Here is a 137,227-nt window from a genome sequence, read left to right as displayed (position 1 = left end):
GCTGCTGGCCAGATCTTTAAGGAAAAGCCCAATATCTAAATCAGATTTGATACTCTTGGTCATGGGGCAAGTGTGGACCAAATGTGGCTGCAGTGGGCAACATGGCTTTATGGGCGATACGGCCCCAGTAGGATTGCCTGAGCAGAGAAGAGGCATGGATACTTCCCTCTCCTTTTCCTTCTCTCTCCATTGGCCATGGGGAGAATGTTCCAGAATGCAGGGGAGGGTAGTGCAAAGGCAGGGGCAGGGAGGTATTAGCTGAAAGCAGGAGAACTAGATAGGATGCTCTAGTCACAGCCAGGATATGACTTGGCAAGTGTTGGAATTTGGGCAATGGCAGTGAGGACAGAGAGGTAGATAAAATTCTGGAACAATTTCTCAGGCAGCACCAGCGCATTTAGTGACGGAGTGGCTATGGGACAGGCCCCGGGTAGGAAAGGGGGGATTTGAAGAATGGAGTGATTTTGTTTGAGGCAGAAGCTGCAATCTGGCATTCTGGCGGCAGAATGTGCCCTGCAGATATGTTGTGTGGGCTGCACAGGCTTGAAATTTCTTTTTTTCTTAAAAAGATTTTATTTATTTATTTGAGAAAGAGAGAGAGAGAGAGCAAGTGCACAAGCTGGGGGAGGGGCAGAAGGAGAGGGAGAAGCAGACTCCCCACTGAGCCAGGAGCCCACTGCGGAACTCAATTTCAGGACCCTGAGATCATGACTTGAGCCCAAGGCAGACACTTAACCCACTGAGCCACCCAGGTACCCTTAACATTTATTTTACATTAATTTCTAGCTCTTAAAAAGAAATATAAGCATTTACATACAAATCTAGATTTCGGATTCCTGTTGAAAAAATATCTGAGAATATTTGATGTAGATTCCAATAAAGCAACAACAGCTGGCACTGGGTGAGGGCTGGGCCTGGACTCCCCTGTATTTTTTTTTTTTTTACCCCCTGGCTCCTCTATATGTTTGAGTCTGTGACCCCTGAGGGAGCGAGTTGTGCAAGCTGCAGGAACATACGAGGTCACTCAGGCTGAGCAAGAAGTGAAGCATTCCAGGCCACAAGCACATTTCAGGGCAGTGTAGGGAATATCACGAAGGGGATTTAGAAAACATAGACTGGAGGACGAGGATGCACAGGGAAGGAGAGGTGGGATAAGAAAGAGAAGAAGCATGCCGGCTACACAATGCCACCTAGGAGTCTAGAGCACAGGAGTGCCTGGGGGGGCTCATTCCCTGTGACTGCCCCAGAGACATGAAACTCCCGCACAGGTGCACAGAGAGGGTAGCATGCTCCTGGTTGCATCGTTGTTTGTCATAGTAAAGAACTGGAAACAACCTCAACGTCCATCAGTTCATTTCCAGGTCAGTAAGTCACGGTTCATGGTATACCTGGGCCTTGGTGACCCGAGGAACAGTTAAACAGAGAAGATGCACTGAAAGACTTCCAAACAGAACAAACACTACAGAGTGTGTATCTCCCTCTGTGTCTGTGTCTGCGTCTGTGCGTGGAAGTAGGATCTGAAGCCTCTGGCCACACTGACACTACCAGGTATCTTTGTCGAAGGAGAAAGCTTCCAAGATTGGGGATAAGTGCTTGAAGGGAATCCACCTTTGTCTTTAAGCTGTTAATTATTTTAACCAGGAAAACACGTGTCTGCATCACTCACACAGTTAAAAATTAATTGACAGCATAGGACAACGCACATGGCATTTTTCAAGGACTGTGTCAGCAGCGGAGTAGAGGTGGAAAAGGTTACAACGTCGTGAGGAATAAACGGGAGGTCAAGGCACAGAAACCGAGGCTAAGGGAAAGAGGAACAGAAGGCTACAGAAGGGCTCAGATCGGGGACAGGAGCAAGGGAAGGTTCTCTGTGGGGTCGCTTTTAACGGGGGTGACCAAAACAGCTTGATAAAGGACATTCTGGCTTCATCCTTCCAAGGCGTGACTGCTGTAGTACAGCACGGTGTTCGCTTCTGAGCCAAGATCACACCTATGATTTGCATCCTGAATCTTCTGATATAGAAAAGTCTAGAAGGATTTTGATGGAAAACTAAACTTGTTTCGTTGCTGGCACAGGAACTGTAGAAAGGCGAAATATTCATATAAGGACAAAGTGGCTTGAAGTAGGACACAAAAGAATGTCCATTTGATTAAATGTCATAGTAATCAGTGGGGTAGACTACTGGGTAGTCATTAAAAATCATGTTTTCCATGTTTTTTTTTCCCCCATGTTTTTAAATTTTAAAACATAAGGAAATCCTGGTCACATAATGTTTGATTTAAAAAAAAAAAAAAAAGAAAGAAAGAAAATGGCCTCAAGGGACACCTGGGTGGCTCAGTGGTTGAGCATCTGCCTTTGGCTCAGGGTATGGTCCTGGGGTCCTGGGATTGAGTCCCATGTCGGACTCCCTGCCTGGAGCCTGTTTCTCCCTCTGCCTGTGTCTCTGTCTCTCTGTCTCTCTCTCCCTCTCTCTCTCGCTCTGTGTTTCTCATGAATAAATAAATAAAATCTTAAAAAAAAAAAAAACCCTATAGTTTGAAAATCATTTATAAAGGAAGACAGCCAAGGAAGGATCCCTGTTTGGCAAGGAATCAGGCAAGCAGGCCCTAAGCAGCCTTTTGGAGACTTTTTTCCCATTTTACCCAAATGTCGGATGTCAGGCTACCCCGCAGTGTGAGAGGACCTAAAACGATCAACTTCCCCAATGCTGGGCAACAAATGTCAACTCCTCCCACTCCCAACCAGAGGCCTGTGGTGTGTTCTTAACTCTGAGCTCAGTGGGCTGGCAGCCGAGGGCTGACCCTGAACCAGATCTGTGATGGGGGGAGAGAGGAAGGCCGCTCCTCTCCCTCAGGCTGAACCCCCACCTGCCCCCCAACATGGCGGGAAGCTGCGCGGCCTCACCAGGAAGCCTGCACACTCTGCAATCAGACACAGCCCTGTGGAATCCCGGCTCCTACTGGACGGCTCTGTGGCTTCCAGCAAATCCTGTAACTTCCTTCTACTTGGGTTGTCTCCTGTGTGGGAAGGGGATGGAGCATCCCCAGCTCACTGGGTTCCTTTGAAGACGAGCTGGAACCCGGAGAGGCCATGCGGCCATCACTGAGTCCTGGTTTTATTCTCAGGGTCATCTGATTTTCTCTTCTTCTCGTGCTACCTTACGGCCATCATTCAGGAGATGGAAATAAAAAAGGACAGTCTGGGGAGAAAGATACTCTTTTTCACCTCAGGTTTTTCTGTGAAAATAAAGCCTCCACATCCGAGGCTGGTCCCACGTGGAGCCAATGAGCACATGTGTTGAGCACTGTTGCCTTCGGGCAAGTGCGCCTCTGTCCCCTCTCAGGTGCCTGACTAGGCATCACAGAGATGATATTATCCTGTCATGTTTTATTCAAGTAAGTCCTGAAAACAGCCACTTCTCACCTCCTCTTCAGCAACCATGCTTCTATCAAGAAGCAGTGGTGATGACCTTCTTCATGGCTCTCCATAGTCACTCTTCCCATTTCCAGTGAACTTTGGGATCAACCAAAATAAGAGAAGAACCAGAGGGTCTGGTGCCTGGGAGAGCTGGGCCTGCGCCCTGCCTCGGTCAGTTATCAACTTACCTACCGGCACAAGGTAGCGAAGCTGCTGTTCACGCCCATGGCTGCCTGGCTCCAGAGACCCCCAGGAAGACCACCAGGCTTGCAGTCACCCCTCATTACTCTGAGAATTGAGCACAGTGGGTGTCTCTGTCTGATGAGGTAAGTGTCTCTCACTCAAATCGAGTGTTATGATTCACCTGCCCTCCTGTGCTTCCCCAGCACGAAGGGGGAGACATTCATCACCCAACATACCATCAGATGTTGGGGTTGCTGCTTCAAGACACATGTGCATAGCTGAAAATCTTTCTCTGCAACTTTTTAAAGCCAACCTTTGAATTAACCAGAGGTCTGAGGAGATTTTGACTTGTGTATATCCACGAAAGGTGAGTTTGTTATTGTTGTTCAACGAATACACTGAAATCTTCATATCTTCTATTGATCTGTGCTGGGGGAGTTGTGGGGTTTTTTGTTGTTGTTGTTGTTGTTTTTGTTTTTTTGAAAGAGTGGAAAGCAATGCTTCAAAATGGTAATAGGATCACCACAAGATTTCATCATGTCATGGAATTCATTTTATTACAACCTAACCTTTTGGAAGGAATCCCATTTTGGTTTAATATTTGGCGGCTCCTTTCTCAGCTAACATAAAGGTTTAGCTTGGAACATTCAACTTCTGACTCTATGATTCTCTTAAGAAATTTTATAAGAGAAGGCAAAATGCTACATAGACAGCTGTGCACTATGGTGGTGTCTGCAGAAACGTGGTCTGTAGCAATTCTCCGTACAACAGTACAGCAAAAGAGAAATGCTTATCTGGGGCTTGCCCATTGATCCAATGAGATTTCCAGGAGCCATAAAGATTACAATTATGCAGCTTATGAAAAACATAAGAGAATATATGTGATATAATTATAATCATAATCTTATGTACTAAATTAGGTATGCAAAGCATAAAACAAAGTAGTTGGCATTGACTTGGACAGTCAGGCCGTCAGTATGCATATACTGATCACCTGCTATATGCTAGGCACTTTCAAAACAATGATATAATTAATATAAAAAATATCTGAAGGTATGGGAGATGGGATTATGATGGAGTCTTTTACCTTAATTCTCTCCTAACATTCAAAAAAATATTATGGTTTCCTAATTTTAAAAAAAGGAAAGAAATATTTGAAACCCCAGAATGATGAACGTTGCAAATGCTAGTTCTGTGAACTGAATCCCAAGCACTGCCCTGAGCAGCCTCTGAATATTACCTGATTTACCTCTGTAATGATGGTGGCATCAATAACATCACTCCCACTTTACAGGGAAGAAAATAAAACACAATGTTTCGTTTCCAGTGCAACGTCTTGGAGCTAGTGCAAAGGAGAACTGAGTTCCGGAACGTTCTGAACTACTACTTCAAACATGTCACACAAAGGTACCTAATGCAATTATGTGTGGGATTTCCTGATGTATATCCTTGATACTTGGCTTTTGGAGTGGGTACCTTCTCACCTGTCCTGGAGTGTTCTCTGCTTTTCTTGTTTATCACTTTCTCAGACCCAGACTCACAGGTGATACTCACTCAGCAGATGAATAAACCAATCCTTCTCTGATAAGAGCAGCCGGGACTTGGGTTGTCCTCTTCATTTCTCAGAAGGGTCTGTCAACTCTATGGGATTTTTATGGAGTTTTTTCTGAATGCCTACCATTCCACACTGAAACAGATGATGCCAACCCAGTTCCTAAGAGAAGCAAACACTTGAACTGAGAAGACGGTGATAAAAACAGGAAATAACTTCACCCTGGGACTATTCCAGAAACCAAGTTTGAATAATCACTTCATGTTCAGTTGGACACAGGTTCACTCCCTGGTTGACTCACACATGTAAATACTCCTGAGTATCTTATGACTGTTAAACACACACGCACACACACACACACATACACACCCTTATCTTTCCAAAATGCTAACTGTGCAATATGAATCAGTCACTCTGGACTTTAGAGCACTGGGTCTTTCATCATCAACCTTGACTTGTCTCTTTGTCATCCTCACAGCCAATCAAGCAGCAAACCCTGCCCCTGCCACCCACCTTCTAATCTGAGACCTGCTCTACAGGCCTACACATGTCAGTTTGGGTAAATGCTCCAAGTGCACTTGAGAAAGAATATATATTCTGTAGTTATCAGTTGCTTTGTTCTGTAGATGTCAGTTAGGTGAAGTGTGTAAAATGGTATTGGCCAATTTTTCTTTCTTTTTTTTAAAGATTTTATTTATTTATTCACGAGAGACACAGAGAGAGGCAGAGATACAGGTAGAGGGAGAAGCAGGTTCCCTGCGGGGAGCCTGATGTGGGACTCCATCCCAGGACCCCAGGATCATGCCCTGAGCCAAAGGCAGATGCTCAACTGCTGAGCCACCCAGGCGTCCCTGGCCAATTTTTTCTAATCCTTCTGATTTATTTATGTTGGTTTGTTCATTAGTTAGTGATATAGGAATGCTAAAGCCCACCACTATGATTGTGGATTTCTCTAGATCTGGTGGTTTCTGCCTTATACATATCAAAGCTACATTAGTAAATGTTTCTAGACTTCGGATTGTTCTCTCTTTCAGTGGGACTGGCCCTTTTTGTTATTATAAAACTCACTCTCTTTATCTATCCTATTGCTTCTTACCTTAAAATCAACTTGATCGGATAGTAGACTAACTAATCAACTTTCTTATGATTAGTGTATGTATGCACTGTCTTTACCTATCCTTTATTTTCATCCTATCTGTATGCTCATATAGACTTATCTCTTGCAAGCAGAAAATAGTTGGGTTTTTGCTTTTTTTCATTTAGTATGATAATGTCTTTTCATTTAGTCGATTTACGTTTAATGTAATTATTAACACATTATATAACATAATACTGTTTTAATGAGTTCCATCTGTTGTCCACTTTTTTCCTTTATTATGGACTTTTACATTAATGACATCTTTTTTAGGTCATTCTCCTCTCCATCAGGTTGTTATTTCCATATTTTCTTTTGTCGTTACCTTGCGATTACAAGGATGATCCTTGTCTTATTATAGTCTAATAAAATCTGTGCTTTTACTACTTCTCTGGCAATGCAAGGAATTTAGGACACACTTGATTCCCTTTTCTTCTTACTTGCCTTTACATTACTGCTGCTGTCAATTTAAATTCTACATGTATTTTAAACCCCACAAGATATGATTATTATCTTTTAATATAGTCAATATTCATTTAGATTTGCCAACACATTTATTCTTCTGCTGCTCTTCATTCCTTCCTAAAATTCTAATCTTCCTTCTGGGATTATTTTCTTTTTTTCTTAAAGAGCTTTCCTTTGTCTTTCTTTTAGTTAAAATCTGCTGGTAATGTATTCACTCACTTTTTGTTTGTCTGAAAATAGATTTATTTCATCTTAAATTTTGTGAGATATTTTTACTGGGTGTAGAATTATAGGTTGGCAGTTATTTTCTCTCAGCTCTTAATTTTTTTTAAAGGATTTTATCTTTTGGCTTCCATCGGTTCTGCTGAAAAGTCAAAAGCCGTTCTCCTTATTGTTTTCCATTGAAGTGGAGCACTGTGTCTCTGTTTTAGGATGTCTTCATGCCAGTTTTTTTGTCTAGCTTTTGTAGTTGTTCTAGGAGGTGAGAGGGTCTGCAACTAGTTATCTGGACATTTTTCCAGAGAAAAGCTTTGCATGTTAAATGACTTTGTTTTCCCCCAGATAGTGTTGGAGAGAGCAGCTGGAGGTTCAGGGGGTGAGAGGTGATCAGAAGGAGAGAGAGGTGATGATAGAAGGAGTAACTTTACTTAAGAGGAGTGGACCCCAGAAGATTAGCAGCAGCCTGGGAGCAAAGGAAAGAAAGAGCAGAGAGAATGGCACTTTCTGAAAACAAATGGCCCTATAACCTGTGAGACTATCATATCCAATATTCCATCTTACATTCCTCCCTATTATGTTGTACTTCCCTAAAGTAACTGAGATTCAGAGAGTTTAACTGACATGTCTAATCTCAGACAGCTAGTATACCCACTAAGATTTGAACCCATGCCAGGAGACTCCAGAGCCCACGCATTTAACCACTAAACTACATTAAAGACCAGGGACTTCTAAACTTTTCTGATTATAAACCATAGTAAGAAATATATCATGAATCTATATGTACATATTCATACTCAAAACTAATCTTTCACTAATCAATGTTATTCCTATTACCTATAATACATCATGGAATATTCTATTCTATTCTATTCTATTCTATTCTATTCTATTCTATGCTATTCTATGCTATGCTACTATGCTATTCCATTCCATTCCATTCCATTCCATTCCATTCCATTCCATTCCATTCCATTCCATTCCATTCCATTCCATTTCCATTCCACTCCACTTCATGCCATTTCATTTCATCCCATCCCATTCTATTTGCTGGATTAACATTAATGGGTTGGTTTCCATTTCAGATAAAAATCTCTGCTAAAGACAATGACCTTCCTTAAGGATTGATAAAGTACACAACTCTGATTTGCTGGGGAAAGTTCCAAAAGCAAGAAGGAAGCACAGAGAAGCCGCATATTATGTTGTCGTTCAGAGATTTTAACAACAGAATGGGCTTTGGGTGTCACCTACTTCAGATTCTCTGGTAGGCAGAGACCTCCAATAGGTACCTCCAATAGGTACGTTGGCATTGAGCAAACGAGGATGTCTCTTGCCTGTTTGGAAACCCATCTTAGTCTTCTCTATACAGCACAGGGGCAGAGTAGGCACTCAGTAAATGTTTGCTGCCTGAGTCAAATAAAGGGTCATTGGGGGATGCAGCTCAGAGTTTTCTCTGCTCTAATGTTCTCTATTCAGCCCTGAATGAAGAGGGCTATGACATTTCACTCCGGGTCAGAGTCAACAGTAAAAGAATCTCCTAGAAAGGTCACTTCCCCAAACTTGCTGTCTTAGTGGGCTGTGGCACTGGCGAATTAAAGAAAAATTGCCACCCCCCCTCCCCACCTCCATTCCAGAATTTCCTGTCCTGTCTTGTGGTTGACTTAAAGTATTTCAACTCCCACCTCCCTCTTTCTCACCATTTCTTCTTCATGGCTAAAGAGGTTATAAATTTGCAAAGGAAATGATTAAGCAAATCCAAAGATGTTGGCCACGGACCTGATTTTTCAAGGCCCCGGTTTTTGAGAGCTGAAGAAATCTGTATGATGAAGGGTTTGCACATGAGTTTTTAGCCTTAGTCAGGACTGGTGCATAATTTCCTGTTTTTGTATCCTCAAAACTGCTAAGCTCCTTGTGAACAACTGGCCAGCAAAGATAGGGAGGGGGTGGGGGTTGTGGGGAGAGGGTTGGAGCCAAGAGAGGAGGAGAGAGCCGTTCCTCCTTCAGCTCTGGCAAAACTTCAGTGAAAGTGGAAAGATCTTTTTTTTTTTTTTCTTTTTTTTTTAAGGCAATGAACTAGAGACTAGAGGCAGATTCTCGACATTGAAGTTGAAGCTTTGAGTGGTAAAGAGGGGAAGAAGCAAGTTTGAGCACGAATCTTAATGGGTTGCCAGGTACTCAAAAAGCAGTTGAATCTCAAAATGTTCCAATCAGCACAAGCATTTCTTAGGCACTCAGGTGCCAGGCACAGTGCTAACTACTTTGCACGGAATATGTCATTAAATCCACCAAGCAACTCCACGTGGTAGATTCCATTGCCATCTCCATTTTATGAATATCAAAGTGAAGTTTAAGGAATTAAGTGGGCCCTTAGTGTACATGTTCATTGATTTGGATCCAGGGAGGGTGTGGAGCTCTAAACAATGTTGCCTTCTGATTTTAGTTTCCCTCTCAAAGCAGGGCTTTAGGTTGTGCTGGGCATTTGCCCACTGGGTTCTAAGTTCCTTTTTCCATATTTCCCTTCAAATCTCATTTCCTAGGTTCCATTGCCAACTGGCTTCTGGTTAGGTTCAGACAGTGCGGGAGGCATTGCCATCAAGCTATTTTTCCTATGTCCTCCTGTCAGCGGAAAGGCAGTGCTTCCCGAAAGCCCCTTTCTGGTCCCAGCTACCCTCAGGCAGCCTCCCCCGTTCCCATGTGCTGCTCTGCTTCCCACAGGGTGTCCAGCTTCCCCAGCTCTGAGAACATGACCTCTTCCTTTTGTCTGTCTGGCCCCAGTGGTATTGCAGTTTCCTTCTGTATCTAGTCTCTGGGTGGTCTTCTCATCACGGGTTTGCTGTTTCACCTCTTCCAGCACCTATTAATTCCCTTCTGCTAAACTACTTGGCACAAGGACCAAGATACAGTGAGATACAGTTGTTTGTGCCTTAGACTCAGACCCTGAGACAAGAACTTGGATGCAGGTAGTTTATTTGGGAAGTGATCCCGGGAAGCACAAACGAGGGAGCGTGTGTTCATGAGTAGGTTACTGCTGTGCGCAGCTAGGGATTCAGTTTTGCTGGGGACCTTGTGGGACCATTTAGAAGACACCTCAACATTGTCCCTCTGAGAGGTGGGGAAGCTGAGATATTTATCGGCCATCTCCAATCCCCCATTGGTTGAAAGTTGTCCCTAGGGGGGTAAGATTTTAGGCATTTCCAGAATGCTCTGCGTGTGAGCTGAATGTCTCACCAAGAAGAAAACCACCAAGAAGAAAAGCCAGTCTTGGGGGGATCTTTGAGGTGGGGAGCTATCCGTACTACAGGTGAACTCTGAAGTGGGCTGAAGAGAAATGAGGTGGAGCATCCATAGCATCTGTTACCATGGCAAACGGGCTAATAATTATAAGAAGATACAATCAAGGAAAACCAAAGGCAGACTTTAGTCCACTCCCCAGAAATTCTACTTTACTTTAGAATGAGCTGGACATCAGGGGAAATCAACATTTCTCTTTTCTTCTCTCCTCTTTCTTTTCTTTTTTCTTGGATGAGCCAGGGAGCCAACTGGTTACCAGAATGGAGAGGGCCTGGCACTCATTTTCATCCTAAAGATTGGGTGGCCATGAAAGTGAAGATGATCTACTTTAGGCAAATGTTGTCCGTGTCCTCATCAATAATGCTCACCGGGCACTCACTACTCGCCAGACACTATATTTACAAGCTATAAACGTGTTGTCTCTTTTACTCTTCTCAGCAACTTGCTGGGTTAAGTAGTATTACTATTCCCGTTCTACAGAGGAACAAATTAAGGCTTTGTTATGTGAAATAACTTGCTCATAATCTCCCTGCCTTGGGGTCATAGGTGCGGATCATCTGGGTGGATCAGGGGCCAAATTCCTTTTTTTTTTTTTTTTTTAAGATTTTATTTATTTATTCATGAGAGACACACAGAGAAAGAGAGAGGCAGGGACACAGGCAGGGGGAGAAGCAGGCCCCATGCAGGGAGCCCGATGCAGGGAGCCCAATGCAGGACTCGATCCCGGGACCCCAAGATCACACCCTGGGCTGAAGGTGGGTGCTCAACCGCTGAGCCACCCAGGCGTTCCAGGGGCCAAATTCCAAACCCACACTTATGACACTTGGAAATGAGCATTTAAAAGTTCTCGGAGGGATCAATGAATGCCATTTAGAGGTTTTATCTAAATGAGTATTTCTTATACTTTTAAAAGAGGCTTTGGAAGGAAATGATTATGCTTTGTAATACCTACTAGATAGTTCAGCTCACTCAAAGAGTATTAGCTGAATTGAGTTTATGTTAGTTCCTACTTGCAACCAAAGAACTGGCTCTGCCACCCTTCAGTTCAGATCTTTCCCCCCCCCCCCTATTTCTCAGAAGTTTGAACTTCTTATTATGGGCTCCTTACTTCACATCCTTGATGATCTTGCCTGGGCCTCCTCTCCAGCCTCCACCATCTTATCTGTCCTCCCCATGGCCTCACTCCAGCCATGCTGAACTACTTGCCATTCTCTCTATAGATCCTGGGCCTTTGCACTTCCTATTCTGTTGGGAACCCCTTTGGCCAACTCTTAATATTCTTTGTGAGTTAGCTCAACTGTCACCACTTCAAATGGCCAACCTCCGCCCCCTGTAGTCTTGTAGCAGTGTCTTCCTCTGAGTTCCACAACATCCTACATTTACTTATCCTACGTTGTATTTTTATTGTCCTTTTGCCTTCCCGTCTTTCTCATAGGCATGAGAACATGCTGTTAAGAGCTTGGGGTGGGTTTCAGCCTTGGCTCTGACATGTGTGTCCTTGAACAACATTGCTTCTCCTCTCTGAACCTTAATCTCCTCATCTGTAAAATGGGCAGTAAGAGAGGTAATTTATGTGGCACACAATGCCTGGCATGTAGTAAGTCCAACGTTAGCTATGCATCTTCAGAGCTGATCCTTTTAAATTGATGATCAGTGGAGTGGTAGCTCTGCCTAGACCAGTGGTTTTCACATTTCTCTGCCTCAGAACCACCTGGAGGGCTTGCTAAAACACACATTGCTGGGCTCCACCCTGAGTTTTTGATCCAGTGGGTCTGGAATGGAGCTGCAGAATTTGCATGTCTAATTGGTTCTCAGGTGATGCCATTGCTGATTGTTGTGGTTCTGAGAACCAGTAGGTTGGGCAGCTGGGGAGGGTGAATGTCTGATGAAAGTGATTGAATACTTGGTGCTAAAATAAACTCATACTAGAGCATAAGGCACCTCCCTCCACAAATGTGGACATGGTGTATCTATCTGTTAATACATCCATCCATTCAGCCAATATTTGTTGAGAATCTACTGTGTCCAGGCGTTGTGCTAGACCTTGGCGACAGAGCGGTGAAGGACACAGACACGAAGGTCTCCGATGTTGTTCATAGTATAATGGCCCTGTTTTGGAGGGCGGGGCATCATAAATGTATGTGTCCCATCAGTCCCAATTCTAGGGGCACGGTTGGTCTGAGGAACGGCCAACTTTAAGGATACCGATGTCAGTAATTGCCTTCCTGTTGATTGCATCATCGTAATTGCCTCTAAATAACCGATTTTGCCAAAATGATAAATCAAAACTGATTATGGTAATCCTATAATCCCCTTGTCTGGAACTGTAGCCATCAATTGGCACCGGTCTTAGGGTGAAGTCAGCCCATGAAACATGGCAGAGCCGAGTCCAGAGAATCAGAGCCAGGCTGTGATATAACATCCGTTAAATGATATGATACGTATCCTTATTATTATTATTATTATGATTATGATTATTACTAGCCAATTTGAGTAGGAGTTTTTTGCTATTGGTGCTGAAATTCCCTATGATGTAATAGCTCTCCTTTACTAAGTGCTCATGATGTGCCAGCCACCAGCTGCCCAGCGTAGGCACCAGTACCGTCCCATTGTTGAGGGAGGAAACTGAGAGGTTACGTCGCTTGCCCGCTAGGTGGGTGCAGGGACGTGAGAGGTAAGGCTGTGTTAGGGAGCATAAAATGCTGGCGAGGGGAACTCGAGTGCTTTGCAGTGAAACCAGCCTACACGCTTCACAGTCACACTGTGCTGCCTTAAGCTTCTTCTAACTCATAAGAATGGAAACCCCAATCAACCCACTTTATCTAATCACGGAAAGCAGTTGATTTGCCCAGGTTGGCTCTCTTGTTCTAGTTCTCTTCACTAAACTGCTTTCTAGAAGTTGGTCAACAAGCACATTCTTAAGACCTTTTTTTGGCTGAGCCTCCTGGTTAGGGAGTCAGGGAAAAGGGCTTGGCTGGAGACGGTAGCACCCTAAGTCCTCGAACTCCCCCATGTGGCCAGATTTCGACAAAAACATCCTTCTGTGAGAGTCAATCACGGAAGCAGTGAGCTCCTCGGATGGCAACCATTGCCAGAAGTGCAGCTGGGGGCCATTTTGTCAAGAAGTGCTTTTTTGGAGAGAGAGAGAGAGAGAGAGAGAGAGAGAGAGAAGGCATACAGGTGCATGCCAGTGCCCTCATAATAAAATATAACAAAGGTGGCAATTAAGTTCAGTTAGAGGTATACAGCTTGAAATGAGATAATGTATTCAGGAAACACCCTATACACTGCCAAGCGCCAGAATGTGAGGCATTATTATTGTTATCCTTACTTTTCTGGAATTGCCCGGGTTGCTCTGTCTGCTATGACAAGTTAAAGGGCCAGGGGATGCAGAAGATAAAGTGAGTCACTTTCTGGGGGTCAGAAGCAGAGCGGCAAGGGTTAAGCCCTCCAGAACACCAATTTATGCAAAGGGCTGGATCCCAACCGGCTTTCAGGCCAGCGCTAAGATCTGAATTACAAATTTACAGAATTTGCGGCTCGGTAAGTAATTTCTTTTCTCCCTAATGGAGCCCATAATTTCCAGTGGGCCAGTGCCCACTGTGTGTTCACTGATCAAGTGAGGAAGATCCAGACTGCAGAGGAGCCCAATTTCTACCCACCGTGCGAACGGCCTTTTAAGAAGGCTTAAACAGGGACATTGGGAGGATGGTTAAAACCAGTGCTGAGCTTCCCTGCGACTCTGCAGAGCGCTTGCCCTGTGTCTGCAACTTGGGTGAGTTATTAATTGAAGTCATTTTTCCTCTGCAAAATTTTCTCTAAGGTAGGAAAAGCTGGCTGCTTTTCTTCTTTATGTTCTAAGATCCACGTGGGGACTGTTTGACACAAGAAATGACATTTGTCAGGTCCGGGTGCTAGAAGGAGCCAGCAGGACACAGATTCCAGTCTCTTGGAGTCTGATTTAATGGGGCCCCTTTGCTATCTGGACTGCTTGCAAGCAGCCCAGGGCAGCCCAGCCCCAATGCGCGCGTGTGTGTGTGTGTGTGTGTGTGTGTGTGTGTGTGTGTGTGTGTGTGTTGAAATCCCGGATAATTTGCTTAAAGAGCAGGGGGATGCAATCAAACCCCAATAACTTCATTTTCTTTCCCTTTTTCCCTCCCCTTTTGGCATTTCTTTAGGTATGCCTCCCCTCCCCTAGATGATGAATTCACCAGGGACCTCACGGGCCGCTGAGAACAAGCGCGCTTTTGAATGAATTCTTTTATGGATATCAGTCAAAAAGTCACCGTCAGCTGGAACTGGAAAGCAGAGTCTTTTTGCTTTTGTTTTTCCCCCACTGGCGGCCGTTTCAGCTCAAAAGCTCAATTCTTGGAAGGGCCACTTCTTCCTGCCACCGAAGACACACTTCCCCATGCACCTAAAAATAAAAAGTAAATAAATAAGTGAGTTTGCAAATTTTGAACGACACCCCCCCCCCCCCCCCCCGCAGGCCAGGATTCCCTTTGGGCTGCAGGGCGGGTTTGGAGTTTGGGGGTGCACAGCTCGGCCAGCCAAGCGGTGTTTCTGGGCTCCATATTTTGAGGAACTTCAGTCCCTGTAGGCTTTTGAGACTCAAGAGCCTTCCTGAGCTCACTTGGGGAGTTTTTGCTCCTTTTTTTTTTTTTTATGGGCGTGCAGGCATGGAAATTAGTATTGGCTGTAAATGCATCAGGAATGAGCTCCCAGCTAAAAATAACACAACAAAATAAAACAAACAAAACACAAACCCTCAAAACTCAGAGATGGGGCTTTATCGGGTTTCTGGGGGCGACAACTAGATTTCAAATCCCCCAAGCAAGTTCTTTTCTGAGTCTGCTCTGGCTTAAGTTTTCTTGCCTTTAAAACAACAACAAACCCAAGCAATTTTATGCAAAGCTTGCTCTCTCTCTCTCTCTCTCTCTCTTTTTTTTTTGGCCGGGGCGATATGAAACTGTTAACAGAGTGTTGGCTGTGCAGAGAGGTTCTCAGCAAAGAACGTCATTTAAAATTTTTTTTGAAAATTTCTTTTCCGGGAGGTGGGGGAGGGGTGGGCCCCTTCCGTCCCTTGTGACTCAGGGCTGCTTGGGGGCATTTCTCATCAGGGCCAAAAGCCCCCGTGCCCAGTGAGGTGAAACTTGCAAATGAAACTGTCACCTTTCTCAATGGACGTGTAGGGCCCCCAGCTCACCAAAGGTCACCCAGGGCGACCCCCCCTGGTGTTGGGGACAAAGGAATAAGCAGCTGCCTGGTTTCCTTGAGTCAGCCCATGTTCTAGGATGGTGTTGGTGGAGGAAAGACACCCTGGCAGCGAGGGCTTCCCCAAAGGACTTTTTCCTCATTTGTGCCAAGTAAAGCATGCAGACATGGAGTGTCATGAGGTCATTGTCAACAGGGTGAGTTACAGACCCTGATCTCCAGGTTTGAGGCACAGGTCTGATGAAGCTAAGCTAGCTGCAAGGAAGGGACCTCTGATCTTTATTTGAAACCTAGCCTGCGGCCATCCAAGATCCGAACTGGGAGCCGGCAGGCCTCAGCTGCAACGGGGCCCCCCCAAATCTGGTTTTTCAGGGATACCATATTTTTCTTGAAGACATTTTCTAAATGCCCTTATTTTTTTTTGTGTGCCAAAGCCATGGTTTCATTTACCTCACGCGCAGATTTGTCAGGGGAGTATATTCAGTGTTCACTTCGGATCATTGTGTGATGGATTTGTACGAGCCAGCGTGTAGGTGCGGATCTGTTCTACGTACGTGAATATGAGCGCGTGCAAGTGTTTATTCTTGTATGTAATATGTAAGTATGAGTGTGCTCGTGCAATTCTCCATGTCTGTGTGTAAAGACGTTGATACGATGTAGGCTGTGTTCCTCCGTGGGCACAGACACCGATCAGAATATCACGTGCGTATCTAACGTGGACACTGCCCAGGCACACATCCTCTAGCTGCTGCCAGCTCACTGGGAGCACCTGGCCCAGGCCACCACCTCCTGGGGTGGGGGTGGGGGCAGGACTCATCAACAAGGATTCAAAGGTTCACCTCCCAGCCCCCCCACCCCCAACCCCGGGTAGAACCTGCTGTAAAGTGTAATTCACACTCCAGCGCCCACTAGGGGGATCAGGATGAAACAACTCCAGCTGAGACCAGTCCTTGCCCAGCTCCCTCCCCGCCCTGTTGCTCACTTCCTCTCCCCTGGTGTATCACATGCTTCTGAATCCCTGTCTCAGGCTCTGCCTTAGGCCTCCTGGGCAAAAGCAGTAGTTTTATATAAGTGCACATGTATATATGCAAATATACGTATGCACACATTTGTATGAGCATGTGCCCACATACAAGGAGATCTAGGAGCATCCAGGAGGGAAGACAAGGGGGAGGAAGAAGACTGATTTTATACTGTGGAGGATACAAGTGCCTCAGAGAGAACCAGACACCTGCTTTAACGGTTGGAAATTAAAAGATGCTTTAGATATAAATGTATTTTTTTATTAAATCAGAAAAAGAAAGATACAGTATACATGATATCAATCATATGCTACTTTGAATTACATTTTAATAGATTCACGGTCCTGTTTACTCCTCTGTACACGTATTAAAAAAAAAAACCTCGAGTATTTGAATAATCTTCTGAAAATTTTTATTAACGGGGGTTACGGGGCGGGTTTGATCAGAAAACATCCTGAGAACATTAGGAAATTACAGACAGACTTGAGATAAGTGTCAGACAGAACAGATGAAGCAAGCCCCTCAGCCATCTGAGAAGCATTAATAATGTAAGATTGCAGAGACCAAATCTTTGTTAGGGCTACAGGATGCGGGATTAAAACGGAGACCTCAGTGCCCCCTTGTGTTGCAAAGTAAACTTGCAACTTCATTTATTCTGCTTTTTTTTTTTTTTTTTTTTTTTTTAAGTTGTAATCCTTGCCCTTGTCGCTGAGCTTCAAAAAGCAATTGTTTTCCCCAAATCATTTCAAACCCTCTGCGGTCAATCTTTTCCCTCTCATCGATAACTCCCAAGGACCCTATTCGAAAAGCAATTCCTATTCATTCCCTTTCCACTCCCCACACTTTCCATCCCAGGAAATTGGCAACCTCCCCCCACCCCCAACTGAGCCCATGTTGTCCCTCCTCGAAAGGTGAACTTAGATGGATTTTTGTCCCTCCTCTTCGAGCTGAGAGGATGAGCACGTTTTTACTACAAAGCTGAATTCCGTCCAGCAGGCATTTTTCCTCTGCTGCTTACTTGCCACTGTCATTTTCCATGACTTACCCGGAATGCATTCCTCTGCCCCCTCCACCCCCTGCTGCCCCCGCCACCCCATCCAGTCTTCTGACCTGACTCGTTAACCTGCTTAGACCCATCTTTACAGTTATTTACCGGAAAAGATTGGACCAGAGACGTAAATAATACACCTCAATATACAACAGCTCAGGCTTAATTTGTAGGCAGAATTTCATTGGATGGCCATTAGGAGAAAACTATGTACATGGAGTGGGTTCGGGGAGGAGAAGGGGCAGGGAGAAGGCATCTTGCTGGCAGGACAACTTGGTGGGAACTGTAGTGATTTGTTTACTTGGATTTGCCAACTGGTCCGATGGATACAGGGTCTGTTTGCACTTGAGCGTCCAACATCCGCTTTGGTCCCTGGAGAAAAATATAAAGAAGTTGTACCCTAAGGAAAGTCTGAAATATCAAGAGCAACCACTGCCATTTATGTAGCGCTTACTCCGTGCCAGGTGTTGTGCTAAATAAATTTGCGGGATAAAGGAATGGTCTCCAACCAGATGTTGGAGTGCAATGCCCAGTTATACCAATTTCTAGCTTTGTGAAGTCTTGGATAAATTACTTAACTCTTTTTTTTTATTTTTTTATTTATGATAGTCACAGAGAGAGAGAGAGAGAGAGAGAGAGAGAGGCAGAGACCCAGGCAGAGGGAGAAGCAGGCTCCATGCACCGGGAGCCTGACGTGGGATTCGATCCCGGGTCTCCAGGATCGCGCCCTGGGCCAAAGGCAGGCGTTAAACCGCTGGGCCACCCAGGGATCCCCTTACTTAACTCTTTAAACTCAGTTTCTTGGGACACCTGGGTGGCTCAGTGGGTGAGCATCTGCCTTCAGCTCAGGGCGTGATCCTGGGGTCCCCGGATGGAGTCCTGCATGGGGCTCCCAGTAGGGAGCCTGCTTCTCCCTCTGCCTGGGTCTCTGCCCCTCTCTCTCTCTCTCTGTGTCTCTCATGAATAAATAAATAAAATCTTCTTATTTTTATTTTATTTATTTATTTATTTATTTATTTATTTATTTATTTATTTATCTATTTATTTATATCTTTTTAAAAAATAAAAAAAATAAACTCAGTTTCTTTATCTTTAAAATGGAAGAGATACAATTTATCTCAAAGGGTTGCTCCAAGGTGAAGCAGTTCCCCCTTGGCCCCACGAGGCATGGACTTTGGGGATAAGAGGCATTAATGTCACCTTTGACTTCCCTGCTGGATCAGGACTGCACTTCACAGTTTACGCCAGCCAAGCCAGATCCGCTCTCATCTGGTCCTCTTGCCAGCCCGGTGAGGCACGTGGTGACTATTCACCCAGTTTTACAAATAGGCTCTAAGATAAGTCAGGGCCAGCTTACCGAGCGATGGACGGGCCACCCTGAGTTGGAATCTGGGGGGCTCCACAGAATCCTAGCACTATATAAAGGTGTCTCTGGGACTCATGACAATGGGAGAGATGAAGGGGCCGTCAGGTGGGTGGTTCTTGGCAAGCTGGGGTGGGGAACCTACTGTTCCTCCAATCAGAGCTCCATGTTGATCAAACAAACATGTTTCTATATACACATGTACATGTGTGTCCACACACACGCACATGTACATACGCACGCGCGAAGGTTCTGACATCTTCTTTGTAGACTGAGTCCCTCTGCTCAAACCCCAAGTGCTTGCAAATAGTTGCACTTGGTGAATTCTAAAGGCTTCCTTCCAGTTCTTTTCAGGCTTTGCATGGAAAGCCAAGGATCCCGCTCCCTGTTAGAATCCAAGCAGCATGCCGGGGAGGAGGAAGAGAGGAGCTGAGCAGAGAGGACCTCACCTGGAGGGCGAAGATCAAGCAGGGGTCGGCGGGCAGTGAATTTGGGAACTGACTGGGGCAGCTGGTCTTGGGCAAGGAGGGAGAGGGGTGGCATGTGGAGGGAGGGAGAATGAATTGCCGGGAAGGAGCGCCATGGTGAGTTCAGGGTAAGAACAATGTGGGCTGATGTCCCAACTTGGCTGGGTTTAGGCTCTAGTCCATACACAAGGTCCCTGGATACTTGTCGGGGAAATGATAGCATCCACTCTGGAACTCCTGCTTTGTGCCAGGTGCCGGACCCCATAGAGCAAATGTTCATTTGATTCCCACAGGAGGCGCAGAGGGGTTATGTGACCAACCCAAGGTCACGTAGCTAGGAAGTGGTAGGTCTAGGACTCCGGGGAAGCTGCCTGACTCACAGCATAGGCTCTTCGGCATTGCTCTGTTCTTTCCACTGTCCTGCATGCTGTTTGGTCATCTCTGGGCTTCTCAGCTCTGGAACCATTGACACTTTGGGCTCCCTTACCTCTATTTATCAGAGGTCACCGATACCTACAGATATTCATGGACCTGAATAATCGGGTAACGATCAGTTTGGAGCAGTTTGCTTCATGTATCTACCCCATCTCAATCACAGCCTGAAGGCTAACTCCAACCTCAAGGTTGTTCTGTGCTCTATGGAACATTCAGCAACATCTCTGGTCTCTACCCACAACGACCCAATAGCACCTGCTCCCAGTGGTGACCATCAAAATGGCCCCTGGACATTGCTAAATGTCCCTTGTGAATAAAATCACTGGTTCAGAACTATTGGATGAGATCCTGTCAGGTGCAAGGATTTCGTGGGTAAGGAGACATGCAGAGAGCACTCCACGAGCCTCTGATCAAACATAAAATAAAATAAAACCTGCAGACAACCAATACTATCAAGCAAGTGAGGAACTGACTGGGGTGTGAGTGCAGACTCTTTCCAGAACAGCGCCTTCCCCATGCTGTATGCCTCCTGCCCCTCCCCACCCCCCCGTGTGCCATAGGTTGGCAGAGAGTGATTCAGCCAGAACTTCGGGCAGGGAAAAAAAAGGCATAGACAGTTTGGAAATGTCTAGAAAAGTCTAATAAGGGTTTACACTCCTCTCCAAGGAACCGGAGCCGAGAACGGAGACCAATTTTCCTGCAAAACCACTGAAAGCACAATCTGTCTCTTAGGCAGCTCCCTGCTTTGACAGTTGGTCTCCTGTCTTTATCACCTCTTAAAAAGATAGAGAAGAGCTTTTTACCAGAGGCTTGGGAGTAGGAGAAGGACTCTGTGCCAGGGCTTCCCATTTTCAAACAGCCTCCAGCCGTGACTTCTAGCACTATCTCACTCTGAGGTTCTGTACACGTCCTCGGACATGGAGACCAGATGGAGACACGATGGCATTCATCATAAAACTTTAAACATGGGGCCCGAGACTCTGTATTCCTAGCAGGCTTCCCATAGATGCTGTCTGGAGACCAAAATCGGGTCCGGAGGAACCATCGTACCCCCACCTCCGTGTATCAGAGGTCACCAATACCTCCAGATATGCAGGGACCAGGACCATGGGGAATGATCAATTGGTTTAGGGCGGTTTGCTTCACGTACCTACCCCATCTCTACCACTGCCTGAAGGTTAACCCCAGTTAACTCCAGCCCCATGGCTAGTGTCCGTGTTATTTCCTTGTCCTGCCCCATGGGCTCAAGCCACACTCCCATGGGTCCTCGGTATGACTTCACCTGTTTCTCCTCCTGGTGGGTGCTTGAGCTCCTTGCTTATCTTTTGGTTAGTGGCCTTCAGACTCTCCTTATTTACCAGGATGTCTATGATCCCAAATAAAAGACATTTACTAGGGCCCTAATTCACTTCATCCATTCCTTCATTCCTTCGATGAACACTTACGGGGTGTCTACTGAGCTCTAGCCACCGCGCTGGGAGGACAGCACGTCTGTCCATGAGAGCATGGTCTCCGCTCTCCCAAAGCTAACAGTCTAGGGGAGGAGACAGAGAAGAACCAAAGAGACACACACACAAAAATTAACTAACTAATTATTGAATGTCTGGCCTCCACTTACCCTGGGCTAGGGCTCTCTAGAAGGAAGGAGCTAATTTGTAGTCACCTCTGTGTAGCCACCACCAATATCAGGTTCAGAGCAGTTTCCTGATTTAAACACATCAAGGCTCCTTGCTGCTCCTCATCACACCTGCTCCTGCCAGCCTTGCCTCTGTCCTCCTGTGCTCTCTTCCCGCCAGACTGAATTTCACTTCCCTGCTGTCTCTCCATTGCCTGGAACACACTGGGCCTTCAGACCTCCCCTTGCCTCCTTCTCCACAGGCTAATTTGAGGCCCCCCCAGAGGTAATCTCCTCCAAGAAGCCTTCCATTCCTTTCAACCCCAGGGTGGGGCCCCAAGCTCACACTCAGGCTCCCTCATGCCTGCTTTCTGCATCCTGGTGCCCCCACACTCAGGATCCCCCCAGCCCCCAGCCGCCTGCAGCTGAGTGTCCCCCAGAACCATGATGCCGAGGCCCACCCTGCTCTCTGTGCCCAGCACAGCGCCTGGCACACAGCAGGTGCTCCTGAAATCCTTGGTCGACAAATGCCCAGGCCAGTTCCACCTTGAAGGCAGGAACCACACTCCTGGCCCAAGAGCCTAGAAAGAAAAGGTGAACGATCCACCTACCAGGCCCTTAAAGAAGCCCCCGAGGGACTGTCGCCGCTTCTCCTGTTTCTTTTGGGACCTGTCCCCATTCTGCAGTGAGTTCGCCTCCACCACGGCTGGTTCCATGCACTGGACCGGCTCTTTGGCTTCCTGCTTGGTGCTCTTCTGCTTGTTCCCTTCAGCCGCCACCTTCTTGTCCTTGGACGAGCCTTCTTTGCCCTTCTGGCCCGCTCCTGCCGGCTCCGGCTCTGGGCATGTGACAGCCTTCTCCGCTGAGTCCGATGTCTACAGCAAGTTCAAAGAAAATGCATATTTAGTAGCTGTAAGACAACACTCCATAGCTGGGGAATGAGCATATTGAAACAGAGGTGTTCAAGTGTTGGATGCTGTCTACATTTTCATGAGTCCTGGGTGAAACGGGGAAAAAAAAAAAAAGAAATGAGAATAATGTGCAAATAGCTGTTAGGGTTCAAGGTCACAGTAGGAGACATCTGTTTATCTGATAATTCATTAATGTATGCTTTCCCAGAAGCATTCTTCCCTCCTTCTCCTGGCACTAGAACTTGGGTTTTCCAAGGAAAACTTTTATTTATTCAGTATGGTTCAGGCAAATTAATTCCACCCCTGGACAAAGGCATAGGACTCGGCCAATCAGAGCCCTGCACGCGGTTGGGCTACTGTGACTGGTTCAGGATGGCTGAATACAGATAAAAACTGAGCTAATCTCAGAAATTTGGTAAGTCAGTCCACTTTTGATTGGATTTGAAACCATGAAGATGAAAGTGTGGAGCTTCTGAGCCAGCACCATTTCCAGGAAAAATCTGCTTGAAAAGGAAGCCAAAAGAGAGAAAAGTATAGCTGAGAGATGGAGAGAGAGAGAGAGAGAGAGAGAGAGAGAGAAAGAGAGAGAGAGCCCCTGTGCTGATGGCGTCACATATGCCCCTGGATCTAGCTGTTCCTGAAGCTCTTTTGTGCGTAAGCCAGCTTTTTTTTTTTTTTTTTTTTTTTTTTTTGTAAGCCAGCTTTGAGAGGGTTTCTCCCACTTAACAACCACAGGTGACTCTTTTCTTGGGGATGCCTATTATTTTCTTCATGATTATGTCTACCTTAGTTCCTGGCGTGACACTGTTTTTATGTTTATAAAACAGTGGTGAGAGAAGATGAGGGTTTTATTTTTAGTTTTGGATGTTCATCTTTCGTCCTAAAGAGAAATTTTTGCAATCCTACTTGGTTCCTACAGTTGGGAGGGATGAAGCTGTAAAATCCAAAATTCTAGCAAATGCTAGGTAAATGACAGATAACAGAATATCTGTAAAGTAAAAGCCCTTTCCCCATAATTTACTTGAACTAAAATTACTATAGGGGCCAGACAGATGAAATAAAAACATGACAGCGGCCAAGGGTAAGAATAGAGGCCTTGTTTTCCCATTTGGGAAAATAGCATAAGGAATATTTCTCGAGTGTAAGAAAAACACCAGTTCAAGCAAGGCTGGCTTTGATGTTGGGGAGAAACTGGAGTGTGTGTGTGTGTGTGGTGGTGGTGGGGGCAGTTTGTGGTGAATTGTCACATGCCCTGTCCAAAGGGGCAACAGGTGCTCAGACCCAGCCGAGGTACTACGTAGGATGACAACCCCAGTGCTGCCAAATCTGCCATTTTTCCCATCGAAGCTTGAAATGGAGTTGTTTTGAGTGAAAAATATGTCAATTTTAAAATGCCGACTTCAAAAGTTTTAAAGCCTGGCTCTCAGAGAACAGCCACGACACCAGTCCCCCGTGGGCCACAACTGGCTCACCAAATGCACGTTTGCAACCTCTGACTTGTGGTAGTGGTAGACTGTCCCCGAGGTAAGACGTTCTCCGGCCAAGTTGCAGTTTGAAGGAGAAAGCCACATGCGGGGAACTGTCATTTCGCATCAGTGTCACATGTACCCCTTAGAACTAAGCAGGAGGACAGAAGACTCCCTGGTCCCGAAGGGCTCCCGAGGGCAGAGCTCCTTGGAGAAAGGAGACGTCATCAGACACCGAGGGCATCAGACACCTGCCACCGCAGGCCCTGAATCTCTCCGCCAGGCCCGGGCTGCGAAGTGGTAGCAAGTGCTGAGCAGGGCACGGACGCCCGCGTGGGGCAGGGCCGAGAGCAGAGACGCACACTCCCCCCGTGGTGCTCTTCAGAAAGACCACGCACCGTTTGAACATCTTGTTAACTGTTTTTGTTGCAGAGAAGATGATAAGATCCAGTCATTGGCTAAGGGCTTGGTGTTTGGAGTCAAAAGGGTTGTGCCTATTGCAATGCATTCGAGTATGTTAAAAACTTTACCTAGAAGAATGGTCACCCTGATGCACCCAAAACTAGTCTTTAAGCATTCAGAGTGGCTTAGGCCAATCCATTCAATGAATCCATTCCAAAAAAAAAAAAAAAATTTTTTTTTGAGACCTACTAAGTGCCTAGTGTCATAAGAATCTGGAGCTATAGGGACGCCTGGGTGACTCTGGTTGAGCATCTGCCTTCGGCTCAGCGTGTGGTCCCAGGGTCCTGGGATCGAGTCCCCCATCGGGCTTCCCGGCCTCCTTCTCCCTCTACCTGTGTCTCTGCCCTCTCTCTGTGTGTCTCTCGTGAATAAATAAAATCTTAAAAGAAAAAAAAAGAACAGAGTGTGGTTCTGGTGCCATCGCATCCTCACTGTACGGCCTGGAATAAATCGCTGGCTCTCTCACTTCCTCATCCGTGTGGGAGAAACAAAGGAAATCATACCCCCTGGTCTGAGGATTAAACTAGCCAATAACGGGAAACCTGCATCACATGGTGCCTGGCCCTTGGGAAATGCCAAACTTCAGGGGGACCGAAGTTTTTGCCTGGGAGAAGGGGGAGCTCCAGGACATGTGCTTCATTTTAAAACCACAAAGTCCCAGGCCAACTGGGAAGAGTCGGTCATCCTGACCCAACACTCCAGCAGCGATTCTTTCTGACAGATTCCTCGCGTGTGGACCCCAGGGCCTGGTGCAGACGAAGGCCTCAGGGCATACTCGGTCACCCCAGTGTCCCTGTGCCCCTCCAGGCTCATCTCTCAGCCCTTTCCCCCTGTTCTTTCTGTTCCAGCCACGTGGCCTCCTCTTCCTCCTGAACCAGCTGATTCCCAAGAAGGGGCTTCTTGGTCCCTGTAACTTCTGCTCAGGATGTTTGTTCACAGGGTTTGACACTTCTTTCCTGTCAAGTCTCAGCTCAGATGTCTCCTCCTTGGAGAGCCAGTCCCTGTTGAGAGGGTCTAAAGAAGCCCGACCCTTCTCTGACAAAACACTGCTGTGGGTTTTTTTTTTTTTTTTAAATGTTTGCATTGATCTTGGGGATTTCTTGGCTCCCTTGAGACTGTTCTGCCTGCCTCCCTCTGCTGGAAGGGGAGCTCCAGAGAACAACACTCTTCTGTGTTCCGTGGCTTTAGTCCCAGCACCTAGTCTGACACATAGTAAGTCTCCACCAAGATGGGTTGAATGAATGGCCAGCAACTCGCCTTCCAGATGTTTCTACACTATTTCCCTCCGCAAATCATTGTGGGGCAGGGAGTGAGAAGCGCCTACACATCAATAGCTTTCACAGGACATTGATTTTTTTTTTTTTTTTCCAGGAGGGGAGCTTTCAATGGATCAGGTCCATTTACCACATGGTTACGCCATTGCTATTAGGCTTAAATGTTCTTCTTAATGGCTTAGAAACTAACTTCTAAAAATAACAGATGGCTGGTTCCTTATATCCCGAGTAAGCTAAGAATCTAAACTGTGCGTGGATTGCTTTGTCATTAAATGTAGATGATTTAAAAATCTTTGCTTGGGATTTGATCCTGTCTCAAGTTTTTTTTTCTGTCTCAGAATTTTGAACAAAAATTATTCTCATCCGAATCATCCGAGTGTATCCTCCCCCTGGAACCCAGCAATGCTGGCAGGAAGTCGGAGGACAGGATCATGGGAACATCCCATTTGATTCACATCCTGGAAGCACAGCTAGACCAGGAGGTGCCTGAGGCTTCTTCTTCTGGAATCATCAGCCCAGATATTTATAACTCTGAGAAGGCAAGTCAGAAAGGAGCAGAGAATGTCTATTCCCACCCCCAAAATTAACCTAAGCATTTATCATCTCTCCAAGTCTCCTCCAGTCTGGATCCAGGGCCCTCTAATGGATTCTCAGGTCACTTCTAGGTGAGCGTAAATGGGTAAGTTTCTAGCTCATTCATATTTTTGCTGACATCACTTACATTTTAGCATTGCTATGATTGGCATAACCGTTTCACATTTGGATCCTAGACAAAACATATAATTATATTAAATTCTTTCATATTAAAGTAAATTTATCATATTTCCAAGGTAATCTACTTCAGGATTTTTGGTTGTAAAGCTGTCTAGAGAATGATTTTGGGGCAGGCATAGTGATAAAAGTCATAGTTTTTTGAAAAAGAAAAACTAAAATAATTTGAATGCAGCAAAAACAATATATTCCCTGTTGAAATATATGGGCTAATCCAATTATTATGGAAATAGAAATACAATAATTTTTTTACAGTCATTGCTGTCCATTTGTGTGTGTGTGTGTGTGTGTGTGTGATATGAAGAATACTATAGGGTGGTAATTTCCTATCAGTGGCAAAATAGTAACAAAATAATAACTGCTATGGCTTCATATGTTGAAGCCCCAAGCCCAATGTGACGGTATATGGAGTAAGAAAGAAATTAAGGTTAATTGAGGTCATAAGGATGGGGCTCTCATTCAATAGGATCAGTGTTCTGGTAAGAGCTGCCACGTGAGAACATAGCAGAAAGCAGCCGTTGGAAAGCCAGGAAGAGAGCTTTCCTCACTGGAAACCATGCTAGTGTCCTGGTGTTGGATTTTCCAGTCTCCAAAACTGTGAGAAAATAAATCTCTGTTGCTAAACCACCGAATCTATGGTAGTTTGTATGGTAGCCCACATGGCTTCACGTAGCAGCTAACATTTACTGAGTCCCCTGTACTAGGACTGTTCCAGGGGCATTACACGTGTTGATTCATCTCAGTATGACAACATCACGAGGCAGTACTTTTCCTAGCTCCACTGTATGGATGAGTAAACTGAGGCACGGAGGGGTTTGGTAAGTTGTTTTTAGTCACACAGCTAAAAAGTAGCAGAGCCAGGATTTGAACCCAGGCGGTCTGAGCCTGCAACTCACACTCTTAACCAGTTCTCTGTATCGCAAAAATCAGTCAAGAATATCTGAAGACATTTTTGTGGAGGTATAATTTTAAGTTAAGAGAGAGTGCAGGTTATAAAATAGGGTGTCGAGAATGAGATGATCCCATTTTCAAAAAGGATACATGTAGTTACAAAAATGTCATAGCTATGATTCGTTAGAATGGAGAAAATAATGCGGGAAAAACCCACATGGTCCCATGCCTTCCACCCATTTTTTTTCAAGAAACAGTTCCCACTCTATGCCAGGCACTATCCCATGTGACAGAAAAGGCTCCAGACACAGGAAGGAAGGAGTAGAGGGGACAAAACTAATAGACAAATGACTTATTACAATGTATGATAAAGTCCGTGAAGTAAGAAAACAAGATGCAATGATGATGGTAGGAAATCTCGGATGGTAGGACATCTCTTTGAGGAGGTGATATTTAGGCCAAGACTTAAAGGATAGGAAGGGATTTGCCATGTGGAGAAGAGGGAAAAGCCTGTGTTAATAAGATGTAGCTGAGAAGCTCTAGCTCGTTCATGCATGAATCCGCAGAGCCCAAGATAGTGCCTGGTATGCAGCAGGTGCTTCACCTAGAGGTGGTAAATGACTTGTCTGTGGTTGCGAGTTGCATCGGCAACTAGGCTAGACAGAAGTGAGAAACATCCAAGCTAAACCCACCACCGAACAGGGTTGACAGATCACTTACTTGATGGCTGGAGTCTTTCCCATTTATTTCTTCTGAGTGGGTGATCCCTCCATCCCCTTTCACTGACTAAAATAACAAACAGACAATGGCCTTTCAGCTACCACGGCACAGTAACATGGAGAATGCAAGGGGGGTTCTGAAATGGATGACCTCAGTCATTCATTATTGAGATTCGGGGTCAAGACACATGGGAGACCAGCTAGAAATGTATTCCTCATGAGATACATGACTTCCATGTGGCTTGTAACCAGAGTCCGATTATATTCAAGTGTTGGTTTCCCAAAATAACCACAGCGATAGAAGTCTTAAACCCTGGGACTAGGTAATTCTGGGATAAAGAAATGATGATCAAAATGCTAATGTTGGAACCAGGAGGTGGTATAACATACGAATGAACGAGCAATTAAACCGTTGGGAGCCTTCTCTTGGTGACACTTAGGTGGTGGATGTTTCCTTGCATTTTTTCCCCTTGCAGAGAGATGGGGTATGTGGAACATCCTGTTTTCCACTTTTAGCAACCCCGGTGCCCCGTGGCATCACTGAGTGTTGGATGGGTTGAATTCACAGCTTTGGTCCCTTAAAGCACACTCTCAACGAAGAGTCCGAAAAGCGTGACCGCAGGACCACAGCTTCAGGGTCACTTGGGAGTTTGTTAGAAAAATACCAGTTCTCGAGAACCAAGCCAGATCCACTGAGTCAGAAAGTCTCAGGGGTGGGGCCGAGCCACCTGTGCTTCGGCAGGCTCTCCAGGTGATTCTGAAGCACACTTGAGTTTGAGCATCACTTTTCAAAGCCAGTTGGCAACAGAAAAGTGCAGACCATACTGGGGCCTGGCAGTTTTAACTGTGGGTTAAGTAACGCTCTATGCCTGATGCTTGATAAAGTACCCAAGAAACCTGGTAACGGATTGTCCGGTTCTTATCAACAATTTTGAGTCGGGTTTAATTCCCACAGATTTTGTCATTGCTTATCGGCTCTTCCTCCTGGGCTCTAGGGAGTGTACAAAACAGGGGTTAGGCAATGGGGGCAAACGGGAAGACTTCAGATCCCACTGTTATTATCTTAGCTGGTCTGCCAGCAGACGGCGAGAATCTCTAACACCTACATCAAGGACAGTTAAAAATATGAAAGGCGCTCAGATAATTTTTTGACTGATTCGTTTTACATGTTTCTGTAACCTGAGGTATGGTATGCATATTAGTAAAGATAATGAAGATTATTAGTAATGAAGGCTACCTTTTAGTGGAGTGCTTGCTAAGAGCCAGGCGCTGCGCTAAATGAGATGATAACCTCTGCTAGTTCATTTTTTCATCATGTAGAACCTTAAGACAGACGAAGAATCTGCCTCATTTTATAAGCAAGAAAATGGAAGCTCAGAGAAACTAGCATGGGTCATGGAACCAGCAGATTAGGGAGTCAGGATTTGACACCAGGCAATGACTCCGAATTCCATACTCTTCACCGCCTCCCCGTTCTGTCCCAACACATTTTTTATTGAGCATCTACTAGGAAGCTCCCTAATTAGGAAAGACAATAAGGGCTTGGATAAGATGGAAGTTGATAAATCTCAAACAGGGAGGTTTGTGGGACCTGCTCATCCTCAGAGGTCAACCACACTCGTCTTTAAATTCTACTTGGTGCTGCTCCAAATCAGAAGTCTGGACTAGGACTGTCAATGGTTTAACAGAGGATGCCAATTTTTATGCCTTTTCCTGCCTCAGAAGCAGCCTTTACAGAGCTTGGCATAGGGCAGAAGCTTCATAAATGCTTCTTGATCGGTTGGGAATGGAAATCTTTCTTCAGCCTGAACCCCTAGTGTCTGGAAGTTGCATCTGCTTTTCTTTGGGGCATCATTGTCATGGCTTCCCCAAGGTGTTCAGCCCAAAGGCAAATAAGGATCTGTTTGTCCTCTATATACATTGTAGATGCATTTAGGTAAAAAATGTTTTCTTTTGTTTTGTTTTTGTTTTTTTTCCCTCGGAGTCTTCTGCTTTGTTCCACAAGGGCCAGTCTTGCTTGAGAACATTTAGAAAACGAAATTGGCTTTCTGGGCTATTATTTCTCTCCCTATAACCAGCTCTGTCAGCCTCCTCATTGCGTCCAAAGGATTTGTCATTCTGGAACTTCATTTGCCACCAAAATTCAGGCTTACAACCCACATTTCCTAGTATCCTTTAGAATATGGTGTCCATCTTCACTAGTTGCCCTGTGGGGAATGCTGAATGGCAAAATCAGCCAAACAGACAAATAAAATGGCTTTTTAAGCAAAATGTAAGTGGAGATCCAGAGGCACGCATGGCCCCTGGTGTCACCTTCCTGCCCGAGAGATTTTTAACTTCCCTTTAGGGGTTTCAATTTGGTATCCGTTAGGTCCTCTGCCAGTTTAAGGTTTAAATCTGCCCTTTTTCCCCCTCTCTTTCTTTGCTAGCCCTTGGAGTAAAATTTGGATTGAATCTAAAGGCTTTCTTGGCAGCAGTGGATCTAGGTTAGCATCCTGAAAACAGCCCCTCAGGCTGTCAGGGAGATCATTGCAAAGAAGTTCAAATTAAAAAAAAAAAAAAAAGAAAGAAAGAAAAGAAAAGAAAAGAGAGAGAGAGAGAGACTATCTCAAGCTTTTCTATGATTTTCCTCTGTTATTCATTTTTAAGCATAAAAACCTGTATATTTGCAAAGGTGACTGACTTTATGCTGAGTTTAGACTAAGGGTCTTTCTAAATCCCTCTTTCCCTTCCTTTCTTTATTTTCCTTCTATCATTCTTTTTTTCCTCTTTGCTGAGTCTTCTTTCAGAGGCCAATTCAAATAGTTCATTTTGGGCTTTGTATTCAAAGACCATAACCACAGAAGCTCATTTTCTTCAGCTGTAAAAAATAGAGTTGCTGTTTAAAGAACCCAAATTTTTTTTCAGGGGCTATCTAATACTTTAAAAAGAACAGTTTGGAGACTACCAAGTAATTTCAGAGATTTTCTAGTTCAATACTGAGCGACTTTCTTCCACGGGTTTATTTTTATTCTCGAGAGCCAAAGATGAAGCATCTCAGGGCATTCAACGTGCAGTGTTGGGATGGAATCTGGTTGTGACATCCAAGCTTTGCATATTAGTAAAGTCATTTTTATTTCTTTCATTGTGTCATGCATTCTGATAGCTTGGTACTTGGAGGAGCATTTGAAGCCTCTCCAGCATGTATCACTTAGATACTCAAAATTCTAGTGGAAATGTTTGGTGGGCAGTTCACATTTCTTTGAAAGGAGTGCAAGTGGATTTCTGATGGCCATCCAGTCCAACCAAAGTTGAGATTTTAAAGCAGAATTGAGAAGATGTTTTAATTTAGTGTGAGGATATCAGCAAGATAAGTTACTAGATCAGCCTCATCATAACAAATCCAAGGAACTGAACCTACTAGAAGTTTCCAGAATCAACAAAGGCAATGAGTCCAACCTTTGTGTTTTACCAAGATGCTCACTTGAAACAGAACTGGACCATCAGACAAAACTAGGCAGCCAAGGCAAATCTCATTTCAGCGACAAATATATTCAGAAAATGTACAGCCAAGCTTTATGTAAGTCATGCATTAATTCTCATCTCTCTTGCTTTGTTGTAGTTTCAGGTGATTTTAGATGAGCACAGAAAATACTACCAGGGGAATCACAAAAACAAAGCTATGGTTGCTCTACCTTCATGTACTCACAAAGAAAATCAGCCGCCAGGAGCCCAGAAAGCCACAACCACATGTAAGTACAAGGGCGAGCTTCAGAATCAGAGAAAGCCTGAGCTTGAGTTCTGGCTGCCATTTACCAGCTCTGTGACCCCGACCAGACCCCTTAAACACGCTGAGTCTTCATGCTCTTCTTTGCACAGGAATGTGTTGCACAGGGTTTTTAGGTTAATAAATGAGATGATGTGTGCCCTGTGCTAGCATACTGCTGGCCAGGCCATTGGCACATGATAAATAACCAATAGCTATTGTCATCATTACTGTCAATTATTAACTGAGAGTGCCAATGACCACAGAATCCCCTTTAAGGGTAAAACGGAACACAGGCCGCTGTGGAGACAGGAATTACCCAAACCAATGTTACTTTAGAAACCTTTTCTCGAAGAGCAACTCTGTATTCATAGTCAATACTCGGGGCAGAATCAGAGATCAAGACTTGAGCTAGAAGACTCCTGTTTTTGTTTTTTAATTTTTTTTGTTTGATAATTACCATCACGAACCATCCTCTTTTTTCCTCCAGATGGTAAATCTCAACAGGTTTTATTAGATTTATAGATTGAATGTAAGCAACAGAAGACCATGATTTCCTGGCTGTATCCTCATTCCAGTCTCATATTTGCCCAATATTAAAGCTCACAGTCCCTCTCTGTGCCTGAGAACATTGTTCCAACAAAGAGCTTCTTATAAAACTAATGGTCTAAAGAAAGAGACAGGAAGAGAATTAAATGAAACAGTAGGTGACAATGGTTTGGAGGAGGAAACCACTTTTCAAGTACAGGGTGTTACTAATATTGGCAAACTATAAATCTATATCTCTATAATTCTATCCAGCACCTTACAGTTTCATCTGCCTACCTGGTTTGTGGGCACATGAATAGAGTTCTCCACCCACTCACTTTATAAAAATATACTGGCACTTCAAATATCCAATTTCTTGACATACACTTGAATTAATACATATAAGAATCTTTTTCTATTTAGGGCATGACAGATGTCTTAGAGATTCCTTGCAATTATTTTGAAAATCTATAGGAGCCCATAGGATTTTTGTGAAGTGATAGATCTACATGTGTCAGATGCTGTGTGAGGATTTACGTGACTCTATTTTTCCTGAAATATAATTTTTTTTTACTGAAATAGGATTATTTGAAAAATCATATTCTTTCCATTTCTATTTTTATGAGAGGTTAATTTCTGGAAAGAAAAACATCTCATTAGAAATAAACTGGGAAATGCATTTAAAAAAATGCAACCATGAGTCACATTGCCATGGGACAGCAAAATATGCTTTCTGAGAGAAATTTAAGGGAGGCAAAGGCAAAGCAATGATCTGATGAATGCTGATGTTGATTCCAAAACAAGGGTGACGCCTTTACAGTTGACTTCACTCTTCTATTAAATCAATTATTTTAAAAAGAACTGTATTTTGCCAACAATATCTAAAATCAGTTTGAAATGTTCACTTATTTGGCTTAAAAAAATAAAAAGCTCAGTGATGAGTCAGGGGTTATCTCAATTTTCAAGCCCTTGGAGCAGGGTTTGGATTGGTTTGGGTTTCTTCTGTATAAATCCAGACTTTAGATTCATTTGGAAGGCACGAAATATTAGCTGAAAGTGTTTCCTGAAAACAGTTTCTGAAGCCAGCGCCCAGGAATGCATGCTGTGGGACATTAGCACATAGGCATGAAGGTAGGTGCACAAGGATGTTCACCAGGTTAGTTAGTGAAGCACCTGAGGTCATGTGCCTGAGACACATGGTATGGGCTCACTGCAGGTGGCCTAGAGTTAAACGTTTGTTTTCCTCACTAGGCTTCATTCTCCACGAGGACAGGGGCCACGTCCACTTACTGTTGTATCCCAATGGCTGGAAAACTGTGGGTCCTCAATGATTATTCGTTGAATAAATGACCAAATGAAGTGCAACAAGTTGAAAACAAATCAAATGTCCATCAAGAGAACAATGGTTAATCTGAATATGATAAATCCAGATGATGTGATTCAATGAAGTTGTTATAAAGAATGGAGTGGCACTATATCAGGGACACCTCACCAAATACCCACAGGGATAGGGCCAGTGACATAAGTGAGTGAGCTGGGCTGGATGTGGCAATAGGGAGTCATGAGATCATGGCAAACTGGAAAACCCATGTTTTCTGTGTATTTGAATTATTATTATTATTACTACAATGGCAATATATTGTTATAATGAAGACAAAACAGCCTGCAAGACAAGAATCTTTAGGTTATCTGGAATCTTTAGGGAAAACCCCTCAAATTACAGAAGCTTTGGAGTTTCAACATTAATAGAAAGGAAAAACATTCAAGATCCCAGGCATAAGTCTTCCTATGGCCGGTAGATAATAAGAATCATGGACATTATAAGATCCGATGCTATGAATCCACTGAGGATTGCTCCAGAAAAACGTGTCCTCTTCTACCTCTATCCCTATCCTATGGAGAATCAATTATAAAGGACTCTTTTGTTTCTAGTTTGTTCCTCTAAGAGTTCAGAGGTACCCAGTTTCTATTGCTAGAAAATATCTTCAAGAAACCTAGAGGGGAGAGCTCTGGAGGGTGAATTTAAGTAATGTGGGACCTCATTAGAATTTAAGGATGTAGCGGGAAGTTTAGTCATCTTTCATACTATATTTGGAGTCTCTTGCATTTTCTTGTCTTTAAGAAGTCTCAGGTTAGTCATTTGGGAGAGAAAACCATACTATTTGTTATGTTGGTGGTGGCGTCAGGGGGATGGGTAATCCCCCAACCCCACCCAGAAAGAGGAAAGTTGGATCACTCTCAGTGTTATGATGAACTATTTGAGGATTCCATTTGTAATGTAGATGGGTTGCCAGAGACAGGCCAAATGTTCTTTTCTTTCCTGACATTGTGCAAAAATTGGTTGAAAAATCTCAGATCTCGATCCCTGTTTGCAGTGCCAAATTGCAGAGAAATGACCAGGAATATAGGTGGGCTCCCATCCATACACGTTGCTCAATACTTACTCTGCGCTTCCTACTCCCAGAGAGTCCAGTGATAAAAGAAAACGACTCCCGTTGACAATTTCTAACAGAGTTATTTCTAATATGCCTCAGCTCCCACTGGCAAGGGTTTTGTGTTATGTTATGTTGTGTTGTGGGCTAGAATGAATTCCTTAACAGGCAGAGCCTATGAAACCAGAGGGTTGCTTTCTCAGAGGATTAAACTTCCAAATACTCCTGAAAATAATGGTACACAATAATGAAATTCTTGTTTCTCATTAAAAGAGAATTAAACCAACGACCTTCTACATGGGTTTTTGCTTTTTGTCTTCCAACCAAGTTGGATTTGGTTGTATTATATTATTTAAGTTCTTGGATGTTTAGTTATTTAATGTACATGACACCAAAAAACATCTGCCTGCATTCTTTCCATTTTATGCAAGTTAAAAGCCTGGCAAATTCGCCAACTGATTTATACACATTCACTATTAGAAAATTATGCTGTCACTTTATAATTGGAATTATTTCTAAATCAGCTTTGTCCAAATTTGTGTCTCTCACACGTCACGTTCAGAATATTTCCAGCATCAATATATAACTTGGCCTATTTCTTGCCCAGTTCTTTAAACAATGCCTTATGTTCTTTATGTAAATAAATGTATTTTCAAAGGAAACTGCATCTCATTACCATAATGAGAAAAACAATATCATTTGCCATAAACAGAAGGAAACTTTAAAAATAAATTAAATTGAAAGTGAACAATAATATTAACTTCTGGATGGATGCTGCTGTCTGCCAAAGCTCAGGACCCAAGGCCAGCTCTTTCTTTGTTAAAAAGGGAGTTGTCAGGAGTTAAGGAAAGATTAAGGAACATTGGAAATAAACTGAGATTTGCTCTATGATTGAGTCGGTAGGATGAGAGGCAATTGTCTCCCTGCACACGACAGATTTCATTTATATCCCATCTCCACCGTGTACAATTACGTCTTACCCCACCTGAGACGGGTCCTTGACTCTCAGAAGCTGATGTGGGTATTTCAGTTTTCCTGTGCTGGGAGCAGGTGGCTTACCATTTGTCTGAGAAACGCCATCAGGGATGTTCTCGGTGGTTTGTATTCTTCTCTTTTGAGTTTTACTTCTGTGGGTTCAGGTGTGGCATCTCTTTCTTCGTTGAGATCCACTGTTTGTAAGGCTGATTCTACTTCCTCAGACTTTACAACCTCTACTGGTGATTCACACACCACCTGGATTGTTTTGCCAGGTAATAAGACAGTGAAAAGAAAAACATTCCCCAAAACAAGCTTTCTGAAGTGGGGTCCTGGTTGCCCCCTTGTCCACATAGTGTTATAGGTCCGAATGAGTGATCATTTCTACACAGGCACATCTTCAAGAAGCAATGTACACGTCATATAATGTACTTTCAAACAGCCAATTTCTGGGGAAAAAAATGCCAAATATGCTGCCTTGGAAGTGGCAAAAATCCTGCTCAATAAGGTACAGGCTTAGGTAGGAAGCCCTTCTTGGGGACTGCTGTCTACAGAAAGCTCAGTACACCTTCCATTCCAGTAGGCCCATCTCTTTGGCCTGCCATCAAGGTGATTTACACCTGGCGTGGGTAAAAATCAGGAGTCAGCATTTCCTTAAAGGTCCAGTCTTGGAGATGGTGACCATGACATCTTCCACCACCTGCCCTAAGATAACCACAACTTGGAAGGACCCATTCTCTTTGTGGAAAAGGTAGCATGAAAGCCACACTGGATTTAACAGACTGGATCTCCTCTTTAGCTTACTTCCCACCCTACCCCAGGCCAGTCATTTGCATTTGTTTCTTACCCGAAGTTCATGCTTTCAGAAGAAAACTGAACTTGGTAAGAAAACCATAGGTAAGTTCCTGACAGCCCCCTGCAAAGTACCCAGTGAGCTCTGGGATGTCTATAGGGGGAAAGAGATGGCCAGCAACAAGGGGTTTGGATGGAAGGTCCAATTCACCTGCATTCTGATTCTAAATTCTGTTCTTTTGCATTGCCTCACTCCATTCGTGCTGTGCCCCAGTCACATCTGGAACAGGGGCTGCTTTGCATTGGTCCCTGCAACAGATTGAATTGGCCTGGAGAAGGCTCCATAATTTCTTTGTTTCCTCAGGCAGGGGCTGAGAGGCAAACTACTACCACATCCATCTTAGATACTGTTTCCGTATGGCTGTGAGCTAAGAATGGATTCTACTTTTTTTTTTTTTAAAGGTCGTAAAATGTTTTTACAAGATGAAAGACAGGCAACAGACACTACGTGTGGCCTGTAAAGTCTGAAATATTTACTACCTGGCCCTTCACACCGTAAGTTTGTCATCCCTTGCCTCACAGGAAGGTGCTCTAGAGCCAAAGGCATCTTTGCATTTGTCTTTGCCAGTGCTGGACCCCCCAGCTTCCTCTGAATCTTATTCTTCTGGCCAAGGAGTAGGGGGAGGGAACTTAGGTATTTCCAAAAACACCTGTATGCCTGTGGAGAAATTATTTTCCGTTCCTTCATGCCAAACACACCATTAGTTTGCACACAGCCCCAGTGATCCAGATTGAGAAGGACCGTCCCTTAATTTCTGTGTTATCAACCAAAGCAGGAAGGTGCCCATAAACAGATCAGCATGAGGGAACACCCCAAAATATGGCAACTAAATCACAGACATCTCTCCCCACCTTCAATTTTATAACTCATTGTCATGACTTCTAGCATCTTTCTGTTGTAGGTAAAGATCTAGGTTGGGGAGTCATCAACTCAAAAGTCCAAAGGAGGCAAGGCAGGTAATATTTATATGGATTGACCATAAGACACAAATGAGCTGATGAACAAGTCAAGGTTTCCCATCTAAAGACACTGAAAGAATGAAAACACTGACTGGCCAAACAGGCCCATCTTGGGAAACTAATCTGAGACCGAAGCCAACTGACATACTGGGATTGGCGGTCAGATGTGATCATGGATTTCCCCATCTAGGCCTGATTCAATTCAATTGCAATTCTGAAAAAAGAAGCTTCTGCCCCAAGAGTCTGGGGGTAAGCCTGAAATGCAGGTAGTCTAATGTAGTGGTCTCGCAGGTCTCGCAACCTATAGCGCCAGCCTAACTGGCTCTAAGTCTCCACTCTATCCCATACAGAGGCTCTAAAACGAGGTCTCTACCCATCTCTGTACCTGGGTTTTCCTAATTCTATACGCATCAGAAAGTTGTTTGCAAAATTAAATCAGGCAGTGCACATAAAGTTCTTAGAACTGTGCCTGACACATAACAAGCACTCAGTTAATACTAGCGGTGGTTACTTGTGCTATTATGAGAACCACTTATTCCATGGGCCCGAATTATGAGAAATCACCCACCATGCCCATGCCCACTTTTTAGAGATGATATTAATAACTATCTCTTACTATGGCTGATATCATGCAAGGTACTTTTAATATATTACCTCGGTGAATAGTTATTGAATTATTAAACAGCTCAGAGTAAGTAACATTATTGCTATCCTAGAGATGAAGGATCTGAATGATTGAATGACTTGGCCAAAGTCCCAGCCCAGGTAAGTAGCCATTTCAATGAGGATGGGGTTGTATACCAGTAACTGAATATCTAATAGTGACTTTATTAGTAAAAATATAAAACAAAAAGTTTGCAAGTGAGAAGTTCTAGGACTGGTTCAATGGCTCCACAATGTCTTTAAGAATCTGGGATCCTAAACAAAAGAAAAAAAAAAGAATCTGGCCTCCTTCTATCCTTTGGCTCTGCCATCCTTGGCATGTTGGGTTTTCATCCTTTTACTTGTTACTTCATGCATATAAAATAGCTGCTACAGTTCCAGGCATCACATCCTCAACCCAATGTCTTAAAAAAGGGAGGAAGGTTATAGCAAAATGTTTGTTCCAAATGAACTTCTGTATTTTGATTTCCTACCTTAGCATACATTCTACTGGCCAGATGTGGTCACATCCTTACCCCTAGATAAATCATTGCTGAAAAAAAAAAATGGGATCATTGCTGTAGACTAATCATGATCAAATTCTTCGGGGGAGTGGTAGTTGCCAACCTTGCCCAACATCAAGGGAAGAAGGGTGGAGAAACGGGAATTAGCCCTTAGGTGGGTAATGACCAGAGTCTGACTCATTGAATCTGGGTTCAGAATTATTCTGTCTTTGAAACAGCATGTTCCTTTTTTGTATGCAAGAGCCTGGAGGGAAAATTACATAATAAAAATGATCAGACTATATGGCAGTGACTTCATCAATCAATTTCTTTGATTGCCAATGGTTTTCTTGCTGGGCCTTTAAAAATTTGAGTGATGTCAACTCATAAATCCTAGGCCAGAGTCCATTGTTCAAAACACAACTGTTTCGGTAGGCATAAAAAAAAAACTGGTTTTGGGGGGAACTTCTAGAGACTCCCATTAACTTTGAGGCCAAGAAATTGACTTTCAGCAGCCAGGGAAAATCAACTGATTTCCAGTGTGGAAATCCAGAAGTATTTGACCTGAGTTAGGAGCTGATTTGCATCTACAGACATAAAATTTGATTTTTATTTGGATAGTTTTCTGATATCCTTCTAGGCCAGGGCTTTGGAAAAAGTCACTCCCTATTTAGAATATATAACTGCATCTACACAGTTTAATTTGGGGCATGATGGATATAATGAAAATCAGATCTGTGCTGTATTTTAGAATCAAATCCCCCTTGCTTGATTTCAGGAGGGGTTATTACACTTTGTGTGAAGATGGCTCTTATGTTTAACACGGACAATACACATCAGAGCAAAAAGTTTCACCTTTTTTTTTCTGATCTCAAATATTATCCCATATGTACTCTTGAAATTTGGATTATACAGTTTTCACTGGAACTGTGAGTTTGGGAAACAGATTTATAGCAAAATAGATGCCCTCCACCTAAACTTCACCCATAATTAACAGTTTTTACTTTAGAATATTTAAAAAATGCTGTCTGATTTGATTTAGAACGGGATTATTTGAATCACAAAGACCTGGGAAAGATTTTATTTTTCAATCTGGTAACTATTCTCCCTCATTCCCTTCATGGAACCCCAGTTTTATCTTGGGGGAACAACCCTCCTTAGCTTTTAGCCCGCATAGTCAGGATGAAGTTGCTTGAGCAGATCTAAGCCAACCCACATGGTCCAGCTCCTTGACCATATGAATTCAGGGCCAGGAGTGTGTGACGGAATGTATGGCTTTCCCAGTTATTCACTCTGGCCTCCTGTGAGGGGATCATACATCTGTGCCCATTGCTGCGTGACTTGCTTTGGCAAATGTAACATGAGCCGACACGATGTAAAGCAAGACTGAGTGGAAGCTCTCAGAACCATTTCATGGTTCACCCCCAGAACTGTCTTCTCTCTTGTCACTACAATTGCACGCCTTTATGGAAGGGAATCTTTTTCTCAGTTTAGATCTCGGCAGGAAGAAGCCACATGGATCAGCTACGGCCAACCTATGGCTGCCATGTAGCATGAGTGAAGGGAAAAAAAGATCTTTGCTGTTGAAAGCCACTGCGGTGTGGGGCTTGGATGTTGCTGCAACACAACCTGGCCAAGCTGACTAATAGAGCCTGTGAACCCATGTAAATCTGTGAAAGAGAATGGATTCCAGGGCATGCAGGGTTTCTACTGGACCAATCTCTCCTTTACTCTGGACTATGTGATGTGATGTTAGAGAGCTAGAAATGTAGCCAGGCCATGAAGGCTGAGCCACAGGAAAGCCCTGAATCAAGATTTATTTAAAACCAATTCTACTTCCCAGTGATGAGTGCCAATAAATTTCTTTTAAGAAAAGAAAAAAAAAAAAACAACACAAATCTAGGTTAGGTTGGGTTTTCTTTCACTTGCAACTGTGAGCTTACTTCCTAAGAGGTAAACAACCGAAGTACCTGTTTCTTTCATCTTATAGGTCATTGCGAAGGAAAGATTTCTTTCCCCCTCATTAGTTAGAACATTAACGTAATTAAGCAATGGCCAAAATATTTACAGATTACAGTGGAATGAGTCAGTAGTTTCTGTAGTAGATTTTATTTCTGATAGGACCAGAAACACATTCTAGGAAAAGCACTCAACTTCTGCGGATTTCAAAAGCCTCATTTTTCTCCTCATGAAAAACTATGAGAAATGTTGAAATCATTCTATCTTTTGCTTTGCATTGGTTCATAGATTGGCTATAGAAACTGGTGGTAGGGGCAGCCCCAGTGGTGCAGCGGTTTAGTGCCACCTGCAGCCCAGGGTGTGATCTTGGAGACCCTGGATCGAGTGCCACGTCAGGCTTTCTGTATGATGCCTGCTTCTCCCTCTGCCTGTGTCTCTGCCTATCTCTCTCTGTCTCTATGAATAAATAAATAAAATATTTTTTAAAAAACTGGTGGTAGAGAAATTAAAAAAAAAAAAAAAAACCTCAACCATATTTTAGCCAGAAGTTGCTAGTTAAAAGGACATATAATATGATTAATCTCACCTAATGGTTCTGCTTGGAGGTTTAGAGTACTCTGCGTTGTTTTGGTTAATGCTATGTCTCTTATTTGGGAGAAGGAAATTAAATTAATTATTTCACACATGCCTTCACTCCACATGGGCACTGAGTCAGCTGACAGATGTGCAATTTCACAGGGCACTATAACCAGTGATCACTGGGAAGCACTCATCACGTTACAACTCCTCTGCACTAACAGTTACCCCATGGGTGGCAAACTCTTCCTGCCAAGGGCCCTGTCCCAACTACTCTACTCTGCCACTGAAGCAGGAAAGCAGCTATAGATGACATGCAAATGAATGAGTGTGCTAATAAAACTTTATTCATAAACAGTGAAACGTGAGATTTGTGTAATTTTTTAAAAAGCAGATACTCTCATTTATTTATTTACTTACTTATTTACATATTTATTTATGGCAGGAGCAGGGCAGTGAGGAGGGGCAGAGGATGAGGGAGAGAGAGAATCCTAAACAGGTTCCACACTGGGTGTGTGGGAACCTGATGTGGGGCTTGATCTCACAACCCTGAGATCATGACCTGAGCTGAAATCAAGAGTCAGATGCTCAGCTGACTGAGCCACCCAGCATCCAGATTTGTGTAATTTTTACATGCCCTGAAATACCGTTCTTCTTTCAATTTTCTCATCATTCAAAATGTAAAAGCCATTTTTAGCTCATAGGTCATATGGACACAGTCAATGGGCTGGAACTTGCTTGTGAGCTGCAGTTTGCTGACCTCTAAATTACTAAATTCTTCCTGTGTTTCAGGCACTGCCGTATGCACGTTATGTCGTATGCCTTGTTCATTTAATTCCCACAAGAACCCTAGGGGTAGGTGATATTATTGTGGCCATTTAAGAGATGAGTAAACTGAGGTCCCAGAAGTAGCACAGCCTGGGGATGATGGGCCCAGGATCACTACTTTTAATCTCATTCCCTCCAACTAACAGGCTGTTAGACAATGAAATGCTGGAGCTTCCAAACAGAAATGTTACTTGTGGGGCTAAGCAATTTAAAGCCATTTTGATAATGCTGCTTTATTTTCTTGAGAAAATATTTTGCTTTCTTTGATGTCTTCATCAGCTTTTTTGTTCTCTTTTGCTATCAGTAATTTAACTTTGGTTCACGTTTATCTTTCTGTTTTGAACTTCACATTGGAGAAGGAAATGCTTCCTCTTTGTCTGTCAGGGGTCAACTCCGCATTTTAACATGCAAGCTGCAAGGAGTTCCTCAGGCAACTGCACACAAACATCCCAAAACGAGTTTCTTTTCAAAAAAACTCAGAACCTCCAAGCTAACTGATGTTTCAGACCTGACCTGCAGCTTTTAAACTCAAAGTTCATGGGGAAAAGAGACAGAGTTTCTCCTCACAGGTTGCTCTGTCTCTGTAGAAAATAGCTGGTCACTTCATGAAAATTTTCTGGAATTATGAGAGATCTGAGCTTCCCTGAGCTACTAAGTTTGGCTCAAAAGAGAGGGGGCCGGGGGAAAAAAGAAAGAAAGAAAGAAGAAAGAAAGAAAGAAAGAAAGAAAGAAAGAAAGAAAGAAAGAAAGAAAGAAAGAAGAAAGAAAGAAAGAAAGAAAGAAAGAAAGAAAAGAAAAACACTTGCAACAACAAAAAAGCAGATTTGAAAGATCTTTCTCCTAACAAGAACCATAACACAGTCATTCTAATTTTCATTCCACATCACAGGCAACATTTCTGGAACATACTTGGATTTCCAACATCCATTCAATGCCAGCAATTAAATAAAAATGAAAACACAAGCCCTATCCAAGGCTAGCAAATAAGAGACACCTAGAAAGAGCCAAACATATTTTGCTTTGGCAAAATGATAATGATCAGTTTCTATCTTAAGGAGCTGTGAACTCACTTATCCCCACTTAGAGCATTTTCCAAAGACTGTACTTTTTTTTTTTCTTCAGAGCAGAAAGCTGCTGACTCACGAGGACAATTTATTAATCTCCCTGGAACATGTTTTGGAAAACTCCATTTCTGACGTGCCTCTATGGAGCCATTCCCTTCAGATGTGAATGAACGGTCTTGAAAGTTTGGACAAAGAGGCTCAACCTGTGTCTCTCAGGTGTAGATCCCAGAAGTCAGCCCTCCCGCCCAACATCAACAGTCTCGGCATCGAGTGCAGCAAGGAGCTCTCCTGCTGGATGCCACTACCCATCCTGGCTAAGGCCCACAGTTAGTAGAGAATCTAGGTTGCCATGGAAATAAAGATGAAAGAGCAATCAAGGTGGAGGAGGACAGCATGCAGCATCATTGCCCCTCAAGGAAGAGTGAGAATGTTCTTATGTTTGGTAGACTCTTTCAGCCCCTGAATGATAAGAAATTATAAAAACAATTACTCTGTTTTTGTGTTCAGTTTGCATTGATTCAATAGGCGTTACAGATATTCACCCAGCATTATTTCCCATTGGTCCCTAATCCTGTGAAAGGCTGAAAGAGTCCACAGCAGATGGGAGACGTTGGAGCATGCAAGAACACGGGGCCCCACAGCCAAAATGCCCAATGGTCCAGTATGCGGAAGATGAGCATGGAATGGTTGTGCCAATTAATGCATAACTTACATTCTCCTCTGCACCTGCAGGGACTGAATCCTCTTTAACTGACTAAAGGGAAGATAAAAACAAAAGTAAGAGTCAGAGGTTAGCCCATAAATGGAGAGTTTAGTTGGGCTCGCAGCCCTCTGGTGCCATCTTGGACGTTGTATTGCTTATGCATACGTGGTTTCAAAACGGACTTGTGGGAGGCTTACACGACAGTCAACAGTACAGCAAGATAATATAAATAGGTCTGTATTTTAAAAATGCAACGAAGGGCAAATAAACACCCAGCTGCAGCCAGGACACCAATGGAGTGAGAAGAAGGGTTGCTACAGAAAACACAAACCACAGCCTGGGCTGTGGATCAATGGCGCATTTTCCTTAACATTTTCTGGTTGTTGTTGATGAAAAGAGGGAAAAGGATCGGTCATGCAGGTCACAGTCACCATTAGGTAAAAACAAATGAGCAGCTCAGGAAAATTCTGGCCGAAAGTCCAGAGAAATCCATCCTATGGTACTCATAGAGCAAACAGACACTGGGGGTCTTCAGCCGTATTCTGACCGCAGCACGGTGGCCAGCGTCAGAAGTTGCCTCTTACATCAGCTCAATATGGGCCAATGTCATCATGTCATCACGCCAAAGTTGAATTTGGTTAAAACCCTCCTATGGAGGCCCAGAGGGTTGGTGTCCAACACATCCAACGTCAAACACTGTTCCTCCCTACTGGGAGGAAATCTGGCATGCGCAGACTTGCCTCAAATTAGGAGAGCAGTTGGCCCAGTGCTATCAAAGGTCAATGCCGCCATCAGTTTGCTAAGCTTCAACTTTGGAGATCATCTTAGCAGTTGTTCTTAAATTTGTCAGGGGTGGTGGTGGTGGTGGTGGTGTTTACAGACCACTTTGTGACTCACTTGACAGATCAGGCCTCTCTCCCCAGAAAAATAAACACAAACAGAATATTTTGCAAATAATTTTAGGGTGTTCATAGACCATCTCTTCTCTTGGATTCCAGGCAAGGAGCTCTTCCACATATTCACTCTGTTCCAAGTCCTGTGTTTATTTTTACCTTTAAAACATTCAGTGGAAGGGGAGAAAGGACTCAGCATTCACAAATATGTCTTCTGCATTGTGCAAACAGATTGTATACCTGTATAGACATTGTATATGCAGGTGCTTTGTAGACACCATCTCCCTGAGAGTGGCCCCCAGCATGCTCATCTACACAGCGAGAAATAGAGATATAGGGAGGTAAAGTCATTTGTTCAAGGTGGTCCAGCTAGGAAGTGGTGGAAATGGTTCTAAGAGCCAAGTTTTCCCTCTGCCGTAATGATTTCAAGGGTCAGAACGGTTTTTTACTATTTTTTTTTTTTTGCATTACTAAAAACACATTTTTTAGTAATGGTGTGAGCTTCTTTCTCCAAGACCAGATTGGCTTTCTCTCTAGATGAGATTTTCAGCTTGGATCATTTACAACTGTATTTCTATTGAACCCAGCCTTTGAGCCAAGCCTGGATCTCACAGGCCATGTGTATCTGCACCCAGCATGGTTTCCATGCTCAACACACAATGACAAATGAAAGCCTCGGGAAGCTTCTTCCTTTTCTCCTTATGTGTAGAAAGCCTATGAGCGGAGAAACCAGAGGCACCAGATTGCAACCCGCTTTTCTCCACTGGCAGTGGGTCCCGTGTGATTGATAAGCTCTGGGCTGGAGGGCAGAGGACTTGATTCTTCCACCTGGGAAATGTGTGCAGGTGGGGAGATTGCACGGCGCTGCTGACGGAGCAGCTCACTTCAACGTAGACGAGGGAGACTTTTTAAGCGCAAGGGCCACCTGTGCAAAGTGAAAAGTGTTTGTTGGGTGCTCAGGCGCTCCAGTCAGAACATGATAAGGTGAGGGGCTAATCGGGAAGTGCACAGAGTTCAGGATTCCCATTCAAATCTCAAGCCCGGAACCTTCTGGTCTTCTTCAATGAACTGGACATCCAGCTGTTACCTGCTGAGCCTACAAACTACCCGGCCTCGTTCACCATAACAACAATTCTTTAGTTTGAAACTAAAGGCTCCTGTTGGGGCATTTATATTTTGGAGAATAAGGACCCAAACACAGCCCCTGAATGCATCAGTATAAACTTGCAGAGCAAGGGGTCCTGTCCTTTGAAGAGTACAATGAAGAAAGAATGTTTCTTTAAAATATTGTCACATGGTAACACTTAAGCCAACAGACATCCCTGTTGCTAGCATGTCTTCTGGAAGCATCATTTTGATCATGTGACAGCTGTTCCGAGTTCACTGATTTCACAGCGGCCCTAAGACCTTTCCTCAAGCCGAGACATTTCAGCCCGCCTTTCAAGTGCTGCCGTAATTGTCCAGCCATATGCCAGACTCTCTTCCCCAGGATTCCTGTGGATTTGGGGATCAAATACAGGAACCTGCACTTGAAGCAAGTAACTCAGATGATTCAGAGGATTTTTAAAGTTCTTTTGGTCTGTTTGGACTTACCCCGACTGCTGCCTTTTCTAAACACATGTAGCACTTTGTAACCTGCACACAACACACTGACACTGGATCCTAACATCATTGTTTTGGAACCAGGGCTAGTCACTCTGCACTCTCTTCCCAATAATCACAAAAGGTAGGTGTCACTGCCTGCTTCCAGAGCAGAGGAAAGCAAGGCGTGGAGGGTTTAAGTGAGCCGATGACATCAGCAAGAGCTGAGATTGGATGATGTGTCTCTTTGGCTCCAGAGCCCCCATTATTTTGCACGACATCATTTGTGTCCTCCAAAGGAAAGCAGGAAAAGCACTGTTTTGAAGACATTCCAAATGTATTATTTACGAATTGTGTGCATGCATAGGTACACACACATTTGCACGTGCATGCATGTGTATCTACCTCGTTCCTCCAAACGGACTTCAGGTGTTTCAATAGCAGAATCCATGAGTCTTAGACTCATTTTGTACCTTGGGCGCTCTTGACACCCGATGCCCCACGTGGATTGGATATTTAGATCAGAACCAGCAACTGTTCATACCTGAAGAAATGATAAAACTGTTCGTTGAGCACTTACTATGTCTGAGGGTCTCTCTGTGTACACTTAATGGAGTGTCATAACAGCACAGTGAGATAAATGTGTCCCTATTTACACAAAAGGAAACAGAGGCTTTGAGGGGTCAAGCAGTTTGTCCAAGGCTATGCAGTCCAATCTTTCTGGTTCTGTCTGGAATGTGAGATTTGCCACATGCCAGAATTTTCAAGATCATCTATTCCAACCCTTTTCCTTCAACAGATGAAGAAAAGAAAACGTGAACAGGATGAGTAACTTTTGTGAGGTCACAGAGCAAATGGTACCCCAGAGAACTCAGAACAATAAGGGACATAAGTCCTCCAGGATATTGAATTTTAAACATTTTTTGGCAAATACAACTAATTTGAAACTAATTTTCTCAAAGGCTATTTGTGTTATTTTTGTCCTATAATCAGAATGACTTCAGCAATCAAGACTATAAATCAAAATAACTTAGAATTTCCTGTCCACAGTACATTAGGGGTAAAATTTTATTCCTGATGTTCACATTCTAGATGTATATGGTTCAAAGTCAGCTTATCAGGGAGGAAGACAGAACATGAGAGACTCCTAACTCTGGGAAACAAACTAGGGGTGGTGGAAGGGGAGGTGGGCGGGGGGTGGGGGTGACTGGGTGGTGGGCACTGAGAGGGGCACTTGATGGGATGAGCACTGGGTGTTATTCTATATGTTGGCAAATTGAACACCAATAAAAAATAAATTAAAAAAAATAAATAAAAGCTTTCCAGTTAAAAGAGGAGAAGAAAGAGAGCTTGGGTTAGTGGAAAGATCAAGATTTTTTTTTAGCATTTCTCTGTTTGCTTTTCAGAATTTTTACAACAGTGATTTTATAACCAAAGCTTATCTAATTTAAATAAAAGAAAATGAAGATGTTGTATATGCAGATGGTTTGTAGACACCATGTTCTTTTTGTTTTTGACTAGAACATAAGTCCCCTCACCCCTTGAGAGTGTAAGCTACCAAAGGGCAGCAATCTGTTTGCTGGTATCTTTTTAATGCCTTAGCACAAAGCATTTAGCACAAAAGCATCTCTGCAGAAAGGAGACTTCAAATACTCTTGCATGAGTGAATCGTTCCTATTTTACTTCCATAGAGAGCTGTTCTTTCTGGTCGGATGGAGGAAGGAAAAGTAAGATTTATGGGTGATTTGAGTTTTAGCTTCTCTTCATTATTTTTATAATCTACTAAAGAAATAAAGCCAGATAATGGTGAAAAATTAAAAAAAAAAAAAAAACAGCGAGACTGAACTAACTACATGAAATTCGACCATTAGGGAAAGAATGTCAAGTGGTCCTCTTCCCCCCCCTCCCCCAATGGAGATAGCTTGAATTTCAAAAAGGAACCAATGTATGCCTTATAGGCCCCAAAGATAAGGAAAGATGGAGTATTTGTGGCTTAGTAGCTCAGAAACTTCCCCAAATCAGAGGGTATGGAGAGATTGAGAGGTGGCCATGGTCAGTGTATCCAGCCTCCTGAGCACACGGGAGAAAAATGACATAGGTCCAAAGGGCCATTCACTGGTCACTTTTACTCTAAGCATGAAGTTGGGGGTTTTGCAGGCATAATTTCATCTGATCTTCATTTCTATGATGAGGTACTATTATTATCTACATTTTACAAATGAGGAAACTGAGGCAGCTCATCAGGGCTCATCTGTCCAATTCCAAACTTACATAAGTGTTCCTCAAGCTTCAGTCATTTGCCAGCCTCCTATATGGTTCTGGCCACATTTCATGTACCATCTATGGCAACTATGGAGTGTTTACTGCTCAGATTTCCCCACTAGAAGGGCAGCTCCTGGCCTGCACCCCTTGGCATCCGCTACAGAGCTAATGCTGAGGCTGTGTTTTTGCCGCCTGCTCCCAGGTGATTCTGGAATCATTCTTGCTCAACACGGGACTTGGGATTTGCCATTGGCTCAGCACCACCCTTAGTCCCTGGCTTTTCCAACCTTCTCCTCCTTCCTTCCCTCTCTCCCTTTGGCCGTGTCAGACCCTCACTGTGGTCTGAAGGCTCCCTCTCCCTACTCCTGTCCCCTCCCCTTTATCCTTCACGGTGCTTTCCTACGGTAAATCTATTGTATATCGATCCCGTCTGTGTCACTCCTTGGAGGATCCAAATTTACGATCATGTACTTAAGATCAATACATCCATTGTGTGACACTTTTCTTTTAATTGGATTACTTCTTAACCTAAATGTATATATATATATATAGTCTCACCTCAAGCAAAATGTCTATTAAATCTTGAGTTTAATGTGCTAGCTCAGTGTTTCTAACGCATTTTAAGTATATATAATTTTTAAAATAAAGGATGTTTGAATGTGGGTTGCCTAAGTCATCTTCCTGGCCACCAGTATGCACATATGATTCACTTGGGAACTTTTCCCTACATTATATTGCTGATAAAAGATTTTTAAAAATAAGTAATTGGTGGTTGGGAAGGAAGGAGGATTAGAACAGAATGCCAAATGACATCACCCAAAGTTTTCATTAAGTATTGAAGTTTGTGTTCTGGGCTGAACCCAGAAGGAAGATTTCTGTACAATGGAAAGCCAACAGTTCTAGAATCTGGCTGGATTCTGGACCAAAGAATAAAGCAAGCACTGTAGGGGCATCTGTGTTCATTACCTGACTTGCAGCATGTGCTGCATGCTAAGTGGCATGGATGTTTTGAAGAAATTACTAATTAGATTTTTTTTTCAGCTCTATGAATTATGTTCCACTGTCTCACCCACAACTTCTTGCTCATCTTTTGGCCACATTTAAAAGAGGCAAGAGTTCTGAACATGTGTGGCAGCTGGGGTGTGCTCAGCAATGATGACTGAGGACTAGCTCTCAGACTGACTCAGCCCCACCCACCAAACTCCCTTGTATGCCACCTTAGTTTAGAAGGAAAAAAAATAGACAATATTTTGAATGCTCCTCTCCCAGAGCACATTGTGTGCTTGTTCTGGTGGTGAATGGTGGACACCTTGGTTTTCCAAAAGGAGAGTAAGCTTTCGTGGTTCATAATGACTGATTATGTCTTGCTGGGAAAAGAGAGAGGGAGCTCAGAGGTGGTTCAGCTTGCCAGGGTCGGTGTGTGGGGGGGGGTGGTCAGTCTCAGAGGAATCCAGGAGGAAGCCAGAGTACTAAGCCATTTTGGAAAGAAAATGAAATCATGAAATACCACAACTGTCTGTCATGAACCGGAGTGACTCCAAGAATGAAAAAATCTACTTGTTTATTTCCTTTTCTTTCCCATGAAGCACATGCTTCTTTTTTTTTTTTTTTTTTGAAGCACATGCTTCTAACACCATAGGCACTTCACGCTTCCCAGGAGTAAATGACAAGTCTTCAACTCAATGGCTATTTGAGTCATTTTGGGGAAGAAAAAATAAACTCTGTACTTTCTGAGCACATGGATTAGCCCAACTGAAATAATTTCTCCAGTCACCCTAGCCCCAACTACTCTGCAGGTCTTGAAAACAGGACTTACCTTTTTCCAGAACAGTTTGCCCAGAGGCAGAGAGGTGGGACCTCCCTTTTCCTTGGCAGCTTCCTTTGCAGTGTCTGTGGATGTAGGGTTCTTGGCTGCTCCTCTGGTCTCCTGGGATATAAAGTTCGCTTTGTCTGACTTGACGTCGGATGAAGTAGCAGGCGACTTTTCAGCACCCTACAGAGTTTAAAAAAAAAATTAGACTGATCTCAGGATTTCAAAAGTGTGAAAGATCTCTTTTTTATAAGCATAGGCTAAGGTTACGCATGTTAATTTTCTTTTTTAAATTTTCTGTACTTTTAAAGATTCTATGCGAATGAGATTTGTGTTAAAATTTTGGAAAAAGTCAAGATATTTTCCCTTTGCAAAAGAATATTTTATGTTCATGTAAGTCATTAGGAATCAAGGTGCTGGTAAGAGGTACTTTTTACTGTGAGGACATTAATCTGTATTAAGGCCATGGGTCTTCAAATAGGTTTGATCATGTTCCCATCAGTAAAAACAGTTTGAACATACACCTCTAATACATGCATATTTGTTTATATTATAAGCGTGTACTATTTTATCAATCCAAATGTGAAATTAAAGGAGGTTAAAATAAATATAAAGGATATAATTTCCAACTTTTAACTTTGATTTAATAATCCCAATCAAAGGTACCAGTGCCAGGCACTGTTCTAAACCATTGAATGTTCTAACAACAGTTCTATGAGGAAGGGACTAATTATTATGTTCATTTTACAGATAGAGAAATCTTGGTCCTAGGTGGCTCAAAAGCTTTCCCACCACTACACCAATAAGGGGACAGAGTTGACATAAAAATCCCAGGAATCTGGGCAGCCCGGGTGGCTCAGCGGTTTAGCGCCACCTTCAGCCCTGGGCATGATCCTGGGGACCTGGGATCGAGTCCCACATCGGGCTCCCTGCATGGAGCCTGCTTCTCCCTCTGCCTGTGTCTCTGCCTCTCTCTCTCTCTGTCTCTCTCTCTGTCTCTCATGAATGAATACATAAATAAAATCTTTAAAAAAAAATCCCAGGAACCTGATACCCAAACTCAAGCTCTTACTACCTCCTCCGTCCTATACTCCCTCCAACAAAACAAGATCTCCCCACTCCCTACGCTATTGTACCCATCCAGGGGGAAAATAGCTTAAAAAGCTTCACATTGGGAAGGTGATAATGTCAAAAAGATTGAGAGACACATCTACACTCATCAGTTTCATTGGGAAATGGGCACTTTTCTTCTCTGCACTGGGAAAATGCCCAGAGACTCTTGAAGAACATAACAGGGAGATGACTCTACTAGATATAGAATAATACAACTGTAATATATCCGTGCAGTTGTTTGTTGAATATGCATCTCATTGGCTTTGAGGGGAAGAGCCATTGCTTTGGACATCATTACCTCCCTAGCTCCCATCAGGCCCAGTGTCTGCCACAAAATAGGCACTAACTAAATAACTAAATTATTGTATAGAGAGGACCAGAGAGAAATGCCCACACAGGACCCTGCCATGTTATGTGTCTATCTACCCTCCCCTTCCTTACCGGGCTATGGAGCCAGAGACGACCAGTAGTCTTTTCTCCCTGTCCACCCAATTCTTCACTTCCCAAAGAAGTACCCCAGATGGCATTCCGCCAGCATCAACTGAATTAATACTCTTTGTCTGCATTATGGAAGAGATCACAAAAACTCTGTGTTTTGGGAGTCAGTCTCATGGAGAGGGTTGCCGGATGTGTAGCCAATACTCTCAATAATAAGAATATAAGATACTTAGTTAATTCGAATTTCAGATCAGGGCAGAATAATTTTGAAGCATAAGAATGTATGTCCCTAGAACTGCCAGGGGCCTTTTTATAGTCATACTGAGGAATTATCTGCTTTCTGAAATTTGGATGTAACTGAGCGTCTGTATTTTATCTGGCAAGGCCACCCATGAAATTCTAACATATTAGATTTGGAGATTGCAGAGCAAATGACCTTACCTTCTTCCCCACTACATTTTCTTCTTGTTTCACATTTGGGGCTGGGAGAGGGGAGGGGTTAGTTAGATGTGTAAACATTGCACCAAGAAGTGGAAAACAATGAATGTGCGGCAGAGCTTATGAATCACATGAGCCAGCCACTAATATTTTAGCTGCCCTGCAGACAAGCTGGAATCAGGAAAACCTGAGTGGGGAGAGGAGCATTTCTGGGCATGGCAAAAAGAAAAAAAATAAATTAATACCCTCAAACAATGCCTTGCCTTGTGTGCATGCTGTCATGTTCAATGTTTGAAGAACATGTGAAGAAGTCTGATTCTGAAGCATAGCATGTGGTTAAGCCAAGAGCAAAAGATCTCAGTTTAGCAAAGGAAAGCTGACACTTTCATTATTTATAATTATAAGCTTATTTCACTTATTAATTCTGGGACTCCCCACTTTTTTAAGCTAAGAAAAAACATTTTTAAGAAAATCCTTTTTACAGGAAGAAAAAGTGAAATACGGAGAAATGAATCTAGGGGTTGATCACAATCAGTCACCACTGCATTTTATTTTTTTAATTGCAAAACCAGCAGATGATGTTTTTATCCTTAAATTTTCTTGGATTTCCTCTTTTCCGTACTAGGTTACAACGAAATTGAGGATGAGCAGCACACCTCCTGTAACCATGCGACAATCTGTGTGCTCAGTTTTAATGGCCCTATTTTCTTATCTTTTTGGATGACAGAATTATAAAATGAGGTAAAAGCCAAGAAGCTCTACCAAACTGCCGCGTGAATGAGAACTGAGAACATTTGGGAAGTATCTCCTTACTTTACCTAAAAAAGGCAAAACCTTAAAGTCCGGAAAGGGGAGCTGCTCCTACCACCATCACCTCCCGACCCACCCAGCTCCAGCGTTCCCCTGAAACCTCTCTTTGCCCAAAACCCAACTCAGTGGCAGGAGGTGAGGCCAGTGGTCTGGGGAGACCTTGGGAATAGGGAACGTGGGTGGTCCCCCCTTTGTGGAGGCAAGAGATTCTGGAAACTAAGCTGTGCATGAAATGAATGCCATCTGAGGTACAGATATGAGGGGGAAAGTCGCACACTTTGTAAACTTTCAAGGCCCCCAACTCACAGAGGCTCCAAGTGGGAATTCAGCTGGGTTTCTCTGCACAAGGTCTATGACACACTTCACTGGCAGTTACCAAATGGTGTCCCATGTACAGTGGTACCACTTTTTAATCTCTACCCACCCCCACTGCAATTTCTATCCTTCCACCCCTTCTGTCTTTAGAAAACAAAATAAGCCTGTATGGAAATTAAAGGGTAACTTCATAACATAGTTTGCTTATGCAAATATAGATTCAGCCAGGAGATCTTTCTATGGAGTTTTTATTTGCATGCACAATCCTGGGGTTTTAACATCCAGCTGGGGTAGTGTTTTTTTTTTTTAAATAAGTTTATTCAACTTAGTGGTGAATGGTTGATGTTTTAAACAAATGTCCAAGCATGCTGGCTCAGTTCAGGGATCTTAACCACTGGTTTCAGGCAAACACTGGCATCTTCTTAGACATTAAAAAAGTGAAACCTCGAAAATTCACTTCTGTGCTGCCCTCACTTGGAGAGGACATGGAGATAGAATTTGCTCTGCTTTCATTCATTGTTTTTGTTGTGCTTGGGCTTTTGTTTGGGGTCAGTATGAGCTTGTTAAGACAGAGAATGGATGGAACAGACCACAGAAAGATAAAATTATTTTCTTGAGGTTAGAAAAGTATTTCCCAAATTGTAGGAAGCATACCATTGGTGGGATCACAGATAATTTTAGGTCGAGCAGAGATACCACGTTAAAAAACATTAAAATGGAGAAAACTTTTTTTTTTTTCCTTTCCAACTCTCATCTAATCTTTCTAAGAACATTCGGAGGAAAAAGTCTGATGCTCGTACATCTTTAACATTTTTCTATTGCTGGCAAATTGCATCTTAATAAAGCTAGAATGTAATTATTTCTTTTATTAGCCATATTAATGGTTACCTCTTTATGAAAAATGACTCCAGTTTTCCGTGTATGTTATAATATAAAGCTTTCTTTAAAGATATCTTTAAATAAGATATGAGTCCATTGTAATATAAAAAGATCAACTACTGAATACTATATGTGATGAAAATGGTGAAGATGGTATGCATACTTTCGACATTTGGGAAACACTAAGTTAGAAGCATAATCTCAGAACCCTGGTCCACACTAGGAAAAAACTAGTCAGATGTCGGTTTGTAATTACGGAGACTTAAAAGAATCAATGAAATTTGATTCACATCATTTTTAATTCCCTTTCATGACCCCACCCACACAAGGCTGTCTTCCCTGAAGAGGAGCTGAGGGGACAAAGGACAGCCACATGTACCATGTGATGAAGACCAGGGTTCTTCTTCTTTTTTTCTTTCTAATTGAACAAGATACAGACCTTATGCCTAAGGAATTTTCTAAACGCAAATCCTAGCCTGGGGCTGTGCAGGTGCTTTTTCTTGGTGCCTTTAGCTTGGTTCTCACAGGTCTTCTGTCCTGCTTGGCCATCACAGACACTTTCTGCTTTGGATGCCTTTTGGGCAACAGCAGTGACGCCTTTAGAACTTTGTTTTTAAACAAAATCCATTTTCCCCCCTGTTGCTTTGAAGCGCATTGAAGGACTTTGACAATTAACTCTGCTATATCACCCCCACCTCTCAACCACAGCATTCAATCAGGCGGATGTTTCTCTTTTTGAGACTCTCCAAGACAATTTGCTACACAGCATATTCACAGTCCATTTCAAGTACAGTTGCTTTTCATCAGGGTGACCTATTTAAATGACCCAGATTAACACAGCTCCATTTGCTAAAGACAATGACAGGACATCTAAACTCCGTCTTTTTCAGATGAAAAAGAGAGAGCACAGTTCTTATTTGATAGTTTTAAATATCTAAATGCTATTGTCATGGGAAAGAAAAAGATACATGAAAACAACGAATTTATTTTTGCATCCTGGAGTCAAGGCAAACCCTGCCTCGAGTGGCTTGCTTTCTCCAACCAATCTTAGGAACTTCAGGGGAGCAGTGTTACCCGCAAAAATTCCAGCTGGCTTCTCTATGGGCAGATCTCCCAGACAGGAGAAGTGTCTACCATGTGCCAGTCCACTGAGCCAAAGTTGGGGGAGATTGGAGCTGAAACAGCCCAGCAACAACCATTCAGAATTGTCGACTCAAGTTACAAATGGCTGGGGATTTTGTGCAGGGTGTGGAGTGTGCTCAAAATTGTCAGGGCCAAATGCGAAGATGAACAGTGTAGATGCTCCAAAAGCAAGAATCCAAGAAGTTTTGTACAAAGAAAGATGTTAAGAATGCAGGTTTGTGGAAAGAGGTGGTTTGTGTCATAGACAACCTACATTCACAAACCCTCCCCTGAGACTCTGCTCTGCTAGCAGTGACCCTGATCTCTCTGGGCAAGGTAGTGAGATTTTATCAGCTGGATATGTGCACTTGGGGCCACATTCTGGTGGGGAAGAGTCTTGGTGCATGGGCAGCTGAGGAGAATGAGTGCATCACGTCACCTGGGAAGCCACACAACACACCCACATACCCCACTGTTTATAGCCTATTGTGCTGACTATGGGGCTTCAAACAATGCAAGACACAAGAATCAAAAGAGAAACATTTGGACCCAACTATTCATTGAACTTGACCCTAGCTGCCTTGTAGCAAAAGACTAATTTTATAGGAAAACACATATAGATACCTCAGAGGTATATTTTTTTTCTAATGGAAGAAGAACATTGTAGAAGAACCAGTCAAGACACTGCAAATGTAATCACGGCGTTCAATACATCCTGCGGCCATTATGGAAATAGGGATCACCTACATTTGAATAGAGTTCCATGGTACCAGGCATTGCACACCTTCATCCAATGCTGGGGTGGGGAGACAGAATTTTTCTTGTCCTGGTTTTGCAGATGTTGAGATTTGGATTCAGATGGATTTGGATCACATCACACAGCCACTGTGTGGCTGGACTAGAGCTCAAACTTAGGCCTTGAGATAAATTCTAGGATCCTTTTCCCAACCTGGCCCCTTCAAATATTGGTAACAGATGTGCCGGGTTGGCCAAGCCATTTATTGGGTCCCAGTGTCTTTCAAAGCACTTTCAGTTATCAAAAGAAGGGCGCAAGACACTTATCTGTCACCAAGCTAAACTTTCCTCACGATTCCCGTGAAAGTTAAACCATGTGTTCCATTAAGGGATAATCAGTTCTGTCAAGTGTAAAGGAAAACATCTCTAGAAAGTAGTTGTTCCAAACACAATTTGAGGGGAATTGGTTGGATTTCTAGGATGACAGTGAATAAATTTAGACTCTCTAGAGCATCCTAACTCTAAACATTCCTTCCCTTGGCAAGTGTCCCATGGTGACTCTTTCATTTCACCAAACAATTGCCTTTGTGGCGGAGATTTATTTTTCCCAAATTACATGAAAAACACAGAACATATTTTTTAAAAACCAAAAACAGAGCAGCTCACTTCTACTTTAAATTGCGGCTCACCTCCTTCTCATTTCCAGTGGCTAATTTGTACTATATTCCTGGATTCTCAGATCTCTCCACACACAATTAGAGACTAACATGATATATGGTTATTAGTCTTCTGTTTTTATTTCATATATGAAATTGGTTATTGTGACATTATGTATCCAGACTTAGCATATATTTTAGGTTTTCCACTGAAATTTTCATTAAAATACCACTGACACAAATGAAACATTTTAAAGATAATCGAGCAGCACTATTAAATTGCTAAGTATGTATATAAATATATATGTACACACCCACCCACCCCACAAAATTCAAGAAACCAAGCAACAGACACAAATCCAAATCCAACCTCAGACACAAATCCAAACACGAACATACTTCAAACTACCTACCGTGTCTTCCAGATCTTTTTTTGTCTCAGCTTTGTTGGGCGAAACCTTAAAAGATTAAGAAAACGAAATATTAAAAATCATAGCTAGCTCCTTAGGGTGATTTGATTGCATAGATACACCATTTGGGGCGGCGGGGAGGCGGGGAGCGTGGTTCACTCTGCAGGTGAAGAATGTGGTGAGAAGTCCTTTTCAGTACAAAAGTGTTTTACCCCATTGAGTAGAAAGCCATGGACTTCTAGAGAATTTTCTAGGTACAAAAAAGTTTTTTAAAAATTAATGTTTTATCATAAAATGCATCAGACCTTATACGTTCACTAAGAGCTTGACCACATTCAAAACTCTCCTCGAAGGTCACGGACTTTCCATCACTTCTACCACTAACCCAAACAAATGCACAACCCTTTGGTGTTTGCAGAATATTCTGCTGACTTGTTGTTACCTTCCAATGTTCGTCTTGGGCTTTGGAAAGAACCCAAACACACTTGGAGCTGTCCCTTTGATTATGCATTCATGGATTCATTCACTGATTCATTCAGTCCTCTTGCATGTCGGACGTGTGCCAGGCTGTGGCTACCTTGAGGAGTCAGAGACAAGCAAGCATTCCAAGCCATGGGTCCCTGCCCGTGGGCAGTTAAAACGGTAGGTTCAGTTGTAACAGAATAGGATGTGATTTCTAGTTTATTTGCCATTCCAGTGGCAGAAGTGCTTTGATAGGTCGACAACTCAAAGGAGGCATTTTCCAATCATGTGTATGATCAATGGCCATAGACATGCAAGCACAGTAGAGTTCCATGACAACACAGCCCATGTCACCCAGCTTGGGCACTCGCTGTTTATGCCAAAGTTCCCAGCTCCAAGGGTTCCCTCTCTGAGAGCTCAATGTGACACAATTCCCTTGCAAAGCACATCTCATCCCCCTTCTCCAATGTTCCAGCGGCCCCATCATGATACCCCATTCAATGCAATAATGGGTATATATTACCCATATATATTTATATATGATATATGGTATATAAATATAATTTATATTTATATTTAATGTAATATATAAATATATAATATAATTATATATAATATAATAAATATTATAAATATATATAAATATATTAAAAATATATAAATTATTGGTTTTGGTTTTTTATCATGTTAGTCTTTAATTGTGTGTGGAGAGATCTGAGAATATAGGAATATAGTACAAATTAGCCACTGGAAATGAGACGGAGGTGAGCTGCAATTTAAAGTGGAAGTGAGCTGCTCTGTTTTTGTTTTTAAAAAACCAAAACCAAAAATATAAATATTTATATTATATATAAATTATATTATATTTATATTAATATGTAATATAATTTTATATATTACATTAATATACAATTACATTATTATATATGTATAATGTAATTATATTATTACATTAATAAGTATAATATATTTATATTATATATAAATGTAATTTATATATCATATGTTGTACCTATTATTATATATAATAAATTATATATTAATTATATTTTATATTATAATTTATAATATGTATAATTTATATAAATATATTATATTTATATAAAATATATTTATAATTATAAGTATATAATATAATTTATATATATAAAATTTTATATAATATATACAATTAACAGAACTTTTGAGCAATAGAATAAGGAAAGAAGGGGAGGCAACCACTCACCAGAGTTTTAAAGAAGCTCATGATGGAATTATTATTCTCGGTTGTGTTTGTTGTCTGGGGGTCCTCCTTTGCAGGATCCCGTTCTTCTGGGTTCCCGGGGACAGAGCCACTCACGGTGGGGATCTCCTGTGCTTCTCTCCCCTTGCTGCCAGCTATGTCCTAGGTGTAAAACAGAGTTTTCACCATGGCCTACTTGTTGAATGCAGACTCTCACAGTGATACTCTGGCTTCGCACCCCTTTCTCCCTTACCCCCTAATTCCAGCCATACTTCTTCTGCCCACGGGTGTGCAGAACAATCAGGAGCTTATGAGACTCACTCTTCCTTCCCCTCCTCTGCTTTCTAACATATTCAGCATTTGCAGTTAGTTGGAGGGACATTGTTTGGAGCTAGAGGGTAACAAACACAGCAGTGCACGTTGCATCCTGAACAAAACCCCTTTTCTCCCAATTCTACAAAGAGGTTGTGTGTGATGCCAATATTTCCCAACTTTGTGGTCACCTAGTCTAACGATCTGTACATTATCCCCAGAGACTCTGTTTGACTTGCCACGAGCCCCACAGTGCAAATCATACCAACTTTTCAAAAGTACTGATTTTTTTTAAAGATTTATGTACCTATTTTAGAGAGAGAGAGAGAGAGAGAGAGAGAGCAGGGGGAGGGGCCAAGGGAAAGAGAGAGAGAGAGAGAGAGAATCTCAAGCAGACTGCACGCTGTGAGAGCAGCCCAAAGTGGGACTCGATCATGACTTGAGCCAAAACCAAGGGTCAGATGCTCAACTGACTGAGCCACCCAGATGCCCCTAAAAGTACTGATGTTTTAAAATAATAGCTCTGTTTTGGGGATCTGGGAGTTTATTGGTGCAAGGAATGTAGTACAGGGACTGATTTTCTCCTCTAACTCACGCAGGAGGGCAGGATGCATTCCAAACCTGTATTCCTTTACCCATCTCTATGTCTATGACCCTGGGCTAGGGCAGGTTACCTCAAACCCATCCATTCTTCACTGACATCTTTCTGGGTCTTGAAATCCACAGCATCTATGCATTCCCTTCTCTGAGTTTCTATACACCTGTTCCCCTCGGCACTCACTTGGCATATAAGTTTGGTACACAAGACTAGCTTAATGCCAGAGGCCAGGCCAGAAGATTATGCATTAAAATAGTCTACTATTTTGGGGGCTTTTGTGAAATGGCCCTAAAAATAAAAATAAAACCCCACACACATTTTGATGAATATTCCAAAAGGTAACAATAACACATGTATTCCCCAGGGTTCCCTCAGCCCCAGCACTGTTTCTAAACAGAGAGATACTTCTTGAGAAATGCCTCAATAAAGATCTGGAACTACATAAAACTAAAAGCAGCTAAAATCCACGACCTTAACAAACTTGTTAGGATTTCTAGTTCATTCTAGGCAAAAACTGTTTTTGTTTTGGAAGAGATGCTCTTTAAAAAACAAAAACAAAAACAAAACAAAACAAAAACACGGGTTCTAGAATGAGTTGAACTTTTTTTTAATTCAAGATATAATTCAGATCCACATTGTGAAGGCAGAAGGATGGCTGAAAATTCTGTTTATAGCAGATGAGTGCAGGTGTACCTACAGGTGCCGTGATTTTGTTTTAGGTGGTGCGTGTGCATGCGCCCACACCAAGTTCGTGTTTCAGTGTGCTGTCGAAAAAATATTCCTAGCCTCGAACCTTTGGTACTATGGATATTTTTGCTTAGGTGTAGCTGAGTAAAAAGAAGACTTGAAATACAATTTGAGATAAAAAAAAAACAAACTATTACATAAATAATCAAACAGGTGTTTTGGGAGATGAGCCATTACGAAGGCGGTACAAGGAATAAATGTAACTGAGAAACGCCCCACTAGGTCTGCCTTACAGTGTGGCCTCGGACAGAGTGATTTCCATTCACTCATTTCCTCATCTTCGTTCACTAACTATGGGGGAACTCGGACTAGGCCCAGGTTGCAGAGAGACCACAGAGTGTTAGCCCGGGTTCCTGTTAGCCGGCGGCCCAGACTCCACTCCCTGCTCCTCCATCCACACCTGTGCAGTCCTGGGCATGTTCTCTAACATCTGTGCACCGGTGTGCTCATCTATAAAAGGAGAATAGTGAGCAGCACCCGCCTCTTAGGGTCATGGGGGCAGGAAATGGGATGGTCCACTAAAAGGACTCAGGACAAGGGGTAGCACCTGCTAAGCATTCAGGGAATGTTAGTGATTCCACAGTCTTCCTATTGCTGCCAGTCTCGTAGTGGATAAAGGCTGAGAGAGAGGACAGTCCTCTGATTAAAGGGCAAGTGTGCCCCTCTGGCTCACGGACGCTTAGTCGGGCTGCAGAGTAGAACCAACCACCTGGGCAGTTTTTAAGCCAATGCCCAAACCTATTCAGACCAATTAAATGAGGATTTCTGGAGGTCTGCAGAATCCCAGGGGATGGCCATGTGCCTCGGGGCTGAGAACAACTGGAAAAGAGGGAGGCGAAGGCCTGAGGGTGAAGCAGTGTTTGCCCTTGGCCATGGAGCCTGTCCCCGGTAGACCAGTGGAGGTGGTGGTGGTGGGGTGGGGTGAACTTTAGCCAGAGACAAGAGCATGAAAAATGCGGAGAGGATGAGGAGGGAACAGGGCTGGGGAAGGTTCGGGGTTAGGTTTTTCAGTTCCACTAACGTCGACACCCAGGGAACACTTAGGAACCTCCTGGAGATACCATGGGACACAGTGAAGTCCATCGAAGGGGGAATGGATTGGTGGGAGGTTGGGTGGTCCCCATGGGTTTAGGGGACCATCACGGAAAACCTGCCACTACGGCTATCCCCTGAGGGCGGCGGATGAGCATTAGTACCTCTTTCCCCAGGGTAAACCACTCTGAATGGAGGAGAAACAGTTCCACAGGGCTCCAGGAACGGAGGAGCCCTCCAACCCTCTCCTCCACGCCCTGGCATCTCCTCCTGACATCTCTGAAGATGCTGACCTCTGCCCCTCTGATTTCCCAGATGCAGCAGGCTCTCGAGTCTTGGACAGCAGCCGAGGGTAAGCCCCCCTGCTCAGGGCAAGGAGGGGGTTGGTCGGCTGGGGATCTTCCCCAGTGTGAGCTTCCCCAGTGGCCTTTCACCTTGAGATCCTCAAGCTTGAACTTGAGCCCTTTCCCTGAAATGGTTTTTCTTCTTCTACTGGCTTTTAAAGAGGACCTGACTTCTGCTTTCAGAAAGATAGAGAATATGAATGTTTCCTGATCCTCCCAGTGAGCACAATGGGAAATCCCAGGTTTCTCTCTGCAAGGCGAAGAGGAGAAGACAGACCGGCTAGGGAATGGAGGAACCACGCAGTGGGGAGTGCCCTGGGGTGTCTGTTTGCCTCATCGATCCTAGACTTGGAAACAGAGGAGCCACTGACCAAAAAAAGTGCTGCCAAGGAGACAGAAAAACGAGATCACTCACACATTGCTTGCTGATGGGCACATAAAATGGTACAGCCTCTCTGGAAAAGAATTTACCAGTTTCTTGACAAAGTAAATACACAACCGCAATACAACCCAGCAATTAATTGCATTCCTGGGCTGTTTTCACCAGTGAAATGAAGACATATATTCACACAAAAACCTACGCATGAAAGTTTATAAGCAACTACATTTGTAATAGCCCCAAACTGGAAACCACTGAATGTGTCTCAACGGAGGATTGATGAAACAAAATGAGGTCCCTCCATAGCACGGAATAGTATTCAGCAATAAAAAAGGAAGGAAAGGAACAATATGTTTTTTTTTTTTAAAGGTTTTATTTATTTATTCACAAGAGACACAGAGAGAGAGAGGCAGAGACACAGGCAGAGGGAGAAGCAGGCTCCATGCAGGGAGCCCGATGTGGGACTCGATCCCGGGACCCCGGGATCATGCCTTGAGCCAAAGGCAGATGCTCAACAGCTGAGCCTCCCAGGCGCCCCAAAGAACAATATGGATTTATAGACTCAATGACCTTGATGAGTGTCCAGAAAATTCTGCTGAAAGAAAGAAACCTGTCCAAAGAGTGTACATACTGTATGGCTCTATTTATATACCATTTTTGAAATGACCTAACTATGGAAATGGAGATCAGGTGAGTGGTTGCCAGGAGTTGGGAAAGGGGTGGTTGTGGGAGGGAAGTGGATGAGCCTAGAAGGGGACATCATGAGGTGTCCTTGTCCCGGTGGAAATGTTCTCCATGGGACTTGACCGATGTCAGTATCATGATTGTGATATTGTATCATACTTCTGCAAGGTGTTACCACTGAGGGACCCTGGATAAAAGGATTTCTTTGTATTATTTCTTACAACTGCATGTGAATCTACAACAGTTTCAAGATTAAAAATTTTCTAGGTGCACCTGGGTGGCTCAGTGGTTGAGCATCTGCCTTCAGCTCAGGGTGTGATCTGGGGGGCCTGGAATCGAGTCCCGCATCGGGCTCCTGCATGGAGCCTGCTTCTCCCTCTGCCTATGTCTCTGCCTCTGTGTGTCTCTCATGAATAAATAAATAAAATATTAAAATTTTTTTTTTCTTAAAAAGCTTTCTAGGGTAGTTCTAGAAGAGTAAGAATAAGAAGTGATAAAAAAAAATCCAACAATTCTGGAACAGGCCAATAAATTAGCATGGGCCATTAACACGTGAGATTAACCTCAAAGGTACATTAACCTATATTTCTACAAGCATAGAAATATTTACGTATTCCATGTGGTGGATTATTTTGCAGCCATGAATTCTTTGAGGAATGTAGAATGAGGAGAAAAAAAGGTCTATAATAATAATAATAATAATAATGACCAACCTTGATGTGTTAGGCCCTGCTAAACTAGTTTAGAAGGCCTCATTTCATTTGCACAAGGATTTCATGAAGTATATGTATTATATGCAGGTTTTGCTTTGTTTTGCTTTTTACTGATGAATAAATTGAAGCACGAAAAGGATAAATAACTTGCGTATGGTCATAGAGTAGAGCTGGATGTTGACTCCAGGCCCATATTATCTCAGAGGCAAAAAGCATGTGCAGTCCATGTTGCCCTGCCTCCACCAACCCCCTTCTTCAGGTGTTTCATCAAATATCATCTTTCTGCCAAGAGTTTTCCTATTTTAATTTCTCTTGTCCCTACTGCTCCCCGCTGCTATACAACACATTTTATCCAGAGACATAGGGGAATTGAGTGTACAATAAAGATGACACCTCAGACCTATCTTGAAGTGAAGAGCTGTTTCACAAAAGACACAGGGACAGCAAGGTGGTCATCTAAAGAAAAATTAATTTGATGTCCTAAATCAACCCTATGCAAAGAAAAAATCCAAATGGATAAAAACACTAGAAGAAAACATGGGGGAAAATATTTATATTCTATGATTTTGGATCGAGAAGACGTTTGTAACTGCGACTCAAAATCCAGATGCCATAAAAGGAAAGATTGAGAGGGGGAAAAAAAAATCCAAATGTTTGGAAACATTCCGTTGGGAGGCTGGTTTGGGAAGCCGACACTCTTATTCACTGCTGATTGGAATGTAAATTAGTTTGGTCCTGATTGAGGGCAATTTGGCATTATCCACCAACATTTTTTTTAAAAGAACAGACTCTTTTATCTAGCAATTCCCCTTCTAAGAGTTGACTCTAAACCCCAATTCACACACGTGTGAAAAAACAAATGCATGGAGTTATTTATTGCAGTGAGGCACTAGCAAATGTTGGGAAACCAGCCCAATGTCATTGTTAGGGTCTTGGTGAACTAGATCATGGCACATCCACACCCTGGCATACTACACAAGTGTTAGAAACGAGAAAGCGGTACAGATATCAAAATCGTGCTGACTGGAAAAAAAGCATGGACTAGAACAGAGTGTGTATTATATTAACTTCTGTGTAAAAAAAAGAAAAAGGAATGAAAAAGTATGCTTGTATTTGCTTATGTATGTGCTAAGAAACCCCGGAAGGATACACTTAAAAATTCAAACAGTGGTTATCTATTGGAGGTGGCATTGGTAGATAGATGTACCATTTCATAGTTTTTTTTTTTAAATTTTGAGCCAGGTATTAGGTATAAAAATCAAAATTAAAACAAAATGTAGGTGAGTGATTCCAAATTTTAAAAAAACACCCAGAGGGAGAAACTAAACCCAGTCAGAAAGATGATGCCTTACATATTGACTTATTTGTAGAACGATCTTTGTTCCTAACTACGAATATGTCTTTGCTATTCTCATCAGGCCTCCAGATCATTTTCAGCAAACAGAAATTTTAGACTGAAGCTCAAACGTTCCTCAGGAAATATCTGGAAACTTCTTTTATACAAACAGGTGTTCGTGGTGTCAGCTTGTTTTTCATCTGTGTGGAAGAAGCCTATTTCTCCCCCCTTGCTGTTGCCTCCAAAGGGCAAATAGGCAGCGACACTAGTTACGGGATCACAATTTGTCATGTTGAAAAATAATGCCGCGTTATCATAATTTGAGTGTTTATAATAAAAGCCATATGGAACTTCTGGCACCTTCCTTCGACTGTGAATTGTCAACTGCATTTCAGCCTCTTTAAGCAAGGTCTACGCTGTCAAAGTGAAAACATAAGACAGAATGGTCAAGGCCATGAAAGCCTTGTCTGGACCTATTAGTGATAAATGTCTCCCCCACCTAGGTTTCTTCACGGATGGTGTGCCCCTGGTTTCAGTTTGAATCCTTGTACCAAGGATCAGCGCCTAGTATACAGTTTAACACAGGAAAATTTGTCTGAAAGACCCCCGAATGGTACAGAAACCCATTACTCCATTCCTTTCCATGTGTTAGAAATTTGAGCCACATGCTGCCTGGGATAAAAGGGAAAGCTCTGTTTCCTCTCCCACTTGGATGCCCCCCCCCCCCCCAGCACAAAGGGCATCGTGTGCTCGGCAGCAATGGTCTCCAGACTGTCTTCCTCTGAGAGCACCGTCACCTGCATGGAGCCATTGTCAGATTGAGGGTGAAAAATGGAATTTGGTTAATTCTTGAAGATAGAATTTATCTCTCCGTTTGCTCAGAAGGGAAAGCAAATTAAGAAATAAGCAGGAACTCCAAAACCAAAGTCTACTAAAAATGCTTTGTGGAACTTCAAAATTATATGTCTATAATTTTGGAATTATATAATTTGAAAGAGGAAAACATATATATATATATATATATATACATATATATATATAATATTTATAGACAGGGATCCCTGGGTGGCTCAGGGGTTTAGCACCTGCCTTCGGCCCAGTGTGTGATCCTAGGGACATGAGATCGAATCCTGCATCAGGTTCCCTGCATGGAGCCTGCTTCTCCCTCTGCGTGTGTCTCTGCCTCTCTCTATGTCTCTCATGAATAAATAAATAAAATCTTTTAAAAAACAGTATATTTATAGACATACATTACATATATATTTGCTTTATCATGCAGCTCAGAACCACCTAAGGAGAGTTTATGATTTTAGCTAATTCCCCCCCCCCCGCCCTTCCCACTCAAATTCACATCAGCTGACAAAAAGGCACTCACATCCTTTGAGTCCACAGCAAAAATGGGGAAAGAACAGGACTTCTAAGAAATGGCCAATTGTGAAAGGCTCCGAAGACTGGCCATCCACAGCCAACTTCCTCTTTCTCATCTGCTGGAGACCACTACGCACTAGTTCTAAGGGTATTTAAAGTCAGTGTTATTTCTGAGCAAGGCCTTGTCACCTTCGCTGCGAATTGCATGGTTCCGGAATTACTGTCAAAAAAGGACTTCTGGTGTGAAGTGCAGTTTCTAGCAGCCTGGCTGCAGTTTGTCCTGCAACTCAGGGGGCTCCAGCCCCACAGCGCCCTTTAGTGGACGATCAGGGAATTACCGGGATTGCAGTATTTTCTCAGCCAGGAGCACCTTGAGTTTGCTCCTTTTATAAAAATGAGAAAATCTGGGTGAGGGAAGAGGAAAAATGTACACTGCACCCGTCATTCCATTCCTGAAAGCGACTGCTGTCAACAAGGTGTAATTTCTCACTCCACACCTCCCTTTGGGTTCCAAAAGGATGAATACGTGTGGGTAAGTGGGCAGATAGGATTTTTACCCTGGAAGGATCCTTCCTTCTAGGACCCTGCTCTTCTCACTTAACATCGTTTTCACAGGTCACTCATTCCATTTCTGTGTCATGCTGGCTTAGGATGTCCAGGGTAAGGGTGTCCCAGAATCAATGGAACAGCTCCCTTTATTGGATCATTTTAATCTTCCCAACTTTTTTTTTTTTTTTAAAGGTTTTATTTATTTATTTGACAGAGAGAGAGCCCAAGCAAAGGGAGCGACAGGCCGAGGGAGAGGGAGAAGCAGGCTCCCCGTTGAGCAGGGAGCCCGAGGTGGGGAGGTGGGCCTCGATACCAGGACCCTGGGGTCATGACCTGAGCTGAAGGCAGAGGCTTAACTGGCCGAGCCACCCAGGCGCCTCCCAAGTTTTCTCTGACAGACGTTGCTGGAATTAAAAAAAAAAAAAATCCTTGTGGATAAAATTCTGCCCATTTTCTCAATAAATTCCTATGTGTCAAATTGCTCATTCAAAAAGCACGCTGTCTGAGACTGCCAAATTGCCATGGTTGAAACAAGCTGCCCAGTGATCCACAGAGCTGATTAAGAAATTATCAAGGACTTCAGACGGCAATACAAAGAACATTAAAATATTGAAACGTGAAAACTATCTCTTCTTTGTCTTCTGGCATGTGTCCTAAGAGAGGGATCTAAGCTGCGTGGCACAGACTTGAAAACATTCCACTTACTCGTTTGCCCTCCTCTTTTGGGGAGAAGAGAGGCAGTATTGTTCATCTTATCTGCTTATCCTAATTGAAGCAGGCCAGGCTGGACCAGCTATCCAGCAGGATGCTCCTTATTGTAAATCTTACGATCACCACCTGCTTTAATGCTCCGCAGACCGAACCTGGGGGTATTAAGAACTCATCTCGCAGCAGAAGCCTAACACAGCACCTATATGACGTAGAGCCTCATTAATCCATGGTGTTGACTGATGCAGGGCTATTGTATTTATAAGATTAAATAAAGCAGTTGTTCATTGTGGTCAGAGTTGGAAGGTGGAAAGAAATCTATCAAAGAAAGCAATTCACACTTGCTTCCTACGAATAAGGCTTTCCATTTTCTCTCTCAGAACTCCTCTACTTGAGGGGTAAGTGAATTTGTTGAATTTGTTGACTTAGTTTCCAACGGCCAGTGAAATGTGGATAGAGAATTAAGCAACGAAATGTTTTTTTTTCTTGCTTCTTCATTTTTGGTTTGGTTTGGTTTGGTTTGGTTTTGCAGCAGTCACTGCTTTGAGGATATGCCTAAGGACACACTTGTTGGCATCCTCTTGAGGTCCACTCTGCATGATATAAAATGGAAAAATACATTTGCCGTGGGCAAAGAGTGGGTGGAGAGTGATTCCCAGGGCAGGTCCCGTCGGGCACAAGGGATCTGTGGAAGATTCTTCTGTTCCAACATGTACAAGCTCCATCCAGAGTGATCATGGCATTTCAGATTTATTAGAGGGAAAATATCCACTTTTTTTTTAAAATATAAAAAATATAAAAGCTAGTGACCCACAGCCTAGAATATGTTTGTCATCTGTTTAACAAACACTAACTCAGGAATGAGAAAACTGTTTTGCATGCTGCCAAAACTGGGCTGCAGACCTAAGAATGGTTTGGCTTTGTGCAGAAAAAGGAAAAAAAAAAAAGTCCCATCCTTTTCCCTGAATTTTTAGATAGGACCAAACTCCTTGGCCCTGTCCCCTACCCATTTAATTATCTGCTACCTCTCCACCCTGCTTCCTATCTCAAAACGCTGTTGATTTCATTTATAGATTTCATTCGCAGCCCTTTATATTTATGTATTTATTTCCTTTTTCTTCCTTTTTAGAGATTTTATTTATTTATTTATTTTGGAGAGAGGGAGGAGGATGGAGGGCAAAGGGGGAGGGAGAAGGAGAATCTCAACCGGACTCCTTGCCACCTGCCCCCTCCCACCAATGTGGGGCTCGATCTCAGAGCCCTGAGACCATGACCTGAGCTGAAACCAAGAGTCAGATGCTTAACTGACTGAGCCGTCCAGGTGCCCCTTTTTGTTTGTTTTCTTATTTACTGTTGCTCTCTTCATTGGAATGAAAGCTTTCATGAGGTACATCATTCTATCCACCCTAAAATCATTCCTGGCACAAAGAAAGTACTCAGTTGTTTGTTGAATGAATAAATGAGAGCATTCAAGCCTCTTCTTTATTGCTCAACATCTGCCAACAGATTGACTCTCAGGCTGGATTTATAGTATATTAACCAGATGGTCATCTAAGTAGCTTCAAATTGTGATAAGTGCTAGGAAGGAAGTAACGTGGTGTGTGATGGAGAGAGTTCACTTTACTCTGAACCCTACCACAAAAAAATAATAATGCAAGTGTTGTAGTGAAGGACAACTCCCACCCCACGCTGTTGGGAATGTGAGAGGCGTGGGGGCCGGATGAGCTGGAGAGTGAATGCCCCATCCCCAGAGGCAGCCACAACTCACATCCTGTTTGGGAATGTAGGATGAAACTTCCCACTCTCCAGAAATATCTGAAACCTGGACCTGTACCGAATGCCATAATTTTGAAGTATTGTCACATTGGCCCATTTCAAAATATTAACAGTCACTTAAACTATTAAAACACTGTGAAGTTCAAATAAAATCTATCTGTGGTTTGCTGCATCTTGCAAGAGGTCATTTTCCAACGTTGATCTACACGCCCAGCTCAGCATTTTCCAAGAACAGTCCCTCAGAAGCTATGTCCAACCGGTTAGACCACTAGTAGTTTTATGGGTAATTAAGTTTGAGAAATGCTCAGTTAAAGCGAAGCAGGTCTGCTTGCTGCGGGACCTCTCGGGGCTTTAGGAGGCTGATGTCCATTATGAATCTTCAGGAACCAGGAGAAGGCAAGTCATATTTTCTAAGACTATTTGATGGTGATCCCTGCTTCTAAATGGATCTCACTGGACCCATGTTCCACAGAATTAGCTAACCTCCCAAAGTATTAGCTTCAATTTTTTTTTTTTTAAATCTAAGATATTTCAAAAGGTTCCAAACATTCTCTCTTTTTTGAACTTCCGGGCACAGGGGCTAAGCATCTGGGCACTAGTGATAAATTCCAGCTCTCTTGCTTTCTAGCCTAGGACCTTGTGCAAGTTACTTCACCTCTCTCTGAGTTAGTAAAGGCTCAATAAATTAGGGCTGTTATTATAACCTCAATAAATTAGGGCTGTTATTATAACCTCAATAAATTAGGGCTGTTATTATAACCTTGCAGGGAGTGAATCAGACTGGATAACACCAAAGGGAAAGTTAACTCAAAATTTATTTTGCATATTCATTGCAAAACACCATTCACTTGATAGCCACCATGATGATTAACACCATAACATGTTAAAGACTGAATTAAAAATACGGAGGGGCACCTGGGTGACTCAGTCGGTTAAACATCTGACTCTTGGTTTCGGCTCAGGTCATGATCTCAGGGTCCTGAGATAGATCCCCGCACAAGTCTGCTTGTCCCTCTCCCTCTGCTCCTCACCCTGTGCTCTCTCTCTCTCCCTCTTGAATAAATAAAATCTTCTAAAAAATAAATAAATGATGCAGATATATGAGTTGACATATCCGCATGCAAAGTGGTGACATGACGTGTGCCGTCTTTATTCCTGCCAGGTTCATCTAACAAACATCACTGCATGCCAACATGCGCCAGGCTGTGTGCCAGGCACTCAGAATACCTAGTTGCATCGGACACAGTCACATCCCTCACCATCATTGTCTCCGTACACGGGAAGGGTGATGATGGCAGAAGCAATTTTATCAAACTTCGTGTTGTGACCATTAGTAGATTGGAAAACAACTTAGTGGGTCAAAACCAGCATTAAAAACAGAATAAGTAAATAAAGTCTTTTAAAAAAAATGTCTTAAAAAATAAACAAATAAAAATAAAAACAGAATAGAAGGGCAGCCCGGGTGGCTCAGTGGTTTAGCACCACCTTCAGCCCAGGGCCTGATCCTGGAGACCAGGGATCGAGTCCCACATCGGGCTCCCGAAGCATGGAGCCTGCTTCTCCCTCTGCCTGTGTCTCTGCCTTTCTCTCTCTCTCTCTGTGTCTATTTATTCAAATAAATAAAATGTTAAAAAGAAAGAAAAAAAAACAGAATAGAATAGAAAAGAACACAAAATACTAGTGTATAAAAATAGCACTATTCTGGGGCGCCCAGGGTGGCTCAGTCTGTTAACCATCTACCTTCAGCTCAGGTCATGATCCTAGGGTCCTGGGATCGAGCTTCACATCGGGCTCCCTGCTCAGCGGGGAGCCTGCTTCTCCTTCTCCCTCCACAGCTCCCTGGCTTGTGTGTGTCTCTCTCTCTGTGTCAAATAAATAAATAAAATCTTTTTAGGGCAGCCCTGGTGGCTCAGTGGTTTAGCACCGCCTTCAGCCCAGGACATGATCCTGGAGACCCGGGATCGAGTCCCGCGTTGGGCTCCCCACATGGAGCCTGCTTCTCCCCCTGCCTGTGTCTCTGCCTCTCTCTCTGTCTCTGTGTCCTTCATGAATAAATAAATAAAATCTTTTAAAAAACAAAAAATAAAAATAAAAAAATAGCACTGTTCTGTGAATTCTTTGCTGCATTCATGTGCATGTCTATCAGGTTAAGATGTAAAATCTATTTCTTACTGTGGGTCATAGTCAAATTAGACAGTAGCGCAATGAGTCAATTCAGCTAAATTACCATGGGAGCAGGGGATACAGGAGCAGTCTCTACAGTTCCATTTACTTGATGATTCCCTGATATAAACTTGGATAGAAAAAATATATCTGGTTTCTATCCATGGCATATTATCTTCGCCGGTGGAGTCTGTTCTCTAACTGAAGCAACCTGACAAGCCCTCCTCGTACCTTGACACAGATATGTGACTGAATTTACAATGGGAGAATCTTAGGAAACTCCTCTTCCTTTTGAAAGGACACTATGACCATGTGTGTATATTGCTTGGAACTCTGGCAGCCATCTGGAAACCACAGGGGCCAAACCTGTGAACCAAGCCAATAATACATGGCAGGGCCTGGAGTCTGACTCGCCCCGGGTCTATAAAGATGAATGAACGTAAACCCCCTACCTCTAGAATTCTTATGCTCAAGAAATAATATATTCTCCTCATTAGCTATGCCACTAGTGATTGGGTGGGTTTTTTTTTCTTGTAGCCAAAGGCACCCTAAATGATAGACTACCCAAACTCCACCATGCTGGAAGCCCGTTTGATCTACTTTGTCATTTTTTATTCCTAACTTCCTGAGAATTTAGAAAATACACTGTTTCGTTTAGCATCATTACTGCTGACAATCTGCATCATCCTCTCTCCTTACAATTTATCCCCTCAGGGTGAATTTCCCTTTTCTGGATGAAAACACAAGGTTTTGAGAGGGCTGAGTGCCACATGGATCTGGATTAGGGTTCTGCCGCTAATTTAGCTGTGTGGTCTTGGGCAGGTAACTTAACTTCTCTGAGCTCTAGCTTCCTCATCTGTTAAGTGGCATTAAAGAAACCTACCTTGTTGTGTTGTTATAAGAATCAAAGCAGATAAAATATGTAAAATGCTTACTACACAGCCTATGAATGATGAATTATTAAAAAGTGAGGCAATTATTATTTGACTTCACCACATAGCTAATAAGTGCTAGAATTTGAACTTATATCAGGAGCACTTGAGCTCCTAACACTTGCACATCACCTCTGCTGCTGAAAACAGTTCATATCAAATGATTTTTAGGGCTAAGTCCATATAATTTATAAAAATTATAGTACCATAGCTAAAAACCTTGGTTACTCCATAATTTGCATAATTTAGGACAGATTTTCCCTCTGTACTGACAAAGTCATTTGGGTGGATAGTTCTCTTTACCTGTTGGACTTTTATGGCCTTGAGGCCAAAAGGTAGACAAAACAAAATAAAAACACAGCTTAAAATCACTTGGTACTCTAACATTGGAATTAGGTGATTTTTAAATTTTTTAACTTTAACTTATCATTTCCAATATTGCATGTTCTAACAGTAAAAAAAATAAAAATAAAAAATAGAAATTTCCTCAAACAAATATTCAGTTTTGCCTAGTCACAACCCTAATGCACAAATTTCAACAATTTGGTAAAAATGTAATGTTGAGCATCAAAAGTATGGGCTTGGGGGACCAGCAATTCTCTTCAACCATGTAGCTTGGAGTCAGTGATTTGGTTTCCCTAAAGCCTGGATTTCTTCCTCTGTAAAATGGTAAAGATAGAGGAATTCCCACTTAAGTTTTGATGTTTCGATAAGACGATCCCTTCAAAGGGATTTCATTATCGAATTTGACTGAACATAGAGCATAAAAAACAAATATTGGGAGATTCATGTCATCAGAAATCACCCAGGAGAGGGGACATCTGGTTGGCCTCATGGACAACTTGGCACTGGAAGGTGAAGTGAATTTGTGTGTGTGTGTGTGTGTGTGTGTGTGTGTGTGTGTTGAAGTGAATTTTTGATAAAGAAAGAGAGATGATACGGGAGGAGGAAATGTGGGGAAGCAGGAGGCATCTGCACAGGTCGTATGTGGGCCATTCTGACTGGGTACAGTTAAGGGAATAGTGGAAAATACAGTTGGAAACAGAGGGAAGCTGATAGAGACCCTTGAATGTCTAAGACTAAGAAACCACAGCCTGTAAGCAAGGGCATTGAACTTCTGTTTCTCAAATAATTTCATAACTCCTGCACCTTTTTTTTCCTCTTCAACTCAAATCAGGACTCTTTGTCTTTGTCGGTGTAGCTTTCAAGTTAGATTCACCTGCGCTATCTCGGTGACCTTTGGGTGGGGACTTTGGAAGGGAAGAGTAAAAAGATGAAAATGTTGATTAATGGTGGGGGGTGGGGGGGATCGTGATTCTAATAATAGCTGAATTTTCTTTTTTTTCTCAAAATTGCCAAGTCTCTGTGCTGAATCCTCTACGTGGCTTATCTCCTTTAATTTTCACAAGTGTGAATACTGTGAAAATGTGCTCGACACTATTGATATCCACATTTTACAGATGAGGAAACCAAGCCTCAGTGGGGGTTAGTCACTCGTCCAAGGTCACACAGCCAGTAGGCGACAGAGGCCGAGTTGAAATTTTAAGCTACCTGACTCCAAAGCTTTTGTTTTAATTCCCTACTTTACATCATGTAGTTTTCTGGAAATCTTGGTTCTTTTAGTCCATCTCTACCATGAAATAGCAGTGGCAAGGTGGAGTTGCCATCAAGTGAGGTGAGGAAGCCTGTGGATGACACAGGTAGGCATGCTGCTGCTCGCTGTTAGGTGTGGGAGAGGAGTTCAGTTTTGTACATGTTGAGGTGGGGTGAACGTTCGAATGGAGATGTCGAAATTCGAGTACATATGTCAAGAGGCAGCTGGATGCTTAAGGCTTGACGTCAGGGGTGGGTCTGGGCTACAGACATGAATTTGGGACTTGTCAGCAGATAGTTATATTTAAACTCTTGGGACTAGAAGAGTCTCTAAGGAAGTAAGCGCAGTCAGAGAAGATGTCTAAGAATTGAAGTGTAGAGGAAAGATCTAGCAAGGGTGGTTAAGGAATCTCGGGCAGGGGTGGGGTGTAGGGAAGTGTAGGACCTGGCAACCAGGAGAGGAAGGGTGTCTGATGTGACCAGCAGGGCCAGTGGGATAGGACTGAGACATATAGGGTTTGGTGGCCATGGTAAGGGCCGGGGGACGTATCACATCGAGGCCACTTTGACAAGAACAGTTTTTGTGTTGGATAAAAGCCTGAATTGAGTGTGTTCAAGAGCGAAAAGGACAGGAGGAAGCAAAAACACTGAGTATTTCTCTTAATATTTGTAGCCTGAATGAATTTGAGGACCCGGGTCGCTTATGGCAACTTCCCTTTAAAAAATTACATCTCTTACCAGATTATATGACCTTTGAAGGACTAGATCGGGGATTTACCTTTCAAATGCTTTGCCAAGGTTGGTGTTTAAATAACAATTGGAGAATTTAGCTGAACTTTTAAAGAAATGCATATTCTTGTTTAAATCTCCTGAATCTGTGCTTGGTAACATGTTAAGCCCCTCCCCCTACCCCCCAACTCAAAGACACTTCTGGAATTACGGGTTGACCGCAGACATGTAGGGTTTGTTGTTGTTGTTGTTTTAACTGATAAAGATCTAATTTTCATTATATGACTTTTTTGTGTGTGTGTGCAACGAATCTCTTAAATGTGTATCTTATAGCTCTGGTTCAATTGTTAAAGGGCTAGAAAAATTAGGAAAAAAAAAAAATCTCATCCCTGCCAACACATTGGTTTGTGTGAATCACAGCTCAGTGAAACCTTTCAGGCATATAATTTATCTTTTCTTTGGCCTATGTAGTAAATGCTTCATTTGTTCATGAATTCTGGCCTTGTTTTAATTATGCTATGCTCTGAATGTAGTTTTATGAGGCACAAAAATAAGATTGTCGTTCTGAAAACACAGAAGATTTGTGTGCTTCTCCCAGAATGAAATGGTGGCATCTTTCTCCCAATTCACAGCTCTGCAGGTTTGCGGTCGGAATTCCAATCCAGGAAGAAGCATGCAGTGAAACTGGGGGGGTGGGGGGGGAAGGTTTGTGTGGTGGGAGGGGAGGGACAGCTGAGCCCAATGCATAATCTACGCTAAGAATTCTGAATCAATACATTGACGGCCGTTTATGCACGACGCAGTGCTCCCACCAAGAAAGCCATTGATTGAGAAGTTTTATCCGTGTCACTTTCTGAGGGCTGGATTCTCTCATTTCACTCATAGAACAATTGATTTCTCCCCCTCCCCTGCTCAATACAGACTCTGCAGCCAGGCATCAGCTGAGAAACCTCAATAATCAGAAGGCTGTTTTTGTTTAAAACCTTTGCAGATATATGTATTTGAATTATCCACAAGTTCACAGACCAAAGGAGAAATCAATGGCCATCTCCTGGTTTTTCCACATTTCACATGCATAGAGCGCAGAGTGGGTACTCAATATGCAGATTCTGGTGATATTACCCATAAAAACATGGACATTTGTAGTGTAACATAAACAAATGCAAACTTCATTGGTTTGGAGCGAACTCACTTTTTCCAAAAGGAGGGTAAGTTACAACTTGAGGTCTTCTGAGAGGGCCCTAGAACTTTAAAATATCACCCCGGGCTTGACGGTATCAGATAACCTGCCGTGTTCCCAACACAAGACCCCATCTTCTGGATCAAATCTCATTTTGGAATTCATTACACTCAAATTCAGATGCTGGTCCCGAGAGTCTTTAATATAAAAACTGGGTTGATAAAATACAACTCTAAACTTTCCTGTACTTTTCTGAGAATAGGAGTGGATTGATCGCACTGGGGTTTTACGGTTAAAAACATTCGAGAGTCAGGTATCAGATGCTAAACTGGTTTTCTTAAATAAGGTGGGGGATTTGGATAAGTCACTAGATACCTGTCCCAAGATGGGCAAAGCTTGGTCCTTCATCCTTTTCCCATAAATAACTCCATCCTTTCCTGACTCGGGCAATGGGTTAGCTTTGGATGCCCCAGTGAATGAAACACGTGATGATTCACAAAGTCGTAACCTCAGAATGGCCTTAGGAGCCATGACCAATAATGAGGACTCAAGAGTTTCTGCTCAGAGTCGAGCAGTAAATCATTTCTCAAATATTCATGAATATTGATGACCAGTTTCTAGCCCCAAGACAAGTAACTTTCCAGCTCTGGGTTTACACATTTGATGGAATGTTCTCTGAGCCAGTGAGGCCAATTCTCTTTGTGTCTGAGCATCCTCTCCAACACTCAGCCTCTCCAAGGAGAGCACTTGGTGCCTTGCATAAGAATTGCAGCGGTTTTGTACCTTTTCTCTTGCAAAGTCCCTGAGGACAGGGCTCTGTCTGGGCCACCTCTGTACCCTTGCCTCACCTGTACCTGGCAGTGTCACACTCAGTAAAGATGTGACACCTGGATGCCTTTGAAGACCTATTTTGAATTATCCAGAAAGGGGATCCCTGGGTGGCTCAGTGGTTTAGTGCCTGCCTTTGGCCCAGGGTGTGATCATGAAGACCTGGGATCGAGTCCCACATCGGGCTCCCTGCATGGAGCCTGCTTCTCCCTCTGCCTGTGTGTCTGCCTCTTGCTCTCTCTGTGTCTCTCATGAATAAATAAATAAAATCTTAAAAAAAAAAAAGAATTATCCAGAATGAATAAATAAATAAAATCTTAAAAAAAAAAAAGAATTATCCAGAAAGCTATTCAGTTGGCTCCTGAACTGGTGCATTTGGGGAAGGGGGCATTTGAAGGACAATTTTTTAAACTTTTGAAAGAAAACTTGAAAATCGGTTCTTGGAATAGAAATATATAGAAAGAGCAAGAACACTGATCATGAGAGCCTGAACACAGGAGCCTGATTTATCTTTCCCTAGACGTAACTGTCCAGAATCCTTAACTGGTGCCTAACATTTAAAATATAGTTCTTGGGGTGCCTGGGTGGCTCAGTGGTTGAGCACCTGCCTTCAGCTCAGGGCATGATCCCAGGGTCCTGGGGTAGAGTTCCGCATCGGGCTCCCTGCATGGAGCCTGCTTCTCCCTCTGCCTGTGTCTCTGCCTCTCTCTCTATGTCTCTCATGAATAAATAAATAAAATGATTACCAAAAATTTTTAAAATAAAATAGTTCTTGACACCATCCTGGGCGCATTAAAACCACAGACTAACATGTTAATCATTTTCTTTAAGGGGAATAATATATGCACAGCATTTAAAACAGAGCCTGGTATACTGTAAGTGCTCGATAAATGTGTTGTTGGCAACATGGCAATGCAGTTAATTGTTATTAAGACAAATGCATCGACAGCCATGATGCAGAACCCTGTGATGAAACCCCGAGCCCATCGAATTTTTACCTGGTTCTAACCTCAACCAGAGGTACTGACCGCACTCCCCAATTTTTTTTGACTCCCAAATTTTGAAAAATACTGTTATTTACACTTCCATTGATAAAACAAAACAAAACAAAAAACCCAGTACCTTAAAACACAGTGTATCAACTTTTATTTCCTCCTTCATTCAAGGAGTTCCTTTCTCGACCCCAATACAAACAAACTCTTTCAAGATAAAAAGCAAATGCCTCCTTTTTTTTAAGATCAAAAGAACTTCCCTTTCTTTGTGCAGGAAGAAAAAAAAAGGCAGCTGATTCGGGATACCTCCTTAAAAAATACCTAGTTTTTACAAAGATATTACCCCAGCTTGTTGGGAAATAATTAGGACATAAAAGAGTCTGCCCAGAGCTGTAAAAAGCTCTTTATTTAAACCCACACTTTGGTGCAAAAGATAGTTAAAGATCAATCCAGGCTATTAAAAGGAAGAAATGAAATGTATTCCGACAGAAGCCTAGAAACATACTGAAACGGGAAACAACCTACTGAGCCCACGCAGGCTAGTGGAGTCTTTCAGGGACCATTTTTATTCTGCTAATGCCTTTGCCTCCAGACCCCATTGATCATAAATGCAACCTGTCTTCCTCTACCTTTGATAAATGGAAGGACGAATTCATCCGTGTGTACCTCACCTCCTCCCTTCTTTTTCAGAAAACAGATGTCACAGCTGTTCCTGCTCTTCGAACAGATGGTTCTGCCCCCAGAAACATGGGGGACACTGCAACGTGCTATCTGTTCTAGAGGGGTCGACGGCTCGATACCTTGTCAGGGCCCCTTGGTGACTGCAGAGCCATACATGTGCCATCATCTTACCCCACCGGAGGTGCCCCCCCAACCCTGGCTGGTGTTCACAAAATGGGTGGCTCTTGTGCAGCACTTACCCTCTCTGCAGGGACATCGTCGGACGGCCTGGACAATCCGGAAATTTCCTCGGCCTGGTCTCGACGCTCCCTGCTCTTGGCTTCCTGTTGGCTGTCGACTGGTGCCTTTTCCCGTCCCTTGTCCAGTTTGAAGAGTTTGTCCAAAAAGCTGGAGTCCTTAGGCTTGGAGGGGGCTGCCCCTCCTGACTCAGGTGAGACAGGCGCCGGTCCCCAAGTGGCAGAGGAGCCTTGGTCCCCGGCGGGGCTGTGCCCTGGGGTTTTATCTGGGTCATGGCCCGGTGCAGCTGCCACCGGAAGTGCCATGCTCTCAGTTGGTTCTTTGTTCCCTAGAGCTTTATTGGAGCTGACATCAAGCTTCACTGCTCCAGTGGATGAATCCGTGGCTTGGTCTCCAGTACGTCCTGGTACAGGCCGCGAGAGTGTCAAGAAAAAACGAGATTTAGCAGCTGGTGCCTCGGGTTTGGCCTCTTTCCCAAGATTCTTTCCGTTGGCATCTGCAACAGCGCTTATCTCCATTGTCTTGGGGGAAGAAGTGGCCACATTATCCTCCTTGACACTTATTCCCAAATCGACTGTAAACACAAACATAAACAGCGGTTATTGAACCCGGCGAGGAAATCCAAGGATTGATAATGGACTCCAAACCTTTTATACACAGAGGCCATGAAGCTGGGGCTCTGTTGCTGTCCGGCCCCTCTGCAGAGCAGAAGCTGGTTTATCTAGAACTCCTCTGACCCTGCTCTTCTGGGGAGAGAGAGGAATGGGGTGGGGTGGGGGGGTCAGGGAGGAGGAGAGCCAGTTGGCGGAAAGCGCACACCAGGCACCGTACTAGTGACGCTCGTGTTCTTTATCCGGTTGCAGCTTCAGAGGGACCCCGTGAGACGCATTTTGTCATGATTTCATCTGGGAGGCTGCACAGAGATTAGGAGCTTGGTCTCTGGAGCTTGGGCCTCGGGACTACCAACTTTTGGGGCCGGCTGATTCTTTGCTATGGGGGTTCCCCATGTGCACTGTAGGGTGGTTAGCAGCATCCTGGGCCTCCACCCCGTGGATGCCAGTACCGCACCCCAGTTATGACAATCCCAAATGCCTCCAGACATTTGCCATATGTCTCCCAGGCTGGGGTGCGGGTGGGGGTGGTTAAAAACCACTCACGTTTGAGAACCACTGAGCTACATTGTCTATTTGAATCTCAGTTTCTTAACCACTCTGTGCTTCAATTTTCTGGTAAAAGGAGGCAAATGGTAGAAACTATCTCATAATTTTGCAACCAAGATTACATGGGTTAACATGTTTAAAGCAGACAGAATGGTGTGTGATGCATGTTAGCCGCTAGCATTATTCTCAAGGGAGGAAACAGGCCGCCACAGAGGTGGTTCGCCTCCCCCGGGGCTGCCTGGTGGAGCAGCAGGGCCTGGTTTGGGACAGAAACCTGACTCCGAAGTTTGTGCTCTGTCTTTACCATCAGGCCTATGTCAGCACAGGCTCATGGAAGATTTTGAAGGGTAGCACTCAGAGGGGTTCCACTCTGAAGGCTGGAAGAGCAAGCATCTGCGTGGGAAGGCAACCTAGACCTCGGGCTGCATAGGGTTAGCTGTCCAGGGCCGCGTGGATACGGGCTCTGCGTCCTCCTCCGGGGACTGAGCACCTGCTTCCAGGGTCCAGCTGTTTCTGCCTTGACCTCTGCGTGGGTCTCACTGAACTGCTTTCTTTACGAGGGGCCTTTTATAAAGCAGTGCAATGTTCAGGAAGGAAGCTAGACTTTCGGGACCAAAGTTAAGGATCAGGATTCTCTGCTGATAAACTGTGTGACCTTGGTCAAGTCACAAAAAAAATCTTTGAACTTCCTCGCCCATAAAGTGAGAACGCTAATAGCTCCCTTGCAGCTTTGCTGTGATGTTTAAGGGAGAAAACAGATGCAAAGACTCTCATGCGCTGCCTTTTCTGTAGTAGCTGCTTAATAGTTGCTGGACGCTGTGATTATCTTCCCGACTCTCCCACACCTTTGCCAGCGTGGTGTTTTGTTTTATATATTGGTAGCCGGTCACTTTTATTTATTTTTATTTTTATTTTTATTATTTTTATTTTATTTTATTTTTATTATTATTTTTTATTTGTTTAAATATTTTATTTATTTATTTGAGGGAGAGAGAAGAGAGAGAGAATAAGAGGTGGGGAGCAGCAGAGGGAGAAGGAGAAGCAGACCCCCCCTCCCCGAGCAGGGAGCCCAATGCGGGGCTCGATCCCAGGACCCCGGGATCATGGCCTGAGCTGAAGGCAGACTTTTAACCAACTGAGCCCCCCAGGTACCCTGTAGCCAGTCATTTAAAAAATACATTATCAGGAAGGCAGAAAGAAGGACAAAAAGAGAAAGAGGAGAATCTTTTGTTCTGCTCGTATTGCTTGTTAATATGTGTGAGAAACACACACACACACACACACACACACAAACACACTTTTATTAGCAATTGTTTTTGTCAAACTGTGGTATCTCCCAGTGTCTAGTGTCAGGGGCAAAGAGAAAGGAGAGAGAGAAGGGGGGAGCCGGATCCCTAAGTGGCATGGTCATCTCTGAGGAGCACAGAAGAGACGGCACAGAGGCCAGTGACAAGCACTCGGGGCTCCTCACTATCTCAGATCTTAAAGAAGTCACCCTGCAGCACCGGGTATGCCCTCTAGCTCCTCTTCACCCTTTCCCCCTGTGCTCTAGGAATTCATAATCGTGGCAAACATTGTACAGAGGGAGAGAAGGTGGGAGGGAGAGTGGGAATAAGGAAGTGATAGATGGATGTGTCAGGGTGCCAAGTAAGCCAGTCAGGCAGCTGAAGCATCACAGTGAATATAAATGAATCGTGGGGACCGTCCATGCCAGGAGAAGAGGAAACAGTTGACAAAAAGGCAGAGACTGAGATTGAAAACAAGGAAGGGCTTTGCAAATGCCGAGAGCATCGGCCAATCTCTTTCCCTTTCTCCGCTCTTCCTTGCTCTCCAGCCGGGAACCGAAAGAGCTAGTGGTTAAGAGTGTTACACTCAGAAAGTCTTTGGAAAACCAAAACAAAACAAAAACCTTCCCAAGGACAGACTTTTTAAAAAGGTAAAAAAGGCACATATCGTAATATGAGTTTCAGGCGTATGACATCATAATAATTCGATATTGGTCTACACTACGAAGCGATCACCACGGTAAGTCTGGCCACCATCTGTCACCATGCAATTGGGCCCCTCCACCCAATTCACCCACCCCCCCAGCCTCTTGACCCCTCTGATACTCCAGTAACTACCACTCCGTTCTCTGTATCTACACGTCTTGTTTTGTTTGTTCATTTGTTTCGTTTTTTACGTTCCGCGTATATGTGAAATCGTATGGCATTTGTCTCTCTCTGGCTGGCTTATTTCACTCAGCATAATGTCTTCGACGTCCAGTTACATTTTTGCAAATGGCAAGATTTTCTTCTTTTTTATGGCCAAGTAGTAGTCCACATATACACATGAACACCGCGTCTTTACCCATTCATCTATTTTTTTTTAATTTAAATTCAATTTGCCAACACACAGTATAACACCCAGTGCTCATTCCATCAAGTGCCCTCCTCAAGCACCCGTCACCCAGCTACCCATTCATCTATTGATGGATTGATAGACTCTTAGGTTGTTCCCATATCTTAGCTGTTGTAAACAATGTTGCAGTGAACACAGGGGTGCAGATATCTTTCGGAATTAGTGTTTTCCTTTCCCTTGGATAGATACCCAGAAGTGGAGTTGCTGGATCACATGGTAGTTCTATTTTTAATTTTTCGAGGAAACACTATTCTATTTTCCATGGTGCCTACACCAATGCACATTCCCCCCAACAGTGTACAAGGTTTCCCCCTTTTCCATATTCTCACCAACACTTGTTATTTCTTGGGTTGTTTTTATTTATTTATTTATTTTTATTTTTATAGTAGCAGCCATTCTGACAGGTGGGAAGTGATATCTTGGTGTAGTTTTTATTTGTATTGCCCTAATAATCAGTGTTGTTGAACACTTTTTCATGTATCTCTTGGCCAATCTGTATGTCTTCCTTGGAAAATGTCTATTTAGATTCTCTGTCCATTTTTAATCAGATCTTTTTTTTTTTTTTTTTGCTGTTGAATTCTTTATACATTTTAGGTGTTAATTCCTTATTCAATAAATGATTTACAAATATTTTCTCCTATTCAGTGGGTTGGTTTTTCATTTTTTCATTGTGTTGATGGCTTCCTTTGCTGTGCAGAAGCTTTTTAATTTGATGCAGTCCCTGGATAGACTTTTTAAAAAATGCTTTATTAAAGCATTATTAAAGGATAGATTGCTTTATTAAAGGATATTGCTTTATTAAAGGATAGATTTCTTTCATCCAAGTAGCTAGAGTAGTCCTCAATGCATTTAGAAATTATAGCAGATGCAAACCATAGCTCTTGATATTAAAGAATGGGGAAAGTATTTTTAAAAGATTTTTATTTTATTTATTCATGAGAGATGAAGAGACACAGAGAGGGGGCAGAGACATAGGCAAAGGGAGAAGCAGGCTCCCTGCGGGGAGTCTAATGTGGGACTCGATCCCCGTACCCAGAGATCACTACCTGAGCCAAAGGCAGATGCTCAACCACTGAGCCACCCAAGTACCCCAGGAAGTATTTTTTTTTAAATTTTATTTATTTATGATAGGCACACAGTGAGAGAGAGAGAAGCAGAGACACAGGCAGAGGGAGAAGCAGGCTCCATGCACCAGGAGCCCGACGTGGGATTCGATCCCGGGTCTCCAGGATCGCGCCCCGGGCCAAAGGCAGGTGCCAAACCGCTGCGCCACCCAGGGATCCCAGGAAAGTATTTTTAACTGGTAAGAACTAGGACTTCCTAGATGGGACATCCCATGATAATGAAGGTCTGCCCCCCAAACTTGGGTGAGTGCATACCCAAGTCCATCACCCAGGTCTTCCCTTTTCCTTTCTAAAATGCTTACCTCCTAGCTGGGCACATGATCTAAGCTAGACTAATCCTGTGGCTTTAGCCAACCTACTAGAACCGAGTTACACTCTTTATACTTGGGTTGGCAGACCAGTAGGGGGACATCTGTAAGTGGGGGGCTTGATCATCACATTCACAAGTGCTTGTCTGAGAACAAGCTCAGATGAAAGCAGAGCCAAAAGACTCAGGGAGCAAATGCCCAGGGATAGTATATAAATACCTGGATCCAGCTGTGCCTGAAGTTGAAATTTACCATTACGTGGCCATCAGACCTGTTTTTGGTTCTTCACTTACGCCAGTTTAAATTAAGTACATGCTCAGTGACTTGGAGAGAATTTCACGGAATTCTCTCTCTACCCATTTTACTTGTCAAGTAATAGCAAACAATCCTATTCTCGGGAAGTTGTCTCCAGGCTTTTCAAGTCTGTCTGGGAGGCAGTCAGTACGGGAGGAAGGGAGGAGTGTAAAGGGAATGAAACAGGAGGAAGTAAGTCACAAAGAGCTGAATAGAAAAGCCATCAACCCTTTGTCTTCTCAGGAAAGTGAAGAAAAAAAAATCCACTTCAGGAAAGAGACTACAACTTTTTGAGATCTTTAGTAATTTCATTTCTAGAAATGAAATATGTCCTAAAACATTGACTTAAATGAACATGGGCATGCGCGTGCGCGCGCGCACACACACACACACACACACACACCACACTCACACACAATCTGTAAATGAATAAATAGGAAGAAAACCCATCAGAGTTGCAATTTTTACACTCCTGCAAAGAGGAATGTCGTTTACATGTCTTTCTCACATTATTATGGAAAGAATTAAAAAGTTCCTTCAGGCTGATGGGAACTAAGCTTTTAATTCCCATGAAAAAATCTTGAGAGAAGCTCATCTTGAATCTGGTTTCAATAAAAAAAGTTTTCTCGTAAAGCAGACAAACAGATGACATACCAAAGAGACTTTACTTTCCATGAAAAAAAAAATATGTAAGAGTTTAAGGGAGATAAAAAAAAGAAGCAAGTAAGAAAGCAGCTCCCAAATATCTAGAAGAGGTGGAAATTTTGATCTTAGTGAAGAAAATTTTGTTGTATTATGTGTGTGGCTTTTTCAAAGAAAGTCATCTCAGGCAGACATGTGATTGAGAACTTATTTCCAGTGGCGTTTTGGGTCATCGTTAAGAACTTTGACGGTGGAGCAGAAGACCTCGGTTTACTCCCAAATATTAAATACAGATGGTCCTCGACTTACAGTGCGTGGACTTGTGTTTTTTGACTTTACAATGGTGCAAGGGTGATACTCATTTGGCAGAAGCTGTTCTTGGAATTTTGAATCTGGATCTTTTCCTGGGCTAGCAATATGTGGGGCAATCCTCTGTCTTGATGTCTTGAGCTGGGAGTGGCAGCTCCCAGTTGGCCATGTGATCACGAGAGGCGACCATCCTGTACCCTTACAGCCATTCCGTCTCTCGCTCTCAGTGCAATATTCAGCATATTACATGTACATGCCAGAGCCAACACTTTATTACCAAACTGGCTTTGTGTTAGAGGATTTTGCCCAACTGTAGGCTAACGGAAGTGCTCTGGGCCTAGTTAAGCTAGTCTAGGCTAAGTTACGATGCTTGGCAAGTTAGCTATAGCAAATACATTTTCAATGTACGACAGATTTTTCAAGAAGTAGCCCCATCCCAAGTCGAGGAAGAACTGTCTGTGATCTGGCTAAATTACTTTATATCTCTATGTCTTAAAAATGAGCATAGAACCTCACAGCGCGTTCGTCAAAGGGTCATTACAAGGATTAAATGAAATGCTCCCTCCAAGGTGTTTACTGCTTGTGGGTATGTGGTGGGTCCTCAAGAAAAATTTGTTTTTTTGTTCTATTAATATATTATTACTACAATTATTATTTTATATTTCTAAACATACGTCATAAGGAAAAAAATATTCCAGTGGTTTAACCTACAAACTTGAGCGCTCTGGAAAGATTTTTAAAAATATTAATGATAAGAATTAACTTATCTTTGAAAAAATCTAAGAATCTCGGCCAGAGAAGCTTCAGGAATGCTTCCCATTCTCAAAGTATCAAGTATTCTCAGTCAAAACAAGCGGCTTTCTCAGAGTTCTACTGCATATTTTAAACACACACAAAGTTTCTATTACTAATATTCAGAACTTCTGAGGAAGGATTGTCTTTTTTTTGCATGTGTCAATGTTCAAATTTTCACTTAGCACAACTGTAAATACAATAGCTAACATTATTGAATGCTTTTCATGTGCCAGACATTATGGTAAATGCTGTATGTAACAAGAAAGCATTTTATCTGTGTGTTACAGCAAATGCATACCTTAGGTTACTATCACCACTCCCATTTTGCAGGTGGGAAAATCGAGGTTTTGAGAATTAAAGTCACCTTTCAAATTCATCCTGCTCTTAAGTGGTGGAGTTAGGATTTGAACTCACATCTGCCTGATTCCAAAGCTCAAACCCCTGACATGTTGTAGTTGAACAAGAACAGAGGGCAGCCCAGGTGGCTCAGCGGTTTAGCGCCGCCTTCAGCCCAGGGCATGATCCTGGAGACCCAGAGTCGAGTCCCATGTCGGGCTCCCTGCATGGAGCCTGCTTCTCCCTCTGTCTGTGTCTCTGCCTCTCTCTCTCTCTCTTTCTCTCTCATGAATAAATAAATAAAATCTTAAAAAAAAAAAAAAAGTCCCACATCAGGCTCCTAAAGGGAGCCTGCTTAAAAAAAAAAGAAAGAAAGAAAGAAAGAAAGAAAGAAAGAAAGAAAGAAAGAGAGAAAAACAAAAAACAAGAACAGAAGAGAGGGAAGGAACAAAGCAGAGAAAGTTTGGTTCACGGAATTAGTGGGTTTTCAAGAATCAGTGTTGTCTCACATCTGGAAAACACTAGTGTGTGATTTTGTCTTGTTTTGTTCTAAATACAAATTCGATTCTGTCATTTTTCTACATAAAACCATCAGAAAAAGCCCTCACCCCAATTAAAATCAAGTGCAAACTCTACCATGGACAACCCTCCTAGACTCTCACTCAGCTCAGCTCATGTTCCTCCTCACAACACACCAACTGCGTTCCCACCCGAAGCCCTCTGCACTAATTGTTCTTTCCACCCCCAGGTGGAAAATGCTTCCCCTCCCATCTTCCCATGACTACCTGGTTATCATTCAGGCCTCAGGTCAGGTCTTCCTTGACCACCTTCTTAAAGTCACCCTCCCGCTCACCCCCATTCCCTCTTTGGGTTCTGCAGAGTATTCCTTGGTCTCTGAAATGATTTCATTAATCCATCCTTTATGTGCTTCTTCCCCACTAGAAATTAAGCCCAAATGGATAGAGGCCTGGTCTGACTTGATTATAGCCGTGTCCCTAGAGCCTCCGGCAGTGCTTGGCCCATAGCAAGAGTGGGTCAGGGAACAGGAAAGGCCACAGCACAGAGCCCAGGGCATAGCAAGCACTCAGGGAGCGTGACTATAGCAATGGCAAGAGTAGCTACCCTTGTAATAACCGGTGGTGGCGGAGGTGGAGTTCTCTCTCCTAAGAATCCATATCCAAATCCTCCTAGTGCTTGGGGTTAAAGAGGGAAGCAGAAACCACCACCATGATTTCACTGTACACACGGAGTGTCCACTTACGAGAGTTATTTCCCACTCCAACATCCCTTCTGCTGCAACACCGCCCTGTGTGTCAGTATCCCCATCAGTCAGGAGAAAGGAGGGTAAGGTGGAAATATAAAGCACACAAATTGCAAAGGGAAATTGCCCACCTGACAGAAGAAGTGGGAGTTTGCTGAGTCATTGGAAAGTACTACTCAGATCACACACGTGGCTCTCGTTGGGTGAGAATCTGGCCGAGTTCAAAGAGTTCACCGAAGAAGACAGGAAGGTGGAAGGGAAACTAGATGATGACCCACTAAACTCTTCAAAAGAGAATTATATTTGAATATCAAAGGATTACGGTAGGCCTTTGGGAAAACTGATGATGAAGACCTCAAAAAATTTTGCAAAAATGACCTTTTTGCGGTCGTACTTCGAGTCACATGACACATCAAACAACTGTGGCTTTCTGTGTCGTGCAAATGCATTTGTTGTTTTATAAGTCTTGAAATAAGGATTCATGTGGCAGATACTTAGAGCTTGGAGGAAGATGTTAGATTTGAAAATTTCATGGAATGATCAGATTTCATGCTTTTCATCTCAATAGGGAAAAGCCACGAATTTCGCCAAGAAATTCCAGCATAAATAAAAGAAAGGAATGAGTGAGGGGGGGGGGGCGTGTTAGAGTGGAAGGTTCTTGACTATCAGCTTGATAGAACGTGTCTGAACATCTAGTGATGTAAATGCTGGGTTTAATGTTGGGTTCCAACGTGATGGGGCAATAGGTAACTGTTCACCCTGTGCTCTCGCAAAAGTCAGCAGGGATTTGCCCATCATTGTGGGGCGAGACTGTACTAATGAAACTCATCATTTCCGTTTTCCTTTCTGCTCACAGATTTCCTATCACTTGTGTGCCGCAGAAGTCTGGGACATACAAAGGTAATTCCAGGGCTAAATTACCTTTGCTCCAATAGGAGCCTATATTGTCACTCAAAGACACGTTCAGTGTTTGATTTTGTTTTTTTCCCCCTCAATTTAATAATAATACACATTTAACAGGTGTTTACTACCCGAAACAACTGATCTCTTAACTTTTTTCTCTTTCTGTCTCGCCCCTCCACCCTCGTGGCAACCTAACTGGCATCTGCAGCCCAGCATGGCTTGCCAAGCTTTGTACGTACTCATACAAATACGCATAAGTATTGCAGATACACATACGCAGGGGTTGTGTTTGTTCTTGGTTTTTATAAAAACTGGATCAAGTTTTTTATAAAAACTTGGTTTTTATAAAAACTGGTTAGACATAGTTTTTGATTGCTCTTATATATGCCATTGTTATGGATTGAATGTTTGTGTCCCTACAAACTTCATACGTGGAAATCCTAACCCTTGCTCTGGCGGTGTTAGGAGGTGGGGTCTTGGGGAGGAGATCAGGTCATGAGTTTGGAGCCCTCAGGAACGGAATGAGTGCCCTTATAACAGAGGCCCCAGGGAGTGCTCTTGCCCCTTCCACTTCTTGAGGACATAGTAGAAAGGTGGCCATCTAAGAACCAGAAGAAGATTTTGCTAGACAACAAATCTGCCAGTGCCTTGATCTTGGACTTCCCAACCTGAAGAACTATGAGACATTAATAGTTGGTGTGTAAGCCCCCCAGGTCTGAACTGACAATTATAGTGATTCCTCTCAGTCAATATGTCCAAATCTATCTTATTTTTTTTTAAGTAGGCTCCATGCTGGGCGTAGAGTTTGAACTCGACCCTGAGATCAAGACCTAAGCTGAGATCCAACCAAGAGTCACATGCTTAACCAAGTGAGCCATCTAGTCACCCTTATATTATTTTTTAAATAACTGCGTAATATTCCTTAATATGCATATACTAAAAGATATTTAAGTCATCGCCCAATCAATGAATATTCTGGAAGTTTCCAAGTAATTGTTTCCATTTCTATTACAAATGATGCTGGGATAAACTTCTATGTTCAAAAATCCTAAGTTAGGGGATCCCTGGGTGGCGCAGCGGTTTGGCGCCTGCCTTTGGCCCAGGGCGCGATCCTGGAGACCCGGGATCGAGTCCCACATCAGGCTCCCGGTGCATGGAGCCTGCTTCTCCCTCTGCCTGTGTCTCTGCACCTCCCTCTCTCTCTCTCTCTCTCTCTCTCTCTCACTGTCATAAATAAAAATTTAAAAAAAAAAATCCTAAGTTAGTGCTTTATTTCTATAGAATACAGGCACAGATGTAGAACTGTTATACCCAGATCAATGTGCAGTTAGTTTTTAAAAATAGACACTGTCATTTTTTTTTTTTTCCTCAGAAAGGGCTCTAGTGATTCACATTTTCAGCAGTAATGCGATAGAGTGTCTTTCTTCCACCACCAAGGGTGGCAGGGATGTGAAGTAGCAAGAACACTGATCAGATATACAACATAAAGCACATCTTAAATGGTAGAAAACGTACCAGGGAAGGTCATGTGTTATTCTATCAGTGCCCTCCAAGGATAAGAACGCCAAGGACAAGCCTTGGACGTGGAGGGTGGGGTAGATGGAATTCATGCCACATAGAACACTGCTGAAGAGTGACAATAATTAGCTTGAGACTCTGGAGACTAAGAGTAGCCAGCCAGAAACACCAGGAGACATGAGGCTCAGGGGAGAAGGATGGGGAAAAGCAGCCAAATCAAGAAGACATATTCTCCAGGGTAGACATATAAATGATCAGTGAGCACGTGAAAAGATGCCCAACATCATCAGTCATTAGGAAAAGGCAACCAAAACCATAACGGTACCACTTCACATCCACTAGGATGGCCGTAATCAGAAAGACGGATCACAACCAGTGTTGGCGAGCATGTTGGCACCATGAGAACTCTCATATGTTGCCGGCGGGAATGTAAAATAGTGCAGCTGCTTTGGAGAGCAGTTTAGTAGTTCCTCCAGAAGTCAAACACAGAGTTACTGTATGACCCAGTCATCCCACTCCTAGGTACACAAGCGAAGGATGAAAACGTATGTCCACCCAAGAATTTGTACACAAATGTTCACAGCAGCGCTATTCACAATAGCTGAAAAAGTGGAAGCAGCCCGAACATTGATCAATCAATGGATGAATGGCTACACGAGATGTAGCCTATCCCGACAGGGGAGTCGTATTTAGCCACGTACAAGAATGAAGCACGGATACATGCTACAACACAAGTGAACCTGAAAACATGACGCTAAGTGAGAGAATCCAGATAGAAAAGACCACATATTGTGTGATTCTCATTACATGAATGTCCAGAAGAGGCAAATCTCTTTCCATAGAGATAGAAAGCAGATGAGTGGCTGCCAGGGGCTGGGGGTGGAGGCAAGAGGCTACAGGGATGGACAACTAATGGGTCTGGAATCCTTGGTTGGGCTGATGAAAATGTTCTGGAACTAGATAGCGGGGATGGTTGTGCTACCTTGTAAATCTACTCAAAAGCATGAATTGCATACTTTAAAAGGATGAATTTTATGGCATGTGAATTATATCTCAATTTGGAAAAAGAAGACATTGTATAAACAAACATCAAAACAGAGGGGAGCTGGGTGGAGAAAGGAGCACCAAACGTGAGCACACAGTTCAGAGAAAGGCCACACGGCTGGCTTTTAAGCATCTGAAAGGATGCTCAACTTCATAAATAGTTAAATACGAGCAAAATTAGGAGACATAGCTTTGCACCCATCAAACTAGTGAAAAAAATCACCTAAAGGGAGCGAATATGAGAAAGAACAGCCACATATATCGCCCGTGGCTGTGTATTTTGGTGTCTCTTTGGAGGGTAACTTAGTAACACATATCGATATTTAAAAATTCGCAAACTCTGTGAACTCCATATTCTTCTTGTAGAATATGACCCTATAAATATAATTGCATCGAGGCATGAAGACACAGGGAACAGATACACATGACTTGCCGGGCCACTGTCACCCTGACAAAAGACTAGAGACAACCTAGCCGCTTACCAAGAGGGCCCTGGTTAAGTAAATTATCCCACGCCCAGAGAGCGAAATCCTCCACACACACTAACATTCTCCAAGATACGTAGTAAGTGAAAAAAGCCACGTCCAACTGCACGGAGGGAATGTTCCAATTCATTTTTAAAAAGTGATGTTGAGAGGTAGAGCAGCAGATTTTATTCTTATTTATTTATTTATTTATTTACTTACTTATTTATTTATATATCTATTTATTTAAAAGATTTATTTATTTATTTATGATAGACAGAGAGAGAGAGAGAGAGAGAGAGAGGCAGAGACACAGGAGGAGAGAGAAGCAGGCTCCATGCAGGGAGCCTGACATGGGACTGGATCCCAAGACTCCAGGATCGCACCCTGGGCCAAAGGCAGGCGCTAAACCGCTGAGCCACCCAGGGATCCCCTATTTTTATTTATTTATTATTAAAAATCTTATTTATTTATTTATTTGACACAGAGAAAGAGAGAGAGAGAGAGCACAAGCTGGGGAAGCGGCAGGCAGAGGCAGACGGAGAAGGAGAAGCAGACTCTCTGCTGAGCATGGGGCCCGACATGGGACTCGATCCCAGGACCCTGAGATCATGACCTGAGCTGAAGGCAGATGCTTAAGCAACGGAGCCACCCAGGTGTCCGAGCAGCAGATTTTAATATATGCTCAGTTGGAACACCTGTGAGCATAAGACACAGTACAGAGTGCTCACCTGTAAGGAAGGAAAGGTGGGGACGAGGCGGGAAGCGGAGAGACCCGCGGGGTGGGGGATGTGTCTTCTGTCTTCCCTTATGATTTATACTGTTGGGAATGTTTATGTGTATACATACTAAGGCCTACCCATCCCATGTCACTTAAACATGTACAAATAATGAACAGAAAAAAATGGGGGAAAGGAGAGGCCTAGAATGGGGTTTTAAGGCCAACTGCGGAACATTGGGCCTATTTCTGCTTGGCCTGGGGCTGGCCCAGCAGCGACTTGGGCTCTGTAACCAACGAGCCTGTAGCTGTGACCGAGGGCTCCCAGGCCACGTGGGTCCTGCATCCTGGAGCAAGTGGCATGACCTCGGGGGCAGCTCCGTATTCCAGAGTCTGACCTGCTCAGCAAACTCAGAAAACAACTTTTTAAGTCCCCTGGAGTTGATGTACCCACTCAGAGGTCATTTTAAAAGGGGCTCATGAGGGTCGCGTGGGTGGCTCGGTTGGTTAAGCTCAGGTCATGATCCCAGGGTCCTGGGATGGGGCCCCGCATTGAGCTCCCTGCTGGATGGGCAGCCTGCTTCTCCCTCTCCACTGCTTGTGCTCTCTCACATGTGCGCGCGCTCTCGCAAATAAATAAATAAGATCTTTTTATTTTTTAAAAGATCTTATTTATTTATTCATGAGAGACACAGAGAGAGAGAGAGAGGCAGAGAGACAGGCAGAGGGAGAAGCAGGCTCCATGCAAGGAGCCTGTGCGGGAGACTAAGAGTAGCCAACCAGAAACACCAGGAGACATGAGGCTCAGGGGAGAAGGATGGGGAAAAGCAGCCAAATCAAGAAGACATATTCTCCAGGGTAGACATATAAATGATCAGTGAGCACGTGAAAAGATGCCCAACATCATCAGTCATTAGGAAAAGGCAACCAAAACCATAATGGTACCACTTCACATCCACTAGAATGGCCGTAATCAGAAAGACGGATCACAACCAGTGTTGGCGAGCATGTTGGCACCATGAGAACCCTCATATGTTGGGACCCCTGGGACCCCGAGGTCATGACCCGAGCTGAAGGCAGATGCTCAACCGCTGAGCTACCCAGGAGCTACCCAGGTACCCAAATAAAAATTTGTTTAAAATAAGTAAATAAAAAGGACTCGTGGATGAAGCACACAGGCGGCTTCAAAGGGGACACAGACAGTGACGCCTTCCAGCCCCTGGGGTCCCTCCCTGGTGGCAACAAACACAGAAGCATGTTATCAAGGGCAAGAGACGTGGTGGGTCCAGAAGCCAAGCAAGCACATTTAGAATTAGCGATAGGATTTAAGTGTTTAGCTGCTTCAAGCCAGGATAACCTAATGGTGATGATGATGAATGATATTTTTTTAAAGTTACTTTTGGGGACACCCAGGTGGCTCAGTGGTTGAGCATCTGCCTTTGGCTCCGGTCATAATCTCAGGGTCCCCGGATAGAGTCCCACATCGGGCTCCCTGCATGGAGCCTGCTTCTCCCTCCGCTTATGTCTCTGCCTCTCTCTGTGTCTCTCATGACTAAATAAAATCTTTTTTTTTTTAAAGTTATTTTTGTTGAGTGATGAAAAGTAGGGAGAAAAACTTCACATGATCAGAAGTTGCCAACTAATGAGATCTGCTGATACGGCCAGCACGGTGTTCATCCAGCAGAATGTTTAGAGTTTTTTGAATTGGGAAATTTCATTTGAAAATCCTAAAATAAGGCTTTTCCTGAAATATCTTATTATCTGCAGGGAAGCCACGCTTGGAGCTGAGTCGAGGTGTCTAGGCAAGGGGCAGCGCTGGATTCCTGACAGCTCCATATCTCCCGGGACCCCACTCTGGGTCCCTGACGCGGAGGTCCTCATGCCTGAGGGAGTGTCACAAGCTCCTGGAGGGCAGTGAGAAGGGACGGCAGGACCCCACCACCAGCATTTCTGACTTAGGACGTGTGGGATGGTGCCCTAGAATCTGCTGGTCTGACCAGTTCAAGGTGATAGATGCTGCTGGCCTGGGCACCACTCTGAGAATCAGTTATACTGATTGTGGGGCGGGGGTCATGGCTGAATGAATGACAGCCTATCCACACCTTAAAATATTTTGTAGCTGTCAAAAAACAATGACTGATTATCACAGTTTTGTTCCTACAAATGGAGCCAGACTCTGCTTCTATTTCCCGTCTCTTGTGCTCAGAGACATTTGGGCTTTGAGGTCTGCTCTGCACATAGCAGACCTCACCCACTAATATGCTGCTTTAAATAGTTAAACTTCCAGAAATTTTTAGTTTAGGGCATGACTATGGTCCTGAAACCACATCCATGTCTCTGTGTTCAGAGCAGGGTGCACCGTCCGGGCTTCTCAGTCCAGAGAGGCAAAGAACAAGTTAGGTGTTACTCAGCAGCAGCTGCGTGGAAGTTAATGAAATCAGACTTCATGAACCCTGGAACAGAAAGCTGCGTCCGGGGTGTCAGCCATGGTGGGGACAAAAAAAGTCTTGGAAGAATTTAAAACAGAAATGCCAATGTTTTATTTCTGAAAAATGTGAGTAAGGAATTTCCTATTTGAGTGCATTCCAAATGGTTTCCAACCATGGCTGAACGTTAGCAGCTTTAAAAACACTTATGGCCAGGGAAACTTGAAAAAAAAGATTTGTGCCTGGGCCCTCCCCTCCAGAGTTTCTGATTTCTTAATTCTTAGGTGGGCCCTGGTCATGAGATTTAAAAGAAATCCTCCCGGTGACTCTAATGTGGATTAAAAATTAGGCACCACGATTTTCAGGAATCTACTTCTTTGCGATGGCCATCATTTATTGTTTCAAGCACCAAGTGAAGGGATTCGCAAGTTTTTTCCAAGGGATTTGCAAGATAATTTGCAATTATCTTATTTTCTCTTCTTAACACCCTGAGGTGGAGAAGGGAAGTTTGTGTTTAAGCTCACACAGCTGCAAAGAGGCGGAAAGAGGCCACAGATTCAAGTGGTTTGTCTAGAAGCACTTGCTCCAGCCATACAAGGTACAGCCTCCCTCTGGAAGAAATGGGTCTAAAATGCAAAGGATAAAAAATATGCCCAAGAATATTCATGCTGCGTTGTTAATTGTTCGGAGTGGAGAGAAAGAAAAAAAAAAATGAATGCCCACCCACCATGGGGGGCAGGGGTCATGGCTGAATGAATGATAGCATGTCCACACCTTAAAATATTTTGTAGCTGTCAAAAGACAATGAATTAAAGACCATACCAGGTGAATTAGAGGGATCTGTACATGTTCATGTAGCCCAGGGATTTGTCCTAGGCTGGGCTGGCTGGACATTTGGGGACTCCCATTACACTGGGCCCGAATGTCACTATTGGCAAATGCTTCTATTCTCATGATGTTACCGCATGGGCAGGGACACTTAGCTCAGCTATGGATTTTCAGTCTCATAAAATGATTCCACTTATTTTTGTTATTATTTAATTAATTAATTTATTTATTTATTTATATTTTTTGTTTTTGTTTTCTAAGCAAAATTAGGCAATTCTTCTTTTGAGGAACAATTGACAAGGGACAAAAAGGAAAGGTGTTAATATTTTGAAACTTCTTATCCAGGTAAAACAGAGACAGTCTCTGCCTTCTGAAAAATGACGTGTTCTGGTGGATAAATCATGCATTAGTCATTGCCTTCCAGTAGCAGTGAGGACTGAACAGTTTTGGGTTTGTTTGTTTTTTTTTCCTAAGATTTTTAAAATTTATTTATTCATGAGAGACACACAGAGAGAGGCAGAGACACTGGCAGAGGGAGAAGCAGGCTGGAGCCTGATGTGGGATTCGATCCCAGGACCCCGCTGGGGTCACGACCCAAGCCAAAGGCAGACACCCAACCGCTGAGGCACCCCGGTGTCCCTGAACAGTTTAATTTTTAGAGAGGGAACCAATGTTATAAATTTGATAGAAAGGAGTGGAAGAAGGAGAAAAATGAGGCATTTTTATTTCCCCAAAGATTAGTGAGGTTTTAGGCATCAATGCACAAGTGGCAAAAATCTCAGATCGTCAGATGACAAGACAGGGATAAAGGACACACATGACAATAGACTCTGCTTCTGGTTTTTCTGGATTCCTGTATTTCAACTTACTTACCCTGTGCCAGCCACTGTCTTTACACTTTCCTATTAAGTTAATATTATTATTATTCCCATTTTGCAGATAGATGACTTTCTGAGAATACAGATTCCTTGCCAAGGCTGTACACAGCCAGTGAGCAGCAGAGCTGGGACCTAACTAAGCCCAGGTCCCCTAACTCCAAAGTGTGAGTGTGCTCATTTTAGTTTCCTATTGTTGCTGTAACAAATCACCCCAATTTTTGTGCCTCACAACAACACCAATATATTATCTTCCAGTTCTGAAAGTCGGAAGTGGAAAACGGGGCAGCTTCTGGAAGCTCTAAGGGAGCATCTGCTTCCTTGCTCTTTACAGCTTTGAGAGGCCTCCTGCAGTCCTTGGCTCATGGCTCCTTCCTTCATGTCAAGGTCAGCCCTGCAGAATCGTCAGATCTTTCTCTCTGTGTGACATCTATCCCTCTCATCTCCCCCTCTGACTTTGACCCCCCTTTGCATCCTCCTGATAAGGACCCTTGAGAGAACATTGGGCCCACCCAGATGTAAAAGTTAGGCTAGAGATACTCCAGTTAGCTTCAAACCGCAATGACAACCTTGATGAGCATGAGCATTAAGTGCAACCCAGGACAAGCAACTTTCTGCATGTGTTTACCAGAGGCGAGGCACTCTTCTAAGTATTTCACACACATCAACTCATTTCAGCCTCACAATGATCTTAGCGACTTGGTTCCTCCGGGAACAGCATTCGCATTTTGCAGATGCAAGGACAGAGGCTCAGAAACTTGCCTGAGCTCACACAGCAGAATTCAAATCCAGCATCCTGGCTTCCTATGCTGTGTGTCTGGTCACTGCTACCTCTACGTCTTAATAAGCCCTCGCAGGAAACGGTCCTGCGCGGTGATGAACTGTTTAATCATAATGGGGAAAATAGAGATAAAAAGAAGAGGAAGAAGAAGAAGAAGAAAAAAAAAACCCCAGTCACCCAGAATCCCATTTATCTATTTCTCTGGTGACTCTTCTCTACGTGCAGATGTATGTGTATACATCGCCAGAGATGAATACAAATGTGCATCAAACGGCAGGGTCAGAGAATTCTGTCAAATGGATGAAAAAAAAAGACCCCCAGAATCCTACTTTTATACCCCCTTAAAAACTGCATTGAAAATTATAACTTAGTTAATAACCTGGGGAAAACAGCAAGAGGGTGATAATAGGCTGCCTTCCTCATTAAATGGGATAATCACTCCAAAGCGAGTTGCTCAGGGCTCAAGTTGTCCATGAATGGCAGCAGAATTCTGACCTCAGAGGATTAATCACAGCTCTTTACAGATTCTCCAGCGGGTGCCCGGGACTTTGAAAGCGAGGCTGCAGGGAACCAGAGCTAAATGCAACCAACCCATGACTCACCAAAATGCGATTCTCTGTTTCCCTTGGCTCGTGTCGGTATTCACACAGCAATATGCTATTCCAGACCATCCTTGTGGGTTTCTGTTACCTGTTTTCCTCCTTTTAGGAAGAAATTATATATATATATATATATATAATTATATATATAATTATATATATAATTATATATATATACACACACACATATATGCATATATGTATATGTATAGGAAGAAATATATATGTGTGTATATATGTGTGTGTGTGTGTGTGTGTGTATATATGTGTGTGTATATGTATAAGAAGGAATGAAAAAAGGGAAAGGGAGGGAAAGAAGTAGAAAAGGAAAGAGACAGGGATTGAGGGAGGGAGTAAAAGAGGAGGGAGGCTTTCTCAGTCCCCAACACTATATTCTTCTGTTCTTCCTACACACTCCTCGCCCTTGCGCCCAGTGCTACAAATAGGGGAATGATAATATGATTATGACAGAGAGAGTGATTTCTGTAGGACACGTTACATCCTCAGTGCCTCTCAACTTCTTGAGGACAGACATCTACAGTTTGTAAATTAGATCAACGGTGTGATTCTCATTTCAAAGCCTGTGCGTCTCAAGGGCCTGCTTTCACCCCATTCTCATCAAAGGCTGCTGCTGTATTTACAATCCGTGTTGTGTACGTCAAAGTGTTAAGTTTGACCTCTAGGGCTTAAAGGGAGGAAGAAACTTGGGACCTTTTCTCGGCCAGGGGTTGCCAATCCTGGCGGTGTGTCAGAGTCCTCTAGGAAAATCCCAACCTTAGTTTATCATAGATAGAGGCTATGGGAGGGCACCTGCCATCTAAGCTTTTAATAAACTCCTCAGGAATGATATAGTGTTCTAGGGTAAGAACTAGTATTTGGTCTTCATCCCCCATTCCTGGCACAGGACTCCTAAAGCTTATCATAGAAATGATAAGAGCCATGAAGACGTCTTTTGTTATTCATAACAAGCCAGCCCCTTTTAACTACCTCCGAGTTTATGTTAATGAGGTGACTTTGGAAAGCCCCTAAGGATGGGGCCCTGGTTGCCAGGGGAACCAGCCGTGTGATTAGAGGGTTGGAACTTTCAGCCCCATCCCCCATCTCTGGGGCTGGATATTGAGTTCTATCGCCAATGGCCAACGACTTAATCAATCATGCCCGCGTAATAAAGCATGCACAAAAGTCCCTAAAGGATGGGGTTCAGAGAGCTGGATGGTGGATGCGCGGGGGTGCGAGGAGGGTGGTGTGCCCAGACAGGGCAGGGAAGCCCCACCACCCCCAGGCGCCTTCCTACCTTGCCTATGCCCTATGCCTCCCTTCCATCTGGCTGTTACTGAGTTGTACACTCTTATGATGGGTTGGCCATCTAGTCTGTCCACTCTTCTCCTGAGTTCTGCGAGCCATTCTAGCAGACAACTGAACCTGGGGAGGGGCTCACGGGCATCTCTGATCTGTAGCCAGGTAGGCCAGGAGCAGCGGGTAACCTGACCACTCACCACCTTCAACTGTCAAATGAAAGTGAGAGGCAGTCTTGTGGGGCTGAGGCTTTAGCCTGTGGGGGCTGATGTTCATGTTAGGGAGACAGAGTCAGAACAGCACTGACATGGAGGACACCGAGCTGGTGTCACAGAATTGCTTGGCATGGAAACCCCTCACGTTTGGTGTCAGATGTAGGGTGAGTAGCAGACTAGAAAGAGAGGAGTTTTCCCCTTACACGAGGAAATTCTAAAACTTCTAGCACCAATAAGAGGACTCATTCCCTCACGGCTCAGAAGAAGAGACTGAAGCTCAGAAGGTTACATGCAATGACAGCAACCAGAGCCACACGGTAATAAGGACAACTAATCCCCAGAGCACTTGCTAGGTGGCAGGCGTTGATGTCGGTGCTTTAGTGCATCGGATGCTTATGTTGTAGCCGCTATTGTTATCCCACTTTACAGGCGAGGAGCCTGAGGTTCAGAGAGGTCAAGTATTCTGCTTGAGGTCATGCAGCTGGTAGGGGGCAAAGCCAGCAGTTTGATTCCAGTAAGAACTCCACTAAGCCTTCTCACCCTTAACCACTTGTTCTTTCTTATATCTTCGTATATATATATATATATTCTCTGCATAGTAGAACCTGGCCACTTTCACGCACTGAATTTATAGTCTTAAACTGCAGGACAAAATAAAATACGTAAATATATGGTCCCATTTAAAAACTGGCCTTGTGTTAGGGAAAATCCTGTTGCCTTGTCTACTTTCCCAGTTTCTGCAAAGTTCCTAAATGCCTAATAAGATGGACATGCTTCACGGACGGGCTCCTTTAACCCTCTTGGGAACTGTGTGATGTAGGGGTTCTTATCCCCACACGGGAGAGTCGAGAAAGTGCAGGTTTAGAAAGTGAAATGGCTTGTCCAGGTCACAGAGCCAGTCCTTGCAGAGCGGGGACTGTAGCCTCGGGTTATCTGACTCCAGGTGCCTGCCTCTTAGTGTTTTCACTCTTTTGCCTCTGTCTTCGCTGCTGCAGATCCTCGGCCGCTTCCAGAAGGAATGGGTGGTGCCCAGGGTTGAACTGGATCCCCCAGGTGCCTATGACCTCGTGTAGGAACAGGGTCTTTGCAAATGACCGAGCGAGGATGAGGTCAGTTAGGGTGGACACCAATCCAATGTGACTGCGTCCTTATAAAAGGGGAAATGTGGACCCAGGGACAGACGTGTGTAGAGAGGACACCATCTGGAAGCCACAGGGAGCACCTGCGGCTCGTAGGAGGGGCAGAGAACAGACTCCCCCTCGAGGTGCTCAGAAGGCGCCAACCCAGCCCACGTGCTAATGCCCTGGAACGCAGGAGTGTCCATCTGATGAGGACCACCTCGCCATCACAGGGGGCACGGGACTGCCCATCACCAGCACCGTGTTCCCCCCTCCTCCCTCACCATTTCCCCGCTATCCCATCACCTGTACATTCATTTTTTTTCCTGTGGTTTTATTTTGGAATAAAACGGAATAAAATCAAAAGAAAAAGACTTGTAGCCTCCAGCACTGTGAGACAACACATTTCTGTTGTTTAGGCCACTGGTTTGTGACACTGGCCCGGTAGCCCCAGGACACTCATACTAATGGTTCCAAAGTGAGCCTGTGGTTTCAAGCCTTGCATTTTTTCTTTTCCCCATAAGCAGGATCTGCAGACCCTTCCCCAGCCCCAGCCCCAGGAGCAGTCCACCTCCCATCAGGGCACTGACCTTCATCATAGAATGTAATGTCGTGGGTCGATAGGATCACCGGCGTCCCGTTTTGACCACACTTGCTCTCAGATGCCACCTGGAACAGATCAGGGGGCATCAGCGGCCAAGGGTTTAGGGAAACTCAGAACTCAAGGAAGGACCTCGAGGCTGCAGGTGCATCATCACCAAAATAAACTTAAAGTCTGTGTTTCTAGAAACTACCCAGCTTCCCATCATGCCCCAGAGAAACTAACGCATTCATCTCAGGGGGCCCCACAAGTGCAGGCAGGATGGACCCCATCATACAGAGGGGGATGCCCGGGCGAACAGGGACACTCGTCGAATCCATGGGGAACGAGAATCCGACACGCTGATCCCCAGCCCCGTGAGGTCCCCCGCCTGCCACTCCCGCCACCGTCCGGTCCCCGCACACCCGGCGCTGCCCCCAGCCCGGCCTTTGGTCAACAAACTCGGCAAACACAGGAAGTTCACTGTTGCTTTCCTTCTGCTCCACACCCTCTCCCTCCATCCTCACTGTTGGGACCTTTTTCTGATTTTAGGCCCCTGCCCTGATTGCTTCTATAATTGTCATTTGCTGCAGAAATTTAAAAAGCTTTCATGTGTGTGTGTGCGTCCGGATGCATATACTCACACAGAAACAAAAATGTTACCAGAACATATGTTACCTAATGCTATTTTAGTAATAAGACCATCTACATTATATCACCGATAGTTGACACTAATTGAATATTGATTATGTGCTAAGTACGCTGCCCGGGGTATCGTATTTTGCTAATCCTATCAGTGGTGTAATATGTGTTAATAGGGGCACCGAGAGAAAACTCAAGTCTGAATGGCAGCTCCTGCAGGTGGGACTCCTGGGGTGGGGGTGGGGGGAGCACAGAAGACTTTTCCTTTCTTTACGTTTTGATAATTGTTTAAAAATCAGCCTGCATTCTTGAATCTGTCATTAACCCTCCCAAGCAATTACCACAAGGAAACGTCGAACCTATGTGACCATTTGGTCCCGAGCTCACCCCTGCCATCCCTTGGGGGCCATCCTGGGCGTGCCAATCGGATTTATTTGGCTCACAGAGTTTTTGTTTTCAGGTCTCTTTGGGAACCGGTTGCCAATATTTGAAAAGCAGGAGATTTCATGAACACTGTTCTCCAGCTGCTAACGAGAAACAAGACTGGGAACATCTGGATGGTTGGTACCTGTTGGCCAGAGCCAGCCATCTGCAAATGGACCCTTGGTCTCTCGTCCCCCGAGGGCCCCACCCAGCCTGCTTCCTTTACTTACGTCACCGCCCGAGCCCCTGGAGGCTAAAGTTTCCCAGCCTAGGAGAAGGCGCTTGGGAGCGTGAGGGACCTCTGATGCCTGAGCCCCCAGCTAGAGGCTGTGTTTCGGTTGCTGTCAGGTGGGGCCAGGCCGTGGGAGTTTGCAAAGCTGCCCTATGGTGGGCTCAGCCGTTGGGCTTGGCACCCACTATGCAGGCACTAGAGCCCATTGCTTCACCTCCAGCCTTCTATTCTGAGCAGGAATTCTCCAATGGTATGATCCATATTGGTCCGTAGGTATTATCTGCCTCCTACAGAGGTTTCCATGTTTAATTGGGCTTCCCAGTCTTAAATGGGGTTGATTTCAGAAGCACTGGATGGTAGAAATGTAGGCTTCCTGCCACTTGGTCATAGAAGATCTAAAAAGCAGCGTTTGGGTGTCCTTGGCCTCTGCCCTCCAGAGCAGTCTCCTAAAATAAGGGTTCCTGAACTCATAGTTCCCCACCTTGGCTACACTGAAAATGCAGATGACTGCCTTCACTCCCACACACAGATTCTGATTTAATCAATCTAGGGTGCTGCTCTGGCAACAATATTTTAATCCCCCAGATGATCCCAAAGTAGCCAACGCTGCAAGCTACTGACCTAAATTGGGTTTCCCATCCTCAGCACTAGTGACATTGGGGGCCAGGCCATCCTCTGTTGTGGGGGGCTGTCCTGTGCACTGGTTAGTAGCATCTCTGGACTCCACTGGCTAGATAGGTAGCCCTGAGCTGTAACAATCAAAAATGTCTCCAGCCAAGTGTCCGCTGGTGGAGGCAGGCAAAAATCACCCACAGCGGAGAAGCACCTGACAGCAGGTACCAAACTGGCCCCATATGATGCACCTTGGAGTTCCTTAAAGACATAAGTTGCACAGGCTCCCAGCCTTGTAATTTTGGGTTCAGTAAGTCTTGGGAGGGGGGGCCTTAGTGTTTGCATCTTTAATGAGCTCCTGGATGGATTCTGGAGGTTGAATGCAACTGAACAGTCCACGGGAACAGCAGTGCATCATCAGTAATGAATGTGTGATTAGCACCGAACAGGCCATTGATCCTGCTGTCATCGCCAAATCTAGCTACTAGTAGCTAATGACCCAGTGGCCATAACTATACTACCTTGTTAGCGTCTGTCTCTGATTCATTCTCTTGGTCTTCAACTCTTTTTGGGTCACTCATTTCGTTACCCATTGTTCCTGTAATAGAGAAAAAGAGAGAGAGAAATTAAACCCCAAGACAAACAGAAGTCTTATTCCCGCTTATGAAGTCAAGTGTAGAGAGCTGACTAGTTACTGTGGGTGTAATTGCCACAAGCCCAAGTTAGGTCAATTGCTAATATATATTTGGGGGATGAAAAAATATTTGGGACTCATATATTCAGTAGAATTTAAGTCAAATACAGCCCCAGTTTTCAACTGCTAGGAGGAAATACTTATCATCATGAAAGGTATATTCAGTATAGATAACGTTTCCTTCCCTCTTGCCCAGCTATTGTAACAAAGGAGACTTTAGAATGAGGATAATCAATGTAATATTTATAATTTTTAGTATTCTGTGATCATCAAACCAAATTAGATCCCTTGTTAAAATCCTTCATAGCAATGGCTTTTTTTCCCCTTCCTTCCTTCCTTTCTTTTTTTTTTTTTTTTTTCTCTTTTTGGTTTTTTGGTTGGTTGGTTGGTTGGTTGGTTGGTTAGTTTTTACTTTTCATGGCACTTAGTGCTACTTGTAATTATATATTTATTTGGCTGTGTTTTCATTCATTTGTTGATTCAACAAATAGGTACTGAGTACCAACTCTGTACCTCATGCTGTGCCAGGCATGAGCGTTGCGGCTGTGTGTTCAACAGGACTTCACAGACTGAAAGTCTGGTGGGTAGACAATAAAAGGACAATAAACCCGTAAGTCAGGCCATTTCTAATAGTTCAAGGCAGCATGGTGCAGTGGTTAGGAACACAGAGCTTGGAGCAAGACAACCTGACCTTGACCCTCTCTCTGTTTCTCCTTGCTGTGTGTCCTTGCATGAGTTAACTAGGCTCTCTGTGCCTCCCAGGCCTGCTACGGGGACTTAATGAGTAAGGCTTATAAAACAGTAGGAACAATGTCTGGCTCCATATTAGGAATATCTAAGTGCTCATTAAGCCCAAACACATAGGGTTCAATGCAATGAACAAAAGTAAATCGGTAATGTAACAGGGGCCAGGGTAGTGGGGGCAGGAGGCTGCCATGCTAGGTAGGGTGGTTCTGGGACGAAGTAACAATTGATGCAGACCAGGAAGGCAAAACACAACGTTTAGCTTCTGTGTCCCTTCCCCAGTACATTGTAAGCATCATGAGGCCAGGAACTATCTTTATCTTTGTATCTTCTGTTCTCCCTGTGCTGTTTGCATTTATCAGGTGCTGATTATTAGTTGTGGAGTGGAGGGAGGAAATAATCATTCAAAACTAGCCCTCACCCAGCAGGCCTTGAGCTAGGCAGGTGCCCACGGCATTACTAAGCCTCTTAAGAACCTTGTTTTATTGATAATGATGAAAGTCAACCATTATCTAGCACGTTCGCAGTTCCCAGCACTGTTTCCGAAGCACACTCCCTGTATTGTTCAGCTGAACCCTGCAGCACCCCCGTGGAATGGGTGTTCTCACCATCTCGTTCTGGATAGGAGGAAGCTGAGGTTGAATTACTTTCCAAAGGTCACCCAGTTAATGATGGCAGAGGCAAGATTCAAACACAGGCTGCCCAGGCTCCTAACTGCTGGAATGTTCTGCATATTATCACCTCCCCTTTGAAAGGAAAGAATGAAGTCCCCAAAATGTACCCAGGAGAGACAGCCAGAAAATGGCAGAGAAAAAAAAAAAAAAAAAAAAAAAAAAAGAAAGAAAGAAAGAAAATGGCAGAGTCAGGGGCTGACCCAGAGGACGCCTGGTCCCAGAAGCAGGGCTCTCTCAGATGCTCCAGGCACCTGCCGCCCTGAGACCTAAAAGTTTCTTTTTTACACACACGCATAATGTATGTTTGATGAGCCACAGGCTCATCAGCTTTGGAAGCTTTCAGAATAAAACCTAGGACGTTCGATTTCTGGTTGAAAGCAGCCAATGCTCCTCCAAGGATTCCCATGGGCTTCTGGCCCACAGTATGAGGTTTCATGCCCTGGGTCATCAGAAATTTCAGAGGCCAAAAAAGAGTCATAGATCTCACCACCTGGCTCCGTTGGGGGAAACTTGATAGATAACAGAATCTGGGGATTTTATATGGTTTCTAATCGTACCGGGTAATAAAGCCGAGCACTTCCTAAAACATACCAGACACTAGTTACTTTGCCATTGTTCTTATTTATAAAATCCATGACATGGATTTATAGACCATCACTTCCATCTATAAACGGGGCATTATGAATATAACAGGGAATCATCAACAGCCCGGGGGTGTGCAAACAGCAGCTGTAGGACAAATCCAGTCTGTCGCCTCTATTAGTGCGGCCAGCGAGCTAAGCACGGGCTTTACGGGTATGAAGAGTTGGGGGCAAAAATCAGAAGAGGAATCGTAGATTGTGACACAGGAAAATTACACGAAATCCAAATGTAACCTGTAAGTAGAATAAAATGGAAGATAGCCAGGCCCATTCATTCATGTCTTATCCGCATGGGGCTGCTTACACGCTACCAAGGCAGAGCCACATAGTTTCCACAGAGACTATATGGTCTAAAAAGCCTAAGATATTCACTAACTGGCCCTTTCCAGAAAGTTTATCAAGAGATCACCCTGAATAATATACACCTAGTTTGCCAATAAGGGGATCAAGGCAACACAGAGTGTTGCCATAGTAAGACTGACCAGGATTTTTTTTTAAAGATTGATTTATTTATGATAGATATATATAGAGAGAGAGGCAGAGACACAGGAGGAGGGAGAAGCAGGCTCCATGCCGGGAGCCCCACGTGGGACTCGATCCCGGGACTCCAGGATCGCGCCCTGGGCCAAAGGCAGGTGCCAAACCCCTGAGCCACCCAGGGATCCCCAATTGACCAGGATTTTTACCAAATACTCTAGGTAAAAATAATGACAACAACTCTACCAACCACAGTGGTGGACAACATCGTGACAACAACAACTTAATTGCTGAGGGTGTACCGTGAGTTGACAAACTGTCCAAAGGGTTTTACTTATAGTAAACTCATTGACTCCTTGCAGCAAATCAGCAAGGCAGGAGTATCATTCTTCCAATGTTACAGACGAGGAAACTGAGGTTAGTAGGTTAAATGCCTTGACCAAGACCACACACCAGGATAAGACCCATGGGAGATTACGTCACCACCTGAATCCAGCTGTTTACAAAATGAAAAAGGAGTCACCAAGGGGTTTGCAAACTTTTCAAGCTCTCCTTATTCAGTTCAGATTCAGTGAAATTTGAATTTCAAATTCAAAAAACCTAAAGAAATGTTTGAGGTCATGAAAAATCTTTGGGCTGCAAGAAGCGTGAGGCCAGGGCTCTGTTTTTCTGAATGTTGCGCATTTGACGTAGCCTCTTGGCGAACTCAGGGCCAAGTGGATGGAAAGAAGGACCCTGCATTTGCCCGTTGTTCGCAGGGACAACCTGGATTCAGTTAGGATTGCTTCCCGCCAGCAGGTATAACATAGGTGTTGTGAAATCGGTCCTGCTTTTCCTTCAAATTTTGTGAAGAGCAGGATTTACGCGAGACAAGAACAAAAGGTTCCTGCCACCTATTGGCCATTGTCAGTATCAGCAGAAATGAATATGTTGGGCCTACAGGGCGAGGTCGGAATGTTTGGGGAAATCCAGGGGAGCAATTTCACATTTAGCAATTACATCTTCTGTTAGAAGTGGGCACGAGCATGGCAAGTCCTCCCATGCCCACGTGATGGTACAGCTAAGAAAATAATCCTGATGATCACATCTGCTGGGGAGGGAGAGCTAACCATGTGTCGCCCAGTGCTGAACACTCTGGGTGGAGAGCCACGGGGCGATTAGGACAAGGATGTGAGTGACCCTGGGCAAGGTACTGAGCCTCAGTGGGCCTCAGTTTCCTCTTCTGTAAAATGGAGATGACAATAGCACCCCCCCCCCCCCCCCTTAAGAGGTCATTGCAAGAATTAAATGAGTTACTACGTGCAAGGTGCCGGGAAGAAGGCCAGGCACATGGTGGGCACCGTACAGGTGATAGCCATGGGGCACCTGGGTGGCTCAATGGTGGAGTGTCTGCCTTCAGCTCAGGTCATGATCCTGTGGTCCTGGGATCGAGCCCCGCATTTCCCTCTGCCTGTGTCTCTGCCTCTCTCTCTGTTCATGAAGAAATAAATAAAATCTTTAAACCAAAACAAAGCAACAAAGCAACTGGTAGCCATGATTAGGGTTGTCATCCTTATTCCCATGCAGATTTTCAAGCAGCTTCCCCCAAAGCTCCCTGAGAGTGGGAAGCAGCTGAGGAACTTGGCACCACCTCTGATTCCCAACATTCTCCCACCGAAAAGCCGGGGTGGAGCCCTGGATCTGTGTTTTTAGTAAATGCACAGGGGAGTATCATGGTCAAGCGTATGTGGAAGACCCCGGGATGGTGAGCATCCGTCCCAGCTGTCTTGGGAAAGAAGGTGCTCGGGGTGCAGGATTTTCATGCTAAAACCAAGAAAGCCCCGGGCACACGGGGACGAGCTGATCTCCCTAGGACCCAGCTCAGGGACCCTGGGCAGCAGGGCCTCTTCACCCCCAGTTGACGGATGGCAAAACTGAGCCTCAAGATGGTTCAGACAATACTTCTTGCCTGTGATGGAGTTTTTTCTGGTGTCCAACAAACGAGAAAAATTAATCGGATCAGATTTTCATCAAGGAAGCAGTATTCATCCGAAAGAGCCAGTTTTTATTTTGAAAAACAACAACAAAGTTTGAAGGTGATGCCCTTTCTTTTGCGAACCAATGGTGTTAGTTGTTTTATTTTTAATGACCTATCCTGACATTAAACACCAGCCACGCCATATGGCGGGGCGTCTTGTTTTTGAAATTAGACTCATTTTTGAGGCCTTAGCATTTTGAGAACACTCAGGGTCAAGCCTCTGCGAGGGGGTGGTTCAGATAGAAAGTGCTTTGACTTCTCCACTTCCGGCCGTGTCCCGGAGGCCGCAGTCAGTGGACGCAGGAGAAACGGGGCGGGGGGTGGGGGGGTGGATTTAAAATCCCTATGCCTGGGCCCCCACTGGACTGGATCCCTCAGATTCTCCAGGGTGGGGTCCAGGGCACCCGTACACTTGCAAGATCTCCAGCGATTTCTGTGGCAGCCAGGGTGGCTGTTGTGGATATTTTAGGGGTGCACGAGCCTCCCACCCAGGGCCAGGGACCTCCCCCAGATGCTGCCTACCCCAACACACAGAACATAAGATTCTCAGATGGAGGAAGGGCCTCCGCCTTCAGGCCCCACAAAGCATCCTCAGCCCAGGCATCTGACGACCTCCCCAACCCTGCCAGGGCACTCTTTGTGGGTCCTCTGTTCTCCCAGCCTGCGAACGCAGGGGAACCTCGGTCTCCGGCTGTCCTTCCCTGGGAGTGGGTGCTCCAGCCAGGCTCACCCTCCCAGGCGGCACAGGCCCCACGGGGAAGAGGGAGAGGGCTGCCGGAGTTGGGAGCAATCTCTCTCTCCTGCTTGTCTGGGCGCCCCCACCTGCCCCTGAGAAAAAGGCCCCACTCCAGGCTCTGGGCAAGGCACTGGGCCCTCGGAATGCATTTTTCTTGTGGCAAACCCAGTGCTCCTAATGATGACAACGACGAACAGGCTTGGAGGGTTGTCTCTGGGCCGCACACCCCTGATCTGCGTGCCTCGACTTCCCCTGGTCCCTGCAACAGCCCTCTGGGTTAGACGCTCAATTTTCTGATGAGAAACTGAGGACAGAGAGGCTGTGGCACTTGCCCAGCAGCGCTTGCTCATCACTGTTCTGCAGGGAAGGTTCGATGAGGGAGGTGTGTGCCCGGCATGGAGCCAGCGCCCGACGAGTGGGAGAGAGGGCGGTACACACCCAACGGCTGGGGTGGTTGGCCCTAATTCTCTAGGACTATACATTAACTATTTTGGATCTTGCGGTATTTGTTGGTGACTTACATTATTATAGCAACATGTTTTCTTGGGGCGCCTGGGTGGCTCAGTGAATTAAGTGTCCAACTCTTGATTTGGGCTCCAGCCATGATCTCGGGCTTGTGAGATCGAGTCCTGTGTCCTGCTATGCACTGGGTGGTGGAATCTGCTTAAGATTCTCTCTCTCCCTCTCCTTCTGCCCACTCACAATCTCTCTCTCTCTCTATCTCCCCCCCCCCCAATATCTGTTCTCTTTAGAAATATGCTTCTTTTTGTTTCTTACAATAACTTGAGAGCAGTGTTTCTAGAGCAGGGGGCTGCATTGCCCTCCAGGAGATATTCCTGATGGTCACAGCTCAGGGGCGCTGCTCCTGGCACCCAGTGAGTGGAGACCAGAGATGCTGCTGAACACCCTGCACTCCACAGGACGGCCCCCAGTCTAGAGGTTGAGGGACCCTGCTCTAGGGGCCGGACTCATAGTGTCCTCCCCATGCTTATGGTGTAGCATCCCCTAGTGACCTACATTTCTGAGGAGCTGGCTGCAGGAACAAGTCCCTGGTTGTGACACAGAGTAAACTGTCCTGGGTTCACGTCCTGGCTCCCACCAGCCGTCTGCATTTGCTTCAGTTCCTGGCCTGTAAGGATGAGGGTGGAGGAAAGATCCTGACAGGTTCATCCTCAACGCTCTCATGTGCTGATAAAAATAATGCAGTCCACACGGTGCTTAGCCCAGTGGCTGGTGTACAGCAGTCAAGGACTAAGGATTAGCCCTGGTTATAAAGCCCAAATAAAATGTGCTGTACCTTCATAATAATAATATTTAGTATTTCCTTTTTTTAAAGATTTTTAAATTTATTTATTCATAAGAGACACACGGAGAGAGGCAGAGGGAGAAGCAGGCTCCCTGCAATAAGCCTGTTGCTATCCCAGGGCTCCGGGATCATGACCTGAGCCGAAGGCAGATGCTCAACCACTGGCCACCCAGGCGTCCCTAATACCTAGTATTTCTACAGAGTTGACTCATTGCTGGATATTGCTCTGAGTGCTTTCTTATTTTGACATATCACAAGAACTCCACGAGTCACGTATTGATATTATCCCATTTTACAGATGCAGAGCCATAGGCATGCAGGGAGCCTATGTTCCTTACCTGAACTACTGAACTACTTCCTCCTCCAAACTCTCATAGTGAAGAGAATCCTAACTCCTACTGAGTTTGCATTTGGAGATAAAAATCTCTAAGGAAGTAATCCAGGTTAGAGGAGGTTAGTGGGGTGGGGCCCCGGTCTTACAGGATTAGTGTCTCTGGAGGAGGAGTCACTGGGAGAGCTCATTCTCTACCACGTGAGGACACACAAGAGGGCAGCAGAGCCGGAAAGCCAGGAAGGGAGGTCCCACCAGAATCAGAGTCTGCCAAGACCTTCATCAAGGACTTCCAGCCTCCAGAACTGTGAGAAAATAAGTATCTGTTAAGTCACCCAGTCTATGGCATTTTTGTTGTGGCAGCATGAGCTGACTAATACAGATTGTCTGCTGCTGAGTCCATAACTCAGGCTTTAGCCCTTGGCACCTTGGTTCAAACTCTCAACTTTCCATTTTCTTAAGGTTTTATGTATTTATTTTAGAGAGAGAAAGCAAGCAAGCAAGGGAAAAGGCAGAGCGAGAGGGAGAAAGAGTCTCAAGCAGACACGGTGCTGAGCATGGGGCCCAGCGTGGGGCTCCAACTCGCGACCCTGAGATCCCGACCTGCGCCGAAACCAAGAGTCCACCACGTAACCGACCGAGCCACCCAGGTGCCCCTCAACTTTCTATTTCCTACCTTTTACTGTGTCCTCTGCCAGGTAACTTATGCTTTTTTTTTTTTTATGTTTATATATAATGTAATACAACTTAGAATATAAAATATTGCAGATCTGTGCAATAAGAAATTAAAATCACAACTTGTCAAGGAGTGTGGTCTGATCTAAAGTCAATGCACACTTTGGGAGGAATGCAATCATCTTTGTGCAAAGATTTAGCACAGGGGCATGGCAGGAGTCAGGTGAGAAAATGTTCCTTTTCCTTCCCAAAGCTATTTATTTCTCTTATTAATGTTATGACCCCATTAGCTCGGTGTTCTGATCCGTGGGTGACTTAGTCACCCCGGAAGCTGTCCTCGAACTCCTCCTCTTTTACACCAACTGGTGTTCATGTGGCCTCCTTGCAGTTAGAGGTTACCAACAAGCTCTCCTCCAGGGAATGGATTAAAAACACCAGGCAAGAGGCAAGCTGCCCTGGAGAAAGCACTTCTGAAGCTGCCTTGCCGGCAAGGAGCTAAATGACTGTCAAACAGAAGGGGGAGGTTCTCGAATCGTGGAATGGTGACAGAATTAGTCACCAAGTAAGCAGAAACACCTTTGACCGACGCGATGGAATGTGGGCAAACTGTGGCTTCTCCTCACCACCCAGCTGAGGGCAAAGCCAACAGAGCCATCTGGCACACCCGGCAGGACAAGCCCTCTGCCCCCCAATTCCAAAGGCAGGATCAAAATGAGTAAAGAGACCAGCCTGGCCCCACCAGGTCCCATGATCCTCCATCTGCCTGGGTTCTCCAGCGCGGTACTGGGAGTGGTAAGATACTCTGAGGGCCGCCGTGTGCGGTGGCACAGGTTGCCTCCCGCACAAGGGGGCATGTGAGGACTGAAACCCGCCCTTCACTGAGCTCCCCAAGCCCCGCGCCCTAGTACAGGACTGGGTGGGCCCGGGGGGGACGAGGTGCCTTTATCAAAATCACATTGGCCTTTCAGGAAAGCTTGGTCATTGAGGTCTTGCTGCTGGAACGCTCGGTTACATTTGTACCAACGGTCATGTGTCTAGAAGGCTTAGAGCTTCCCATCCTGTTCTTAGTGTTACAGTAAATGTCTTTATGCTAATAGGGTAGCAGGTGGCACTATCTGAAGGCTGACTCTGCGCCAGGCAGGGTCAGGATTAGGGTAAGGCCAGAGAGGCATCCAGGTACAAAATGCGAGGGGGAGGCATTCCTCTCAGGTCTGGGCAGGTCCAGAATCTGCACTTGGGAATGAGCGTCCCCTCCCCCCTAGATTTTGCCCCCAGGCGCCTTGTTTGCTTCACCGTCGTCCTGGCCCTGGGGCTAGGAGCTATAGTTGCATTGCCCCTATTTTTCCTGACAGCGCCCCATTATTCTCCTATTGCACAGATAAAGAAACCGAGGCTCAGTGATGCAGGCCCCTCACCTCCGGAATGCAAACCCCGTGAGGACAGGGGCCTTGCTTGTCCTGCTTGTCTTTAATTGGCGTTGATGGTTAAATGCATGAAGAAGAGGAACTCTCGTCCCCCTAGATCAGAGAGCTGTAAGGAGGCAGAGATGGAGTCGGATGTGGTTCCAGGGACTCAGGCTGGCACATCCTAAACTATTCCCAGTGTGGGGCAGAGGTGAGAGAAGCTGCCAACAGTGCGACAATCAGCAAATGTGTCACTCCAGCAGGTTGCATGAGTGCACGTGGAGCGGATCCTCGACCCTCCCTGGGCCTGCCGGGCCCATCCCTCTCTGCGAGCATCTGCTGTCCTGGGAAACCAGCCAGGCTGGGCTCTCACCGGCCGCTCGCTCTGCAGAAGCACATGCCTTCGTGGTAGAAAGACAACCAGCCATTCCTGAGTTTAAGAAATCTGGGGCAAAACAGAATCCTCCACTACTGGGGACTCTGGCTTGTTCCCCTCAATCCCCCTTAAATAGAAAATGTCTTTAGTGTGTCCCTCTCTTGGCTTGTTTAGGGGCAAAGCAGGACATATGTACCCCAGGCCTGAAGCCAGTGGTGTCCCAGCAGGTCCCCACAGATGCTGGGTAAGCCAGACACTTGCCCCTCGTGTAAAATTTAAGAGGGGGGGGGCACCAGAAAGCTCAAGCTTTCAAGATGAATAATATATTTTAACACAACATTTTATTTAAAGATTTTTTTTTAAATTTATTTAAGATAGTCACAGAGAGAGAGAGAGAGAGAAAGAGAGAGAGGCAGAGACACAGGCAGAGGGAGAAGCAGGCTCCATGCACCGGGAGCCCGACGTGGGATTCAATCCCGGGTCTCCAGGATCGTGCCCTGGGCCAAAGGCAGGCGCTAAACCGCTGCGCCACCCAGGGATCCCTATTTAAAGATTTTTAAAAAAGATTTTATTTATTTATTCATGAGAGACACACAGAGAGAGGCAGAGACATAGGCAGGGGGAGAAGCAGGCTCCCTGTGCAGAGCCCGATGTGGGACTTGATCCCAGGACCCCGGGATCATACCCTGAGCCAAAGGCAGATGCTCAACCACTGAGCCACCCAGGTGCCCTTTAACACAGTATCTTAAAAAACACAATCACGCTGGTACTGATCCTATCTTTACTTAACATGTGATTTTGTTCATTGTGGATGTTTTAGCATTAATTTTCAATTTTTAAATATTGCTAATTTTTACTTAGCGACTAAAATCTAATTTATCTTGGGCGGCTCAGTCGGTTAAGCATCCATTGATTTCGGCTCAGGTCCTGATCTCAGGGTTGTGAGATCGAGTCCCATGTCGGGCTACACGCTGGGTGTGGAGTCTGCTGAAGATTCCCTCTCCCTCTCCCTCGGACACCCCACCTGTCCCCCTCAAGAAAATATGTATAATTTATCTTGACGACTGGGTTTCTTGGTGTCTCTTAAATTCTGCACTCCTGTGCGTACCTCGCTCACGTCACTCAAATCCTGAACGGATGGGCTCTCAGTTCCATTCTATGAGACCCAGAAGGAGTCCCTGCCCCGCCTTGTCTCCAGAATCGTAAAACAGAGACGATGGTGACAGTAGAAATAAGAGCTAGTATTGATTAAGCGCACGGGTGTCCCACGCATTCGTCTCAACCCTCACAAAGTATGCTTGGATCTGGACGCTACGATCGGGCTCATTTTGCAGACGAGGAAATGAAGCCCAGAGAGGTGAAGCAACCCGCCCCAGGGCACCCAGCCTGCCGGTGGCATCTGGCCCCAGGGCACCCACCCTCTAATCACCTTGGCTCTTCGAGGCAGAAGGAGTCTCAGAGGGCGATGCCAACTTCTGGAGTCCTGCAGCTCGGATTTGACTCCAGCACCTACCTCGAAGGATGGTTTTGAATGTCAAACAAGACGAAAGAGCCAGATTCAGCAAGGAGTCTGGCTCCCTGTCTCCTCCACTGCCTTGGACCATGCCCTTTGGCCCTGACTCACAGTCAGCTCTGCTATGGGGGACTCCTGTCCTGACGGTGGTCCCTACACCACATAGCATACCCCTGCATCTGCTGATTTTTTGAAAAAAAATTTTATTCATGAGAGACACAGAGAGAGACAGAGAGACAGAGACAGGCAGAGGGAGAAGCAGGCTCCATGCAGGGAGCCCGACGTGGGACTCGACCCCAGGGCCACGCCCTGGTCGAAGGCAGGCGCTCAACCACTGAGCCACCGGGGCGCCCCTGCATCTGCTGATGTTTTACCCCACGGCTCACACTTGCAATGGCTCTCAACGGGTCCACGCCAGTTGGAGCTCTTTCTGTTGCTTCCACCCGCCGCGGCCTACGTTGCCATGTTTCCTTCTCTAACCCACTTAGGTAAGGCTGTCTGAGGATCCATTTCACAGACGGTGAAACTGAGGCCCACTCGTACCCAAGTCCACACCGCGAATCGGTGGCAGAGCTGGGGTCACGGTCCATCCTCCCTGATGCCCACCTTCCGTATTTCGCCACGTGCCACAAACAACGAGCCTGATCGGGAAGCCGTTACCTGTCGGGCCCCTGGTGGGACTGTTGGCAGTGCCCTGGTGTCACCTGGGGCTGCTCCTGCTCGGGGTGCCTCGTCTCCGGCTGCCGCTGCACCGCGCTGGGCCGTCCACTGAGCCGGGCCCCGCGCCCTCTGCTTCCTCCGGAGCCTGCGGGCTGAACACACAGAGCAAGGCAAACACAGGCAGGGTGGGGCGTCCCTCCCCGAGGATCGTCCCACGGAAGCAGGTGCCCTTCCTGGATTCGGGGGCTGTTCTCGCCTCTCCAATCACAACCCAGCACCCGACTCCTCTCACACCTGATTCCTCTCGCACTAATGCCTCCCTGGCACTCCAGGCATCCTGTCCCTGTCCCCTCACCCACTGCACCTGCTCACGTTGACCTGGGTCGCCGCCTCCCTTCCCTAGTAACCACGGGCCATGGTCAGAGCAGGGAAAACACGTCCTGTCTGCCTTTCACCTTCATTTTTTCTGGAACACCACCTCCACCACCGCCTAACCACCTGATGGGAAGGAACTAGCACGTCACCCACCACCCAGTCACAGAAACATGACTCCCATAGGGCTTTGGACAGTGGAAAGCAGGTAACCTAGAGGTGGCTTATTGCTCTGAAGACAGAGCACGGCGTTGGAGAGGGCATTCTTCTTCTCTGAAGGCTGGAAATTCAAGACAGCCTGCTTAATTTATTTAATTTCCGCAAGGATGTTTATGAAAAGTGTCTAAGGACACATGAAATCCGGTATGGGAGAGTAACTTAAAAATAGCAAAAGAAGACAGAGAAGTAAGAGTGGGTACATCAGTGGAACCCGGTTCAGAGACAAACACGCATGTTGGCTTACAGGCTTGCGGTGGTGGCATCGCAGATGTGGCTTTGAGCTTCCCAACAGCCAATGCAAAAAGGGAAGCACGGCAAATGCTATTTGGTGTTCTTGAGAAAACACGCAGGAGAAATGCAGGCTACTAATTATGGTGGCTTTATTCATTAATGTGCTCACCCAAGCGCCCATCATGGATATTTGCTGAGCACCAGGCTACATGTAGGCCTGGGTTTAGAACGGCGAGGAAGGGAGGCCTGTCCCCTCACCCCCCGGGCTCATTGTAATTGAACACAGAGTCCTACAAATAAACATAGAATTACAGAGTGTGATCCTCCTCATGAAACAAAGCCAAGGCTGCTGAGAGAGAGAAACAGGGAAAGCCAGAGAAAGCCCCTTTCAGAGAGCAACATTTAAGGGACAAACATACTATTTAAACAGATACTGAATTCACAATCGCATGCCCCACAGCGAGGGCTGTGAACCCAATTCTAGCTCAGAGCTCTATCTTTAAATCTGGAATGTAATAAATCCAATTATCAAGCATCTGTCACACACACACACACGCACACACACAGAGTCACAGAGGCGGTCTGGGCCGGAGGCTCAGGAGGTTGGGTTCCAGGCCTGGGCTCAGATAGTGAATCGGACTGACCGGCTGTGTGACAGTGAGCAGCCACTTTGCCTCCCCACTCCGCCCCCCAGTCTCTGTTGTCCCCAGTGGCTGTGAGCACCTTTGTGTTTATCTTGTGCTTGTCTTTGTACCCCCCCCACCCTTCCCGCCCCCATCTCCTGCCCATTTTCCTGCCACAAAGGAGGTGCTTGACTAGTGCTTCTTGTTGGGACCGGCTCACCCTTACCAGTTGTGACAATAACTGCCATGTGCATGGCATTTTAGTCTTTAAGGAGGTGAGCAACTGGGGCCATTAAGCATCATCATTACCCAGGCAGGACACTTAGCTGCGTGCCTGGCATAGCATCCCTGTCATCCGTGTTAACGCAGGAGTGGTGGCGGCAGGCCTGGCTCTGTGATTTGCAGGAGCCGGTGCAAGAGGAAAATGCAGAGCCCCTTGTTCTATAAGCGGGCGAGGTACCGTTGGTGGTGCTAAAATAGAAAGCATTTTCTTTTTTTTTCCCATAGTCTCTCTCTCTGTGTGTGTCTCTCGGCTTCCTCCGTGTTTCCCTTGCCACTCAAAGTCGTTCTAAGGAAAAATTAAAATGTTAAATCACTAGCATGCATCGTACGACTCCTTGGGATTCTGTGCAATGTGCGTTTTAAGTGCAACGTGTTCACGAGCAGAATCCCGGAAATCACACAACTGGTATTTTGTAGCTCGGACATGCATATGCATTTCGTTCTTCCTCAAAGTACATGCCACGAAAAAAAAAAAGTACATGCCACGCACACGCACGCGGTGGTGTTTGCCTCACTTGTAGATGCTCGCACGTCCTGCCGCACGCTCCACCTTCAGTTTGCTGCGGAATACAAGAAGGCTTAGAGGGGAAAGAAGCCCTGGATTGCCCTTTCGGTGGCAGCATTTTTCAGCACGTTGGCTGTTGGAGGGAGGTGACACGAGGAAGAAAAGATAGACTAGGGTTCTTTTGCTGTTCACCTTTTCAAGAACGTGTTGCCCTCTTTGCGCATTTGAAACGGTTTCTGATTGGAATAGAAAGCACGGCTTCTCAGGGCTGTCACTGTCCCTGCAAACCCAGCTGTGGATGTGACACACTGATCTCGTCCTCACTCTGAGGCTGGCTGGTCACCCACCCGTCGTGGGTCCTCTAGGATTCTCTGCCTGGGGGGTGTCACGAGTGGGACGGCCTTGGACGGTGGGCCTGTGCATTGCAACGTGTCTTCTCTGCTCACAGATACACCTCAGGGACCATCAGCTTTTTTTTTTTTTTTTTAAGATTTTATTTATTTATTCATGAGAGACACAGAGACAGAGAGAGAGGCAGAGACAGGCAGAGGGAGAAGCAGGCTCCACGCAGGGAGCCCAATGTGGGACTCGATTCTGGGTCTCCAGGATCAGGCCCTGAGCCCAAGGCAGCGCCAAACCGCTGAGCCACCCGGGCTGCCGACCATCAGCTTTTTAAAAGGACTTTCCCTTTATCCCAAGCACTCACAGGCCTCACATGCACAGCCGCCCCCGCCATCAACATCCCCCACCAGAGGGGTACTTCTGTTACAGACGATGAACCTACCTGGACACATCACAATCGCCCAGAGCGCGGAGTTTACATTAGAGTTCACTCTTTTTTTTAAAAAAAGATTTTATTTATTTATTTGAGAGAAAGAGAAAGCACAAGCAGGGTGAGCAGCAGGCAGAGGGTTAAGGAGACACAGACTCCCCACCGAGCCCCCATGTGGGGCTCGATCCCAGGATCTTGGGATCATGACCTGAGCTGAGGGCAGATGCTTAACTGACTGAGCCACCCAGGTGCCTCCCAGAGCTCACTCTTGATGTTACACATCCTGTGGATTTGGGCGAATGTATAATGACACAGATCTGCTCTTGATCCATGCAGAGTAACGCCACTGCCCTAAAGATCCTCTGTACTTGGCCTATGCATTCCCCTCAAACCCCCCAGAAACTATTATTATTTATTTTTTTTGACGTCCCATCCTTTTGCCTGTTTCAGAGCGTCAGATAGTTGGGCTCACACAAGATGCGGCCTTTCCAGACTGGCTTCTCTCACTTAGTGATTTGCATTTAAGTCTTCTCCATGCCTCTCATGGCTTTGATAGCTCGTTTCTTTTTAATGCCAAATGATAAATGTAATCATTGTAGTATTCACCTGCTGAGGACCTCTTGATTATGCTCAAGGTTTGGCAATTATGAATAAAGCTGCTATAAACACCCACGAGCAGGTGTTTGTGCGGACGTAAACTTGCAACTCTTTTGGGCAAACACCAAGGAGCACAGAAGCTGGACCCTGTGGTCAGAGTGTGTTTCGTTTTATAAGAAATCACCAGCTCGTCTTGCAGAGCGTCTGCACCATTTGCTCTCGCCCTAGCAGCGGGTAAGAGTCACCCTCGCCAGCATGTGGTCCCGTCAGGGTGCTGAGTCCGCCTGTTCTCATAGGGTGTCCCATCAGATTTGGCTTTCCCGACGCAAGTTCAAAGATAAAATTATTAAGAAGTTCAAAACACTGACCACAGAGCAAGAAGCCAAGCTCGGGGTCCTGACTGGAGGTAGCAGCAAGTCCTCAGAAGTATAAATTTTTGGTGAAAGCATTTGCTCTCCAGGGTCCACACCGCAGGAGTTCATTCACTGGAAAAGAGTTGTCCTCGGCCAGACATACTTCAGGTGGTGCTCACCATCACATCTCCTGACTCGGTTTGCCTCTTAATCTTCTTGCTTTACAATCTCCACCCCTCTTCAAATATTGACAGACTCATAAGGTTGTCAGAAATCAAACTGCTTTCCCGGGATCTGGATTGGAGTTGGTCGCTGGGTCCCAAAGGGTCCCCTGGAAATCTGAATCTGGAGCCTGTCCAGTGCCCTTTTCAGGTCTCTGTCCCTCCAGCCTTGCCAGCACCCCCTCCTCTGTGCAGGCCTTTCACACTCTGAGCCAAGTTCAGCCCAGCCTGTGATCACAGAGCCAGAGTGGGGCATGGCCCAGACACTACAGTGTGGTCATGCGTGTCCACCCTCCTTTGGCTGAGACAGGAAATCTAATATGCACCTTTGGTTTTTTTTGTTTTTTGGTTTTTTTTGCATCCACCTATCAATGGGTATTTTTCATACATTATCCAATGTGCTCCTTATAATCCTGACGTGGTGACTATCTACTTGGGTAAGGAGGAAACAGGCTTGGAGAATAATGTCTTGTCCTAAATCAAACCATGGAATGAGGCTGGAGTCAAGTTCCCAAGGCAAAACCCAGTGCCCAACCTTGGTGAGATACCCAGGCTCTGGGGCAGCCTGGGTGGCTCAGTGGTTTAGCGCTGCCTTTAGCCTAGGGTGTAATCCTGGAGACCCAGGATCGAGTCCCACGTGGGGCTCCCTGCATGGAGCCTGCTTCTCCCTCTGCCTGTGTCTCTGCCTCTCTCTCTGTGTCTCTCATGAATAAATAAATAAAATCTTAAAAAAAAAAAAAAGAATCCTGGCTTCAATAGCTGATGAGCTGTGTGACTTTGGGCAGGTGACTTACCCTCTCTGTGCTTCAGTTTGATCATCTGTAGAATGAAGATATTGGCGGCATCCAGGACACAGAGATGTTGTAAGATTTAGATGAGATAATTCACAGAAAATACTCGGCACAATGCCTAGCACCGAGTACGCTTAATAAAATGACATAGTCACTAAAGGGTAGGGTTGTGGTTTAAACTCATGCATCTGACTTCAGGGCCTGTGCTCTTAATAGCTAGATTTTTTTTTTAAAGATTTTATTTATTTATTCATGAGAGACACAGAGAGAGGCAGAGACACAGGCAGAAGGAGAAGCAGGCTCCCAGAGGGGAGCCCAATGGGGGCCCGATCCCAGGACCCTGGATCACAACCTGAGCCAAAGGCAGATGCTCAACCACTGAGGCACCCAGGTGCCCTGTAACAGCTAGATTTTCACCGTGCGTATAGAAAAATATATACGTACATGCTTAAAGAAACAAAAAGGCACGAACACATATGATTAAAGGGAAGGGAAAAATAGTAACAAAGCCCACACGTGATCCAAAACCCACATGCAGACTCCGTGAATGTTGATCACCTGACTGTGCTCGTCTGTGTGAAATCTCTGTCTTTGTTTTTTTGGTTGTGTTTTTTGTTTCATTTAAATGCAATTTGCCAACACATACTACGCCATTAGTTTCAGATGTGGTTTTCAATAATTCACAAGTTGCATATAACACCCCATGCTCAGCCCATCCTATGCCCTTCTTAATGCCCATCACCCAGTCACCCCATTCCTCCACCCACCTCCCCTCCAGCGACCCTCAGCTTGTTTCCCAGAGTTTTCATGGCTTGTCTTCCTCTCTGATTCCAGCCCCCCCCCCCCCCAGTTTCCCCATCCTTCCCTTATGGTCCCTTGCACTATTTCTCATATGCTGCATATGTGTGAGACCATATGACATCTCTGTGTCTGGATCAAACTTTGAAGGTGAGCGATTTGGGGAACCACACTGGATGCATCCTCCTGTCTAATGCTTTGACTCCTTTTTTTTTTTTTAAAGGATTTTATTTATTTATCCACGAGAGACACAGAGAGAGAGGAAGAGACACAGGCAGAGGGAGAAGCAGGCTCCATGCAGGGACCCCGATGTGGGACTCGATCCCAGGACCTCTGGATCATGCTCTGGGCCAAAGGCAGGTGCTAAACTGCTGAGCCACCCAGGGATCCCTAATCCTCTGACTCCCATTGGAGTGTGAGAACGCGTTGTAAAGGACAGGCCAGGGCAACATTCCCGTTCAAGGCACAGGTTTCTCATTCAGCCTGTCTCTGGCCCTGTGACAGTGTCCGGCCACTCTGCTGTCACCTGCAAAGACTACCTTTGCCATTTCCCCTCATCCAGAACCTACCGTGCGTGATTTAGTGTTATTTCCTGGCCGCTAGGAGGGGGTCGTGATGAGCAGGGGGTGGAGGGCAGGGCCCTGGCATCAGATGCCCAGCTTGGCTCCCAGCTCCTGCTCCCGGGCCGTGTGGAGTGGACCAGCTGAGGCTGGCCCCCGCGATGGCTGCATCAGAGCTACCTGTTGTCACCATCTGTCGCCGAGCCCACGGAGGTGACTGAGATGGACAAGACCATGACGCAGCCACATATTCAGAGACTCACTCATCTTCCCACTACTGCGCACCTCCTTTCAATGCAAAGAATAGCCTCTTACTTGCTTACACCTGTAGGCCTCGTGCTTAGCTGAATGCCAGCCAGGAGTCAGCGCTCGCCTCCCTTGTTCAACGGATCGTGGTGTGCCGAGTACAATATGGTGTGGGCCGCACTCAGGGGTGGATCCTTGTGCTGCCTCAGATTTGCCATGTGAACGTGCACGAGTTTCTTAAACTCCCTGGGACTATTTCCCCGATGGGAAAGAGGAACACCTGGCGTATGTAAAATGTTATCACAGCGCCTGGTACGGAACTTGTGACATCTATCAGCAGAGGGCAGCTCCTGTCTAGCATTATTATTAGCAATATCACTGAGGTTGGGGACAAGCACTACGGAAAGGGAGAAGCCACCTGTGTGGCTGGAGGGAGGGCAGGCTCTCTCAGCTTCAGTGATATTTGGGACTGGATCATTCTTCGTTGCAGGGGCCTCCTGGCCAATACGGGATGTTTAGCAGCATTTTTGGCCTTACCAGATGCTAGTAGCATCTCTCTTCCCCAGTGGTGACAAGCCAAAATGTACCCGGACGTTCCCAAATGACCCCCAGGGTGCAAAATCGCCTGAGCTGAGAACCACTGGGCAGAAGGGTGGGTGAGTTTGGTGACCACTTTCTTTGCAGAGTATGTACTATCTCTTGAAACCAGAAAACAGAGGATGGAGGATAGATATTCTGGAGAGGGGCAAGAGGCAGGGAGGTATATAGGCTCTGGGGTTATCCGGCCGCCCAGGGGGAACGCAGGACATGATGACTAGGGTTGTTAGAATCCCAAGTCACACCAGAGAATAAGGGTGTGAACATGGCCAGACCGGGAGAGCTTGACCCTCATGCTCACAGTCTGGGCTTTCTTCTCAAGGGCGACCAGAGGTGTTTAAACTGGAGAGGGACTTGGGATAGTGTTGGCCAGATTAAAATAATAAAATTGTGACACCTGCTACAACCCTAAAGACATTATGCTCAGCAGAATACATCGGCCCCAAAAGGACAAACGTTGTGTGATGCCACTTACACGAGGCACCTAGGACACTCCAATTCACAGAGGCCGCGGATGGTGGCGGCCGGCCCTTGGGGACGAGAGGTGGGCGGTTTTTGCTTCGTGGGGACAGAGTTAAGTTTGGGAGGATTAGACAGTTCTGGGGATGAATGGTGGTGAGGGTCACAGAGGGATGCGACTGTACTTAACACCACTGGACGGTACACTTAAAAATGGTAAAAATGGTAAATTTTGTGTTCTGTGTATTTTATCACAATAAGAAAATACAGAACGGGTGTTAAGTCTGAATTTCTAAGAAAATAAGAAAATGAATGAACGATCATGATAGAAGTCTAGAAGTTTTAAAAGTATATCCCAGACATTGCATGGGTGTAGTGGGAGTGTGTCCCGTGCGCCGTTTGGGGCGTGCTCACACTAGACGATTATTTGCTGTTTATCTGTATTTCAAATTTAACTGAGTGTCCTATATTTTTATTTGCCAAAAGTGGCGACTGTAATTTGGGGCCATTTCCGGGGAGGAACCCGAGGAGAGGGAACGATGACTGGCAACCCAGCGAGGATGCATTTAGCCACCAGGAGCAGGAAACTGACAGTGGCTTAGGTACAAGGACACTTCTGGCTTCGTAAACAGGAAATCCCGAGGAAGGCGCTTCCTTGGCCGGCTCACCAGTTCAACAGGATCTTCAGGCTTTTAGGAAAGAGTCTCAATAAATGTTAGCTGATAATTTTGTGAAGTGTGGCTCACTTTCACGTGATCCAGCACTCCGTGGAGACAGAATCCTTGCCACTTAGGGTTCTGCGTTTGGAAAGAGAGGGGCCACGTTAGCATCCCTATGACTGCACTGTCCAGAAAGGAGATCTAGATCTCACGGGTCCTGGTCTAGATTTGGGCACTAGATTTGAGTGTCAACCGATTGGGCGGTCACCCAGTCTAACCCGTGTGACTTTGCAAGACGAGACTGGGCTCCCACACCAGCTCCAAGGCTTCCCCATCCCTGTGCTTGACTCCGTCTCCAGGGAGGCCAAGGCCACGGGAGGGACAGCACAGCCCGGAGAGGCCACTGGCGAAGTGCATGGATTGGCATGAACCGGCAAGGAAGTCAGCCTGTGTTAGAGCCCTCCCACGATTTCAGGCATCGGCTTCTCTCTTCCAGTCATCAGAATGAATGGCTTCCATGCTAAGTTGTATTCTTGGGGGTGGCAAGAGGAGCGGAGTCTGTTTTCTGCCGTTTTTCTAGCTTGTTCCAAGGCTTCACCCAGTGCACACGGGATAAAGTAAAACTGTGCAGCCACTGCAATGCTCTTGACGCGCTCTGCGGCACAGAGACGTGGGTCAGAAAGCTGTTTTAGATTAGAAGCATCTGTAAATACTCCTGCACATAGAGCTGGAAATACGGTATGATGAGGTGCTAATAATTTTCCGTCATCGTGTGGATTCTCGGGAGGCTTTCCTTCCTGCCCTGGATGAAACGAGGGGCTCTAAGCACAGACACGAGGGCCGGCAGGGTCTGTTGTGTTTTCTCTTCCTGCTTTCAGGAAAGTGGGTGGGATTTCCTGAGCATCTGTGTCAGTTGACATCCTTGGTCTTCTCCTCTCCATATTAGAGCAAACGTGAGCTACATGATGCGAGCTGCCGGGAGATGCTTCCAGAATAGAGAGGAGGTTACTGTGCCAGAGAGACACAGGCAACTACTGTGCTCACTGTGGCTCTGTGGGCGGAAGGGGCATTTGTAACCCTAGGAGCTGTGACCCCGCCTCCCCCCCCACCCCAGTCTTAAATATGGGTAAGGATTTCTATGTCAACTACTTCGCTTTTTTTTTCACTTTTTTAATATTAGTGCTTCAGATCTAAGATGATCTTCCCAAGGCACAGCTTCTACATTTTTCTCTCCCCTTCCTGATCAATGAGCTTATTCCCATCACCGTAGTGAAAGTGAGAACATCTTCAGGAAGCGTCCTCCACTCTTCCCAGAATACATCCCACGAGAGCCCAGAGCGAATTGCACAGGACCCTGATTTTCATATTTGCATGGGACCCGTGGACCCGAGTCTCAGGGCGAGGGGAGCAGAGAGCGGAGTGCCAGCTGTCTTCATGCAGGACTGAGTGGTGTGCAGACCCCATCCCTTCCTCCTGGGAAGAAGAGTTCCTGCTGACTTAAGATCAGCCTGGTGTCATGGTCACCGACAACGTAGCAGTGAACAGAGCCTACGCTAGATGAAGCGAGTTTCTAAAGGGTCTCTCTACAGAGGCTCAGGGGACAGACAGAGGGACAGGGTTCTAATCCCAACTGTGTCACTGACAACCATGTGGCCGTGGTGCCCTGCCCAGACCACCCCTCAAGGCCAGCTGCTCATTCTCCAGCTTCTGGAAGGGTTCGGCTGTAGATGGCTCTTTCTCTTGGGTACCAGCCCTCTCCCCAGACCATGCTTCTTCCTCTGGCAGTTGGCTTCCAGTGATTCGTTGGGATAGAGATGTAAAGACCCGGTCACCCTGCTTCAGTGGGCGCAGTTGTCAAGGGTTGACTCGGCCCGGAGCTCCCCATCTGATTGAGGGCATGATGTGACCATTGTGTCTCTCCTGCTGCTCAATCCCACTTTCTTCTCTCCCTCTCAAGGTGGTTCACGACAGCGTATCCGGATGAACTCCCTGCAGACCAACCCCCATCTCAGAATCTACCGCCCATGGGATCACTCTATGATGACGGCCTTCGGAAAGTTGATTTTTTACATTGAAATGAGCATGAGAAAATTAGAATGATTTGGAAGGTCATCTAAAGAAATGCAAACAAACAACAACAGTGGAGTTAGCTGGCCCAGGCCACCCCCTGAGAGCTGCACACTTTCTCGTGTATAAGGTTAGAATTCTGACTGGCTGTTTGTCTTTTCCGCTCTCATCCCCTTACAGGTGTAGACAGAACAAAAAGTTCATTGATAAGGTTTCAGATTTCACACTGCAACTGACTTTAGGAAACTATCACTTGTCAAATGTAGGATCATGGAGCACTTCATTATTTGAAAAGGCTATTAAGATACTTCTTCCATTTCCATATACAGAACTGTATGGGGCTGGATTTTCTTCGTGTACTTGAACCCAAACCACTTATGGAAACACACTGAGTGCAGAAGCAGAGACGAGAATCCAGCTGTTTTCCATTAGGGTAGAAATTAAAGAGATTTGCAACAATGTAAAGCCGTGCCATATTTTCTTTGCCTTTCCCCCCCTCTGTTTTGGAACCAACCAAATAGCTTTGCTGGAAACTATTGGAAAAATAGCTATTTTTCATCAAAATGTTATTTTTGTTAACATGGAATGGGTTTGTCATTATTATTTTAAAATGAAATAATGTTTTAAAATTCTTAGCGTTAACTTCTAATATGGTTGACATCGATAGCTCTACCGGAAATAAATAAAAGCGTGTTGGAGTCCTCAAGAATTTTTAACAGTGTGAAGAGTTCTGAAGATCAAAACTTAAAAAATGACTCCTTTCCCTCCCCCTCCCCATTACAGAGGGAATAGATGTTCCTTATTAAATATACAGGGAGCGACATATAAAAGAAACAATAATCTATAATCCTATCACTGATAAATACTCTCTCTTTTAGTATTTCTCTTTTTCCATATCAATATCACATGTATACTAGTGATTCCGAAAAACTGTATGAAAGCCAACACTTTGCTTGTTTACCATTCTATACAATGCCAAATATGCCGTTTAAAATAGGGTCAGGTGTCTCTTTGAGGGGCTGTGCTCCAGAAAAATTAACCACCTGGACATGTTGGACATTTAAATGTTTGACACATGGCATGTTCTGCTGTTATAAACACGGCAGAGATGAACATCCTTGCAGCAATATTAATGCAACCATGTTCTGGAGTTTTCCCTTAGAAGCATTTCTCAGATGTTAAAGTGTTGGATCAAAGAGTAGTAATTTTTTTTTAAAGATTTTACATATTTATTTATTCATGAGAGACATAGAGAGAGAGAGGCAGAGACACAGGCAGAGGGAGAAGCAGGGGCCTCAGAGCGAAGCCTGAATTGGGGCTTGATCCCAGATTCCAGGATCACAACCTGAGCTAAAGGCAGATGCTCAACCACTGAGTCACCCAGGCATTCCAAGAGTAGTACTGTTTTAAAAGTGTCTGATATAAAAAAATAAATAAATAAATAAAAGTGTCTGATATATATGCATATATATATTTATATGTATATTATATATTTATATGTATATATATATTTGGTTTTATATATACATATAATATATAATATATTAATATAATATATTATAAAAGTGTCTGATATATAAATATTTATATGTATACATATATTTGGCTTTATATATACATATATATTATATATACATATATAACATATTAATATAATATATGTATGTAAAAATTCATATATGTATATATAATATATTAATATAATATAATATATATGTATATATAAAATCAAATATATATGTGTATATAAATATATATGTTATATATTATTATATTATAATATATATAATACATATAAATAATATATGTAAATATATATTTATATATTATATATATCAGACATATATTTGGTTTTGTATAGATATGTATATATATATGTATATATATATATGTATACATATATATAAAACCAAATACCTCTCCAACCAAATGATCTCCTGGGAGCCAGGGGCTGGGTCTCTATAGTCAAACCTGTATTTCCACAGGCAGATGGATGGGTAAACAAACACATCAGTGTGTGAGAAGGACTGTTCTTTGTGTACAGGTTAAAATTGGGCATTAGCAGTTAAAATATTATTTTGTATTTGGTTAGCAAAAAAAAAGATGATCTCTCATCAGTATGTCTTGTGAGTTTTTCCCTTGGCAACATGAGGTTGAACGTGTTGTCATGTGCTTACTGGACATTTGTCTTTATTCTTTGTCAGCTGCCCACACAACTGAGTCCTGACACCCCACTTCTTTCTTTGGCCAGCACTCAAGCTCCGCACTAATCGGGCTTCATTACTCATCCAAGGTAGAGTACGAGCAAATTGCACGAGGGTCATGATCTTAGTGACTCATTCTCCACGATGTTGCAGAGGAAAAAGTGTTTTTAAGTTTTTAAATTTTTATTTATTTTTATTTTTTATTTTTATTTTATTTATTTATTTATTTATTTATTTATTTATTTATTTATTTATTTTATTTATGATAGGCACACAGTGAGAGAGAGAGAGAGGCAGAGACACAGGCAGAGGGAGAAGCAGGGTCCACGCAGCGGGAGCCCGACGTGGGATTCGATCCCCGGTCTCCAGGATCGTGCCCTGGGCCAAAGGCAGGCGCCAAACCGCTGCGCCACCCAGGGATCCCTATTTATTTTTATTTTTAAAAATATGTATTTATTTTAGGGAGAGAGACAGAAAGGGGGAGAGGGAGAGGGAGAGGGAGTCTTAAGAAGACTCTGTGCTGAGTGTAGAGCTCACATGGGGCTGGATCTCATGACTCTGAGATCACCACCCTAACCGAAACCCAAGAGTCGGACACTTAACTGACTTTGCCACCCAAGAGCCCCAAGAAAGAGTGTATTTTAAAAGAAATTAATTGCTGACATTTAAGAAGCAGGGAACTGCATATAAAAACTCACAGTTTTAGCTTCTTATTAAGAAATACAAGGGTTTGGCGATATTTTATCACAGTTGATCAGGACTGGATGTTGACTGTACTTTCTAAAAGGACACGTGTTCTCCAGTTTATCTGGGTCTCTACGACTCCTTCTCTCTCTCTGTCTGGCCCTGAGTCTCAGAATCATTTGCCATTTATCCTTGCCCTGGAGCTGCCACAAGTTTTGTAATCTAATATGTAATACATTATATCCGTATGTATATAAATAAGATTATATACACTTAACATGCAAGGTGTGTCCATATTTGAAACCGCAAGTATGACTTTTTTTCACCTAACACCTAATTATTATATTTTTATTTTATTTTTTTATTTTTTATATTTTTAAAAAACTACATAAACTCTGAAAAAAAATGCCCTGGCATCAAGTTCTTTTTTATTTTTAAAAAATTTTTAAAAAAGATTTTCTTTATTTATTTATGAGAGACACACAGACAGAGGTAGAGACACAGGCAGAGGGAGAGGCAGACTCACTGCAGGGACCCTGATGTGGGACTCGATCCTGGAACCCCAGGATCGTAACCTGAGCCAGGCAGATGCTCAATCACTGGGCCACCCCAAGGGTCCCTCAAGGCCTTTGTAGTTGGAAAGTTTATACCAAAGTGTGTATCGTGTGCCTTGGGTCTTTTTGACACTTGAGACTGAGTCCTGACCAGGCTGTCAAGTGATGTCCATATATCTTCCCTTTGCACTTGTGGAGATGTCCTAAGGGGAGCTTTGTGAGTCTTTTTCATTCCCTTGTGGGAATGAGATTTCCCAACTCCCCTCATTGTTTGGCAGGAGGGGCATCTGGGTTATCTTAGCCTCTCTAGAGAGCTACAGTTGAGAAAATGAGAAACCATGTCTGTGGAGACATACCACTCGCTACTCAGATGGATTTAAACAGAAACCTAGAAAAAAGATAGCAAGTGTTTCACCAGTGGGTTTGGATATTCTCAGTAAAACCAGAATTACGTTTTCTTTGTCCTATCCAGGGTTTTCCACAGATGAGTTATTAACCGATGGTTTCTTACCGTAACTCCATGCCACCTAAGCTGTTATGTACATATTTTCTTTAAACTGACTCAAATCTTACTTAGTGTGTTTTCCACCACAAGAGGAAAACCAGTACTATTTCCCACAAATAAAAAGGAACATTAAAAGGTAATGCAACAACTGTAAAGAAAGGCCTGACATTACAGCTGGAGTCTCTTGCCTGCCCAAGATCTGCACCCGAGTCCCACCCATGTCATTAAAACATGTTAAAGAAACTCTGGCTTCTCTTCATCAAGACTTTCTCCTTGATACAATGAGAAGCACTAATTCATAACTGCAAGAGAGATGCACAGGGTATAACGTTCTCCCTTTCTTGGTGATTTAATGTTACTTAAAGCTCACTTTATATACTGTGTAAGGTTTTCTTCTCTATCATCCCTGGCACATAGTCTGTAACTTGTGAAATGCTCTCCTAGTGAACTATTAATCGTTTGTTAATTGAAGTGAGAATGTTTGTATTACTACTTCAGTTACTTCCACCTCCCAGCTACTATGCCAACCTATTATTGGTTGAACAATTACTACACTGTGCTATTTTTTTAAAAAATCTGGACACAATTCTTTGAGCTATTGTTTCATAGTCCTCTTCAATCATTCCAACTTCCCATTTTATAGATAAGCAAAGTCAGGCTTAGGGAGGTTAAGAAACTTAGCTAAGTTCTCACAACCAGTAAGAGAAGAGAGTTGAAATTCAAATGCAGACCTGCTATTACCTATAATAGGTTGATGTTTTTCACCTATAGACCAGCTACCAACATCACTATGGTTTTACCTCTCAAACCCCCACATCCCCACAACTTAAGTAACCAGTGGTGTTCCAATAGCTTTCCCCTGCCAGAGGCTAGGGTAGGAAACTCCCTTCAGTTGTTATTCTTCCTTAGGAACGAGTGCAGGTGTGGTTTCAGACTCTTGGGACCAATCACAGATGTGACCCACATTGACCTATATTTTTATCCAAATGGAATCTGCTTTAAAAAAAAAAAGCAACTAGACCATCTCAAAGGAGAATAGAAGTCCCAAAATGATACAGCTTACATTCTGAGAAAAGGGAAGCATGGCCTGTGCCTTCTTCTACAGGAATGGATTCACCGAATTTTCTAGATTAATTATAGTTGAGGAGACTTCATTTCTTTGAATTCCAGAAGATAGAAGATGGAAGATCCTGTCACTCCTTCATCAGTTGCCTCTAAGAGGCATTATGTGTTCATCCATTCATCCATCCATTCAACCATCCACTCAATCATCCATCCACCCACCTATCCACCCATCCATCCAAGTACTCAACTGTTTATTTATCTAACCATCCACTCATCCATTCAGTCATCATCTAGCCAGCCAGCCCGCCCTCCAGCCAGCCAGGTAGGCTGCCATTCATCTCTTCTTCCATCCATCCGCCCATCCATCCATCCATCCACCCATCCATCCATCCGCCTATCCTTTTTGCTTTCAACATTTATCAAGTACTTATGTGCTAGGGTCTGTACTACATGTTGAGATTATAAAAGGACACAAAATAAATGAATATAGTCACTCTCTGGGCCACAGAATAACAGGGAGAAACATATGTGTATGGTCTGAAAAATTGCTCAAGCAGCAGTCAGCAAAGGGGGAATACAAAGTGAGGAAGAGATGTCCTATCTCAGCCCAGGGTGGGGGAGAAAGCCTTTGAAGGAAGCATCTTATCCATGAGAGTAGAATTAAAAATGACACTGGTCAGGTGAAAGCCAAGGACCTGGCCAGGTAGTGAAAGTTGTTTTTAGCACAGAGTTGCATATGCAAAGGCCCTGCACACATAGCATTTCTAGTGCTGGCATATGAGGGGTGTATAAGGCCCTTGAGGTTTTAAGGAAACTATCTCCCCTTTGCTTGATCTTCATGGTTATTCATATTCTTGCCTGGACTCTCTCTGCCTAAGGACTTGGATTTTCATTTGTGTTTGCATTCTGATGTTGGCTGAATCTTGGTCAATATTGTCTCAGTTCATTTGGCACCAGGATTAAATGCCACAGTATTACTCAGAGCAATTAACCTTTAGTGTTCGGCCCAGCATATCCACCATGTCCCTGTCAAACAAGAGACTGGGCTTTTCTCCAGCTCATTTCTCCTGGCCTAAGGATGCCTGTTGGTAGACATTGTTGCAGAATTATTTTGTCTGTAGACAAATGTGGAGATTCTCTTAGACAACTGAGGTTAAACCAGTACAGAGTCTGCTTCTTCCTCTTCTTGGCAACCCACGAGACCAGGATGCACCCAACTTGTTCTACTGTAAAGCTGGGAGTGGAAAACCAGTATGTTTCCTTCAGTCTTTTGCAAAGGATACAACCTTATAGCATAGTGGCACACATCAATAAGTCTGTGGACAACCCACATCTATCACTCCCCAAATACCATAGTGCTTGGCATTGACTTCATTTGAAGATCGAGAAAAAATGGGCCTGGAATCCTAAAGGCTGTATGATCTTGGGCAAGTCACTTGACTTCTCTGGGCTTTGGTTTTCTCCACTTATAAAAATGAGATGGTAACAGTGCCTACCTCATGAAGTTTTTATGAGGACTTTACAGAAGTTAATATTTGAAGTGTTCAGAACAGTTTCTAGCCTAGAGGAAGCACAGAAATGTTTGTTAAATACAATAAAAAATAGTCATAGAGTATCAGGTGATGATTAAGAGCAAAGGTACAGGAGCCAGGCAGATTTGGGTCCTAATGTGAGTCTCTGGAACCTCTTAGCTGAGAAAGTTACTGAATCTCCCTGGTACTCAGTTTATTCACTACCAAAAATGGACACAATAACACTTTCTTCCTTTTAGGACTATGTAGGGTTGATGTGAGTTGGTGCACACAAAGCCCTTGGTAAAACGCTGACATAAAATAAAGGGTGGTTGTTTGGTTCAATATTATTATTATCCCACAGTTTAAATCCCAGCCAAATTGGCCAAATAAGATCAGGAACACCTGGGTGGATCAGTGTTTGAGTGTCTGCCTTCGGCTCAGGGCGTGATCCCGGGGTTCCGGGATCAAGTCCCACATTGGGCTCCCGGTAGGGAGCCTGCTTCTCCCTCTGCCTGTGTCTCTGCCTCTCTCTGTGTGTCTCTCATGAATAAATAAATTAAAAAATCTTTAAAAAAAAGAGTCATAAGATCAGATGTGCAATAGCAAAGCAAACCCCATGCCCTTGCCATTTCAACCTCCTGCCTCTCTGCGTGTCCTCGAGTGTCCACCAGCAGGGAGGCAGAGAAGACCTTGATTTGTCTTGATGACAGTCCTGGGACACAAGTGATATTAGCCTAATTTTATCAATGTGGATTCTGAAGCTTGGTGACCGAGTATGAGTCACTTCACTTCCTTCTGTGTCAAATTCTTTATCAGTGAAACCTGAAGAATAAAGCAGCTACTCTTAAAGCATGGGCGAAAACCAAGTGAGACAAGGCATAGAATGCATGCAATGATTCACACACAGTAAGCGCTCAATGCCTGTAATGACTAATTTACCGTAATTTTTACTCCTCTAATGAATCAGCCCACTTTTAACACAACTCTGAACTCCCAAAGGAGAGAAGAAGATTTTGAAAACCAGGGGCTACAGCTTCCTCTCCTTATCATGCCATATCCATGATGACACATTTATTGCTACCAATTTCCCGGGAATCATACTTTCTCTTGTCTAAGTTACAGTGTGTAAACTTTCACAAAAGGACACTGCCTTGTTTGAAAGCCAAGAACAGCTGTTGGCAGAGCATGTGCTATAAGGAGCTTCTCAAACAATCCTCCACCCTTGCCACCAAGTGTGTTTTCTGAAGAGCAGTTTTGCATTCTTGATAATATCTCCTCTACAGGGAAAGAATTTCAGTAACTGAATCTTCCCCCATTGGTTTTCGCCTCCTGTGACTCTGGCATCATGTCAGTGGCCAGAATCCAAGAGAACCATCCGCTAGTACCTCAGTAAGAGTCAAAAGGAAACAGATGGCACACTCAAATGGGAACAATTCAAGGAAGATTTATCTCCTGAGAGATGGATTACCGAGGTATGGGCATGGCTTGGCAAAGGACAAAGAGAATGAGAACCCAAAGGGTAACATTGACGGACCTAGCAAGAAAGAGAATGGGATAAAGCTGGTTGCTTTAGGAGCCGTGACGTTTCATGGAAGGACACAGCCAGCCTGGGGTCACCTAGCTCTCTTTATTCCTCTAATGTCCTGCCCGATATCTGCCTTGGCCAAACCCAACTGGAAGCCCAAGGGCTTCAACTGTGTGTTGACATAGTCCATTGGCCTGGCCTTGGGAGGCAGAGAGCAGATGGAGCGGGGTCAGAGATAGGCAGAGAGGGGCAAACAGAAGAAATGCCCCTGGCTAATGGGCCATGTGAATTTCTTTTTTAAGATTTTATTTATTCATTAGAGACACACAGAGAGAGGCAGAGGGAGAAGCAGGCTCCCTGCGGTGAGCCCAATATGGGACTCGATCCCAGGACTCCAGGATCACACCCTGAGTCAAAGGCAAATGCTCAACCACTGAGCCACCCAGATGTCCTGGGCCATGTGGATTTGCAGGTATTAGAGAAGCTGGTCCTGTAAGACCAATGGCATTGTCGATTGACCGTTGAGATCGCAACTCCAGGTACCAATGAAAGTTGGGCAAATCTCTGAAAACAAGAATATGCTGCATCCCAACCCAATACCATGTCTTTCTTGGGGGAGCATATTGCAAAGCCCAGATAACAGGATGTTTGACTGAAGTAAAATAGATCTTATTATCTGTCTCTGGACTCGCTTTTTCTCCACTTCCTCTGCCAACATGTGATTCTTTTGTTTGCACACACACACACACAGCCCATAAAATGCTCTGAGGATGCCTCCAGCAGCTGACAGTACACAGGAGTTGGTTTTGCTGGGCTCTGGGCACCCTTTGTTCCCACCTGTTGGATTGTATACTCACCAGGATCTAGTTGTGTTTGCACTTATACCTGCTTATGCGGGTCATACTTATTAGTGATATGTGAAATGAATGGTAAATAATTCAGTAAACGATTATAATTCCTAAACGATAAGGATCAAAATAAAGGGAACTGTTGATTCAGTAAAAAATTAGTTAAGTTCCTTGGGGTGAGGGGAACTAGCAAAAGCCAACTTAAAAAAAAAAAAGACGATTGCTGCCAAATCAACTATGAACAAGGCAACAGTGTATGATGGGGAAACCATAAGAATCTAGAAAGACCTATTTATAATTTATGGTTGTCAGGCACATATTTTCCCTTTGTCCCCGGTTCAAGCCAATAGCCAGGCCTTAAAAATCCTTGCCTGGAGGGATTTTTCAAGAACAGAGTGAAGCTTCTGCTAAAGTCACTTAAACGAACACGTTGGTAATTTCCTAGAGTCTCCGACATCATTTTCCTCATCCCCAAATTTTTCTCGTGTCCCTTCCTCTGGAAACATTCCCTCATTGGTCTTTTAACATTACTAGGGATGGGACACGCTCTTCACTTCTGACCCTTACTGCTTTATAGCAAAATTCTCCAAGGGATCTGAGAAAATTTTGAGTAAGATGGTCCCTCCTCGCTGCATAGGTGGAATCGTCTTCCTCACTGTCTCTCCACTAGATGGCGAGCTCTCGAGGACTGGGACCGTGTCTCAGGTATCTTGGTCCCCTCACTGCCCAGCATCTTCTGGAACATTCTAAGTGATCCATAGAGGTCTGTGGAATTATCTGAAAAGTTTCTGAAGAGTATTTTCAGAGACACAAAGGGACCCAAAGACTTTGTATTTATACCTAATAACATGTTATGCAAACTCTTTAAACTTGAAAGAGCTTTTGGGAGCTACGCGGGCTAGCAACCAATATGAATAAGGAAATAAGCAAAGGCAGAAGTGGTCAAGATATTGTTAGGTCAAGGATATTGATACCATAAGTTCAGATTTTTCTTTTTTAAGGATTTATTTATTTATCCATGAGAGACACGGAGAGAGGCAGAGACACAGGTAGAGGGAGAAGCAGGATCCATGCAGGAGCCCGATGCGGGACTCGATCCTGGAACTCTGGGATCACGCCCTGGGCCAAAGGCAGACGCTCAACCATTGAGCCACCCAGACGTCCCACAGATTTTTCATTCTAATGACTTATTTCTCTTCTTTGCCTGAAAGATTCATGTATCTGCAGGGAATACACTTGGCCACAAGCAGCAGAATGCCCCCCAAAGCAGTGGTTTAAACCATAAGTACACTTGTTTATGGCTTAACAAGCCCACAGAATTGCAGCCCTAGGGATGATACTGTGGCTTACTAATGTCATCAAGGAAAGAAAAACTTACTGTCTTTCCATTGAACTACCCTCAAAACACTGACTTTTGTTCCTTGGGCTTATTATCTCATGGTTGTACTGATCTAAATACCATACTCTGGCAGGGCACATCCTAAGCAGGAAGGGACATCTTGTCTTCTTGGTGAGTTCTCTCGGATGAGAGGAAAATATTTCCAAGAACCTCTAGCAGATCCTCATTGGTCAGGAGGGAAATGGGTCCCTGAGCCAAATGGGTCAGTTGTCCGCCCGCCCGCAGACAAATCACTGGCAGACTGTCACATGTTGCCGGGAGCTGCTATTGGCTCGAGGCAAGTGTGGCTCATCCCCCAGGGTGGGATGCATCATTGTCTGCAAAAATGAACTGGGTTCTGTTTGCAAAGAAGTAAGGAATCAACAGTGCCGGCTGCAAGTTTTTTGTTACCATGGCATATCTCAACTATTGAGATATTTATTTTTGATGTACGAGTTTTAAAATCATGGGAGGTCTCCCAAGACATTAGCCAAACTATCTGTGTTCAGTGTTTGTTTGCACTTCCCTGAGATGCAGCATTTGTGTCTCAAGGTCAGAGAGAAAGGTTTCTAAACATTCAAAGGACAGCATTTAGGTTTTTCACAGGAGATGGAGGTGCAGAGAGGGTCAGAGAAGGGAAGCAGGGGCTGGTAGTTGAGAAGGGGGAAGTATTTCTACCCTGGTGCCCAACACCAAGAAAGGGACAACCCTTCTTTTGAGGGCTTGCTGTTTCTGTGAGTGCCAGAGACCAGCCCCATCCTTGCTCTCCTGTTCCGGTTGGGGGGTGACTTTGGGATGCCAGTGGAATCCCCTGGAGCGGAGGTTCTAAGAGTGGCAATGAGGGTCTAAACCCTGAGCCTGTGGTCAGGGGGAGGATTTGCCAAAAGGAGCATCCTCCAGACCACTTGAAGCATCTGAGCTCTGTAGATGGAAGAAGAGCAGGTCAGGAAGAGAGACAATTAGCAGAAACAGTGATTGTGACCTCATAGTGAATACTTGGGGACACCAAAGCCCCAGTTTCCCACCTATAAAAGAGGGATTAAAATAGTATCTATCATATAGGTCGGATTAAACAATACAGTATGCTTAAGTACTTAGCACAGTGCTTGGCATCTAAGAAAGTTCATAAATAGTAGCTAACATAGTATTATTATTATTGTTTTCTAATATTGTATGATTACTAAAAAAAAAAAAAGAGAGAGACTCCAGAACCAGGATTGAGATTGAATTTCTCAGTCATCAGTTGGTGACGAATTGCAGCTGGAGTCATCTGAAAAAGAAAAAAAGAAGGGATGTGACAGTTCTTGAATCTAAATGGGGGGAAGAGGAGGAAGCAAATTCGTTACTTTAGGGAATTCATCGAGGGTTCGAGTCCCTTTGGAAATCGTGCTCTCTTAGGAACCAGACCTCCCCATTCTACTGCTCCCGGTACCCCAGCTTCAGTGGTCACACTTTCATCCTGCTCTTTCTGTCGTCTGTACGCTGACTTAGACGTGCTGTGCTTTAGACTTGCCTGCCTTTCAATCAGTCCACCTGTCGTCCCACAGGCCCACCTAATTTATACAGTGCTTCGTGTGTGACACAGCCCACAGGATTATCTTATTTAACCCTCACCTAGACCCTGTGGGTGAGATCAGAGGCTTTCAAACTTTCCTGATGGCCGCTGACAATTAAGATATACATTTTTCGGGGCACCTGGGTGGCGCAGTTCATTCCCTCTCCCTACCAAAAAAAAA

At 44.4% G+C, this 137,227-nt stretch overlaps 1 protein-coding gene across 10 annotated transcripts; it reads right to left on the bottom strand.

The window, feature by feature from the left end:
• Positions 1 to 16,891: 16,891 nt before the first annotated feature.
• Positions 16,892 to 115,064, bottom strand: BCAS1 (brain enriched myelin associated protein 1). 10 transcript variants are annotated; one of them, XM_041733358.1, is made up of 13 exons: positions 114,863 to 115,056; positions 103,137 to 103,213; positions 100,717 to 100,795; positions 78,715 to 79,286; positions 58,835 to 58,993; positions 57,151 to 57,195; positions 54,664 to 54,798; positions 50,238 to 50,414; positions 43,695 to 43,736; positions 35,683 to 35,856; positions 27,920 to 27,985; positions 22,036 to 22,299; positions 16,892 to 17,916 (listed from the first exon to the last, which is right to left on the bottom strand). In XM_041733358.1, exons 2-13 carry the CDS (start codon positions 103,206 to 103,208, stop codon positions 17,842 to 17,844), a joined length of 1,860 nt encoding a protein of 619 aa, XP_041589292.1. In that variant the 5' UTR covers positions 103,209 to 103,213; positions 114,863 to 115,056; the 3' UTR covers positions 16,892 to 17,841. The 10 variants fall into 10 exon arrangements, with proteins under 10 accessions (XP_041589292.1, XP_041589294.1, XP_041589293.1 ...); XM_041733360.1 differs by lacking the exon at positions 54,664 to 54,798 and having other exon boundaries at positions 114,863 to 115,064; XM_041733359.1 differs by lacking the exon at positions 27,920 to 27,985 and having other exon boundaries at positions 114,863 to 115,054.
• Between the last annotated feature and the right edge of the window lie 22,163 nt (positions 115,065 to 137,227).

This window comes from Vulpes lagopus, chromosome 18 (assembly GCF_018345385.1).
Source record: "Vulpes lagopus strain Blue_001 chromosome 18, ASM1834538v1, whole genome shotgun sequence".
In the NCBI taxonomy this organism is placed as follows: Eukaryota; Metazoa; Chordata; class Mammalia; order Carnivora; family Canidae; genus Vulpes; species Vulpes lagopus.
Note: the sequence above shows the minus strand (reverse complement) of the source record. Positions and strands in the feature narration are given on the sequence as shown.

Coding starts and splice junctions, on each gene's coding strand:
- BCAS1 (XM_041733358.1), bottom strand. CDS start 103,208: ATGGGTAACGAAATGAGTGACCCAAAAAGAGTTGAAGACCAAGAGAAT. Junction 79,287..100,716: donor CATTACATTCTATGATGAAG/GTCAGTGCCCTG, acceptor TTGTGTTTACAG/TCGATTTGGGAATAAGTGTC. Junction 17,917..22,035: donor GGGGCTTCTTTAAGGGCCTG/GTAGGTGGATCG, acceptor ATTTTTCTCCAG/GGACCAAAGCGGATGTTGGA.